The sequence below is a fragment of the Hibiscus syriacus genome, unplaced genomic scaffold (genome assembly GCF_006381635.1).
Source record: "Hibiscus syriacus cultivar Baekdansim isolate YM2019G1 unplaced genomic scaffold, ASM638163v2 tig00002880_pilon, whole genome shotgun sequence".
NCBI classification, from domain to species: Eukaryota; Viridiplantae; Streptophyta; class Magnoliopsida; order Malvales; family Malvaceae; genus Hibiscus; species Hibiscus syriacus.
Genome location: NW_024061952.1, coordinates 5,541 through 149,719, shown reverse-complemented (window position 1 = coordinate 149,719; position 144,179 = coordinate 5,541). Strand labels below are relative to the sequence as shown.

Below are 144,179 nucleotides of genomic sequence, written 5' to 3'. Positions count from 1 at the left end.
CGCGTTGCGAATTAGCGATCGCATTGCGATTTTGTTGGTCATTTTGGCAAATCCGGAAAAAGTTGGTTAAAATCGTATATTATATGGGATTTTTGGTCACTGAGGTTATTTTCTCTTATTTTTTTCTCTAATTAAGATAATATTAGGGTAAATTATGGATTTAGTACATAAACTATCAGTTTTAATCTGTTTTAGTATCTCAACTTTTAATTTTTTAAACCATACCTAAAATTTAATTTTTATTTCTTTTTGTATCACACTGTTAAAAACGTTAGTTTTTGCTTCATTTTAATACCTCCGTTCAAAATTTAATGTTAAATTTTGAAAAAATTGAAAGTTTAGATACTAAAATGGATTAAAACTGATAGTTTGGGTACTAAATGCATTAATTTTTTAACGACATGATACTAAAATGAAATAAAAACTAAGTGTTGGGTCTGATTTTGAAAACATTAAAAGTTTAGGTACTAAAACGAATCAAAACTTATAGTTTAGGTACTAAATACATAATTTACCCATATTCTTATTATCTACAAACATTTAATACTAAACTTAACCTGAGTCAAAACGAACGGTTTTTATATACATGGTACAATATATATTTATCATAGATTACATAAAATTATTAAATATTAAATAAAAAGCCAAAAGAGTAAGCGAGACCCTTATACTCTAAATCATTGTGGTTATTATTTTTTCTTTCGATGAGGCCCTCTAACTCAAAAAACATAATTCAATGTTACACTTTAACCAACGTTTTTATCATTGTCCAACTGCTCCGTTAATTCTAATGACATGGAGTCTTTCTCAAATCTGTTGTGAATGGAATACTATTGGTGGATATTGGTAGAGATGAAAATAATCAATTTTCGATTGCATGGGTAGTTATCATGGGCGAACCTTCATAGGGACAAGAGAAGTCTTGGCCCTTGCCAATTATTTTGTTAAGTATTAATCACTATCGAAAAAATATTTTTAAAAAAATAAAGAAAAATTTATCAACCCCTTAATTAAAAAATTATATTTATAGAAAATAAAAAATACTTTAACCCCACTATAATAAATTTTTAGTTCCACCCCTAACAGTTATTGAAGGGAAAGGAAATGAATCATGGAGATGGTTTTTGCAAAAATTTATGGTTGACTTAGAGCATCTTGATAGCGAAAGACTTACACTAACGTTAGTCAATGACGGAAAACGTCAATCAAAAGACCATATTAAGTTATTTTTTTGAGTTAGATGGCCACATTAAGAGAAAAATTTAGTACAAGGGTTACATTAATTTTTTTTAAGTACAGAGACTTTAGAAACCCTTTTGTCAAATAAAAGCAATATATTTTTTTATTAAAAATATAATATTAGGATAACTAAACTAATGTAAATTATTCTTACAAATATAAATAATCATTAATTTAGACTACAAAGTAGAATATATAAAAAAATAAAAATTGCATTTAAGACAGTAAAATCATTTAAAACTTCAACATCCCCATTAAACCAAAATCTCCCTACTAAAATACCATAATGTACCAGTCCAACTTGAATTCGGCTCGTAAGACACCTAAAAGTAATCAAAACAGAAAATAAAACTATTAAAAAAAACATTTGGACCAGAAATCCGTAAAATCCAGTAGCCGTCAGAGCGCGTGGACGGTTAATTGCTTGCGAATGTGTGGACAGATCTAGATGACGGGGCTCACATGTTTGCCCCAACTACGGTAACATCCACCGTCAGATCCGACGGTATGCATCCGAGCCACACGTTAATTTATAAGAACAAAGATAAAATAAAACTAAAATAATTCACTCGTGTTAGTGTTAATGGGATCAAAACAAAAGATCGATTTTACAGAAATATTATCCGTATATATAATAATTATCTTTAAGATATATTTTCTCTTAATATTATCGATTTAACATCTTTTCTGATAATTCGTATTTTAATGGGGTTTTGTCCGAGCTGATGTCACGCAAGGGAAGGGACAGATCGTCATCCACACCTTAGCTGAACCTCTGACATATACGGAAGGTACGGATCATGAAACACGCCTTCCATAGATCCACGTCATCATTAAATGTATTTTAAAAAATATACTTTAAAAAATTTAAAAATTAAACTATAGAGACTAACATCGTAATTTAATACATATTAGTTTCTCCTCAACTCATAGAATTATATATATTAAATTACGATATTAGTCCTTATAGTTTTATTTTTTATTTTTAAAATATTTTTAGAGATAATGTGAATCTATAAAAAGCGTGTTTCATGATTCGAGTCTTCTGTATATGTTAAAGGTTCAGTTAAGATACAAATAACGATTTCCGCCTTCCCTTACATGGCGTCAGCTCAAATAAAATCCCGCAAATCAATCGCGTCTTATCATAAAGGGTGCTAGATTGACAATATTACGAGAAATGATGTTAAATAATGATTAACTGTACCGGTGATATTTCGATAAAATTTCCAAAACAACAAAGTCAGCTTTTTGAATTTACGGTATCAAATAATATGAGTTGGAATAATAAAACAAATAGTAAATCTTAAATGAGCCTCCCAATATTCTTCTCGGGATTGGTGGTAAAAAGAAACAGTTTCCCCTCGTTTCTGCTATAAATACCCTTTCTCCTTTCCCTCCTTCACACCCAATAATCTCCACTTTCCTTCCTTTTCCCGGCTTTTTGCTTTGTGTCAGTCATTGTTGTTTTTATGGAGGGTTTTAGTTTCATCACAAAAATGGAGGTGATTCAACGAGAAAGGGAGAAGAAACATGACCCTCTTTGTATTCTTCCACAGCTTTCTTGAACTGCAACTTCGTCTTGGATCGTTCTTTCCATTGATATTGTTCTTTGTGCGTATATAGGCGGTATACAAGTACGTCGTTGCGGTTCAATAAAGCTGTGGGAAGATACAGACTGGGTCAAAGTGAAAATTTCAAGATGGATCTGTTCTGGGGTTTTGAAAATGCTACTCTGGGTTTGCTTTATTACACTTCCCCCCCTTTCAAATCCAGTTTTAAGTGTTCCTTTTTCACTGATTTGATTGTGCATGAAGATATAAATATGTATATATATTATAGGAATATATTTTCCATGCTTCTTTGCTTTAAAGGACAAAATTTTTTCCATAACCCTAAACGGGTAATGCTTTGTTTCATCTTCGTTCTATCTGTGAACTGACATTATCTTTTATCACGCCTTATTTTTTTAGCTACACAGTAAAGAGTTCAAAGCAAAATTATAACCATTAGTTCATACCAGTTTTCTGCATCTGTTCGTTCTTTCTTTCTCATGGTTGCAAGCTGCCATGGCTATAATTCTGCTGCCAAGTGCCAACTGCTTCTTTTTTTATAAAATTTACTCCTAATTTGCAGTAACACTGTAAGTGGGGGGGGGGAGAGAGAGAGAGAGAGAGAGAAAGGTGATGGAGACCGTTATTTTGGTACTTGGAATTTTCTATTGGTATAGATTCTTGTCTTTGCTGCATATTTTCTCAGATTTTTTTTTTGATCTCTTTATCTTAATTGTTTTGACTTTGTTTTATAGTAGTAAAGTGTACCCTCCAATTTGTAGGTTCCACACTTCAGGAATTGAGGTTCAGAAAGCTCTCAACTTGATAATTATAGATAAAATTCCAGTAGATATCAGTTGATGAATCTGCACTCATACTTCCATTGGTAAATGATAACTTCAGTCATTTTTATACACTTCCAAACCCTCCCTGGTAGTCCAATATTCCATTGCTGTCATTTTTTTCTTGTAGTACTTGAGCAACCATGATTCACTGCACTCTCATAAACTGGAATCAATTATTTTCTGTTAACAATAATAACTCTGCCACTGAGTTATGTAGCATTAAAGTTCCAGTTATATTCAGTGATGAACCACCGGAAATAGGCTTTAACCTACCCTCCCTTATATCTCCACCGAATTGTTCAACTTCACTTTTATCCATACTTAAATTTCATTCAATTGGATTTGAATGTGCAGTTGGTGAGTGAATGAAGCTTTTATCAAAAGACAAACTGTATATATATATGACATAAGATGCCTGGATGCATCAAGTTAAGAGTACTGCCCCACTTTTGATTTTATTAAGATTAGGGTTTCTCTTTCTCTTCACATACATACATACATACATACATATATATATATATATATGCAGATATACGCTAGGACTTTTTTCAGATATGCAGAAGAGCAACTTGGTTGCAAAGGTATTGAGACTGTTTCAATGTCAGATCTGAAAGTTTCCAGCCTAACAGACTAGTAGAAACATGGAGTGTGTGTTTTTAATATGCAAGTGGATCTAGCTAGACAAACTAGATAAGTATAGTGTGTGTGTGTGTGTGTGTGTGTTTTAATCCAGGGATAGATTTTTATACAAATATTTACGGTAATAAAACAAATCCTGCAAGAAAGTACAATATGCAGCCTGTCAAACAGTTGTCAGCTTCTTTACATATGTATATAACGTTTGTTGAGTGGATTAATGCTGCCAACTAATCTAGCTCACATGCATATTGATGTTGTTGGAGAATCCATCAGTGTTCGGTGATAGACCGAGGGAGGTGTTGATATAATTTCGTATCTCCTGAAATATTATAATTTCAAACTCTCTAAAACATAACATAAAGTTTTGTGTCTGTCCATTTTATCTCGTGGTTCGTGGATGTTTGCCATTGTAACCGTGGTTGAATGGATTGTGTTTTTGCAGCGGAGAATCAGGTTTGATGGCGTTGGTGTCATGATGAAGCATCACTTGGGGATGGGGATGTACAAATTAAAGTTGCTTTGATCTTTGTTCAGGGTGATCATTCAGGGTCAGCAAAGTTTCCATTTATCGTTGTTGTGGATCTTTTGGAGGGGATAAAAGGGGAGGCCCCTCCCCCTGGCTTGCAGTTTAATCGAGTGCCTTGCATATTGCTCAATAATTATTCGACTGGTTTCAACATTGAGTTATGCCTCAAAAGCGACGTGACTGAAAACCATTTCCCCCAACACATGGGGGCGTCGAATTATTGCATTTGCCCTTGCCATTTCCCTTTCGGTATATTTCTCCATGGCTTATTGGCTACCAAAGTTTCAAAATGTCTGCTTTAATTTACCATCTATTTTCCTTCCGGTAATTACAACACGCGGTCTTATATTAGATGAACTAATTTTTTAAAATTTAGGAAGTAACAACTTATAAAATTTTAAGGACGATTTTCTTCGCTCGCTCCTTGTTCCATCCCGGTTTACAGTCGAGGTTGAGTGAGAGACGCAAGTTATTCAGAAAATATGTGACCATTGCCTTTCCACCCCTAATTTTATAATTAGAGGGATCAAATGTTAATTCTTGATTATTTTTTAGTTAAGTAAATTTTAGGGATCAAATGTTAATTTGCTGAACATTAATAAAAACCTAAAAATAATTAAATCAAAAAAGTTTTGGACCACCGTATTCCTTCCACCCCTAACCTAACTCCATCATTGATGGAAAAATATGTTTTTTCTATGTATATTCATATAAACTAAATACTTAAAACTAATCATAATCTTTTAATTTTGGGATAAAAGTGATTAGGCTTAAATGCGCCTGTGCTTCAGACATTTTAATATTTTTAACAATAACAATAATAATTTGTCTTTTTTTAAATATTCTATGGTACATAAAGTAATATATGTTTAGAACTTTATTAACCTATTAACAACGTACACATTTTACGACAATTGATAATGAACACTCAAATATTTTACGTTGTTGGTGTTTGAGCAAGGATTAGAATTCGATTAATAGAAGGCGCCGGTCGATTTCAAGAACTATTCATTAACGTCTTTCCAATCATCGATTACTTGTTTGAAGAATTCAACGAATACCGCTTGTACTGATGTCTCATATTGATTCATGTAACACTCCACAACTGAGGAAACAAGTCTTCTCTCTTGCTCAAACTAGATAATCGAACTTTACACTTCCAAAACACTGCTGCTCGCCATCAAACAAAATTCGCTCCACACCAGGCTTCGAAGACGATTGGCGTACACATGCCATCGAAAGCGAGGCCATCGGCCACCAAAGCGATGTTAGATCATAAGACATGGATGATGCTCCCGATCGTCATCATCAATCGATCTTTATTTCCGTTTTTCAAGGCTTAATGATTCGTCGCTTTTAGTCCCCCGTTACTCCATGTCAAAAGGGTCTCCGACCACAAAGAAAAATGAGCACACGCCCATGGTCTTCCTTACTCAAACATGGTTAAACTTCAACCTTCCAAGACTACATTTCCACAAACAAAGGCCACAAAAACCAACGAAGGGGAATCGCAGCAGTGATCCAGAACACTATCACCATAGAGACAGAAGTCAGACACCATTGTAAACAAATTCAACCATAGCCAAGAAGACTAGATAAAACCTCCCAAAACTGTTTTAATAGCTATTCTAAACTCACTTGATACAATTTAGACTAAACTAATATAACCCGCTCTAAAATATTTTAAACCCACATTTACACTTGTCCACTTGCTACACCCCGATCACGACTGATACTCTAAAAATAAAAACATGATGGTGTTTGATAATTTATACCACAATCTTAGGCTAAAACTCTAAGAGTTATATCAAGGGTGTCAATTTAAATTTTTTAAATTAGATTGACGCCCTTGGTATAACTAATTTTTAAGAGTGAATTAAACTTAACTATAAACCAAAATACATCTTTTATTATAATAATAATTAAAATTTTATTTTTAAAGGACTGAAAGTTAATTTCTAAGGGTCAAAACTATTGTCTGCCCCCTCTACATTTGCCTCTAATTTATATTATCTACAAGACCCAATACGTCGACAAAATGATAGCTGACGGCAAATCCAACCCAAGCTACAACTCTTAGCACACATACGTATAGCAGGCAATTGGACTGATATTTTTCAGACGTGCGCCATTCTCTTGCCAAGATTTATGTCAAAAGACAATGAGAATGAACCAATCTCCTTACGACTAGGGTTTCAAGTTGGTTTCACATGTGAGGTATCATATTTAAAATTTGAGTTCAGGTCGAAACATATAGAACTTTTTTAAACTTAAATCAGATTGAATATAACATGAAGATATAAAATTTTCGAATCAAAATCGAGACAATGAAAACTCAATCCTATTCGGCTCCTACCCATCCTTACCAGCAGTACGATTAACAATTGACGGCTAATCTTGGTGGAAATAAAGCTTCCAAATTCAAAAGGAAGTTGAGCAATGCTAAAAAGGGCTTTTCTCAAAGAAGCAATGTTGAGTTGAGAATGATGGTCCCATGGATTGGAAGCCTATGTGCAAAGATTCAAAAATAGACATCACGTGATTGACAATTCTGTCAGTCTACGCACATAAAGAACAGATATCAACAAAGAAGAACCAATCATTTTTGTTTGATATAAGGTGAAAATTGTTAACGTCTTCGTAGAAATATCACGTGTATAGTTTTTGCAGGGTTTTGCCCTAGGCTTTCTACTTGGCTTTTAGAAAAAGCTAGGGTAGGGATGAATTTTTTTAGGGTTTATCGTTTTTGTTGTATCAGTCCAATTGGTGTTTCTATTTGTAGCGTGCTTGCATTGAAGGCGATCTGAAATTGACAAAGAAGGTCAAGTTCATCAAATGGTTGAAGTAATGATGGATCAAATGGAAGAATCCATTTGCTAGGTGCTTTTTTATATATAATTGCGTGTGTTTTCATTTATTTGTTTAACGTTTTAAATTGAGATTAAATTCTATCAATTTGAATAAAAAATTATAAAAATGATACAAATTTTCCATTGTGTATATAAGGTGTTGCATTCATGATATGTAAATGATCGAGGATTGAATTTTTCTTTTAAGCAACACATGGCTATTTAACTAGGGATAGTCGTGATTCGGATTAAGTCATATTTTTGACTTATTTGAATCTGATTCGAGTATAATAACTCTTAATTTTTCATTTGATTTGATATGAGTTTAGGGAAGTTTCACACAATCCAAAATTCTACGTGAAATTTGAGGTAAAAATCGTACCTACACTTGACTTTATCCAATCCAACATAAATATACATGTAATTAGTTAGCTTAACATTAATACCTATCTGTTTAATAAAAAATATTCAAACTGAAAATGATAGAATATGAATTTGTTTAGTTTCAAAATTAAAAAGATATACAGATCAATTTAACCCAAAATAATAGAAAAGGAAAGATTAATTTGAATAGTTTTAAAACTAAAAAGGACTTAACAAGTAATTTAATATAAAGGGAGCCACACAAATGGCAGCTTATTTATCAAAAGATTTAAAGAATTAACTTAAAGGGGCCTGCATAGTGCGAATGTAGTCGGCCGAATTGGGATCCATCGTGAGGTTCAGTGGGAGTCTCCGTTGTTGGGTTGGTTTAACCTTAACACCATACACTACGGTGAAATTGTTCTTGCGGTGTTTTTAGCGGCATTTTGAGAGTAAACGTCACTCACTTTAAACATATAGTGACATTTACATTTCAAACGTCACAAAATGGTAATGAGAAGAAACGCCGCAAACGCCGATAGTGGCGTTTTTTGACAAACGTCGCAATAGATCAATCTATAGTTGTTTTTTTTCAATAAACGACACAACAGATTAGTACTATAGCGACGTTTTTATACATACGCTGCAATAGGTCAATTTATAGTTGCGTTTTTCAATAAACGCCACAACAAATTAGTACTTTAGATGCACTTTTTACATACGCCGCAATAGGATTCATCTATAGTGGCGTTTTTATACAAACGCGCAATAGGTTTCATCTAATTATATATTAGAAAATGTTCTCCTAAAGTTTCTTTTCGAAATTTCGACAGCCAAACAAGCCTGAGCTCGCCACCGCTCTGTTCCAGCTTGTCTTTCTATTCCTCCTATTTTATCCACCTCCTCCTCCTGTCGCCGGTCCAACCCGCTCATGCCTTCAAGTTTCCAACAGACCAGGATATTAAGTAAGGTAAAATTTTGAAACCCTAAACTTAACTTGAACATTGATTCCTACTTGATTTAAATTACGTGCTCTATATTTTTCATTGTTTTAAATTACACTGCTATTTGCGGCAGCCATCCGCTGCTATTGATGCGAAATTTGTTAACACCGATATTGAGGTCTTTTCCTATGGCGAACGGTACGGCTTCTGCAAAATAGCGGCCTTGCCACTGCTACGCACTGCTATTTGAACCCTAACTTAAGTTGGACACTGATTTCTTTAATTAATTAGAGAGATTTGTTATCTGCTCTCCGCCCCTACAGAATGGAAATCAGGAAATTACATTCTTTTTAGCAATATGGATATGTGAATCATTAGTTATATTACAATTGATGATGATGTGTGACGTTTCGGGCTGTTAGGGGTCACAGGATAGAGCATGAAACCCTATCATTTGGAAGAGGGAAGCACTAACCTTTTGTGCAGCCTCTCTCGTCTTGTGCGCACACATGCACGCTATGGTATAAGTTGGTTTTTTCAATAATTGAAACGATCTATATGATCAAAATGATAGAGTCCAGTGTTTGTTTTGTCCTTAAATTACTGTCAGACAACCATCACATGATTTGGCTTTCCTCAATAGAAGGTTTCTCTATTACAAGTGTTATTTTTATCCAGTATACCTACATGTTTGAACTGTCTGTATATGTTTCTTTCATTGACAGTTGATCCTAAAATGGCTTCATTTGATCTACTTACGAAAGCCTTTCTTCTCACCATTTGCATGCTTCCCCCTTTTTCTTCATTTTTTATGCTAATATCATATCATATCATATCAACTCTCCACTTATGCAGAGAAAAAGGGTGTTGGGGATGTGCTTAATTAATGATGAAGCTGCTGTCAAATTGGTTTTTTTATTATTATAAAATCTCATACTAAATTAAATAATTCATATAAAATATAAAAAAATACTTAATATATAAGAGAATTTAAAATTTTTAAGAAGTGTGCCTCTCGGTCCATCCTTGGTGATCAGTGAAGTGCTACTAGTATTAGTAGTGGGAAGAATTATTTTCCCAGGGCAAAGGCAGGCAAGTGCGTGCATAGTGAAGAAGCAAAGGGAACTACACCGTGACTGAATTCAGCCAACGACAAATGAATATGGGGGAGCCCTACTATTTCCCCTGCAAGGTTTCTGTTTGAGCTTTGACATGTCCAATCTCTCTTCGAAAAACTTTAAAATACAATAATAATAAAAAAAAAGAAACCAAATTGACTGCTTCTTCATCATTAATTAAGCACATCCCCAACACCATTTTTCTCTAAATAAGTCGTTGAGTGGTGTGCCTGTCTTCTTTGCAATTGAGGAAGGCTTAGTGTTGTTGGTTGTTGATTTAGTGCTACTCTGCTTTGATTATGGTTTTCAAATTGAGCAAAGAGAAGATGTGATCTTATCAAATCAAGAGAAGTTGGTTAAGGCGTGATGGTAGTCATTCGGTCTTATTTTTTTTTGATTTCTCGTTTCAGTTGTAGTGATTGTTTGGTGTGTTGGTCATTTGGGTTTAATTGATTTAGGAAGATATTTATGAAAATTGGTATGACATAATAATGTAGTTAGATTTTATATCTTAATTGATTAATTTATAATGTTATCATTTATATATGTTGATGTCGTCGAATATGTATATTAATAGTATTGTTGTTGGTAGTTACTAATATTGTTGTTTGTTTATTGCAAATATTATGCCTAGGAGAAAATTAAGTGATCTGCATATTGTTCGAGCTCCTCAAGAGGAGGAAGAAACAAATAGTGAAGAGTCGATTGGTGTTGGATCTACAGAAGTTCCGAATACAATTGAAGAAACTGTAGAAATTGAAAGTAATGTTCGACTCTTTATTTAAATGGTGATTGATTTTCTTATTGACTTGATTTTGAAAACCTACACTAAATTATTTCTTATGTAGCTGAAAATGGTTAAAGGCGCAAGAGTAGAGGTCGTACAATAATGAAGGAATTGTACCAACTTCCTCTTGGGGACCACGTGAGAGTTTCAAGTAACAATGTAGGTCAACCTATTGGGATAGAAGCACGTGTTCTATCAGGTTACCTAGGCATTATTGCACGCAATGCAAGTCTTCTACCGATCAATTATGAATCATGGCGTAAGATGCAAAATAGTAGCAAAAACCAGGCTGTCGATTGCATTAAGGTAATAATTTCATTGTAATAAATAATTCATTGTAGTTCAATAATAATATATATTTACTTTCAACACTTGTGTAATTTATAAGAGAAATTTTCCTTAGAGGTCTCAGATGATTATTTGAAGCAAGCGTTAGGAAAGAATGAAGAGACCACAAGAGTTTTTTAAAAAAGAAATATTTTAAGAACAATCTCAGCCTTGAAGGAAAGCTGTAAAATGTCCCACCTGGAATGCTCAGATATCAATCGGAATATACAATTAGGTTTTGGAGTTCAAAGAAATGAGAGGTATGATGCACTTTAAAAATAATGTTATGTCACTATATTATTGACTTTATAAGTCATATAGAGTTAAAATTGTATAACCGAGAGCATGTTGGTCTTGCTAGCAGATAACATCAAAAGTTTACTCACACTGCTGGATCGAAGAGCTTTGCTCGTGTAGCTCATGAACATGTATTCTTTTTTTAATTATGATTATTCATATAGTCATTTTAAGTTGGTAGCATATAGTAATTAACATTTTTTTCTATTATTTATTATTTTTTGTAAGTATTAATTTATATTCTACATCGTAGGAAATCACGTCCGACAATAGAGTTGGAAGAATAAAACTCTTCGAAATGACACATACAAAAAAAGATGCCTCTCCTATTGTAACAACCCGAGAAAAAATTATTAAATCGATGTAATTTGGTGAAATTTAGTGGCTAAATTAAAATTTATGAAAACTTATAGGCCATTTTAGAAGTTGAAGGAAATTCAGGGACCAAGCCCTAAATTCCACCAAGGAGTGTCGGCAGGCTTGTATTATAAGCGTGTTTTCTGATTGAAATCAGAAAACACATGCTTTATTTACTTAAAATTCTTCCTCCCATACCTATACTTTCAAGCTCAATTCCGACGTCGTCCGACTTCCAATCGAAAAATTGAAACCACCATTGTGTTCATCGTCGAGCCGTGATCAAAACCCAGTAAACCAATTATAGCGAAGCGCTGCCAAACGACGTGAATTTCGAGTCAAAGTCTCGATATTTTTTTAGCACCACCGCCGGGAAAATCTTAAATTCATCTCCGAACGTTGATCGATTTTTGACACCTCCCACACCATCGTGTTCCTGTTGTCGTTTCGAGTCCGACAGTGTCGTCCTTGTCTCCGTAGGCGGCGGCGCGTGTGGGAGGTGGAGCGGTCAAAGTTCCGATCAAAGTGAAATTGAGCTCTCCACCGTTCAAAAATTTAAACCGAGGTTGGTAAGTTACTCAAAATCGCTTAAAATAATTTTTAGAATTTTTTTCAGGAATTTTTGGAGTCCGGAAGACCCTTCACGCGCCCCCATGCGCCGCCCCTGCTCGTGGGGGAGTTCCGAATTAATGAGTGGTGTTATGACCGGTTTGACCGGCCCAAACCGGTCTGAACCGGGTTGAACGGTCTGACCCGACCCGTTAACCGACCCAGTGACATTCTGGGAATTTTTGTGAAAAATGACAATTTGGGAATTTTTGAATGTGGACTATTGAACCCCTTTGACCACAACTTTGACCGGCTTTAAACGACCTTTGATTTTGTTCGAGTATACCTATTTTGACATTTTTTGACGTGTCGAATCCGTTTTCGAAGTCCTTTTTGCCAAATTCGAACCCGAAGGCATCCAAATCATCAGTCAAACATGTTGACTTTGATTTTGACGAAGAATTTGAATTTTTAAAAAGTCATACTTTATGTTTTTCAACGTCCTGATTCCGATTCCGCAATCCGTTTGGTCAAATTCAGACTCGAAATCCTCCAAATTGATAGTCAAACTCGGAAAATGCTTATATACTTAAGAATTTAGCTTTGAACAATTAAGTAAGACTTGAGGCTGATAAATTATTATTGTTTGAAGGTACAAGAGACTCTTCGGATCGTTCGACAGCTCGACCCAGCTCTTCTAGATCAGTTAAACCACGTGTGTCAGTATTCACCCGTAAGATCCGTAAATTTTATGATTTTAGAGATAAATTATGTTACCCATTAGTAATATAGTGTTATTATAAATTAGGTTCGAAAACTGTAACAGAACGTGGTGAGACCAGCAATCAGTAGATCTACTACTTGAACCTATTATCGAGGTGTGTTCCCTAAGTATTATTTAATTGTTTTATCTGTTTTGAAATATGGTACATTGAAAGCTATGATTTATTGTTTATTGATGATTTATGGACAATGACTGATATATGACTATTGGTTTTCATTAATATATGATAACGATGTTTACTGATTTATGGAAATTATGCTTACTGCATAAATAGTATTTTTGAAATACTGATTTTGGGTTGGATTGAATTACGGAGGTATAGCTCTGATCAAGCTGGTAAACCTTACGGACTTAATGGACTCTTGGGTAGGCTCACGAGCCCCAAGATGCTCTATTAGGTTGGCCCTCTTTGTTGTGTGCTTAGAGTAAGCCCTACGGACCTAAGGATACAGGCCCAAAAGCTTATCCTTAGGTAGGCTTCCTTTTTGCTGTGTGCTTAAGGTAGCCCTACGGACGCAGTTCTGGGGAACTGCAGTTGGTGTACAAGAGAAGGGATTTAAACTACGAGTTTCAAAAGTTAAACTTCATTTTGATTTTATGATGATTTACTGAACTATTACTCGGTTATTGTACTTACTATGATTTTATTGTACTATTGGGACACACTGAGCCTAGCTCACTTTTCGAAAATGTTTTTCCCCTTTCAGATATTGTTGGTTAGATACCCCAGATCGAGCACTTAGAGAATCAAGATATATGTTGAAGTACATCTATTTGTAATGCTTTTATATTTCAAGTTGACTTTATTTTGGTAACATGCGCCTTTATTTGAAGTATTTGTTTCATAAATGAATATTATTCAGCTATTGATAATTGGTTTATAGTGATCCAAATTCTACGACATGTTTTAAAAATTAAATTTTTAACTATTTAGTTTTATATTCATGAGTTAGATTTTATCGTAATTTATTATATCCTTTTATAAATGTATTTATAATGTGATTTTACATTGATCGAATAAGGGTTTCGGAAAATATCTTTAAAAATCATGAATGTGATCTGCTATACTTAGTCGAAACGCATATGTTGGGTCTAGGGGGTTACATTTAATTGGTATCAGAGCTTTTGGTTTTTAAACCTCGGACTGTGTATGAGTCTAAATTGAAATTACGGTTTTGAAATATTTTACAAAACCTGTTGCTAAGGCCATGTCTCAAAATTTTTACGATTTTAATTGTGTTCGAGACTCCAAGCGCTTATCTAACCCTATGTTTTATCTTTTGTAGTAAACTAGAGATCTACAAAAATGAGTGCTAGGCGTGGACGTCGAACTAGCCGAGGGCGAGGTCGAGTGGCTAGATTTACAGACCCGATCGACGAGATTCGGGTAGATCCCCCACCTCCGACATGTGATCCTGCTCCTGCGACCCCGACGAATTTGCCTCCTACCGCTGGTATTGGCATGACTACACCAATCATAGGAGCGACTGATATTAAGTATGATTTTACCAGAGTTGCACCTGATGAGAATTTTGATAGATAATTTCTACAGTTGATTCAGGGAGCGGTCAGAGCTGCTGGTGTTGGATCAGATGTGCCTATTTCTTAGACTCTGATTGCTAATGGAGTCAGAACTTTTGGAGGACAGATTGGTGGACCTCCTACTGAAGCTGAAGATTGGCTCCAGGATACTGAGAGACGCATGGATCAGTTGGGTTTGGACCCAACTAAAAGATATATGGGTGCAGTTGCGATGTTAGATGGCAATGCCCACACCTGGTGGGAGTCAGTGATCAGTAGTGTTTCGGCTGATCGTTTGACCTGGGGTTTCTTTAAGGAGCGCTTTCGGAGCCGTTTTCTGGGAGAGCGCTATTTAGCTTAGAGACGACAGCAGTTCCAGGACCTGGTTCAGGAAGACATGACCGTTTCTGAGTATGAGGTCGAGTTCTTGAAGTTGCTAAAATGTGGAGTTAGTATGGTACTTACCGAGAGAGATCGATGTCGTAAATTCGCCCTTGGACTCAGATACGAGCTGCGTAGACAGGTTGTGACCCATCAGGATGAGATTTTTGATGTGCTGGTAGGCAGAGCGAAGGATGCTGAGGAGGTAGAGACCTTGGCTCCAGCAAGAGATCGTGTTGATCGAGAGAGGCCTGGGAGATTTTCTGGCCCAAACGAGTTCTCTGCACGTCCTGGAAAGAAGACTCGTACTTCGGGTCCTTTGAAAAGCAATACCAGTTCTAGGCCTGCACCATATTCACCCTCAGTTGCCAGTCGAGGTGGTTCTTCATTGTGGCCTCATAGACCCCTTTGTGAGTATTGTGGTAAACGACACATAGGAGAGTGTTGTAAGAAAATAGGGGTATGCTATCAGTGTGGATCCAATGATCATTTTCGGAGGGATTGTCCACAGTTAGCTTCGTCAGAGTGGACCGCTACCCAGACTCCTGTGCGTTCTCAGACTTCAGTATAGACCCCAACTAGAGGTCGTAATCAGGGAAAGCCTTATGGATCAGCATCCAGAGCCGATAGTAGAGCTCGACCCCAGCAGAGTCGAGAGCCTGCAGTTTCAGAGGCTAGACAACCAGCTTTAATTTATGCCACCAGACGTCGGGATGATAGAGATGAGCCTGAGGTTATTGCAGGTACATTTACTATTTATTCTATTCCCTACTTTGCATTACTGGACAATGGCTCCACCCACTCATATGAATCGAGCTCAGTATCTCGAAACCTTCAACTTCCGATCGAGAACACTGATAATACTGTTACGGTTACGAGTCCAATAGGACAGGCAGTATTAGTGAATAAAGTATTTCGGCGTTGTCCTCTGGAGGTTCAGGGAGAAATTTTTCTCGCTGATCTTATGGAGCTTCCTTTAGAGGAGTTCGATCTAATTCTTGGGATGGATTGGTTGAATAAACACAAGGTAAATTTGGACTGCGAATACAAGCGTGCTACTCTGAAGACTTCAGATAGTCGGACTATTGTGTTAATTGGTGAACGGCGTGGCTATCTCCAATATTGTTTCAACTATGGAAATTGATCGTATGATCAGGAAGGGGTATGGGACTTTCATTGCCTGTATTATGAACACTAAAGGTTCCTTATCCACGATCGAGGAGATTCGTACAGTTAGCGAGTTTTCTGATGTTTTTCCGAAGGAGCTGCCTGGGTTACCTCCTAATAGAGAGGTAGAGTTCGAGATTGAGACTTATACGGGATCTTTACCTATTTCTATGGCACCTTATCACATGGCTCCAAAGGAACTTAAGGAGTTGAAGGTCCAATTGTAAGAATTATTCGATCGAGGATTTATTCGGCATAGTACCTCACCCTGGGGAGCTCCAGTTTTATTTGTGAAAAAGAAGGATGGGTCGCTAAGGCTATGTATTGATTATCGAAAGTTGAACAAGATGACGGTCAAGAATAAGTACCCATTACCCAGGATTGATGACTTATTTGATCAGTTGCGAGGAGCTACTATATTCTCTAAGATTGATCTTCGTTCTGGGTATTATCAATTGAAAATTAAGGGGTCAGATGTTTCAAAAACATTCATTCGCACTAGATATGGTCATTATGAATTCTTAGTAATGCCTTTTGGTTTGGCGAACGCTCCCGCAGCTTTCATGGATTTGATGAATCGTGTGTTCCGGCCATATTTGGATCAATTTGTGGTTGTCTTTATTGATGATATTCTAGTTTATTCTCGGACGGAAGCAGAACATCAACATCCATCAGGTTTGTTACAGCCTACCAAGATTCCTGAATGGAAATGGGAGCGTATTACTATGGATTTTGTTACTGGGTTACCAATGACTCCTTCGAAAAAGGATTCAGTTTAGGTGATTGTTGACAGACTTACAAAGTCAGCTCACTTCATTCCTGTGCGGGTAAATTATAATTTGGGCAAGCTGGCGAGATTGTATATTTCAGAGATTGTCAGATTGCATGGTGTTCCATTGTCTATTATTTCTGATCGAGATCCGAGATTTACTTCGAGATTTTGGAAGGCGCTACATACAGCTTTGGGAACAAGATTGGATTATAGTGCATCCTTTCACCCACAAACTGATGGTCAATCTGAGAGAGTGATTCAGATTCTGGAGGATATGTTACGGGGTTGCGTAATTGATTTTCATGATAGCTGGGAGAACTTTTTGCCGTTGGCTGAATTTGCTTACAATAACAGTTATCAGACCAGCATTTGTATGGCACCCTATAAAGCACTCTATGGGCGTAAATGTCGCACTCCGATATATTGGACTGAGTTGTGTGACCGAAAGACTTTGGGACCTGAGTTAATACTCGAGACGGAAGACACAATGAGATTGATTTGTGACCGTCTGAAAGAGGCATTTGATAGACAGAAGTCTTATGCAGATCAAAGGAGGAAAGATATTCAGTTTGAAGTTGGAGATCAGGTCTTTTTAAAAGTATCACCTTGGAAGAAAGTATTGAGATTCGGGCATAAGGGTAAATTGAGTCCAAGATTTATTGGACCATTTCGTATTTTGAAGATGTTAGGACCTGTTGCATATAAGTTTGAATTGCCTCATGAGCTCAATCGTATTCATGATGTCTTTAATGTATCAATGTTGAGGCGATACCGTCCAGATCCGGATCACATCATTCAGGTTGAAGAGGTAGAGCTAAGACCTGATTTGTCATATGAGGAGGAGCCCATTCAGATCTTGGAAAGTGATGAGCGAGTTCTTCGAAATAGACGTATCCCGATGATAAAAGTTCAATGGAGTAACCGAAACCCCTCTGAAGCTACTTGGGAGACATTAGAGTCAATGGAGGCTCAGTTTCCTCAACTATTCTCATAAGGTAAATTTCGAGGACGAAATTTCTTATAGAGGGGGAGAATTGTAACAACCCGAAAAAAAAAATTATTAAATCGGTGTAATTTAGTGAAATTTAGTGGCTAAATTAAAAGTTATGAAAACTTATAGGCCATTTTAAAAGTTGAAGGAAATTCAGGGACCAAGCCCTGAATTCTACCAAGGAGTGTTGGCAGGCTTGTATTATAAGCGTGTTTTCTGATTGAAATCAAAAAACACATGCTTTATTTACTTAAAATTCTTCATCCCGTACCTCTACTTTCAAGCCCAATCGAAAAATTGAAACCACCATCGTGTTCATCGTCGACCCGTGATCAAAACCCAGTAAACCAATTATAGCGAAACTCTGCCAAACGACTTGAATTTTGAGTCAAAGTCTCGATGTTTTTTTGGCACCACCGCTGGGAAAATCTTAAATTCATCTCCGATCGTTGATCGATTTTCGACACCTCCCGCACCATCGTGTTCCTGTTGTCATTCCGAGTCCGACGGTGTCGTCCTTGTCTCCGTAGGCGGCGGCGCGTGTGGGAGGTGGAGCGGTCAAAGTTTCGATCGAAGTGAAATCGAGCTCTCTACCGTTCAAAAATTTGAACCGAGGTTGGTAAGTGACTCAAAATCGCTTAAAATAATTTTTAGAATTTTTTTCAGGAATTTTTGGAGTTCAGAAGACCCTTCACGCACCGTCCCTACGCGTGGGGGAGTTCTGAATTGATGAGTGGTGTTATGACCGGTTTGACCGGTCCGAACCGGGTTGAACGGTCTGACCCGACCCTACCCGTTGACCGACCCGACCCAATGACATTCTGGGAATTTTTGTGAAAAAAGTGATATTCTGGGAATTTTTGTGAAAAAAAATAACAATTTGGGAATTTTCGAATGTGGACTATTGAACCCCTTTGACCACAACTTTGACCGACTTTAAACGGCCATTAAACGACCTTTGATTTTGTTCGAGTATACATATTCTGACATATTTCAACGTGCCGAATCCGTTTCCGAAATTCTTTTTTCCAAATTCAAACCCGAATGCATCCAAATCATCAGTCAAACCCGTTGACTTTGATTTTGACCAAGAATTTGAATTTTTAAAAAGTCATACTTTATGTTTTTCGACGTCCTAATTCCAATTCCGCAATCCGTTTGGTCAAATTCAGACTCGAAATCCTCCAAATTGATAGCCAAACCCGGAAAATGCTTATATACTTAAGAATTTAGCTTTGAACAATTAAGTAAGACTTGGGGCTGATGAATTATTATTGTTTGAAGGTACAAGAGACTCTCCAGATCGTTCGACAGCTCGACCCAGCTCTTCTAGATCAGTTAAACCACGTGTGCCAGTATTCACCCGTAAGATCCGTAAATTTTATGATTTTAGAGATTAATTATGTTACCCATTAGTAATATAGTGTTATTATAAATTAGGTTCGAAAACTGTAGCAGAACGTGGTGAGACCAGCAATCAGTAGATCTAGTACTTGAACCTATTATCGAGGTGTGTTCCCTAAGTACTATTTAATTATTTTATCTGTTTTGAAATATGGTACATTGAAAGCTATGATTTATTGTTTATTGATGGTTTATGGACAATGACTGATATATGACTATTGGTTTTCATTAATATATGATAACGATGTTTACTGGTTTATGGAAATTATGCTTACTGCATAAATAGTATTTTTGAAATACTGATTTTGGGTTGGATTGAATTACGGAGGTATAGCTCTGATCAAGCTAGTAAACCTTACGGACTTAATGGACTCTTGGGTAGGCTCACGAGCCCCAAGATACTCTATTAGGTTGTCCCTCTTTCCTGTGTGCTTAGACTAAGCCCTACGGACCTAAGGATACAGGCCCAAAAGCTTATCCTTAGATAGGCTTTCTTTTTGTTGTGTGCTTAAGGTAGCCCTACGGACGCAGTTCTGGGGAACTGCAGTTGGTGTACAGGAGAAGGGATTTAAACTACGAGTTTCAAAAGTTAAACTTCATTTTGATTTTATGATGATTTACTGAACTATTACTCAGTTATTGTACTTACTATGATTTTATTGTACTATTGGGACACACTGAGCCTAGCTCACTTTTCGAAAATGTTTTTCCCCTTTCAGATACTGTTGGTTAGATACCCCAGATCGAGCACTTGGAGAATCAACATATATCTTGAAGTACATCTATTTGTAATGCTTTTATATTTCAAGTTGACTTTATTTTTGTAACATGAGCCTTTATTTGAAGTATTTGTTTCATAAATGAATATTATTCAGCTATTGATAATTGGTTTATAGTGATCCAAATTCCACGACATGTTTTAAAAATTAAATTTTTAACTATTTAGTTTTATATTCATGAGTTAGGTTTTATCGTAATTTATTATATCCTTTTATAAATGTATTTATAATGTGATTTTATATTGATCGAATAAGGGTTTCGGAAAATGTCTTTAAAAATCATGGATGTGATCCGCTATACTTAGTCGAAACGCATAGGCTGGGTCTAGGGGGTTACACCTATGGCTACTGAAGCTGTAGAAATTATGGTATATTTACTATACATAAAATTTGCATTATGTTATATTTAAAATATAACATTTTTATTTTAAATAATGTTTGAATTTGTTCTAAATTCTTAACTGATTTTCAGGAAAAATTGAGCAATAAAAGGGTAGAGTATGAAGGTATGACTTCATCCCATGCTTCTATTAATGCGGACGAGATTGAAAATCAAGTTATTGATGAAGTTTTCGGTCCTGAATGATATGGTCGAGTTTGTTGTCAAGGTTCATTCATTACTCCAACCAAATATTTTGGATTCAACTCATCTCAGTACATGCCGTCACACAACCAGTCTTCTCAACAAGAAGTTAATCGATTAAAACAATAGCTTAGTCAAGTTGGTGAAAAAAATGCTCAAATGAAAGCTGAAGCGAGAGAAACAGAGAGAGCAACAAGAGAAGCAGCGAGAAAAGCAGAGAAAGTAGCGATAGATGCAAAGAGAGAAGCAACCATTCAGAAAAAATATGCAGAACTTCAAAATCAAATTGAAGCTATGAAACAGATGATGCAGCAGAATCAAATGAAAAATTCATCATCCTAGGTGTTTTCTTAAGTTAATGCTTTGTTTATGTTATTAAAAAATGTTGAACTAATTTATATTTAACTTGGATGTTTGTAAACTTTGATTTATTTATGTTTTTATGTATTATTACTTAATTCAAATCATAATTAAATTTAAGATGGTTATTGGATATTGTTACAGGTTAAATTTGGGTAATACAAAAAAGGAAAAAGATATGTTGAAAAGCAGTTTCGATTAGCGGCGTTTTAGGGGAAAAACACCACTAACGGAGTGCTTATTTGGCGGCATTTTTAGGGGAAATGCCGTTAAATGACAAAATTTTTGCGGCATTTGTGACTAAAAACGCCGCTAAATAGCGAACATGTTGCGGAAAAACGCCTATAAATATCAAACCTATTGCGGCGTTTGTGCCCAGAAACATCGCTATATGGCGAACCTATTGCGTCGTTTGTATATTAAAACGATGCTACATATCCTGACTTTTAGCGACATTTTTGCGGCATTTTTTTTGCGCCGACAACATTTTTAGGGGCACTTTTAAACGCCGCTATATTCCAGTTCTACTGTAGTGATATCCACAGTTTTACAACATGTATATCTTAAACTATAATTTTTTCGGTTAATTATTAATTTTATTAATTGTGTCCACTTTAAAATTTTATTTGTTTGTGCTAATTACATTAAAGTAATTTATGTTGTTAACAATTATATGTGTCCACCCTAAAATATATTTCTATATATGTCTCTATTTAACACGAATGAGGAAAGAAAACTAGTCACCTATCTTTTATATATATATATATATGTGGGTGGTGTGGGTGTCCACCCTAAAATATATTTTTAGATCCATCACTACTTAACACGAATGGGGGAAAACCATTCATCTATCTTATATATTCGTGTGTGTGTTTCCACCTTAAAATATATTTCTAGATATGTCACTACTTAACACAAATAGGGGGAGAAAACCAATCGATCCATCACTACTTAACACGAATGGGGGAAACCGGTCATCTATCTTATATATGTGTGTGTGTGTTTCCACCTTAAAATATATTTCTAGATCTGTCACTACTTAACATGAATAGGGGGAGAAAACCGATCACCTATCCTATATAATAATGTGTGTGTGTACACCTAAAATATATTTCTAGATATGTTATTACTTAACACGAATGGGAAAAAAAGGGTCACCTATCTTATATATATGTTTCCACCTTAAAATATATTTCTAGATTTGTCACTACTTAATATGAATGCGGGAGAAAACGGGTCACTTATCTTTATATATATATATATATAAAAACACACACATATATATACACATACATATATAAAGAAATACTAGTATAACCAAAGCTTTATAGCTCTTATGGCTCGTTTTATACATAAATTTTTATACAAATAAGTATAAATAAAATTTTAAGATTAATACAACTAATAAAATAAATAACTAATCGAAAATTTTAAATTTTAAGGTGACGATGTGTCCTCCTAGGCTAAAGTTGGGTTTATAGTTGGATTTTGTAACCAGACTCAAATCTGAAAAATAGTGGTGGTTTCTGATGTCATTGTAACAGTACTGAAGCCCAAATTAAAGCCGAAGCATTTACATTAACAGCGACCTCAGCATCCACTAATCTGCACTTGAATAACATTCACTGGTCTCTGCAACTACACTAATCCATGCAAATATATATAAACAGTGAGTCGAAAGAGAAGACGAAGATAGAGAGTAGAGAGAAGCACAGTGAAAAAGTGATATTAGCGCGGCTCAATCTGAGATCGTATTTTACGATTGAATCCAAATATGCGTAAATCCGTCTTCGGATTGAACCTCACCAATATCGCTTTCTTTCTCAGTTTAACCATATCATCAAAAACGAAAACAATGCTCTTGAACTTGAACGATATTCATCCCACGACAAGAAAACACACCGCCGATCGAATGCGGCCTGCAGCACTTTCCGACTAAAAGTCATCGGAATAAGAGGCCAAGCTGCCGGGCAATGGGGTCCTAAAACAAGTTGAGATGGTGATTACGGGGGAGGGAAATGAATGATATATAAACGGGGGAGGGTTTGGTTCTGGTGCCTCGGGGTTGGGGAGGAGGTGAGGGAAATGATGTGAAGAGGAAGCAAAGCTTTACTTTTTACGGTTCGCCATGCTTGATTTGTACTCAAATAAAATCCAACTCCCCTCCCCCTTTGCATGCGCATGCACCTGAAATATTCTTCCTCCAAGAAAACCCACTTCAAAAACACCACTCCTTTTTTACTGAACCTCCTTTTCTAGTATATATATATATATAGTATTATCATGAAAACCCCCACATTCCTGCATGATGCATGCATGCTTGACGAAGGTGAAGAGATAACTGTAAGATAGAATTGGGATTATACATATATAGATATATACAAGTACATGCAACAAAAAAATAAACCAGTTTAATATTCATGAAGTTCTTATTTAAAAAAAAATATCAATTAAAGTCTGATTTTTTAAAAACTAAGAAAATGAGAATGTTATAGTATTTCAATCAAATAAGTATTTTTTATTATATTGTTTCCATATTCATTAATTAAGCAATATTTTTCCTAGTATAATACACTTGGGTAGAGAAAGTGAGAAAAAGGCAAAGGAACATTGGGAACATGAGTGCAGAATGACAGCAAAGGGGATTGTCTAGAAACAAGTTATCAGCTAATTAAACAAAAAAAAAAGTACGTACCAAGTCTTCTTCGGAGAAGGGATTATTTTTTATAATATTTATTTTATACGTTTTGATAAATATATTTTTATGTAAAATGTTTTTTTTTCATTTTATATGGTAAATTATTGGTATATTAAAATATAAAATATATTAATGAGATGTAAACATATGGAATAAATGTAGGGTGAAGCACAGTAGCAATTAGCGTATTTGCGAACAGCCCAAAGCGTAGACACCGGCTCTTAAGGAACCCTGCCTTGACCCTGCACCGGGGAACACCTTCCTTGGATTTTGCTTCCCTCTTGTTTCCCTTCCTCTCCATGGGGAGGAGGGCAACTTTAATAAATCAAAAAAAAAAATATATATATATATATATATACCGGGTAAGATTCATTTACATTATGTAAAACTAAAAAGTTTTATATTTTTTTAAGATCGATGAGGAGAAATCAAAGGCTGAGATTAATAGTAAAAAATGAGAAGATATTCACTGAATAAAAACAAAGAATTAATCTCGACCTTTGATTTTATTTTATCTAACGAGTCTAAAAGAGTGTAAAACTAAAAAAAAAAATTGCACGATATAAGTGGATTATAACCCTATATATATTAAAATTAAATAACAAAATAGAAGTTAAAAAGCATGCAATGAGACGAAGAAAAATAAAGAATATTTTGACTAAAATATACGAAGATAAATATTTTTGTAGACATAAGTACTCACTTTTATATTTAATAAAAATAATTTGTAGACACTCGTGATTTTAGGGCGGGCAATTCGCGTGCCACTCAGAAAAACAGATTCCCCACGCCTGAGACCATTCCACTCCCTCGTCTTCAACTATCAACACCAGATCCTAGGACCAGTCTTTTACTATTTTCCTTCTTAGTTTCAGGACAATGAAGGGGTTGAGGTCAAAACCTATATACTATAGCACAAACTTTTTGAAAACGAATTTATAGAAAATATGTATACATACTTTATGAGCACAACTATAAAATGAGGAAATATAAATATTTTTAAAATATCTATTTCGTCCAATCTTTTAATTGGTAATATTAATATAACATACAAAGTAATGAAAGAGGTGGGACAATGGGACACCCATGTTTTTAGTCGTGCATAGATTTCCTAAAGTTGTATGGTCTATGTTGGCTTTTTATTCTTCCATTTTCCCAGGAAAAGCAAACATGCTTTTTTAGTTTAGCATCTCTCCGATGAAGAGAGTGGTTGAATGACTTCTGATTTTTGAAATTCCTCTGTTTTATCAATGGAGAGATTAGCAACCGACTTGAATTACCCCATTGGCAAGTAAGAAGAACACAAAAAATAACTTCTTTGGACTAGAAATTTTGATTGGACTCATCAAAATCATTGGTATTTGATTTTTTTTCCCTTACTAAATTATTATAGGAAAAGATGTAGAGATGTAATCTCTTATGTTATTCTCAAATGGATAATCTTTTAGTGTCTCGGATAGAATAAGGTGAGGATATCGGCGCAAGATTTAAGGGTCGGCAACGAGTGGGTTAGTGAAGGAAGGTATGTTTGGATCATGCAGGGCAACTAGGTCAAACTCGGTTGTCAGCTTGTGGGGACAAAGAAAGACACACACCTCCTTAATCAGGAACTCGAGTTTCTCTTGCTCATCTCTATCTCAGTTCAACTATTTACGGTTGTAGTACTCGATGAGATTCCTCTGTCGACACCACACATGGGAGACTGGGAGAGCCAGTCCCCAAATATATACATATATATATATATATATATTTATTTGCTCCGCAATAAGTGGATAGCAGAAGCCTTTTGCTTTTACTTTTTTTTTTTTTTTTGTAAAAGATTCAAAGCACAACAAAAATAGACACGATTTCACCTTTTACGGGTCCCTTAAGGAACACCTGAACTGCCCCCAAGTCAGTGGGCATACCATACTGCCCATACCAAAGCAGAGGGGAAAAAGTAATAACTGCATGGATTGTCGATACGTTATAATGTCTTCCAGTTTCAGGGCAATGGTTAGCAATATTCTTTGCTCTGAACAGAAGAAATAATGAGTTGTTGCAGTACCAGAAAGCTGGTCATTGTTGCAACACCTGAAAAGGGTTAATGAAAAACGAATTCTGCCTTGGCCTAATCCCTAATAAGTGATTTTGTACACGAATGAAAAGTAAAGGAAATAAATGTGGTGAAGTGAAATTATGGCGATTTAGAATTTTCATTTTCAATAGTTAAATATGCTAATCGATCTAATATCATCTAGAAGAAGAAATAAATGTTCATTAGAAAACCAGTCTACGGTGCTTTCGAGTTTTGAAACTGAGGAATCAAAGAGTCCCATTCCCATTGTTCGACTAAATGCTTGTGTCTGTGTGTTGGGGAACTTTGACTAGACTTTCATGTGTGCTCTAGAGTACTGATCTTTGAATCAAAACTTTGCGGAAGAAGAGGGTAGTAGTGGTTGGCAATTAGGTTATTTGCCTAAGGATGAGGCTCCATTTGTTCATTTTCCTTTGAGTTTAAAGTATGCATACAAACAAGACCCGAGAAAGCCAAGAGATTGCCCAACAACATTCATCTGAAAGCGAAAACAGCAACGCATGTGAGATAACTATGCTATTTTAATCGGGACTTTCATGTAAGAGCCTTGAAATTTTTTTGGTAATGATTAAGAACCCATACTCACCAAATCAAATGGAAGCCCCCCAAACAGTAGCCACCCCAGTCCAATAGTAAAAAGATCCTATCACAAACAATGTCACCAAAAATCAAGGATCAGGTGATAAGCTACATAAAAGACAGAGAAAGCAATAATCCGTTAGACCAGTAAGAGAATTTGAAGGATACGTAAAAACTAGAGCCACAAGCCAAGCGCCTTCAGCAACAACAAAGAAGAATAAGTGATCTAACCTTCAAATTGCCACATATTGTCTGTGTCAGAGCTGAATTGAGTGTAGTATTCAAGAATACGAAATAGTTTATCAGGAAAGCCATGATACAAGAGAGAAGAATCACAAACTGCAAAACATTCAAATGATTAAAGCATAAAAGAGTTTAAATTCTATAAAGTTTCGATATTCAGATGTCATGAAAGTTTCTTTGAATTAACAAAAGAAACAAGCCCAAGGAAAAGCAGTTTAACACAAAGCTTTATAGCGAGGGGAGATAAGATACACCAGGACAAAGAAGAAACAACAACAGAAAGAAAAAGAAACTGAAGTGACTGAGCTAGTGAAACCAAACAATATGATAAAGTAACATCCAAATGAGAAAGTAGAAAAGGGATGAGGTTAAGGTAAGAAAGATGATTACAAAAAAGAGGTATTTAATAAGTTAGAATAAACCATTCAAATTAACCACATTGTTATACGTGCCAAAAGCTGAGTATTAAGCCACTGATAGATGGACTGCGAAATAGCTAACAATGAATGCACTTCCTTTCTGAATATCATGAGGAGAAAGATACACAGTAGGAGATTATTTTGTGAAAAGGAAGCACCTGGAATCCTCTAGAATATAGATAAGGGAAGCTCATCATTGCTTCAAGGTCACCTCTGAATGACGTCCAAAGCAACAAGATTGGTGCACAAATTATTCCTTCAGGAGTCAAATTTTCATAAGGTGGTCAGATAAACCTAATTTGTTACTTTTAGATGGATCACTAGGATAATAACAATTCTTTTAATCCTTTCATCTTACCGTTGCACCACATAAGTCCAAAGCTATTGAGGCCACTGGATTTACCTAAAAATTTTGAGAATATGTCATCAATTAGTAGAAAGAAAGTAAACATTCATGGGAGATAAAGAAGAGAATAAAATAGAATCATACCAATATGAGCAATGGAAGCAAGATATATGGCTGTGCAGAGGTTAGCTACAAAAACAATGGTATAGCTGTAGGCATCAAATGACAAGTCGCTAGCTCCGGCAACAAATGCGCCAAATATAATTATCCCCACACTGATGAAATCCTTGGATTAGTCCATTATGAAAGTCATTAGTTGTATTTTGAACATTCAATTTAGACGTGGTTATATATAGAAGACATATTGGCATATGTTAAATTTTATTAACACGGAAATCGTAGCTATAAAACTTCCTCCAGAAAATGATAGCACCTCAAGCAAATTTAAATTTCAAAAATCCAGAATAACAAAAAATACTTGAAAGTAGAATAGCCAACAAAATTGTACCTTAGAAATGAAAAAAAACCATAAAATCAAGTATTTTTTGTACATGAAGGATAAAATCCAAGAAATTAAATTAAAAAATGCTGGACGGGAGGGCCAGAAGTTCCCAATAGATCAATCTAGTGCACTAACTGCAGTTTATTATTGATATCCATTTTCCTTTTATCACCACTTCCATTCCAAAAAATCATTTTTTCAGCTACTTTCTATAGTTATTCTTCCATGTCTAGTAAACGAAATTATTAATCCTTTTTTCTACATTTTGATCCACATAAGTTACCGCCTTGTGCAATCTCATGATAGAATTTGAAGATATATATGGCTCTGCTGAATTTAAGAATCACATATACTGTATGCAGATGCCAAAAAAAACATGCATCTGTCCACATTCCAAAGAGAATTTTATAAAAGGCCCGAAGATAAAACTTAATTGAAGACAACTATAAACTATTTTTTTAACTTTATTTCACCTTTTCTGAGAATATGGCCACAAGTTCGGACAATGACTATATATCAAATTATAAGCATACCACAATTCCCTGTTGTCAAAACTTGATTCCTCATGTCACTCGAAACATCCGAAAAGGAAACTTTGTATGTGTGCAAGTGCAAGACATGAGAGTTTACAATGGCTGGAACACCCCGAACTTTGTGAGTGTAATTATAAAAGCAACACTTTCTAATTTATGATGCAGAAATCTGAAATGTTGAAACAGTCTAAACTTAATTCTTACTGTCAACCACATTATTCAAAAGTGAAATTTCATATCTGCAAGTCATGAGAGAACAAAATGATGGAATAATCCAAAATTTGTACATAAAGAATCAAGGCATTCTTATTTATGATGAAGAATTCAAAAATCCACTTAGGGTGGTCGACTAAATAGCACAGTACAGATTTACATGGCTGAATCATTAGATGAAAATAGCATATAAACAGCTCCATACCTGCCAATGACATGATGAATGTTTCCTTCTAGTCAAAAGATACTCCACAGTCATGGTAAAAGCAACAGTAGTCCGCCTTAGGGTGGTGTACATAGGAACATTTATGCCACGAACAGACTCCATGGTGATCAACTTTAGCCATACAAGCACAAAAAAGGAACACATATAAGAAGGATTAACGTGTCCACACATAAAAGAAACAAGTACACACCATGTATAGCAGATATGAAACCGCCAAAGGGAGGGTATCCAGTTTTCTCAATGGTACTAAGGTTACTGGGTTCCTAGGAATGCTCTCTGGCTCCCCTCAGTGAAAGAGATTATCTTCCATCGTTGCATGGCATAGAGAAACACGCTAGAGCATAGCATCTAGATACACAAAGAGCTAAACTGATTTAATAACTATAAGAGAATGTCAAAAGTAATGCAGCGAAGTTCGTCAAATCCAAATGTCACAGTGTGTCGGGACTAAACTCAAAAAATCAGGAATTGAGCATAAATATATAGAAAATTGTCAATTTGTATTAAAAAAGGATGATGATTGGAAAAAGAGAACGAGACATGAAAGAACAATGCAAAACGTTATCATGCAGGGAAAATATGGAGAGAGGAAAAAAAGGATGGAGAGGAAGTAATACAGCAAATGAAAGTGACTTTGGACATTTTTATGCACTATTTCAATCGTGCAAAGATTATATAGGGGAAACATGCTACCGCATTAAATCCAGGATCCTTTACCTCGATACTAGAATTGAATTTCCAAAAAATATATAGGGGAAACATGCTACAGCAAATGATGGTTTGATCTAGTATGTTTTAAAAGAGGATAGTTGTCAATTAATTGGAAAAAGTTCAAGAAGCAAATATCACTTTTCTCTATAATCTTTCAATAGCATTTATGTTGTAACCCAAATTAGGAGTCATCTAATTTACATTAGACTAGGCTGTATTTCTTCAAAGTTCAGATTACGGTAAAAAGAATTTTCATTGTTTTCTCACAGAAGCTTCACCATCATCTTGTCAAGTGAAAAAAGAAAATAAATTTTATATCTAAATATATCTTCCAACCAAACACTAGAATAACTGAGAATACAACTGCTCCATAAGGTAGTCGGAAATATTTCACTTTTGCATACGTTACTCTGTTCAGGAACTCTTTTGAGGTTATATTCAGCTATCTAAGGAGGAAAGATGCTCAGCTAGCAACTGTTTATGCAAAAAAAAAAAACTGTCATTGAAAATTTTAAGTGAGATCTTCAACTCTTAGAATCTACTAATTAGGATTGAAATTTTCATAAACCAGCTCTTTGATCTTTAGCGTTTATTTATTTCACTTTTGCATACGTTACTCTGTTCATGGAACTCTTTTGAGGTATATTCAGCTATCTAAGGAGGAAAGATGCTCAGCTAGCAACTGTTTATGCAAAAAAAAAACTGTCATTGAAAATTGTAAAATATAAGAGATCCCATTAATTCGTTCAACTGAGAGAAGATATAACAATTCTACAAAGGTAGCATACTTAAGCTAGCTCATGGTTCTAACTTAGAAAGAGATGAACCTGAAAAAGTGTGATCACGTTTGAATAGGGGAAGCTGTAAGAAGAAAGGGGCCTGCCTTGTTGAACAGGACTAAGACTGCAGACAGAAAAAGAAAAGCAATTAGAAAGAGAGTAGTGTTCGAGAGAAAAAGTAAATGATTAACCAAAATATGTGAGCAAAGTTCCTGAAGTTATTTCAGTCACAATCAGAAGTTCAGAACCAATTTTTTTGTGTTTGTGTGTCATTCTTGCACCAAAAGGACACAAAATTAAATCTCAAACTGTGTACTGAAATCAATTTTTGTAGTTGATTATTAATGTAGTGACAATTATTCCCCTCTCCTAGCTCAAGGAATCCTCTTTATCTAAATACTTCTTCAAAACCTTATCTCTTCCATCATTGTGACAATGGATACTGGTACACTTTAACTCAAAACACACTTGTGATTATTATGAAAAAAGAAAAACATTACTCTACTATAGAACTCCTTCCATCAATCTTACAGATTTTCATAGGGAAACTCGCAGTTCTTCCGACACATAAAGCCATAAAGGTAGGCCGTACAACTTCATTTCATAACATCGATTCCGAAGTATTAACTCTGCTTTAACCATAGACTAATTCTTACATCAATGATTAGTTATTCCATAAATTTGTTATTCGTACGAAATTTTAAATTTCAACAGCTGTTCTGAATTTTGTCTCTTTGATTCAATGTTAAGTTCATAATCCAATGTTTTCTTTTTCTTATTTAGATTCAGTGAACAACTTAAGTAACACTTAAACAGCTAATGAGATTCGAAGTCTGTAGTACAATAATGATTTCTTCGTTTCATTCTAGAACTCTTTAGCCAAACAAGTGATGAGAATAAAAGAAAAAGAAATCCCTACAAACGATCAAATATATTTCCAAACAAAAATAAAATAGCTTTAACAAACCCTGACGTCATGCCACTGCTTTGCATTTTCATGGGAAAAAACTAAAAATGAAATAAGAATTAGTCATCCACATAATATAAGGTTTTATGCGAAAAATGCCGAAAACAAACAGATAAAAATAGCAAAGAAAATGGAAAACGAGAGCTTTACCTGCACTGAACATGTAACCAAAAGCAGCGTACGCTCCTTGTTGTACACGTCTGAGGCAACGGCAGTTTCACGTCGGCTTTCGGTTTTGGAAGGAGCGATTAGCGGCAGACCTTCCGTCTTTATTGAGCCATGGCCGGATTTTGGAATCGCTTTGTTTTAGAGAAATGGAGGAGTGAGACAAGAAGTAGAGTAAGAAGTGTCCTTTTATTGTGCATACCGGAGAAGAGGGGGAGTGAAAAAGGGGAATTTGAGTAGGCAGAGCCCAAGCGTGCGTAGGATTGTACACGTGGCATTGCCACTCCCAAGTCGAGGGTCAACTTTAAGTTAAGTCCACGGTCCCATGCAAGATATTACCCCTCAATGTCTAAAATTTAATAAGTAACTAATTGGTCTAGTGGATAAGACATTAGGTCTCTTAAGTAAGGTCAGAATTTAAATTATGAAATTAGCGAATGGAGTAAAATTGGATTAGGAATGTCACCATCGCCTTTGTAGTATCCGATTTATTAATCAGTTAATAGATCGGATATATATAATTAATTCAAAAAAAAAGTTACAGTTGTACGATCCAAATAGTAATAGTAATTAATTTAACAAAAAAACATTAATCCATGTTTAAATAATATAGTTAAGGTAATATTTTAAAAAATGAAATTACCCGTTAGGCCCCTCTATTATAAAGATTATATCATATTAGTATATCTATTATTAAATAGACTGATCTTTAACAAAATTCATATTTTAATATATCTAAAAGTTATCATTCAGGGAAGGAAAGGATTGTCATGATTGATATCACAATGTATATCATTAATTTTGGTGGGTAGATCTTAGTGGAGATTTTATACATACAATGATTTAACCCGAGACTTTACTTAAATGGTATTAAAACTGTTTATCACTTGAACCACATATATTAGAAGGATTTGTTTATTTGACTGCTTCAACTTACGTGCATTAGCATCTACTAATGATTAAATGCTACATATATACTTTATATCAATTATATTTTATAATCTTATAATAATGAGTGGTGGAGTGGGCAGGATCAAGCTTTAGTAGCTTTCGAAAAAATTATTGAGGCACCACTCTGTCTCTAATAAGCTTGAAGATTATAAAATTCAAATTAATTAAATCGAGTTATTGATTATTGTAATAATAATGATGTTTATGGATGTGAAATTAAATTTAAAAATATTTATAATTTAAAATTTATTAATTTTTTTATAAAGTTAAATAAAATTATTATCGTTTCAATAATTAATTATATCATATTCAGTCCTTCAAAAGAAAATATATCACGTTTAGATGTACGACCTTATTAAAATTCAATCATGGATGGGTTCACCGGTTTAAGAGAGAGAGCGAAAAGGAATGAATATACAAAAGGAACACGTAAGGATATACATGGTAATATACATGGGGATGAATACGTATTTAAAATCATAAAATGTAAGGATATACATGTTAATATAATATAATATAATATAATATAATATAATATAATATAATATAATATAATATAATATAATATAATATAATATAAATATAATAATATAATATAATATATATAATATAATATAATATAATATAATATAATATAATATAATATATAATATAAATAATATAATATAATATAATATAATATAATAAATAACAGTCACAATTTAGGAAAGATGACATGGGATGAATAGTAAGGAAATAAATCTTAATTGATATTGTCAAATTAATCCTACCTAAATTAGAACATTTACCAAAACATTGCCTAAATTAGAACATTACCAAAACACAACGTATTATGTGTGCTTGAAATAGCAGTTTGTTGCTTAAGTAAGGTTTTGGGTTTTTGTATATGCAGAAAATCTCTGTCGAGATATTCACCTATCAAAGTCATGTGCACAATGTGAATCGGTCCGAATTAATCGGGACAAACTTTACCCCTTTTTACTTTGACTATTAATATTTATTATTGTCAATCAAACTATTAATTATTTAAATGCTTCAATCGGGTCACTAACCGTTAACATTTAACGAATATGGTGACATGACAGTTAACAAAATTTTTATAACTTTTAGTAATTATTTTAAAAAAAAATAATTCATTCAAAAAATTATAATAAATAATAAAAAGATGATAAAATATTAATCTATTAATTTTATAATAAATAAATACTAAACTATTAATTAATTATTATTATTTTACTACACTCAAGAACAAGCCATAATTATTATTTAATGTTTAGACTTGAATTTATTTCATACACTTATAATTTATTCAACGAGCTTAACGAGTAATTTAAGCTTAACGATCATTAAGTCGAGGAATAATTTTTTTTAACGAGCACAAGCCGAGCAAAACTTCAACGAGCTTAATGAGAAACAAGTTAAGTCGAGTAATAAATTTTTTAATGAGTACGGATCGAACACTACTTAAATCACGATTGACACACTCATAAACTCCCTAGTTCCGTTGGTATAAGTGTCTTGAGCACACCACAAACCATTGGGGTAAACCTCACATTTGTACGAATTACTCAATTATGTTATTTGTCCAAATTGAAGTCTTACATTTAAATCCTACGAATTCCTCATTATTTCCTTTTTTTTTTCATGTCATCATCTAAAATAGGATAAATTACGCTTTAAATAAAAAATGCACGTCGTTTGAGAAATCTGGTTTCACACGGGTCCCACCACGACTCCTTGTGACCCTCACTCTCCCCTGCTAAGTATCCCATATCTTTTCTTCGACTCGAAGTTAAAACTAAAAAACAAGTAACTTGTAAAACAAAAACTCCGTTCTCTCTCTCCCTCTCTCTCAGGAAATTCACAATTATATCGGAAAATCCCAAAAGAGCAGAAGAAGAGCTTCACGATTTATCAGACGATGCCGATATGCGCGTCTCAACAACAAGTAAGCACAACAGTGCTTTCGCCGTTATTGTTTTTCCTTTTCTTTATGGTTTTAATCATTTTCATTTTCTGCGGGAGTCGTTCTAATGATCAATTGTTATATATACATCAGATTATTTGAGTTTAATTCCGTTTTTTGTTGTTTAGGGATCAGCGAGCATGATGCGGTGCGACAGTGGGAAAAGAAGCTCGTCAAATGAACCGGAGGGAGCCCAAATTGTTTATATGAAGGATAATGTTACAATTCATCCTACCAGTTTGCCTCTGAACGGATCATTGGAAGATTAAAGTTAATTAAGCAAGGCTCTTCTCTCTTCATGGTAATTAGTTTGCACTTTGTTTACTTATATGGATAATTTCGCTATTTTAATAACATAACATGCCATAGCTGGTTTTGATCATGCTATTTGCCTTACCTTGTTTGAGAGGATTATTTGTAATTGTAACTTTACGCCTATGTTGACATGTTTCATCTATTCAAATCACGATTATATATTACGTGGTTGACTCCCCCCCCCCCCAAATAAAAACCTAATTACGTGACATGTTTGAATGGAAAGATATATGCTAACATGGGGTACCCATTTAATACAATTCTTGTTGCCTTGCTTTGCTTGTGCCAATTACTTGTACAATCTTATGTGGCAAATAGTTACTGGAGAAGTTCATAGTGTGTCCTATCAGCTTATGGACAGAATACAGGCAAAGGGAGGCAAATAGGATGTGCAAAAGTATTGGGGCAAAAATAATTTTTATTTGTTTTATCATGTATAAACTAAATGTTTGTTTATTGTATTTAATTGTAGACATGGATTCCATACAAAGGACAAAGTACAAATGCTAGACTATCTGAGAAAGGTTTTCAGCTTTGAACTCATTGATTTGAATGTATTTTATCACTTACTAATTCACAAGGTGTATAGATTATATGATTTGCTGAAACTGTTGTATGCATGGTTTTATTATGCAGATAGGAGTCTTTATACCATTAGGGCAGTGCCATTTGCTGATGTGAAATCCATTCGGAGGCACACTCCAGCTTTTGGGTGGCAGTACATTATTGTTGTTCTGTCATTTGGTAAGGAACCACAAACTATTCTGCCTATATAATTTTTGGTTGATCTTCAAGTGATTTTTTTGATAAAATATTCAATTGAATTTTCATCTTTCTGTTGGGGGAGAAATTAAAAATGTATTGGTATGTGCCACAACGGACATGAGTGATTTCTTATTGCTATATGCTGTTCAATTTCTAACCTATGTTGTGCAAACATAAAGAACCCCTCTAACAGTAATAAAAGTGGTTTGATTTCAGTTGTGTATCAATATATGCTTAGAAAGCCCTTAAAGGAAGATGGTATGTTCTACCCCACTGCCGTAGAATTGATAATCTCTTACCTTGTCCTTTCTTTATTGAGTTTTTAAATGATAATGATCTAATACTATGGAGATTTGGCGCTAATCAATTTTTGTTTTCCTTCTCATCCTTGTTTGATATCCTCCTAAACTTGGATGCCTGAGATGAAAAAAATGGAAAGTTAAAAAGTTGAATCATTAGACAACTTTGAATTCAATTTAATCACCCTAAAGGAGATGATAATTGCTATAATCTGGAACCATTAATTATTTAAGGATACCAGTTTTTAAGCATTATATAATAGATGTTAACATCTTCAAGAGTTGAAGCTTTGAGAAAATCGTATCATCTAAATTTCTTTAAGATGATTCACTTGTGGAAATTGCTACTTAGCCTTTACTAGGTGTTGATGGCCATTTCTTTCTCTAGATTTTTCAAAATTTGCCTAGTAAATCTTTTCTTGAGCGTGCTGGTTGCATGACTACTTTCAAGGTTTCATCTGGCAGTTGAAAAGACTGCTAGGCATAGAAACTCAGCTTGACTGCTCCATCTTTTGGTACTTCCTGCTTCTTGTTTATTCATTTACAAGTTTATGGTTTGTCCTGTAGACCCACTTATTGACTAGCTGGAAAGGTTTTGATGACTGTTAAAAGATGATGTAAATGATTTAGTCTCATGGATCTATTTCAATTTTGTTTTAATTTGAAAATTTTATTTCTACTTTGTGACTGTGTTTGTATTTACATTGATGAAAAACTTTGTTTTCAGGACTTGCATTTCCTCCTCTTTACTTCTATAATGGAGGACTTCGAGAGTTCCTTGCTACAGTCAAGCAACACGTTTTACTTGTGAGGTTGGTTTTGCTCATTTTAAGATCCAGTTGTGTGATTAAATTTTAAATTCATCTTCAAGAGTTTGACAGTACTTGGAAGTAGTATGTTGACCAAGAATAAACCTTGAAATTAACCAGGTCTTGTCTATCACATGTTTATTAAAACAAATAGGACCAGAGAAAGACATGTAAATGAATAGAATTTGTAAGAAAAACAATTGTTTTTTTTTCTTGCATAATTAATGTATAACTGTTTTTGTAGATTGTTGAATTTTGTTTATTTATTCATTTAGATATTTTTTTGAGTTAGTCTTATGAGTTTTATTTTCCATGATGTTTACTCTGAAATCTCAGGAGATGAGATTTGGTAGAATGTTGGAATTCCCAATGTGTGATTTTTCCTTGATTTTGGAAAGAATGCCTAGTGTATTATTTGGTACAACGAGGTTTTTTTTCTTTTGTCAAATGTACCATAATTATGTACTATTTATGCTACTTTTGCATATAATTACATATGTTCTGGTACGTGTTTAGTTCTTCCACTTCTAAATCTTCTTACCATAAGTTTTCTCTGGAAACAATTAATATTTATGACAATTATGTTTATATATTCTATATTTCCTGTGTCGTATGTCTTTAGCTCACAATTTCTTGATTTCCTCATTTTGCATATTTTCAGGTCAGCTGAAGACTCTAATGTATTTCTTGTTAATGACTTCCAAAATCCTCTGCAGGTTATTGTAATGCTAATCGCCTTTTGTTTTTTTATTGAAAATTTAGTTTCTATACTTGCTATATGGTTAATTAGCACTGCAGCAGCAATGTTCCACGTAATTCATGTCCAGCATGAGAAATAAGGAACACTTTTTTTTTAGATATTTTTGAAATTTATTATAAAGAAGCTCAGTCATTTTCAAAATGTTTTTGAGTAGAGAGTTCATCATTCGAAATAAGGAACACTTAAATCACAGCATATCATAATTTTATATAGGATAATGTAAACTGTTTTGTTTTTAATTGTAAACTGGATTTTTTTGAGCCAATTATTCTATTAAGCTTTGCTGATCCTTTGTTATGAATATTCTAATTGCTTGTGGCAGAGAACATTGTCTTCATTGGAGCTACCAAGGGCAGTTTCCGCGGTTAGTGTGCCATCAACACCTTTCAGTTGGGGAGTCTACTTCACAACAAAATGAAGAGAGAACTGATTTAAGTGCTAGCATTCCTCAATATAACAGAAGGCAGAGGCAAAAAGGTCATGATCCTGCTCGAGACATTTCAATTCAAGTTTGGAGAAATTTTCTCTTGTAACAAAGTTTGCCCGAGAAACAACTTCGCAGCTATTTCTTGAGACTAATAACAACGGTTTAGGTCCTTTAGAGAGGAGAAACTCTAGCCAGACTACCCTTGATTACAGTCACAAACCATCTGACTATGATGAGGATGTTCCTATTCAACGCCCCGTTGAACCAGATCCTCTTGAGGTAGCTGCTTGTTCCCTTGGTCAATTTTCACATAACCTTTTTCACTATTTTTGCTGTCTGTTAGACTTCTAAAAAGGTTTGTGATTTTGCATCTGGATTTAAATTCAAAGTACTACTTATTTGAAGGTATAAAAATGGAAGTCAGTATGTAAATATATCATTAGACGTTCTTGTTTTTCATGCATCAATTGGGATTTGGGACCCATTATAGGTCAGAGAAAACCTACAGAACAGAATCTATCCATCCATCCTTTGATGATGAAAAAAAAGAATGGGTTCAATCTCGTGTTCTTGGAAAGTCATCTTTATGGTATGAATATTTCTATATCTTTCCACATCACTTGGAGAATTAAGTATTGTTGTTGATTTGAGTGTAGTCCAGAGTTCTTTTTTATGCTCCTTACTTGATTCATGTTTTGCTCGTATAATTTTGCTTGTATTTATGTTGACAAATTTGTTATTAATGTGGGGACTTTTAGGCCTAATCATTTTAAGGATGTATGGAAAAGGAGCCTTAGTTCATTTTAAGTTTCTAGGTGGTTTTGTTTTCTTTCGACATTTCTACCTTTCCAACTTCAGTCATAAGTTAAATATAGATAGTTGTGAACAAAATAACTGATACAACCTACATCAAGTTCCTATATCTTTGGCATACGAGTGCTGAATTATTTAATTGCACAAGTGTATGATGCATGGAGCTTGAAATCAACAGAGGGTCCTGAAGCAGTGCTATACACGCACTCATGGTATATTTTATAATGATGGCCGGACAGGACCCAATAACTGGTGTATTGCTATACACGCACTCATGGTATAATTTATAATGATGGCATGACAGGGACTAATAATTGGTGTGGTTGAATATTAAATTCCGTAACTTTTATGTATTGTTTCATTTTTTTTAAAACAGATTTTGTGTCATAAGATAATAATATCTGCTTGTTTCATTTACTGGCAGTTTGACAAACTCTCACTAGTGTGGGGAAAACCCCGACAACCACCACTGGGGTTGGAAGAGGTATGGAACCAGATGCAAACTATGATAATTTGTATTGTTTCCAGTTAGCTTACATATTTTACCCCTCTTTCTGATTACATTATAGCTTCTGTGGGTTGTGGCTCCATCACCAATCTCTTACTATTTTTTTTTGATAAGATTAGAAGGCCTCATTAAAAACCTCCTTCTTGATTAATGGAGCTTGAAAAGAAGCTCCTTAATCATTGGAAGGAGGAAAAGAGCGCCTTAGATTTTCATTAAAGAAAATAAGATTACAACCTTGATAGATCTCTTCGAAATAACCCTTACAACAGTCTATAAATCCCACCCGAACAGGAATCAAATGCTAAACTGAAACAGCAAACAACATAAAAATTAGCCTATTCCAGCCTTTGCTAAAGCATCGGCGTCCATATTAGCTGACCTTGCAACCCGATTTATAATATGAAATGAAATGAAATAGATTGAAATAGTTAGATTACAATTAAAGGAAGATACCCCAGTAGTGCCCCCTTTCACTGGAAAATTAAAAACAAATCGTGTGGTGAAGAAATGCAAGTCAAAGAAAAGAGTTTCGAATTAAGTGGCAAGAACACATTGATTAAAGGGAAGTGGTTTTGTTTCATTGAAGATAACTTTACGAGCTGAATTTTTTTGGTGATTTTGAATCATGTTGGTTTGTGGAGTTCCCTTCAGAGGCGGGATGTTTTCATTTTAGTGGTTGCAGGTGGTGTTTTCATGTATGTTATGTCATTAACTGTGGGGTTGTTTTTCTTTTGCTGGACATTTATCTTAGGTATAGGGTGATTGCCTCTAGACTTTTGTGGTCAAGGAGGCAAGAGATTTAGGTGATTATGGTTTTTTGTAATGGTGTATATCCCCGTTTGAGGGTATTTCGTGTTTTCATATGTAATGGGTGCTTTATTCAATGAAATATGAGGTACTCTTTTCTTCCTTCCAATGTTCGTTAACATACTTCTTAGTATGTCGATGAATACGAAGGTAGTTTTTAATGAGACCTCCAACTTTTATAAAAAAAAATGAAATAGATTAATAATAAAATTTCTTAAATTTCTATGTTATATCCTTCCTTGACCACTGAAGTTGATAGATACTTCAACCTTCCAAGGACTGTTGATTTTTTTTTGTGATTGGTTTTCTTTTTTCTTCTGAAATTTATTTATTTATTTCAGTGGACCTCAATCTTGGATTCAGAAGGTCGAGTGGTGGATCCAAAAGCTTTAAGAAAAAGAATATTTTATGGAGGACTTGAACACAAATTTCGAAAAGAGGTTTGTATTTGTACTATCAAAGAAATGAGTGGACTGAATCTTTTGATTAAAACTGACCTTATTCTTACAGTTCTTATTTGTGATTTTAGGTCTGGGTATTATTGTTGGGATACCATACATATGAATCGACTTATGCTGAGAGGGAGTATCAAAAGTCCATCAAAAAGATAGAATATGAAACTATAAAAAACCAGTGGCAGGTTTGCAGTATTCTCTATATACTTTATTATGCCATCCTCATTCTTTCCCTACATTGGTTCCAAGTTTTAAATGCAATCCCTCCAGACATTCTTGTTATATATCGCTCATAATTAGTTATAAGTTGTAGAAGAGTATGGGGATTTAAAATGCTGCATGGTTTCTTAACGAAACATATAAATAATGATGCTAGTATAAGAAATACTGCCGCAGGGTGCTAAAATTTGGAGCCAACTGTTTTTCTCGATTATTTTTATCTTAATAAGTAGCATCTTCTTTAAAATGGGGGCTATTAGATGTTCGTAAATCAGTAATATCATTTCTAGGTTTTTGGGTCCAGATGCAATATACTATTTAAAGGGGATAATTGCTTTAGCCCGCAATGCCCTATTGAAGAATCAATTCATTTGTGACATAAGCACAGCACCATTCAGAATTTCCGACTTATGGTGAGAATAGTTTGTAGTTTATTTGATATGAGTTAGCTGGGATTCAGGAATTAGGTGTTGCGTTAAAAAATGTTCTCTGCTAAAGAGAATTTTTCTAGTGCTCGAATAACTTAGTTTTTCTCTGATTCTGAGTAATTTTTTTATGGTGAATATTTGGGCAGAGTATTTCTCGTGAACAGGAAAAAAGATTTACAAAATTCAGAGAGAGGAGAGGCCTTATAGAGAAAGATGTGGTATGTATGAAACCATCACATGTTTGAGTTTAGAGTTTCATATATTTTTTATTCTTTGAAAAGTGGAAAAGCACAATTCTGAGTTCATTGCAACCACTATTTTTGTTGTATTTAAGGTGAGGACAGACAGGTCACTCTCTTTCTATGACGGGGATGACAATCCAAATGTGAATCTTTTACGTGATATTCTCTTGACTTACTCCTTTTACAACTTTGATCTTGGCTATTGTCAGGTAATATACTTACTAATATGCTTTGTTTTTTGTTCATCCGTTGGTTGCCTAGTGTGGAAAAAATTAGTCATGCCATACAACAATTTTAATGTTGGTGGTTTTATTCGTCTGAATGAAAATATCTTGTGTTTCTAAAATGAACCAATTTGGATTCTTGCAGGGTATGAGCGACCTGCTATCCCCAATATTGTATGTCATGGAAGATGAGTCAGAATCATTTTGGTGTTTTGTGGCACTGATGGAACGCCTTGGGCCCAATTTTAATCGTGATCAGAATGGCATGCACTCTCAGCTTTTTGCATTATCTAAGGTCTTCCCTTCGCTCCCTTTCTCTGTCTCTCACTAGATGCTGGAGTCGGTTATGGTATTAGTCAAAATGGCCTAGACTGCCCCTAAACTCTTGAATGTGACAACTTAATTGTAATCTCATGTTTATACAACTTCCATCCGCTTATTCCTGCCCTTTTTCCCCTTTGATATGGGGGTTAATCTGTCTTAAAAGGGCAATAGTGCTCTAGTTCAAAAATTGTCCATAAATTTCTTTATTATTAAAGAGCATTTTACTTTCTATTCGTCAGAGAATTCTGGTGATTGTTTTGATGATTTACTACTATTATTATATTGTCCATCTTGTGTGGCTTCCTGAGATTTCGGCCTTTGCTTTTGCATTGTTATAAAGTCAAAATGCAATAGTAGTACTGGCATGATACAGATTTAGTCTCAGTTTGTAAACTTACAACTCAATTGAAGTTTGTGGTGTGGCTTTTGGGACACTTCTACATGATGAGATAGCCGGCCGTAAAACCTATGTTTCTTACTATAACGATGGATTGCATGTCTGATGAGACTAAATCATTATTTTTCCCTTCCTTTTCTTGAGTTAACAACTACAGTACAGAAACTAGTATACCACTGGTGGTTTCTTGAGTCCCTTGAACAATAATCAAATTACGAAGCATCTTTTCATAATGCCATCAAACTTATGTTTCTTTGAGATTTTTGGATTTTAGTTGTGTTTTTGGAAGGAAACAACATGTAGTTTATTAACAGCTGAACCACTCTTCCCTTGCCCATACACAGCATAAAGAAGGTTTGGGTATCTTGACTTTATACATCTGACAAGTAATTTATAAACATCTAAACCAAGTAAATCAATAATTCATGAACGTAGATTTTGGTCTCTGACTTTGAACTGTACTACTTTTTGCAGCTGGTGGAGTTGTTAGACAGCCCTTTGCATAACTATTTCAAGCAGAACGATTGCTTGAATTATTTCTTCTGTTTCCGCTGGATTCTGATACAGTTTAAAAGGTCCGATTCTTGGATTTATTAGTTCATTCATTTTTTTTCCATGCCAACATTCATTTAGGCTAGATTTTCCTTTAATAATGCGTTGTACATAATTTCCTGCTGATGCATTATTGTTTTGAATCCAACATCTTGCAATGCTCATGTAAAGTAGAATAGTTTGTGGTGTAACTCTTATGGCATATGTTGTTCTCTGTGTTGTACCGCACCTTTTCCTCCACACTCAAAACCCAACTTGCAATTACGTGGCTCTAGTTCCCTTTAAATCCCCATGTCTAGCTTTTGCTTATGCATGCATTTATGTATTACTTTGTTTTTACGTGTTGTTTCTGTCGTGCCAACGCATTCTTATCCAGGGAACTTGAATACGAGGAAACAATGCGATTGTGGGAAGTATTGTGGACGCATCATTTGTCGGAGCACCTCCATCTGTATGTGTGTGTAGCTATCTTGAAGCGCTACCGAAGCAAAATAATCGGGGAGCAAATGGACTTTGACACCCTCTTGAAGTTCATCAATGAGTTGAGTGGGCAGATTGACCTTGATGCAACCCTCAGGGATGCGGAGGCTTTATGTATATGCGCTGGGGAGAACGGAGCCGCCTGCATCCCACCTGGAACTCCACCCTCATTGCCGGTTGATGATGGTTCATTCTATAACCAGCAAGATGATGATGTACTGTAATTGTCAACCATCCCTTTTCCTGCAAAAAGATAATTGTTGAAATTGGTTGGGTATTATCTCGTAGTGTGAAACCATTTCATTCTTCTTTTACCCCCTAAAACATTATTTCTGGTGGATTGGATGAATCGATGTATAATATGTTTTTCCCCTTAATACGGTAACGTAGCATGTTTTGCATAAAGCGATTTGTTTTTTTCCAACTTCTCCAATTATTTCTGATTATTTGGTGCTTATTTCTTCGCTTTTATCAAATTTGGCAATTTTCATTATGTTTGTATATTTTGTTGTTTAAGGTATTTTATTCCTTGAAAATATCTAAAACACTATTGAAAAGGAATCACTGAAACACCTTTTAATTTGCCCTATATTTCTTATGCTTCCCCACGTGTCAATGTGGTGTGCCTCAGTTGGGTAATAGGAATCAGTGAGAAACATCGAAAGAGACTTCCCATCACCACATATACGTTACTAAACGGGTATTTTTATAGTGCGACACTTTTAATATATAATTAAAAATTTATATTATTGATTTTATTATTATTTAAATAATAAAATTAGTAAAAAAAATATTTAAAATATTATTATTTTTATTTAAAATATTGATAATTTTTAATATTTTTAGTAAAATGTATAATAATAATAAAATCAGTAGAAATAATTATATTTTTGATAATTTTTTACTAAATTTATTATTTAAATAATAATAAATTTGATAATATCTTTTTTAAATTGTATATTAAAATTATCGCACGAGATCATTTTACTTAATCAGCTTATTGTAAGAAATTTCTCGAATGTTAGGCAAAACTAAGGCCGCAATGTGCGACTTCAACTGCAGCTATTACCATCAATTATATATATTTAACCTATAATTGTTATAACATTATAAAAAATTTATTATATTTATATTGAGTAAATTATAATACAAAAATTAGATCCGTCAAAATGTATGATTCTGAGACCGACTTTGTTACTAAACTAAATTATCATATATTTTTTCTCTATTTTTAATGATCAATAATCATAGTACAAGATTATAATAATTATACACATATCAAACGATTTTAATAATTAAAAAAATGATTATTATTCTTAAAAATTTTAGATTCAAACACATATGTGTAGTTAATAAGAAATTTGGCAGTTCATATTGTTCATGACTATTTAATAATAGGTTTAATTATAAAATAAGTATTTAAATTATGGTGTTTTCTATAAATATTTTTTTGAATAATCCTTGTGTCTAACGTTATAAACGTTACCACTTTAGGTATCCGAGCCGTAAACGACGTTAATTTTCTCCGTTAAGTGACACACGTCACCCTCATGTAATTTTAAAAATTTTATTTAAAAAAACTTAAAAATATATATATATTTTTTTAAAAAGCCCGAAGTTTTCGAGAAATTCTTAGAAACCTCCCTCAAACTTTGAAAATCCTATATCTAATCTCTACACTATGCTCGCCGCCGCCGTTACCGTTGATTGGACTTCCACTTGGTCACGCCTCCACCGAAGACCAATTACTCGACGAACAATTGCCATAACAACAACCGATGACCCCTAAAATTGTAACGAAATCTATCCCATCTGCCTCGACGAAACGGCGACCATCGCAACTCCATAGTCTTTTGATTACGGAGATGGCAAGGAAAGTGTTGGAGGCGGTGGCCATGGCCATAAATGGATGTGGAGTTAGAGTTAGGGTTATGATTTTGAGATTTTAGGAATTTTGGAAGTTTTTGTAATTTAAGAAAAAATAGTTTTTTATAAATATAATAAATTTTAAAAAATTAAATTATTTTAAAATTATTTTTTGATGGTTATTACATTCCAGACACCTAAAGTGATAATGTTTATAAGACAGTGTGATCATTCAAAAAAAGTAAACTATTTGTAAAAAATACTACAATATAGTATGGACACTTATTTTATAATTAACCCTTAATAATATAAACCATCATAAGACAGAGACAAAGCAGCTCATAGGGGACGTGTGTTTTGTGTAAACATCACAAAGTTATCTTTTGGGGAAGAACGTCTGGGCCAAATTTGGCGTGGGTTCCATTAATCTCAAGGGTTCTTCAATTACTCTCTCTTTCCATTCTCAAACTAAAATATTGACAGCAATAGACGTGGCCTGCCCTTCTCCACAGTCAAGATAAGAAATTCAGCAACAATCCCCAGTTCCGATGCGCCTTAGATCTCTGGCCTCACCATCGTTGTTAACTAAAACAATGGGGAAAAAATCAAAGGAAAGAACAAGTGGTCGACTAAAAGTGAAGCAAATCGCAGACCCACTTCACCAAATGTACATCAACATCTCACCTTACATATGAATATCCCAACTCTGACTCCAAGGAACCCAGATTTTCCCTTTCTTTTCTCTGCTTTGAAGAACCGAATTGCACTTGGCTTGTTCTGATGAATTCTATTCTGTTTTACTTGAAAGGCCATCTTTTTTTTTTTCCTTTTTGTGAATTGTTGATGTGCATATGGATCTTCAACGGTCGTATCGCGCAACTGTAATATGATTTCATAGAAGAAAAAAATCACGTAGTATGATTTGAACTGCCGTGTTTTGATTTTTGCGTGGTTTTCAGAACAGAAACGCATGCAAAAACACGTATTTCTGTTGCTGGTTTCTTGGGAATGGGTCATTTAGGTGGTTTGTTTTGTTTACAGGAACGATGCAGAGGGTTTAGTGAGGTGGCCACCGGTGAAAACCTGGAGGCATAAGCTACGCCGCCAAATCCCCAACGGCGGAACAGATAACAACCACGTCGCGGCGGAGAATGGCTGTGGCTGTAGCAGGGCTTCAAATTCCACGTACGTGAAGGTAAAGACGGAAGGAGTTGGAATCGCTAGGAAAATCGACATCGGCGTCCATCGTTCCTTTGAAACTCTTACAACCACCTTAATGACAATGTTCGATATACGTAAGAACACTCACGATTCTAAACTTCAACATTAAGTTTGATCCAAAAATCTAGAATTTTAACCCTTAGTAATTCCCCTTCTTCGTTCGACAACAGTTGATGAGAATCTGAAGTGCTTTAAACTGGCTTATCAAGACAAAGAAGGCGACCGGTTGCTTGCTGAAGATGTTCCCTGGAGGTACCTGTTCTTTCCCCCCTTCTACATGCTTCATTTGTCTCAGATATTTTGGACTGTTTGGTTAGATAGAAAGTGACGTGGGAAAAAACCTGGGTTTTTTTTTTCAGGACCTTCGTTGGCTCAATAAAATGCCTGAAATTAATTAGAAGCAGAGGATGGCAATTGGGGTTCCACATCAAGTTATCAAAAATCATAAAAGTCAAGAGATCAGTAGTTTAGTTTCTTGAGACAAATGATACATAACAAAGCACGAATCGAACGACTTCATTGATAAAGGAATTGTTGTTATTTCTTGAGATCTCGGGTTCAAACATAAAAAATATTAGTGGTGTGAACGTTGAATATCAAATTATCGAGAGTTATATTCGAACATATCACTAAAAGAAAATGCCTGAAATTAATTAGAAGCAGAGGATGGCAATTGGGGTTCCACATCAAGTTATCAAAAATCATAAAAGTCAGATCAGTAGTTTAGTTCTTGAGACAAATGATACATAACAAAGCACGAATCGAACGACTTCATTGATAAAGAATGTTGTTATTTCTTGAGATCTCGGATTCAAACATAAAAAATATTAGTGGTGTGAACGTTGAATATCAAATTATCGAGAGTTATATTCGAACATATCACTAAAGAAAATAGAATAAAAGAAAGACAAATCATGGCATGGGTGGTTTCCCCTCGCCATCCATACAGTGTGGTTAGAACTTAGAAGCCACAAGTACCATACGTGATGGAGAAAGCAGTTCATGGAAAGCATAAAGTTACAAAAGATGTACAATGGGCAGGCAACTTCCTATCTTATTCCACAAGTTTGTTCTCTTTTTCTTGGCTTTTCATGTCACTTTCCTTAGTGTGAAGAGAACAAGTTATATTAAATATCGAGAGTGACCAAATATTTAAATTTAAAATGGTATATTATAGGTACAGTAGTTATTATTATTTTATATTAACATCAGCTGTAAAATTATTATAAAAGCTTTTAAACAAGATCGAAAGACGGACCAGAAAGTACATTTCATTGGTTGACGAGTCTGTTCAACTTTATTTTCTTATATTTTTTTTGATCTTGAGTTCTAGACTGATTAGTAACACTTCCCTTATTTCAACCCTCTTACATCGATCGTTGTCTAACCACAAATTACGAACTTTCATCCAAATTTAAAAAAATGGTTGTCCCTCGTTCCCATATGTAATGGGGTAAGGGGGAGGTAAGATAGTAGACTGCCCCCAACACTAGGTTAAGAGCAGCTTCAGTAAGAGACCTCCAAATTATGAAATGCGTTCCCATATGTAATGGGGTAAGGGGGAGGTAAGATAGTAGACTGCCCCCAACACTAGGTTAAGAGCAGCTTCAGTAAGAGACCTCCAAATTATGAAATGCTCTCCATGTGACTCGATCCCACGACCTCAAGATTAAGAACATTGTGCTCTACCAATTGAGCTGAATGATCATTTCTCCAAATTTAAAAAAATGAATAATCCAAAGTCATTATAACCTCGCCGTTGACATTAACACATTTTATCTAAAAGTGAAAGAGGTAAAATATAATTTTATTTAAATTTAAATTGAAAAAAAAAACCTAAAATAGTATTAACCCAAAAAATGTTAGGAGTAAGAGCATCTCTTATAAATATATTTTTTTCTAATCATTATATATTATATATATTTTTAAAAAAATGGTATGTAATGTATTCACATGTTAATAAATCAAATGACCACATTTTAAATTTAGAAAAAAATCAATAGATTTGTTTATTTAGTATATTTTTCTCAATAAATAATTCATATTTATATTTTCTTTGTAAGATTGATCTCTACATGATCAATGTTTTAAAAAATATTCCTCCTCTACTATAACTTTTGCACATGTTGAGGTCACCATCCGAAAGGAATATATTATAAAAATAAGCCATTCAACTCTTGATAAGACCTTTAATAAACCCACCAAAAAAAATCTATATTGATCAAATCTACTAATTGCCGACAAAATTTATAAACTAGATTGGTCTACACGTAACAACCATGGTTTAAGGTACATTTATGGTTCAGAATCGGATCGATTAGCGAACCGGTTATACTATCAATTTATTGGTTCAATCGGTCGAATCGGTTCGACTGGTCAAAAAAACCGAACGTCATCATAATTATTTAAAAAATTAAATAAAAATACCAAAAATTTAATAAAAATAATTTTTTATATCACAAGTCATATTCAAAGCAAGTCATAACATATATAAGTTAAAAACCATAAAATCAAGTGAAACAAAATGATTCAAATTAACTACAATATAATATTTAAGGTAAAACATATTAAATAATAAATATAATTATATAACTATAATTAAAAAAATAAATTTGGGGCTAAAAAAATCATAATAAAATGATATTGTTTGGTTTAATTTTTTTAAAAAACAACCCCACATGGCTAAGAAACATAGAATAGCATCCCAAAAGTCTAAAGAGTAAAAATATGAAAACAAAACAATCTCACATGGCTAAGAAACATAGAAGAGCATCACAACTAACTTCTATAAATAATAGAGGTAATTTGACATTCAAAATCATTTAGCCTTTTGGTGAACATTGAGTGAACTATTCTTTCACTTCAATTAAGCTCAAATTTTAGGCTTCAATCGAGCTTCTAATTTTTTTTTTTTGAGTTCAAGCCTTTTTGAGTTCAAGTTTCAATATTATATTTCGAGTTTGAGTTGAACTTGATAATTTTTAGCTCGTGAGTTTGAGTCGAGTTGAGCTTACTTTTAAAGTTTTCAAGTTCGAGTCGAGCTCAACAATACTCGAGTTCGACTTGGCTCGTTTAACAAACAACGTCGTTTGGTTTAATTAAAAAAAACAAAATTTCTGATTTTTTCCAATTTTTTTCGGTTTTCAGCCGGTCCGGTTCGAACAGTTCAGCGATTCTGACCGGTTCACTAGTAGCGGTTCAACCGGTGTAGATTGAACCGGACTAGGCAACGGTTCCCGGTTGAACCGGTTAAACCGGCCGGTCCGGTCCTGTAACATCCTCCATACCGGGTTAGTGATTAAATTCTAAAGTTTCAGAATTTGGTGATTAAAGTAGAATGATGAAAAAGTTCAATGACTTATTTGAGCTATTTTGTGTAGGATTAAATTATAAAGAATGAGGATTATAAGGACAAAATGGTCTTTTTATAGTAAGATAATTATTTGGGGTTAGTATTATATTAAACCACGTGGAAGTATAGGAAATCAAAACAAGCTTCCAGAGTTCTATTCTTCTTCATACGTGAGACCCAAGCTAAAGGTAAAATCTCTTGTTAGTGAATTTCTTGATGAATTTATGGTTGATTTATGACCATTAGGCAATAGTTAAGCTTAAAGGAAGTTTAATTGTTTTAAAACCTCAAGATGAGAAGTATATGAAGAATTAAAGAAATGAAGTAGAAAAGTGAAATCTTGGATTAAAGTTCATAATAAGAATTAGAAGTGAGATTTGACTTGTCATCAAGTTAATTAAGGGATAGGAAGTGTTAGAATAAGAATTTGAGCATGTTGCAAAACTAGTATAATTTTTGCAATTTCATAGGAATGACTAGATTTGGAGTTTAAAGAAGTGATTATGGAGTAGAAATGAGTTTAAGTATGGGTATTAAAGTTAGGAATATTAAAGGGAGTAAAATAGGAAGGTTTGAGCTGCAATAAGGTGATTTTCGAGCTCAAAATGGGATTTATGGGCTAGGGGAATCGATACCCATTCAAGGGGAATCGATTCCCCCTCAAACGAATATGAATTCCAGAATGCTAGAGGGGAATCGATACCCCCACAGGGGAGAATCGATTCCCCCATAAAAAAACTATCAATTCCTTAAATTGTTTAGGCTATTAGAGGTTAATTTCAAGACTTAGGCATATGATAATCATCTTGAAAATTATGTTTATGTAGATATTGAGCCTAATCAAGTTCTAGAACAATCGACAAGTAGGATCGATCGAGGGAAAGACAAAGAAATCTAGGTGAGTGCATATGCATAGCATGAATATATTATTATCAGTTCTAGACTTATGATAAGTCTAGATTCAATATTTTGATACATGATTACATTCCATATTATGAAACGTGATATGAGTTTATACCATATGCATTATGTGACATGAATATACAGGAAATGATATGTCTATGTGATAAAGGTATGAAAATACTATGTCTACGTGATACAAATTATGTGAATTGTGAAAGCCCATGTTATGTAGATGAGAACTATAGGTATAGTTGGCATGCCAAGGGTAGAGGGTCTACGCGGTCATTCGGGATATATATATTCTTTGGAACATGTGTGAAGTCTTGTGAGATACTTGATCCCTAGTATATGTATATGATTCTTAAGGAATGATATGTGGTCCTTATGGACATTATTATATGGCACTACGGTGCAATTCTACGCGGCACTCCAGTGCAATTCTACGTGGCACTTCGGTGCAATTATACGAGTTGTGGTGACAGCATAGTGCACAACCTCACAATACTCACATACCTTAGGTTCTCAGTATGGTATCATGGGCTAATGAACTTAATAATGTGAACTTATGAATGTGAAATTTGATAAGTCTATGTGTAAGAATATGGTTATGGTTATTGCATTGATTACATTCATATTATCATTGCAACCCATCTCATTTTGGCAGTTTCTTTATATTTTATGGTTATTATTATATTGCCTCACTAAGTCGATGACTTAGCATGTGAGTGTTGCACACGTAGGATTCGATAAAGTAGACGATCGAGGTTAAGCAGCTGGACAACATTACTTCTGCAACTATCAGATCAGAAGCAACTTAATAGTATGTCATTTTGTTATGTAAATCAGTGTTGGCATGTAATAGAAGGTTAAGTTATGTATGATCTGAGTATGTTGTGAACCTTGTATAAATCTATATATATATGTAGATTATCGTATTTTCTTAATATAATTCAAATGTTTTATTATTTTGTTAAGAATAATGCTTTAAAAAGGTAATGTGATATCTCAAACTCGTATCCGGGTCGGATACGGGTTGGGGGTGTTACAGGTCCGGTTTTCAGCCGGTCCGGTTCGAACGGTTCAGCGGTTCTGGTCGGTTCACTAGTAGCAGTTCAACCGGTGTAGATTGAACCGGACTAGGCAACGGTTCCCGGTTGAACCGGTTAAACCGGCCGGTCCGGTCCTGTTTTTAAAACACTGGGTACAACAAAAGTATACAAAAGGGGTTATTATATATTGGGGTGTTCAATCTTCGGTTAAAACCGAATTAACCAACCGAACCAAAATTTCGGTCGGTTAATTTTAGGTTCGGTCAGTTAACAGTTAATGATTTTTTTTTTAAATTTTAGTTTCGGTTAATTCGGTTTGAAATATGTTAATTAACCGAATTAATTGAAATTATTAAATATTAAATATTATATATATTTAACTTTAAGGGTTTAGGATTTGAACTCGATTTTTATTGAATTAACTGATCAAGTTAACCGAATAAACCAAAAAAATATTAAATGTTAAATATATAATATATATTATTTATAAATTTCGGTTAATCGAATTTAGTTCGGTTCGATTAAATTTCTTTTAAAAGATTAGTTCGGTTAACGGTTAAAGAAAAAAAATTCGGTTAATTGAATTTGAGTAATTCAGTTCGGTCGATTAACCGAATTATCTGTTTAAACACCCCTAATTACATAACCGATATGATAGGAAAGAGAAGCGATTTCTTCCAACTCGTCGACTATTGTTTCTCTCATTAACTTTATTTTTTATTCTCTTCATTAAAAGATTATCGACCAACGATTGTTAAATCACCTATTACGATTTTCCAATCAAACTAAAAGAATTAAATCGTTTACAATTACCTTAATTTTTTAATCCTCATCATACAAATAAATAATTATTTAACATATAATAATACATTTTGATGTGATTACAATAATTTATGTACCAAATAATTTCTCCATTTACATGTATGAATACAACTCATAACATTTTAAAGAAATCCTACGGTAGAGCTGTTTCCCTTTTGGTAAAGTAGAAAAAAGTTTAGTTATATGTTATATTATTTATTAAATTAAAGTTCTCGAATAATTTTAAGATTTACTCGATTATATTACATTTGAATTATTTTATCATGAAATGTACGGAAAACCACACCGAATTTACGAAGAGGGGCCTCACATGTGATTCCAATTTCTTTTTTTTTCTTTAAAATAAAAAAGGGATTAAGTCACTTTCTTTTGAAAATATGTTGCGTCACAATGAACTGACGTGCGCTTGTTTTCTTTTCGTTAAACGGGATAAATTGATGTGATTTTGAGAAAAGGAAGAGAGAATTTCAAAATCTCTCATCTCGCGATATATATAGCATTGAAGTAAAACTTCAAAGAATCTTTATTAATTTAATTTATTTTTCGGTAAGTTATAATTGGTCACTTTTAGTTTTATACGTTTTTCTTATTAAATTTTAAAAATATATTATATTGAATTATTTTTATTTTTTAGTTAATTAAAATATAATCATATTAATTTTCATCTAATTAAGATGTGATCATTTATTTTATCGACTTCTAAATTTTTAGTCACTAAACTTTTAACTACAATCAATGAGAAAAAAAATAATAAAAAATAATTATATATTAATTAAGTAAAAAATGAATAATATTATATTTAAAAATTTAATAAAAATATATAAAATAAAAATACCAATAATATATAATTTATCTTTTATTTTCTCATTCAATTAATTTCCGACACATGTCCTCGGAAGTGCTCTCATTGTCTTTCACGCGCTCGAGTATGATAAGGTTTTCTGATACTCGCTCGTCATGTGAGCTGCGTGTCTTATTTGGATAACTTTTTCGGAGCTTAACGGCCAAAATAAAGTTGATACATGATTGATATTTAAAAGGCACATGAAAAAGAAAGTTGACACATGATTGATACTTTTCTTATTCATTTTCTTTGCCAAAAGTTTGACCACCCATGTGCATCATATTATTAGATAAATCAATTTCAAATTAAAAACTAAAGTAATTAACTTCCTAATTTAATTATTATTTTTAGTGATAATTATCATTGAGATTGGAAATATTAAATTTTCTTAATTTTTTTTTGAATTAATCACTGGTATCCAATCTATTGAACGACTAATCCAGATCGGGTATTACAAAGGCGAGGACGACCCTCCTAACTCAGTTTACTCTATTTGCAAACGTCATGATTCGAACCCTTGACCTTGCTTAAGAGACCTAGTGCATCATCCTACTAGACCAACTGGTTGTTGGTAAATTTTCTTAAATTTTATTTGGGTTCTGTTTTTGTAATTTAAGTTTTTAGTTATCTTAATAATCCTTTTATTTTCTACTCATTATATTTTTTTATATTTTTTTATTTTAAAATATGAGTATCAATTAATAGTTTGAAAAAAATCCTAAAATTATATGGAAATATTTGTAATGCATGAACTCTGATTTTATATACTTTTATACCTTGAATTGCAATTCATTTTTAATTTTTACAAATTTATAACATTATTATCAATGCATCATCATTTGACTTTTACATTAACAATGTAACATCCTAAATTACGGGTTAGTGACTGAAATGCAAATTTTGAAAGTTTGATGGTTAAAGTAGAAAATTTAGGAATAGTTTAAAGATCTAAGTGGTATTTTTCCCAAAAAGAATTTATTCCATAAATGAATTTATTTAGTGACCAAATTATAATATTTTTAAAGCTTGGTGACCAAAGTATAAACTTTGAAAAGTTTAAGGACCAAAATGTAATTTTGAAAAGTTATATTTGATTTTGAAAATTAGGAAATAAATATATTATTTTCACATTTTTAAATGCTGGAAATAAATTTAAGGATTTAATTCCATATTTAATTTGGATTGCTGGATTAATGTGACAGAATTGTAAGTTTTGGAAATTTCAAGGGAAAATGGTAAAGTGGAAAAATATTTTGTCTATCTTTGACTATTGGAAGATGATAAGGTTACTGTAGCTTGGTATAAATGTAAATATCAAGTTCATTGAGGGTAAATTGGTATAGATATTTTGATTTTAAGGGTAAAGTGGTTATTTGACATTTAATGAATTTTTAATTCATTATTAAATTAATAAAGATGAAGAAATATCATATGATTTCTTCATCTTCTCCAGCAGCAACGTGAGCTCCTCTCAATGTAAGAAAGAAATTTTGTTTTCAATTTTTAGCCAATTCCTTTGGAAATTGAGTTATGTCGTAAAATATGAAAGTGATCTACGTGAAAAACGCTATCATTTGGTACCAATATTTCTTTCTAATCTTGCTGAATTTCAAAGATCCCAAATCTAAGGGTTTATGTTCATGATATGATTCATTAAATTGATGATAAATCTTGATGATTTAGAGGTTGTAGAATCATATTCAAGCTTGATTCATGGTTATAACATGTTCAATCTTTCTATAAATTATTCTTTGAAAATTTGAACATGATGAATTTGAGTGAGAAAATTATGCAAAAATTATATAAGGTCTGGAAATGATGTAGGAAGTATTATACAAGCTTTAGAAAATCAGGGTACCATTCTATAATTTTTGAAAAGTTAAGGGACCAATTCATAATTTTTGGAAAAGTTGTGAATGATTGTATAATTGTTTAATAGTTGATGTACTATGCTGGAAATTGTTGTTTTGGGATTAAAATAAGCATTTAGATGTGAAATATGACCATTTTGGAAGTTTGAAAAGATTAGTGATTTAAGTGCAACATTCACATAGTTAGTGTACCGATACACTGAGGAAGTGTATCTATACACCCCTTGAAATGAAAACTAGAGTATGCTATTAGGAATAATGATATGTATAAATGTATGATGGTGTAGATATCGAGCACAAGCAAGTTCTGAAATGACTGCAAAGTTAGGACCAATCCAAAGAGATAAACCATAGAAGTGGATTTGGATATATGAAGTGTCAAGGTGAGTGCAATTTAAATTGTAATTTTATAAGGTTTGGAAATGATGTAGGAAGTATTCTACAAGCTTTAGAAAATTTGGGGACCATTATGTAAATTTTGAAAAGTTGTGGGACCAATTTGTAATTTTTGGAAAAGTTGTGAATGATTGTATAATTGTTTAATAGTTGATGTACTATGCTGGAAATTGTTGTTTTAGGATTAAAATAAGCATTTAGATGTGAAATATAACCATTTTGGAAGTTTGAAAAGATTAGTGATTTAAGTGCAACATTCACATAGTTAGTGTACCGATACACTGAGAAAGTGTATCGATACACCCCTTGAAATGAAAACTAGAGTATGCTATTGGGAATACTGATATGTATAAATGTATGATGGTGTAGATATCGAGCACAAGCAAGTTCTGAAATGACTGCAAAGTTAGGACTAATCCAAATAGATAAACCATAGAAGTGGATTTGGATATATGAAGTGTCAAGGTGAATGCAATTTAAATTGTTCTTATGTTATTGAACAAACATTGGCTTGCGATGAGCCAGTGACGGAGTTACTGTTGTAAGAAGTGACTTCTAAAATGTTATTCGATTTGTGATTGATATGATGCTTATGTGGCATGAGTGTATGTGATATATATTATTGCATATGTTACATGAATTGTGTGAATACATGTTAGTGTGATAAGCTATGTGAACTGGTATAAATAGTGTATGTGATTACATAAGTTATATGATACAAACATGTGATATAACATAAGCTAAAGAATTATAAGACATGAGATAAGACAGACATATGTGGTTATATGAGACATGATATGAAAAATATGAGAAAAGGAATATGAGATATGTGAAAGTGAATATATGTATACAAGATGTGACATATGTGCTTATATAAAAACATGAGAAATGATATAAGTTATATTATACGATCTATGTGATTATATGCACATGTGATATATGTTACATGATATGAACCTATGTGATACATGTTATATGATATGAGATATATGTTTACACATACATACCGCAGAAGAAAAGGTATATGTGATCACAAGAGAAATGACATGAGTACATGAACATATGAAACATAAGAATAATGCCCATGATATATGATACGAGAGCTATAGGTATAGTTGACATGCCAAGAGTCGAGGGTTTACATATGTGCTAAGAAACATATGGATAGTTTACCTAGGTTCTTCGGGACCTATGGACAGTTGCCGAGGTTCTTTATAACCTCTGGATAGGTCCTTCGGGACACAGATTTCACATGCCACTCAGTGGATCCTATACGAGCTGTGGTGACAACAATAATGTACAACCTCAATGTACTCACATACCTTAAGTTCTCACAGGTGTACATGGGCTAATAAAGAGATTAAACAAATATACTAAATGTGATATGTATATGTGATTTGTTATATGAAATAAATTACATGATTCATGTATTGGTGTATTGCTTGGTTAGTGCATGATATATTGATAATGATATATTGATAATGATATATGTATATGTGTGTATTGATTATATGAAATGATATATGCTCTTAATTATATGAACTGTATTACATGAATTATATTATGTGTATAAATGATAAGTATATGATTATACGATAAAAGGATAATGATAAGAAAGAAGATAATCATATATGTACATGTGTGAATTTGATATATGAATAGAAATATGCTGGTGTATGATATGATAGTAGTAATTGTTCATGCATGATTATAAGTTAGAGTTTATATTATATGTTTATATGCCTCACTAAGTCATAGACTTAGCGTGTGATTATTTCACACATAGGTTTCGAGAAGAATAAAGAACAATGTGGAGCAAGACAAGTCAGTTGCTTCTTACCGAATATCAGATCAGAAAAGAATTTTGAATCATATGTATTTTGAATATTGAAAGTAGTTGGCATGTAATTAATGTTTTAAATGGTATATGCTCTGACAAGTTTGTAATGTTTTAAACGTATTTTTGTAAATAGTAAATGTATAGTTATGAAATTTTAAGTTTTTATGAGTTTTATATAAGTGTTCCAAAGTTACTGTAGCAAGGGTATCGGTACACTATAGAAGGGTATCGGGTGCATTGTAGTAGGGTATCGATACCCCTTCAGCAATCTGGAAAAAAATTATCATTCGGTATTGTTCATTATTGTTCACTGTACTGTTAATTAATGTTCACGATATTGTTCATACCGTATAGTATTGTTCTTAAAAAACGTTTCTTTCTTTAAATTTGTTATAAAGAATAATTCAACAGTATATTATAGTATTTTCATAATATAAGTCCAATCGTTTTGTTATTTTGTAAGAATATTATTTTAAAATGTCAATGTGACATCTCGGACTTGTATCCGGGTCGGGTACGGGTTGGGGTGTTACAAACAACCGCAAATAGTTATATTTATTCAATATAAAAATAATTTATCATGATTCTATCGATTTTCACATATATTTCTTTTTTCTTTCTTTATAAAGTTAGGTTAGGAGTGGCTCCCCCAATCCATGGCTAGGGTATACTTAAGACCAAACTGGCATTTACATAGGAATTTACACATTGTCCACCAAGATTGACGGTGATAGGATTCGAACTTGATTTTATAAACTCGAATTCCTGAATACCAACCACTTGTACCAACACTCGTCGACGATTCTCACGTAGATTTCTGGATATACACATTAACATATTAGAGATTTAGTTATTGTTGTATGTTACAAGTTTATTGTAACATCCCAAACTACGGGTCAATGACTAAATTGTAAATTTTTAGAATTTGGTGATTAAAGTGGAAAAGTTGAAAGGTTCAATGATTTATTTGAAAGTATTTCCTGAAAGTTTTTAGTAATTATCAAAGAAAATAAAGGGCAAAAGGGTTATTGAACAAAGGAAATAATAAAATAATAATTAATGGTATTATAATACCCATGTGGAGCATACGTTTTGGGAAATTAAGTTTCCAGATTACTCTTCTCTCTTTCATCTTCATCTTCTTCTCTTCTCCACGTGAAAGTCAAGCAAAGGTAAGATTTAGTTGTTGTTGATTATTAGTTGAAATTTAAGTTGGGTTTTGATCATTAGATGATAACTAAGCTTAAGTTATCTTAAATCAAAAGATAAAGGAGTTAAGAGAGATTAAATATTTTGAGTTCTTGAGTGAAATCTTGAAATAGAGTTGATAAGTTGAATTTGAAGTTAAATTCGACTTGTCATCAGCTTAATTAAGAGATATGAAGTGATAGAATTGAAATTAGAACATGTTGAAAATTTGGTATGATTATTAATTTTAAAAATCATAATGAGATATAGAAGATAAAGATGGTTTAAATGGATATAAATTAGTTTAAGTATGTATATTTGAGTTAAGAATAGAAAAGTGAAAATAGTGAATTTTCATGCAATGAACAGTGGTTTCTGGGCTTTAACGAAAATTTCAGATTGTGTAGAGGGAACAGATACGCCCTGGGGGGTATCGATTCCCCCTAATGGAAAAAAATGGAATTTAGTTCATTAAACCGGCTTAAGTTATTAACATCAAGTTTAAGGTTTAGGCTTCTGATAATTGTTTTGAAATGTTATATTTATGTAGATTGAGCCTAAACAAGTACCGGAACAATCAAAGAATTAGGATTGAATCAAAGCAAGGCTAAGGTGAGTGCAATTTATTTTGTACTTAGGTTATTGAACGAACATTGGCTTGCGATGAGCCAATGATGGAGTTACTATGGTAAGAAGTAACTTTTAAAATGTTATGTGATTATTATGTGTGTATTAGTATATAGAAATGGATATATATTCTTATATGTTATATGATTTACATGTTTACGTGAAAATGCACTAGTGATATATGTGATGTATTGGAAACATATAAGAACAAGAGATGGCATGATTTGTATGATGTATGAATTCATGAGTAAAGGCATATGTGAATATAATTTGTATGCATTATATGTCATGTGAACCTAAGATGATAGAGCATGCTATATGATATGAGATTAAGTGATGAAACATAGATGATATATATGTTTATGTGAATCCATGCAAAGTGATACGAGCTATGTGACATATGAATATGAATTCATATGAAAAGTGACATGAATTACATGAAAGTAAACTATGTGATTATATCCACATGTGATATGTGACAGAAATAAGAAATGTGAGATTAGAAGAGAAATGATATGAATAAGTGACGTGAATATATGAACTGTTATAAATGATATTGCCCATGATATATGATATGAGAGCTAGAGGTATAGTTGGCATGCCAAGAGTCGAGGGTTTACCTATGTTCTTCGAGACATATGGACAATTTACCTATGTCTTTCGAGACATATAGACAGCTTACATATGTTCTTTGGGACATATGAATAATTTACCTATGTTCTAAGGAACATATGGACATTTACCTAGGTTCTTCAGGACCTATGGACAGTCACCGAGGTTATTTATGACCTCTGGATAGGTCCTTCGGGACATTTATACGAGCTGTGGTGATAACATAGTGGTGCACAACCTCAATGTACTCACATACCTTAAGTTCTTAATAGTGTACATGAGCCAATAAAGAAATTTAATAAGTATACTAAATATGATATGTATATGTGATTTATTATATGAAATAAATCACATGATTTATGTAATGGTGTATTGCTTGGTTAATGCATGATATGTTATGTATAAAGGTGTTAAATTATAAGAATTAATGATAATGAATATGAAATGTTAAACGTGTTGATAATGATATATGTGTTCCATGATCTGTATAGAAATGTTTTAGTATATGTTTATATGATAAAAAGAATTAGTGACATGTGTACATGAGTTTAAATGAGATGATAACAAATACACTATATATGATATGTATATTTGGTAATATGAAATATTTTATAGAAATTACATGATGATATGTTTATTCCTTGGTATATTGATATATGTGTTATATGATGAATATATGGTAAGTAAAAGTGATTAATGATAGTATTTGCAGATGTATGCCGTTTGTTTATATGAAATGGTATATGGTTATATTATATGTTTTATATGCCTCACTAAGTCATCGACTTAGCGTGTGATTGTTTCACACGTAGGTTTGGAAAGCGAAAAGAGAAGTAAAAAGGAACGAGACATATCAGTTCTCCTTACTGAAGATCATATCATAAATGTAGATCGAATTACATGTATTTTGTTAGAAATAATTTAGTTGACATGTAATAAAAAGGATTTGTATTAGATACGCTCTGATCGAGTTTTGAAATGTTTTAAACGTATATATGCAAATGGTAAATGTATAATGATGAAACCTTGGATTTTTATGAATTTATACATATTTTACGGAAGTACTATAGCATGGTATCGGTTCCCTGTAGCAGGGGAATCGGTTCCCCTATGACAATCTGGAAAATTTTAACATTCGGGTACTGTAGCAGTGTATTGCTCACAGTAATGTTCATTAATGTTCACGGTACTGTTCATACCATATTTTAATGTTCATAAATACGTTTTTGACTCAAAATTTTATAACAAACACAATTCAACAATATATGATCATATTTTCTTAAAATGAGTTCACATGTTTTAATATTTTGTAAGAATATCATTTTTAAAAGTCAATGTGACATCTCAGACTCGTATTCAGATCGAATATGAGTTGGGGTGTTACATATAATGTCTAATGAGGGTTCAAATAGAGTGTAATAGGTAAACCTAATAGTTTAGTTTAATTTTTTTTATATAATTATCCTCAAGCGTTTTGTTTCATTTTGTTATGTTTCTCTTGTTTAGTAATAAGTCTAAAGTTTATCCTAAAACTAGAAAGGTAGTTTAAAACATAGAATAAAATAGTAATTAAAATTTAAATACTATTGTTTAATTTGTATCCATATTAATTTAACCTACCAAACTCTATTCACTTCCCATGATTTCTCATATCATACAAATGCTTTCTTATTTATGCACCGGCAAAGTTAGGTAACATTTTTAATTATTTAACTATTTTTTATTGATTTATTCAAATAAAGAAAGTTGTCCTTTTTAGTAAGTTTTACATAAAGAGTAAAAAATCATTTAAGGTTAGTTTATAATGAGTATTTTAAATTATTTCAAAGCTAATTAATATTTATATCCATATTTAGTTGATATAATTGATAAAATATAATAATAAATTAAAATTTAAATATAGAAAAAATAATTATTTAATTTGAATGCAGGGACTGGTTCTAGTAATAACGTAAAAATGTTACTTAAAAAACTATTTGAGTACAAAATCTAAGTTTAGTAATCATGCACTGGGCACTAATCCAGCGTAATAAATAACACCGCTATAAGTACAATAACTTATCAGACAATGAACTTATCATTCATATCATTAGATCTAATTCTCATCTCATATCGTCTCCTTTACGGTATTTAGCTAATTTGTCGGGTGCTGGCATATTTAAATTTATTTATTTATTTGAATTTTTGCTTGTTTAATTTTTCCTTTTTCATCGTTCAAATCCGAACCCTTTCTCTATTCTGTATAAATACTTCACCAGAGACAGCAACGGAGAGAGAGAGAAACTACTCTTGGGAAGAAAAAAGAGAAAGCAGTGAAACAACCTGCCGTTCTCTTCGCTTTCTCCAAAAATTTCTCTCGATCTGTGCAATTATTCTGGTAATTTTTATTTTTCATTTTTATAACTTTTTATTTTGTTTGGATAATATTCTTGAGTTGTTGAATTTTACGAGCTGGGACTGTAATTTCTTTAGGGTTTTTTGGGTTTATATTTTGAAGTATAATTGATTGTGAGAAATTCAGATCTCTTTGTATTTATATTGTCTTGTTGGTTTCTTTTTACAGAATTACAATCATGTCCTCGCTTAGCAGAGAACTTGTGTTCCTCATACTTCAATTCCTTGATGAGGAGAAATTTAAAGACACTGTTCACAGGCATGCTTTAATCTTTCGGCTTTTGTTCTCCCTGACTTCAATTTAATTTTATTATTGTGTTGATGCATTTATATATATATATATATATATATAATTTTGTATTTGTTGATTAATATGTTAATAGATTGGAGCAAGAATCAGGGTTTTTCTTCAATTTGAAATATTTCGAGGAAATGGTGACAAATGGAGAATGGGATGAAGTAGAGAAATATCTTTCAGGGTTTACAAAAGTTGATGATAATAGATATTCCATGAAAATTTTCTTTGAGATTCGTAAACAGAAGTACCTTGAAGCTCTAGACAAGTAAGCCCTTGTCTTAAACTTCATTTTTGCCACGTCTCATGAGTTAGTTTTTCCTATTTGGGAGTTAATTTAGTTGCCATATAAAAGGAATGATTCTATGTCCATCTGTATTTCCATAAAATAAATGCAGGAAGGATCGTACTAAAGCGGTGGAGATTTTAGTTAAGGACCTTAAAGTGTTTTCTACATTTAACGAGGAACTTTTTAAGGAAATTACACATCTATTGACATTGGACAACTTCAGGTATGAATTAAATATTACTTCTCAGCTTATGCTAGTCTAATGTGGCATTAGTTTGGTTTCGTTAGTTATGTGTTCATGAGATTTTATGGCTAATGTTAATACACAGAGAAAATGAGCAACTATCAAAATATGGAGACACAAAATCTGCTAGGGGTATAATGCTTGCTGAATTAAAGAAGTTAATAGAGGCTAACCCTCTTTTCCGTGATAAGCTTCAGTTTCCCACCTTGAAGAATTCAAGATTGCGGACACTAATAAATCAGAGGTCTCGTATTCTTTTGTGTAGATTCTATAGTTGATTCCTTCCGTTCTTCCTTTTGTGAGCTTCCTAACAATTATTTATTTTCGTTATAATGCAGTTTGAACTGGCAGCATCAACTTTGTAAGAATCCAAGGTCTAATCCGGACATCAAAACCCTATTTGTGGACCACAGTTGTGGACAACCAAATGGTGCACGAGCTCCATCCCCTGTCACTAATCCTTTAATGAGTACTGTTCCAAAGGCAGGGAGTTTTCCTCCACTGGGTGCTCATGGTGTAAGTTAATAGAAGTGATAAGTAATTTAGCTGTTTCTGGAGTGATTATTTCCTTTGATTTGATATACATGTATTTGCAGCCCTTTCAGCCCACACCGCCTGCACTTCCAACCTCTCTTGCGGGATGGATGGCTAACCCAACTCCCGTGCCACACCCTGTGGCTTCTGCTGGACCATTAGGACTTGCTGCACCTAACAATGCAGGTGGTTATTTGTAGAATCTTTCCATCGAGATCAAAGAGATTTTGCTTTAGTAAGCATCTCATTTTTGTGGGGATAGATGTGAAGCTATATTTGTATTTAGAAATGCATGTATGTCCTCTGTCAGGACACGATACATGAAACCTATTAGGTAAAGGTATATTTTTTGCTAAGATATAATGCCAAAAAGCACTTAAAATTCACTGGAGCATGAAGATTTTAGGAGAGGCTGACTTGTTCTTTTAGTTAAATGCATATCTTGATGGGATATTGTCTCACTTTCTATATTTCTTTCTCATGGTAGCTGCAATCTTGAAACGTCCTAGAACTCCTCCAACCAATAACCCTGCTCTGGACTATCAGTCAGCGGATTCTGAACATGTTTTGAAGAGATCAAGGCCCTTCGGAATGCCAGAGGAGGTATCACTCACTAATAACACCCTTTGATCTTGTTTACAAATAGATTTATCTCACGACCTCTGTGTAACATGTGGATATATCTAGTTCCCATATCCATCAAATAGTATGGCTTTGAGATGCTGGTGATGCTCATTTATTGAGATTTAGAGGGTATTAATTAATTCATTGAGTCATTTAGACTTGTATTGACCATTTTATCACTAGGTTGAAAATATTTGTTAATAAGTAGCAAGGGCTTCTCTGCTTCCCCTTTGTGACCTAAATGATGGGTAATGAGGGAAATGTATTATAGCAGTGTCAGTCAGGCAGAGCAGAAAATTTTATTTGCTTTCCTTGGTCTTTGAGTGCCATTCTTAAGTCACTTTACTTGCCTGTCATGGAGTCCTTGTCTTTGGTTTCTCTTTATCACTTGAAAAGAGAAAAAGGGTAAATATGCAGTTTTGACACTTTTGTGAGTTTGAGTTATCTTGTATATCACCTTAAAGGTTTCCCTGCTGTTAGTCGTATGACTGGTAGTCTGGGAAGCATGAGATCTGCTCCATCTTGTAGCGTTGATCATCCTTCTTGCTTTCTTTGAAATGATATTTATAAATGAAGGGTATCTGATCAGCTACTCCTTCACCAGGTCAATAATCTGTCGGTAAATATTTTGCCTGTTCCATATGCCGGCCAGACCCATAGTCAGAGTTCTTACTCTCTTGATGACTTGACCAAGACTGTTGTTATGACTCTAAGTCAGGGGTCTTCTGTCAAGAGCATGGATTTCCATCCAGTGCAACAATTTCTACTTCTTGGTGAGCCAACACACCGGCATATAAAGTTTTCATGCCTGCTCAGACTTCATTTCCTCTGAATTGAGTAGGTTTTTACTTCTCTTTCATGTTGTGTTCTAATTGTGTTCTCTGTATTTTGTTTTATGATTTCAGTGGGAACAAACATTGGTGATATTATGGTGTGGGAAGTTGGTAGTGGTGAAAGGATAGCTCATAAAACATTTAAGGTCTGGGACCTTTCATCATGTTCAATGCCTCTGCAGGTATTGCTTTGTTTCACCGCTAACAAGATTTATTGAACATGAACTTGTTATACAGTCCTTAAAATTGGATTGATGTTAACCTCCTGATTCTCACAGGCATCTTTGGCAAAGGATTGTACAGTATCAGTCAACCGCGTGGTGTGGAGCCCTGATGGAGCTCTTTTTGGTAATTTTTGTAGCTATAACAATTGGACTTCTTATAGTCTACTAAATCGAAAACTAGATTTGACATTTTCTCCTGATTTCAGGTGTTGCATACTCCAAGCATCTTGTGCACATATTCTCCTATCATGGTGGTGATGATCTGCGTAACCGCTTAGAGGTTTGTGTGATTGGTCGATTTGATTAGATTCATCTAGTTTTAAGCTGATATTTTGCCTTGCTTTCGCCTAATTATATTCACTAAATTATCTTTCTTTTTTTTTAGATTGAGGCTCATGTTGGAAGTGTAAATGATCTTGCATTCTCCTACCCAAACAAACAATTGTGTGTTGTCACTTGTGGCGATGACAGGGTTATTAAGGTTGCTTGTTCTCTCTTTTATTTTATTTTATTTTTCTATTTGACATCACTTTCTAACAGTCTCCTATCTTGTAGGTTTGGGATACGGTCTCTGGGGCTAAACTGCATACTTTTGAGGGTCATGAAGCACCTGTCTATTCTATATGCCCTCATCACAAGGAAAATATTCAGGTAACAAACAACAGCATGGAGACTGATACTTGTTTGTTCCTTTGTTTAGATTTCTTTTCTATTTCATCAGCGAGGGAAAAAAGAAGAAGAACCGTTTCCCTTAGTTTATGAAAAGAACCAATAATTTATTTAGGAAACTAAGTTCAAAAGTTTTAACCGGTTTATTCACAGAATCTTAACAGATGGAATCCATGGCATTAGATAATTATGTATTTAATGTCAAAACAGAACCATTGGCAACAAATTTATGTTTAATCAAGTCTGTTTTTAGCTTTTCTTTGATTTCTTATTTCAGAGTGGATTGTCTTACAATGTTCTGGAGCTTTCTTTGTGGAAAATTTTCGTGCTTGGGTTCTATCATGAAAACTGCTGTTTATGTTTGTAAATTCAGTAGTTTTATCTTCGACGGTCACTTATTTCTGCTTAAGTCATATTTAAATAAATGGAAGTGTTAAAATATAATTTAAGAGAAATCTTCTCTGGAGATTAATACAGGACATGGCAAGATCATCTTAAAATTTGGGATATTGAGCTTGTATGGAACAATGTGTCTAGGACTTAGTGCAATCTTTCTTTCAACTATAGAACCATAAACTCCCTTCTGGGTTCTTTTTATTTCTTTAAGAATTTGTGTTCCTTTTCTTTTGGTGATGTTATTTATTTATTATTATTTTTAAATTATACTTTTTTAATCATTGGTATCCTGTAAGTTGCATGTTTATTTTACTGCTATATTAACACTTTGGTTTTGTTCTGTTTTTTCAGTTCATTTTCTCAACAGCAACCGATGGGAAAATAAAGGCATGGTTGTATGATAATATGGGTTCAAGAGTTGACTATAATGCACCTGGTCAGTCATCCACAACGATGTCATACAGTGCTGATGGAACAAGGTTCAAATCTTATTTGTACTCTACAATTCTGGTCTTTCTTCTTTTGAGGTTGTTCTTTTCCTATATTTTTATTCTTTAACAGTACTATTAATCTTTTAATCTATATTGACCACTTATAGGTTGTTCTCATGCGGGACAAACAAAGAAGGGGAATCATTCTTGGTGGAATGGAATGAAAGTGAAGGAGCTGTCAAGCGGGCATATTTTGGTCTTGGAAAGCGATCTGTGGGAATTGTTCAATTTGATACGACAAAGAATAGGTTCTTGGCTGCTGGTGATGAGTTCACTGTCAAATTCTGGGACATGGACAATCTTAATCTATTAACAAGTACACCAGCTGATGGTGGATTGCCGGTACATAAGCATATGCCTTATTTCATGTTAGGCTGTTTGATGCTTGCTATCCCTATTAACTGTCTCTTTTATAATAAAATGCAGCCTTCCCCTTGCATTAGATTTAACAAGGAAGGAACATTGTTAGCTGTTTCAACTGATGATAATAGAGTTAAAATTCTAGCAAATTCAGATGGGGTTAGGTTGCTACGGACAGTGGAGAACCGTTCGTTTGATGCTTCTAGAGTTGCTCCTCCAGCTGTAGTAAAGGTAAAATATACACTTACGTACAACTATCAGATCATTATATGTCTTCTATAAGAATATGTTTCCTAAGTGCTTGATTTATGTAACAGGCACCTAATATTGGTCCATTTGGTTCTAACAATGCAACCATCGGAACGACCGTTGGTGATCGGGCTGCACCAGTCGCTCCGATAGTCGGACCAGTGAGTTACCTCTTATAATGATACCTATTGCATTTGGTAGAAATCTAAATTATCTTTTGAATATAATCTGTCTAACATATTATTATTTATGCATGAAAAAAATGTATGATCTGACCTTTTTTGTTCTCTCTCTCTCCAGAATAATGATGCTCGAAGTTTGGCTGATGTAAAGCCCAGAATTACAGATGAATCGGTGGAAAAATCTAGGATCTGGAAACTTACAGAAATCAATGAACCATCACAGTGCCGCACCTTAAGGCTTCCTGATAGTTTGACAGCAATGAGGGTAAAAATTGTCCCTGAATGTCGATTTTTCTGTCCCTTCTAAGATAAGCTATTCATGGAAAATGTTATCATCTGCTGTGTGGTAAACAGCTAATGTATTTTTCAGGTTATGTTAACAATTGGGGACCTAAGATATCAATAGAAATATTTGTGGTTCGGATTATTCACGGCTGCGATTATACTCTATGAGTATGATAATCAACATAAGAGAAGCTCTATTTAATAAATCATCATAAGTGATACTCTATTTAATAATGTGGATGCTTAAAATACCCTGGGATTATTTTTGTCTTTAGCCAGTCAGTGATTTGAACTTTAAGGAATATTTGTTGATAATATGTACTTATTTATTTATTCATAGAAAAGGGATAATCATTTATTTTTTGTGTTTGACTTCAGGTTTCTAGACTAATATATACAAATTCTGGGGTTGCCATATTGGCATTAGCATCTAATGCTGTCCACAAGCTCTGGAAATGGCAGAGGAGTGATCGCAACATAACTGCGAAGGTGTGTTAATTTCTTTAACAACTCTTTGCTAGATCTCATGCTTTGTTTCCTAATGCTATTTTTAGTTTTTATTTTCTTAATCTTATTTTATGCTAGGTATTAACTAAGTCCTTATTTTATGCTAGGTATTAACTAACTCCTGTCTTTTGTAGGCCACAACTAGTGTAGCACCCCAATTATGGCAGCCTTCAAGTGGAATATTAATGACTAATGATATAAGTGATACAAATCCTGAAGATGCTGTTCCATGCTTTGCACTTTCAAAGAATGATTCTTATGTGATGTCTGCATCAGGGGGTAAAATATCGCTCTTCAATATGATGACATTCAAGGTTGGTACTTTCTCCACTTGTTTCATTCTTTTGACATGACTATCCTCTGAGGAAAGCTCTGGAATTTTATGTAAGTAGGCCATTTAAAGTATAAGCTTTCATACTATAGCCATGAAGTTTAAGGAATTTGGACTAAAATACTGAAGATTATTTGATTAGTTAGAATTTTAGGTTGAAACTGACTTGACAATAAGGTTATTATTTGTGAGGATCATTAGTTTGCATAATTTAATTTCATATTTTTCTTTGTGCTTTCTTAATATGCAGACAATGACAACGTTCATGCCCCCACCACCAGCAGCTACATTTCTTGCATTTCATCCCCAGGACAATAATATCATTGCCATAGGCATGGATGATTCATCGATCCAAATTTACAATGTTCGGGTGGATGAGGTCCTTTTAATTGACATTTTAACTTTGTTGGTTGTTGATAAATAAGTGGGAATTATTATTTTTTTGATAGGAATAGATGGCCTCATTAAAAAACCTCCCTCTTAGAGGTCCTTTACCATATGGTATGAACCAACTAGTGGAAGGAGGAAAAGAGTGCCAGACTTTATTGATTTTAAATGAATTACATAAGACTTAAAAACAGTCCTACAAGATACATAAAACTTAAACACACTGCTAAAAATCATAACTGCTGAACGCCCCAACTCGCTGAAACAACAATTCCCATCACCCAATCCCCTCCTTTGCTAGTTTATCAACCTTTCAATTACAGCACCTCGGAATCCACCTCACAATAATCTCGTGCACAGACATTGTAGAAGCTATAATAATCTCGTGCACAGACATTGTAGAAGCTATCTCCTTAACTAGATTAGAAAGAAAAGTAGGGACAGTTGCTTAATCTTTCAACCATTCCACTGCTAGTTTACAATTAGATTCCACAATTAACCTTCCCTTCGGTGCCCATTCTAAAGAAACAAATAAATCTATTCCTTTCTTGATTGCTTTCAACTCTGCTACGATGATAGGAGTAGGTCCAACATTTTCTGAAAAAGAAATCAGCTTTGTCCGATTCCAGTCTCTGAGAATACCCCCAATTCCAGCAATTCTCCCAACAATACAAACAGCTCCATCCACATTCATTTTATAAAAGTCAGTTGGAGGAGGACTCCAACTAACCACCGGCCTGTTCAAATCTTTTATAACTGAGCAAGTGTCTGCCAATGAAGGATCAACAATTAACGAATCCACCTGAATAGAGCTTTTGGGATACTTTGCTAAGAACCATTTCGCCAACCTTAGCCGAACCGTGAAAAACAAAGCGAATCTGTCCAGTTTACCTCCATTAAAGATGATATCATTTCTAAATTTCCATAAAGACCATAGGATTGCTGTTGGAATGAACTTCCACATGGCAGAATAAAGCTTCAAATATGTCCAAGAGCTGAGGAGGGAGGGAGGATCAGAGGGTAAAACACACGAAATACTCCAAAAGCTGATAATTTTATTCCACAGTTCCCACGAAACTTGACAAGAAATAAAAAGATGTTGAACAGATTCTTCACAAAGATTGCAAAGAGGACATAAAATATCATCACCTAGGGGAACCCCCCGTTTCTTCAACTCCACTCTCACCGATAATTTTTTATGGGATACTTGCCAAAGGAAAGCCTCAACTCTAGGAGGAACTAAACCCATCCAAACATATTTGTTCCATAAAAATGAATTTTCATTAGAATAGGAAAAAGACTTCCTACAAGCTTTAACCGAAAACAACTCCTCCCCCACTCCATCCCATAGCAAACAATCCTCCAAAGATTCGGTTAATGTAATGTTTTCGAGTCTATCCAATAGCTCCACCAACTGAACCACCTCCCAATCACAGAGATTCCTCCTCGTTCTAATATTCCACTCCCATCCATTCGAATCGAAGCTCCCAAAATCAGCAACCTTGCCCCCTTGGATTGGAGAAAGAGCAAAAATCCTAGGGAAAAGCATTTTCAAAGGAAAATCCCCTAACCAAGTATCATTCCAAAATGAGATCGATTTGCCATTCCCTACTTGTAACTTCGCATGGGCTCTAAGGCAACCTCCAACAACATCATCTTTGGTGAAGTTATTAACAATTCCCCTCCAAATCCAAGAGTCCTTATGGGAGAGGACCTTGATAATATCCATGGAATTACAACTAACATCATGTTTGGTGCATATGAAACGCTTCCACAATGAACTTTTCTCATTAGCAAACTTCCACACCCACTTTCCCAACAAGGCTCGGTTAGAATATTTCAAGTCGGCAACTCACAAACCTCCACAACTCGAAGTATTGCAAATCTTATCCCAACTTACCCAATGCATTTTCTTCTTCTCGGCCCCATCACCCCATAAAAAAGCCGCCATCAAAGAATTTAACTTCTTGCAAATAGTAGAAGGCATCTTGAAAAAAAGATAGAAAGAAGACAGGTAAAGATTACAAAACCGACTTAATAAGCACCAATCTACCTGCCAATGACAAGGAAGAGGCTTTCCACCCCGCTAGTTTCTTGTGGAAATTATCAAAAACCGGTCCCACAATTTCTTTTTGCCCCTAACGGAAGTCCCAAGTATACGGTCGGAAATGAACCTATAGAGCATCCAATAGACGAAGCCCAATCTTCCATGATATCATCCTCCACATTAATGCCAAAAAGTTTGCTTTTAGCTAAATTAAGATGAAGTCCCGTCATTAAGCTATAAATCCTCAGAACTCGTCTCACATTCTTTATCTGAGTAATGGAAGCTCCACAGAAAATAATAAGGTCATCTGCGAACTGAAGATGAGACAAAGTGAAACTATTTTGGTTTTTGCCAAACGCAAACCCTTGAAATAGGCCAATTTCCACAGCTTTGGATGACATCATGTGAAGTAGTTCACCAACCACGTTAAACAAAAGAGGAGAAAGGCTACATCCTTGTCTCAAGCCTTTAGCTATTGGGAACTCCTCTGTAGGCGACCCATTGACTAAAGCCGAGATTGAGGCAGTGGAAATACACTGTGAAATCCAAGAACACCACCTTTCACCGAAGCCCATGACTTTCAAAAGCCTTAGAAGAATCTGCCAGTCAACTGTGTCATATGCTCTGCTAAAATTGACTTTGAAAACAACAACTCTAAGCCCTTGTTTCCTCCAAAAATCAATGCCTTCATTTGCTATACAAGCACAATCCAACAATTGTCTCCCCAGAATAAAAGCAAACTGAGTTGGGCTTACAATATCATTAACACATAATGAAAGTCTCTTAGACAGAACTTTTGAAAGAATCTTATATAGACTGCCTACAAGGCTGATAGGTCTGTAGTCTTCAATACACTCCGGATTACCTTTTTTAGGAATCAAGGTAATAAATGCATGATTTACCCCATGAACCCATTCCTTTCCTTTGTAAAAATCAGAAAAAAACTCCATGATCTGGGCCTTCAGATTCAGCCAGAATTTCTTATAAAATCCCATGGTAAAACCATCTGGACCAGGAGCTTTAGAACTTTCAGAAGAAGCAATTGCTTGCCAAACTTCTTACTCCGAAAATTCTGCCTCGAGACATTCTCTCTGAACTGCTGTCAATTGTTTAAAATCAAAATTAAAGCCTGCGACTTCCAGAGTTGATTTGTCATTATATGCATTCTTGAAAAAAATTGAAAACAGTTGCTTTTATCTGTTCTGGATCTGAAATAAATCCCCCTTCATACTTCAATGAATGAATGGAATTGATTCTGTTTCTCCTCAATGCAGTAAGGTGAAAGAACCTTGTATTTCTATCTCCATCTTTAATCCATCTTGTTCTAGACTTCTGAAACCAGATCCTCTCCTCGATTCTCAACAGCCTCCGTAACTCTTTTTTAAAATCAATCAGCTGATTCCACTCCCCTGAAGACAAAATTCCACCTTGAGATTTTCTGTCCAAAGCACTGATTTTAAATTCCAGCTACGAGATGGATTCACCCAGTCCTCTGTGACAACTACCATGCCAGTTTTTGATTTTATTTTTTGCAGCCTGTAACAACCTGGAAATACCCCCTCTATTCTTCTTTTTCTCTACTGCCAGTGATTCTTCAACCAATTCATCAAAACCTTGTTCTTCTAAAAGAAAATTAAAGAACCTAAAGGGTTTAGGCCCCCAACTAATAGAAACATCCTCCAACAAAACTGGATTGTGATCTGAAATTGATTTCGGTAGAAGACTTTGTGTAACATTAGGAAAACTGTTAAGAAATCTGGCACAAATTAGGAACCGGTCCAGTCTCACCCAAGTTGAAGATTCTCTATTGTTGCACCACATGTATGTACCTCCTGACAAAGGCAAATCAATGAGATTCGCTTGCTGCACAAAGGATCTAAGGATATAGATTGAATTCCAATTTTGTGATTTCCCTTGCTTTTCATCCGTATCAATATACGCATTGAAATCTCCCCCAATACATACTGGTAAATTCTGAGACATAACAAATTGCAGCAGCTTCCCATAAAACTCTTCCTTTTCTGATTCGATAGAAGGCCCACACACATTTATAAAATCAAACTCCATTTGCCCATTCAACAATTTCCCCATAACTGCCAAAAACCTACTGTGAGCATGCTGGTGAAAGACTTGAACCACACTTTCATTCCACATGGTAATCAACCCCCGATGTTGAGTGGAGACACCAAGACTCCCTTTAGCAAATTACCCCCTATCCTCCTAATAATCGACACATGTACTAGATCCAACTTTGATTCTTGAATGAATAGAAAAACTGGTTTCAACTTCCTTACTTGCCTTGCAACTGCTACAGATTTTTCTCTTCTTCCAAGGCCCCTTATGTTCCACGTTAAAATACTTAGATTATTCATTAGAGATAATTAACACCCAAACAACAAAATACCAAAACTGCAGACAGCACATTCTGACCACCAGTCAAGACTCCCTTACTACCTCTGAATGTTGTTCCAGACTTAAAATTTTTTCAATGAAAACCTCCTTCTCTTCGTTAAAAGAAATGCCTAACATTTGACAAACTTGCCAAGTAGCTAACGCTTCCTCCAACAACTTCGAAAACGTGAATGAAGAAGCTGTATAGATATTAACCCTGTCCATGGCTTCAGAGATTAAGTATCTTTTCTTCCTTCTAAATTCTTTACTTGACCCTGAAGTGGAAGAAGAAGCTACTGCCGCACTTTCTGATAATTGACTACGGATTAAAGGAGCCGAAGATGAGTCCTGTAAATTGGCAGAACAGAAGATGTCCTTGTCCTGTTCACCTCCACTGAAAATTGGAGATAGTTTCTGATAAATAGTGAGCTCAGCGGCATTCTGTTTCTTAATCAGAATACCCTCTGCGCAAGTGACATCATCTTTCAAACCCGAGCACTGCCATATACGTCTATTCCTTGTTCTTCTGTATACCCTTGCATAACAAGATTTACCTCTCCTACCATCGAGAACACTTCTTAAAGACAAACATTTAGAAACAGGAAATCCCAGCTTCCACTTCTTAGTACACTTAACATTATTTTCACAAACCTATGTGCTTTATTTTAACAGGTGAAGACAAAGTTAAAAGGTCATCAGAAAAGAATAACAGGTCTTGCTTTCTCTCATACTCTGAACGTGCTTGTATCTTCTGGAGCTGACAGTCAGGTACAAAATTTCAGTCTCTTTTCCACATTTGCTTCTTGTATCCTAAGCAGTTTAACAACCCACTTTGAATTTCAAAGTCATTGGCTTATTTCGAGTTAATCTTGTTATGGACCGTATGAATAGGAAATGATTCTCTTGAATTCATGCTTGTGAAAGCATATTAATTCATTATGCTTATATGAGGTCGTTCCTACATGGTTTGATGGTCTGTTATCATATTAAACACTACACATAATTTCTTAGGACTTGACGTATGTTCATGTCCTATAAAATGATTTTTAGCACTTGTTAACTTTCCATTTACGTGTGCTAATCATTCCACATCTATTTTATTCTACAGCTCTGTGTATGGAGCACAGATGGATGGGAGAAGCAAACTAGTAAGTTCTTGCAAATACCTAATGGTCGGGCAGCATCTCCTCATGCTGAGACTCGTGTTCAGTTTCACCTGGATCAGATACATTTGCTGGCGGTTCATGAAACACAGATAGCAATATTTGAAGCACCAAAACTAGAATGCCTAAAGCAGGTGTCCAAGCTTACTTTCCATATAATTTATATTTTCTAGATTATTACCGCTTAAAATTTATGTTTAAATCAATAGCACTTCATGAAACACAGATAGCAATATTTGAAGCACCACGTGCATGTGGTAGGTCTAAGGAGTGTGCTGGCATTGCCATATTTGTCCTTTTAGAAATTCCTTTCCAACCGTATATTGCTATTTGTCAATAGAACATATGTTGTTTGGGATTTGTTCTAAGGTTGTTTTGGAATAATTTTCTCAAACAGTGGGTCCCTAGAGAAGCAAGCGGTCCCATCACGCATGCAACATACTCCTGTGACAGCCAAATGATATATGTGAGCTTCGAAGATGGAAGTGTTGGTGTTCTTACCGCTTCAACGCTCAGATTGAGATGTCGAATTAGTTCTGCTGCATATTTACCTCCCAATCCAAGGTACCCTTCTCTTCTCTCATTAAAAGTCATAAACACAAATTGATTGCATTGCTAAAATCGGTTCTCAACGCCATCCAATATTTGTGGCTAGTTTTTCTAACACTGCAACCTTGAACAGTTTGAGAGTTTATCCTCTCGTCATCGCGGCACATCCATCCGACCCAAATCAATTTGCATTGGGACTTACAGATGGTGGAGTCCAAATCGTCGAGCCTTCGGAGTCCGAAGGAAAATGGGGCACCGCTCCTCCAGCTGAAAATGGCGCTGGACCAAGTACCACTTCAGGCGCAACCGGTTCAGAACCGCCTCAGCGGTGACCGGTCCATGTGCAGGTATCCTTAGAAAGGATACATCTCTTGCATGCATTTGAATCTTTTTCCTTGGTGGTCCCATTTTAAAAGTAGAATTAAGGGGAAGCTGCACAAAATTACAATAGGTTGATACATAAATGGCATGCCATCCATCCTTTTTTTGCAGCATATAGTGTTTGATTGATTCCATTATTAAGGATTTTGGTGTAAATGTAGGAGTTGTTGCCTTAGAGAAGGTGGGTCTGACTATAGACATTTGAAAGGAAGGAAACCAGAGACAAAATTTCTGTTGGTTGATTATAACTAGGAACCTTTAAAGGAAACTATTAATTATTTAATCTCATTTTTTTTAGTTGACCACAAATCTTTTTTCTTTGTTTTTGGTTCTAAAATCACCTTTTTTTATGAATGTATTAAGAGATTATTCTCTCGGAAGTTCATATCCGATAAAACAAAATATTTTTAATAATATCTATTTAGAATTTTTTTAATTATTGATAATATATATATTATAAACATGATTATTTAAATTTATATTTTTAATAAAAATAACACTTCTTTTTATGTACATAATATAATATAATATAAATTTTATGTACATTTTTTTGAAAAATAAATATTGATTTTTTTTTTCATATATCGTGTTGTAATAAGGAGAACCCTTCATTCCCTGAGAATAAAGTTAAGTTGATATTGATATTCGACTGTAAATGATATGAGAGGGAAGTTGTTTCCATTGCTTACAACAAGTCAAATCAAATTACCTTTAGTCAGTCCGCACTCAAAACCATATTAATTTGAGTTCATTTGTCCACCAATATATATTATATTTTGTCATTATTTTTAGGTTTAATTGTAAAATAAGTTTTTAAACTATAGCCTTTATTTTGTAAATTAGTGTTCAAATTATTTTTTGAGTGATCTTAGTGCTTAACGTTATAAATTGTATCATATTAGGTGTGTAGACCGTCAACTTAAGTAACATGTTTTATAATATGATAATTTTAAAATTTATTTTTTAAAAATATTATTATATATGTGAAAATCTTAAATTCTCTTAAAATTCTATAATTTTAAATTTTAACTCATCCTTTTCGACTATGACCACTACCGTCGACATAATCCCTACTATTATTCTATTCATGTCGTCGATTGGGTGTTGGATAAAACATCAATTTGTATTAAATCAGTCACAAATTTATAGGGGTCGTGTGGGTGTAGGGGTTGAAATGAAAGATTTTAAAGTTTTGAGTTATTTCATTTTTTTGTGCTTTTAAATATAATTATTTTTTAATCTTAGATATTTTTTTAAAATTTAGTAGAATGTGACCGGTGTTATTTAATGAAAGAAATTAACATCGTTGATGACCCGGACACATAAAGTGATAACGTTTGTAACGTAATATTATGATCATTAAAAAATAATTTAGACATAAATTTATAAAAAAACACTATAGTTTGAGCATTTATTTTATAATTAAGCTTTATTTATATCACTAATTAAATAATAACATTAATGTAGCAGTTTAACATTCAGACGGATGTTAGGTTTAGTTCCTACCGCCCACATTTTGAACATGATTTTTATGGATTTGGTTCCGTTCAAAACTTTCATTTATTAGTAAATTAATCTTTATTCAATAATAAAATATTAACTATTCAAAAACAAAAAAAATATTTAAAAAGCAATATCTGATTCTTTAAATAACGATATAAATAGTATTTTATAATATTGTAAGAGTAGGCTAAATTATTTAACGACATATTTTTATTTTAGTTGATTTAATCTATTGATTCGTTAGCTCGATCAATTAATCCATTTATCAAATCTAAAATTTATGAATAAAATATTTAATTTAATTTAATATATTAAATGATATTTAAATCGAAATCGATTCGAATCAAATAAAATCTAATGAACCGACGACCACTGTTTGAATAAACTTTCCATATCTTCCATGTTGACCCTACCGGGCTCCCTTGTCGGGAGTCAAGTTTGTATTTGGGTTGATGGAGCTTATGCATAAAAATAAAAGAGAGTTTGTGCCAAAAATAGAGAAAAGGGTGGCCAACTTTGCACAGAAAATGTCCAAATAGTGGTAAGTGGACATAACTGCCACTATGTGGTGGGGATACCAAACTGTCAGGGACATGATAAAAGCCAATATGTTGGTTCGATCTCACATATTAATGCAGAATGTTTTACCCTTGTGCTTTTGATTCAGTGTTTTACTTCTCGTTGACCCAACAAGACATGTCCTTCACATCAGTTGAATGTAATGTTGTAATTATTTTTTCCCCTTGTGATTTGATGGAACATTGAGGGTTAAAGTTTAAGATCAAATGATAATTTTGGTTTCAAGTGATGTGATAAATCCAAAAGTGTCAATTTTGGGATGAGGTCCCTATTAACGAAATATTAAAGGGGAGGACAGGGATTACAACTTTAGTGGGTGGGCATGCAGGGAAAACGATGCGGCAATTGCTGAGAGAGAGGCTTGGGGGGTGGGGGCCCCCGGGGGGGTGGGAGGTGTAATGGCCATAGGTGGGGTGATGATGGGGCAAAGGCAATTGATAGGGACATGTTAATATCGACTTGCAACACTCCTCTTTTTTTTTTTTTTTATTCACTACCACAAAGGTCCAAATCCTTCTCTCTCTCTCTCTCATTTATTCAATATTAGACTATATAGTTATTCACAATATATATTTAATTCGTGGATCATAAATGATTCACTACTTTTAATTTGAGAAGAAAATGATTGTTGGTCATAGGAATAGAATCATAATTTTAGTTCAAGAAGTTCAAAATGTCAAATTATAATTAATCATAAAAATAAAAAAGATAAAATATAATGGTAAAAAGGGTCCTTGCTCTTGTAGTATACTTAATTTATCACTTTCATCTCTATAGTATTTCTACATCAATTTAACCTGCAAATTTACTCAATTGTATTATTTTGTGTCTTATCTCTAACTTAAAACCTTAAACCACGATCCCATAATCTCCAAGTCATAAACCCTAAATCATGAACTCTAACATATAATTTATATTTTAGAGTTTTAATTTAAGAATAAGATATAAAATAATATAATTAAATAATTTTAAGAATTAAATTAATGTAAAAAGTACTATATAAATAAATATAGTCTTAAACCAAATATGATTATTCATACAAAACGACCGACGGTGGTGTTGGGGCCGGGGGAGATTTTAATGGCGATTTCCCGCATTTTTATTTTTGATTCCCAGCCCCGAAGCTTTTGAATTTATTATAGCATAGAATGACCCCAAAAAGCTGGCAGTTAAGTGTGTAAACAATGGTAAACTCTGTTAAATTATTGGGGCCCAAGACAAAGGCACGAACCATTTCTTTCACTCTCCTTGTACTGCTCCCTTCCCAAAAGAAACCAAACCTTAACTCCTCCACCTCTGATCCCTCTCTTTCTCTTCCTCTCCATCGGTTGCAGACTGGGGAAGAAGAAAGTCCAAAACCCATCATCAAGGGATTGACTAATCTTTTCCATCAACCCCCGTGTAAAAACACTGCTCTCTTCCTTGCCATCTTTTAATACTTTCTTCTGTGTAAGCCTCCAAGTACCTACTCTTTCCTCCCCTTCTCTCGCTGTCTCTCTTGTTTTGCCCGACTAGATTTTTCTTTTGCCATTGAAGAAGAGAGATCAAAGATGCCAAGGCCAGGCCCTAGACCTTACGAGTGTGTAAGAAGAGCTTGGCATAGCGAAAGACACCAACCCATGAGAGGTTCCATCATTCAACAGATTTTGAGGTTCTGGGTCTTTAATTTCGTTACACTTTAAGCAGCATTATTTAGTGGTTTTTGGGGAGGGGGTTTAATTCCATGCATGCCATGTGTTTGATTTTAGGCTAGCTATGGAAACTCATTGCACGGCTACTAAGAAGAACAAGGAATGGCAAGATAAAATATTAACTGTCATCTTCAAAGCTGAGGAGATTATGTATTCCAAAGCCAATTCTGAGGTTCTTTTCTCCTTTCAGTTTTGTGGATCGTTTTGTTCTTTATTCACTTTTCAGCTTAATTTTGCTCTTCTCTTAACGTTATTTTTAGGCTGAATACACGAACCCGGAAACCCTATGGGACCGTGTTAATGATGCCGTCAACACGATTATCCGTCGAGATGAGAGCACTGAAACAGGGGAGCTTTTGCCACCTTGTGTTGAAGGTGCTAGCGAATTTTTTTTAGATTTTACATGTTCTACTCATTTTTGGATTTGAGTTTATTATTATTTATCGGGTTGTCTCGTTTTGATCATGCATTTAGCTGCAACTTTATGAACTTTTCAAATTGAAACCATTTTCAAGAACAATTTGGACTGAAAGATTGTAGTACATATGTTGTTTTAGCTGCCCTTAATCTGGGGTGCTATCCGGTGAGAGCTTCAAGGAGCCAACGACACTGTCATCCTAGGACTTATCTTACTCCAAGAGCACCCGAACCTGTCCCTGCAGTGCCTAGGATTTTGGATAAAGGCAGTGAGGAATGGTGTCCTCAGTTATCGCCAGTTCAGCCAGGCAGTCAATTTGCAAGAATAGCAACCAAAGTGAATTCAAATGTTTCGGTTTCGCAAACTAACCTTCATGGTTATCCATTTCTGTCTGAAAATGGTCCATCTGGCAGTGGCCAACTGATGAGGAAAGAAACCAACACCCCACCAAACTTGGGTCAAGCTTACCCCCTGTACTATGGAGTTCACTATCAAAATGTAGAACTCCATACAGGTTCCCCTGTTCAGGAAAATATAGTGCCTGATATGATAATTGTTGGGAGACCTATGGTACATCTGTTTTAGAGCCAGCTGAAAGGGGTTCCTTGCAGATTTTTTTTTCTTCTGATGCCGATGTTGGTGGTAAGAGAATTGGACAGCAAGATGTCGGGCACACCCACAATAAGTCATTTGCAAAAGAATGTGATTTGTCCTTGCGGCTGGGTCTATTTTCTGACCCTTGTATGCAAGTAGGAAAGAATTATATTTGTGAAGCCAAAGACGTCGGTCCAAGCTGCGCTCAAGGCGGGAGCAAACTTAATGATGCTTTTCAACAAACGAGTAAAGAGTTCCGTTTTTTCCCAGAGAGGACTGTTAATGACCATTTTGTTTCATCTTCAAGAAAGTGCTTCATGGAAAATGAAGATAACAATTTTGGGGCACAGTGAGAGAACGTAAGGCAACATTTGGAGGCAGCTCAGAAGATGAATAATTTTGCAGGCTACCAGGGTCGTCGACTAATAATAGAAGAAATGGACCAGGTTTGTAGATGATAGTTTTAATTGTAGTTTGTCCTTAAAAATTAGTGGCTTTTGAGAGCTTGTAAAATTTAAATGCTTACCATGAGTTGCATTTTTGGAGTGCAGCAGAGAGTGAACTGTAAATAATTTTTTTTAGCATGATTGATATCTAATAGTTGGATGATCTAATTCTCATGACACATCTAATTGCTCGAACATTTTAATAAATATTTTTTATCAGCTGAGAACAATATAAGTAACATTTACCTTCTCTACGTATGTGGAACGATTTATAGGTTTCTACATGCACAAAGGTCAGGAAACAAATGAAATAGGAAAAGAGTTATACGTATTTTAGACAAATTATTAGCTATTTGAAACTATGAAATGGAGAGAAATATATACCCAAGTTCTCATATAATGAAGTGTTGATCATGAATCATAAATCCAACTTTTCAGACTTTATGTTCCTTGTCACCTTAACGGGCACGGGTTGATTTTAGCATGTTTGTACAAGAACGTCTTGTTGAATTGAATGCTAGCTTCTCAAGGTAACCATGGGAGGGCACTTTTTACTTATTGGCATTAGGTTAGGTTGAGCCCTACTTTCTAGTGCAATTCGCTGCTTGCTAAGTCACTTGCTTTGGGGATCAGGATGGCAGAAAGCGCCCGAGTCCGAGTGTTCTAAGAACTGGAGATAGTTTGCGGGAAGAAAGGAGCACGGTTTGGAGCAAGGGTCACAAGCATGTCTTTGTGGTTTGATGATGAGACGAGTAATTAGACGCTCTTCTCGTTTAACATTCAACTTAATAGGTTTTTCAGATGCACGCTAGAAGGAATCTTTGGTTGCAGAGTTTATTAGTTATTTTGTAGAAATAACTTTCATGCATTAGCCTCTGTGATCAACAGATCTAGCTTATTATTACCTATGCAGAAAGACGAGTGGTTTGCTTTGAGGATTACACCATTATGCGTTCTGATTTTTTTGAACAAGGCAAATGCTAGTGTTGAGCTCTCCCTTTTCACCCATTTGAACCAGGAATCACATTTGGTGGTTCACTTTGATCATGTCTAAGATAAGACATGTTGGCCTTTTCTCACTATTTCCCCATTTTGGAGCTTTGTAGGGTTTTAAAATTGAGGGAGATTCCACTTAAAAGAGAGAATGTAGAGTACAAAGGCTGAACACATTCCCATGCGGTGTGTGGTGGGGTGACAGACTCCACCAAGCTTTAAAGATGTGGTTGATAAGACATCTCTTTCTCTCCCCAATCTTCTGAAAAAGACTGCCTCCCTGTTATGTGGATAATATCTGTTCTTTTTTTTTTCACCTTCACCTTGTGTTATTACCACAGTAATATCAGTTGAATGTTAGGGAGAATAAAGTGGAGCTTCTTCACATTTCCAACCACAGGTTCTGCCACTTTTTTTATTTTTATTTCATGGGTTAAATACATCAAATGTCCCTAAATTATGAGTTAAATTGTAAATTGGTCCAAAGCGGTTCTTCAATCGAACTATTTTAAAGTTTTAAGGAGTAATTTAGAATTTGTCCATAGGCAGGCATTCCCCAGCCACAAGCCGCCAATTGTATGGGAAGGAATGCCGAAGGGTCAAGCCACGCAATGGATAAAATCTGTTTGCCGGGTTGGTCTTGGTCCCATTGCACTTCTCTTTATCGGATTAGGATACATCAGCTCTCAATCACACTCGAAACTACGTTTTCATTGGTTAATTTTTTTGTTATAATTATTACATTTAAAATAATTAAATCTACAAGTGGTGGATACAATAATAAAATATATTTAAGAGAAAATTCATGTTAGAATATTGAAGATTGTTATCCAAAAAATAACCATAAATCTTTTTTCTTTTTTTGAATACACAAAGTAGAAAGGACAATGTTATGTTTTTCTTTTTACTTTAAATATTTGAATTTTTTTATTAAGATAAATTTCTAACGTTTTATTTTGTAATTGTTTTAAGATATCTTCATAACCAATGTTCAAAAAAGTAATTACCTAATTCAAATTATGTAATTAAGTGGCATCCTCACTTTGTTAATGGATGAAGGTGCTAGAGACAAATACAAGAATAAAAGATGAACTGATTTTGTAATTGTCACAATCGGCCCTTCGAAGGAAAAACCGATTAACGACAGGACCGGTTATGATAACTTGACGACTCCGTTGGAGAGCATTTATTTTCTAAAATAAAAAGAGAGTCAAACCACGAGTTGATTACAACCGGTCCTCATCATAACTAGTCAACTTTTCATCTGAAGACCGGTTGCCACTGTAACCATCAATGCTAAACTAGTCTGAATATCATCAAAAGTCTGCACCTTTTCAAATAAACAAACCTAAAGTCAGTAATGGGAGGTAGTGGGAATGGGACCTTTAGCAGGTAAAAATGAGCTTGGGGCATCTCTAGTACATGCGTAGCAATAACTGTGCTTTTTGAATTCAAGAAAGATTAGACCAGGGACGATTTTCTATGAATGCTTTTATGAATGGAGTGTTAATTGATAATAAAAAAAACACACAAATGATCCCCGACTATAGGATACTACTTTATTGAATTCCTTGACTGTTAAAAGTTACAAAATGACCCCTCGACTGTAGGGAGCTGCTTTGTTGAGTCCATCGATTATTAAAAGTTACAAAATGATCACTTGACTATTCATTATATTCCAAACTCGTCATTTTTCGTTAAGAAATTAACAATAAGTTGACATTAACATGCTAACAGGGGATATGATAGTCGTTTGAGATAATGTGATCATATTTTATCATATCTTAGTCACCGGATTAACGTACAACTCAGGTTATCGTCAAATTTTTAAAGGAAAATGACAAGTTTGAAACATAATTAACAGTCAGTGATCATTTTGTAACATTTAATAGTCAAGGGAGTCAATAAAGCAACTCCCAATAGTCGAATGACTATTTTGTAACTTTTTATAACCAGAGACTTAATAAAGCAATATCTTATGGTCATGATACCATTTATGTACTTTGCCCTAAAAAGATTAAGGAAAATTTGTTTATAAATTTTATATAAAAATATTAAAAATAAAATCAATATCACTTCGAAAATAATTAGCATTCTGTCTAATCTCATCAACTTAAAAAATTAATATATTTTTAAATGCTGATATCATATTTAATTTTTTTTTACTTCTTCTATTTTTTCTAACAATATTATCTTTAAAATATTTTTCTCTTCCGATTTCAAGGTTTTATCCTGATTAACTTAAGACGACCTGGATTGTACACCTAATTTTGATGGATGAGTTTTTAGTAAGATTTTTTTATATATACAATAACTCGAACTTGAAATTATAGTTAAACGATATCAAATTACTTACTCATTAAACTAACATGTTGATTAATAAATAAATAATTTTTAGTCGTATTATGTTTACCATAATTTTGAATTATTATTGATAATGAATACTAATGACGAAAATAATCGAATTGATTGAATCAAAGTTTTTATTCCATGATCACACTTGTAAGTCGTAACTGAAGGAATATGAAAAGGGATCAACACAATTAGCACAACAAAGCAAAGGCGATGAACACAGAGACAAGGGACATGGTGGCAACAAGGGACGAAGCTGCGCCGGGAGGACTAAGAACTCCGGCCGGTGTATCGCCGCCACCATCTCGGACGTCGACCTTGAGCTTTTGGCCGGCGGAGCAATGACCAAGGTAAGCGCAGATAAAGTAATGCTCACCGGTACTTGGGAGCGTAATTCTTGCCGGTCCTTTGTTCACGGTTAAGATGGTGTCCGACGTGGTGCATGCGTCGTAACCAGGTTCCGTCAACTCCCAAACATCATGTTGCCCTGTAGTGAAATTGAACACTGCAAACAAAACAGCCGGAAATTAAACTGAACCCGTGTTTCGAAACCTTGTGGTTTTGTTTTTTCGAGGAAATTAAGAAACTCACCAAGAACGTCGCCGACGACAAAGGTTTTGTTATTGGCCCAATCACCGTATAAATTGGGATTAGCGGTTGGGATTTGCCATCCAAATGAATCTCCTACAGTATAAGTTGTTGTGGCGTACGTGTTCTGTAACTGGATTAGGGTTGAAGCCAAAACTAAAATAACTGTTGCCCTCCTCATTTCCGTAGCCATTTTCTTTCTGGTTTTGTGCATGTGCTGCGTTCTCTGTTTCCACAATCTCTGTCTTGTCTTCTGCTGTGTATATAATGTGTCAATCAGTAGAGGCCTTGACAACCGACTATAGAACCATAGCAATTTTTATTATATATAATTATTATTTTTGTACATTGTCCACTTTTTTAGTTGATTTCGAAAACATAATTTAAGGTGGTTTTCATTTTTATTGAATTAAGATGTAGTCGTCACGGGTTAACTGTCGTTAACATTTAACAGTTAAATATTTTGATATAATCACACATTTGATCTATGTTATTTACATATTATCTCAATTTAGTCATTCATCTAATATTTTTATACCAAAATAACAGAGATTAAATGTATGATTATACCAAAATATTTAACTATCACGTCACCTAATATGTTAACCGTTAAGGACATTTAACCCGTGATGAGCACATCTTAATTAAATAAAAATGATAGTGACCATATCTTAATTAAATAAAATTGAAAGTGATCATATATTATATTTTTTAAAATCAATGAGAAAAAATGGATAAAACACAAACATAAGTAATCAATAGTTAACCCTTTTTAATCTCAAGCCTTCAACCTAAAAAATAATAGGATAAAATTTAAATTATTAATTTTGTTTTGTTTTAATATTCAAACTTTATTTTTTCAAAATCATAATTAACGTTTATTTTAAGTTCATTTTGGTATCCTTTGTTTAAAAAATTAATGGTGATATGATGTGTCACATCATCATTGAAAAATAAAAATATCACATCGGTCGTTCTATTAATTTTTTAACAGTGGATATCAAATTAAAATTTAAACTAGAAGTTAAATATGATTTTAGAAAAAATAAAATTAAAATACTAAAACGAAATACAACTAATGATTTAGGTAATAAACATATACTTTACCCAAAATAATAGTAAAGTAGAGGCTTAGAACAGACTACAGAACCATATCAATTTGTTAGAAAATCCAAAATGAAACTGAAAATGTCAAAGCATTAGTTGAATGCTAATTAGCATAGTATGGGAAAATATTAACCATTCTAGGATGGTTGCTTTTCAATTATTTTATTATTTTTAAAATAATATTTTATATTTTTTTAAGAGCTTTTAACTAATGAATGTTAATAATTTTATCTTATTTTTAGTGATTTTCTTTAGATGTGATTCGACTGAAAATATTAAAGCAATTAACGTTAATTTTAATCGTGTTACTAAAGATCCAAAAATCAGGTGTATTGGTATGTTTTCTGAAGTAAAAAAGGAAGATAAGTAAACCAACAGCAAATCTATAAGTATAGAATTAATGGGTGCTGGCTTTGGCATCCCACCCAATTTTAATCACTATCTTGACAACACAAGCAGGAATGCAGTAGCCATTATGGAACAGCATCCGCACCAACCGCGACCTCGATTATCCTGCAAAAGTTCATGCGGATGTACAATGAAACAGGATGAAGAAAAACCATACATCGTTTACTTTTGCTGTGATATTGAACGAGCAAGTTGTTGCAGACAAATGAATCACTAAACTACATACAAGCAACATCCTTTTATTACTTCATTGACAAAGAACACAGAATTACAGATAAGTCATCAAAAGACTGCCTTTTTTGTCTAATAATCTAATAGTATCATGGATGGGGAACATATATCTTCATGGTTTCAGTAGTTTTCATATTATATTCACTTTCCTTTTGACTTGGACTGTTAGACTTGCTGCTCCGGGACGAGGTCTAAATCAAAATGAGACCGATAGTCTGATTTGCACTTCATCTTTCCAATAGTACAGGAAAAAGAAGCTATCCATTGGTCCCAATCATCTTGGTGTACAACTAAACTCAACTATGGTTTGCCCCTTTAGCTGTTTCCAATTATTTTATTGACTCGCCATTGGGGATTACGTTCATTTTGTCAAGAAATCAGAGTGAGCATGGTAACAAGTACGAATACAGTGCTAGTAAGTTAAAGATAGCGCAAATTATATCGAAACAGATGCTTCTACAGAAGTAAATGCTTTCCCATGTAGCAATGGTGCAATGGTATGGTTTTTCGGTTGTGCTTAATAAAAGTTCTACTGCATTGTAAAGACTAAAGAGGGACTGTTCGTACACATTTGAACTGATGATTAATAAGTAGTGCATTGATGGTTAGTGGATTAAAGTTTTGCAAAGCAAACAGAAGCAAATTAGCAACTCAGAGAGCAGGCAAATTCCCGAAACAGTTTGGCTGTAATGGTTTGGAAAAGGATACTACAATTCCTGCCACCGAATTCACCCCTCTATCGGGTGCTTGGAATCCTTCCAGTTCCAGCATCATATGAACATTAATATGTTTTGGTCCGGTAGCAGGTAGACTGAACGAAAAAAAAAATAGCAAATTGGAGAACCGATGCATTACATAAAAGGAGATTAATCTTAACTAGGATGACTGCATCCAATCTCTCCACTGCATTACTGTCACTCTATGATTTGCTTACTCATTGGTTTATATAAACTAGAGAACCTTGCTTTCACACAGGTAGGAGAGGGGAAGTAATACAGGAGGATCACTACCTAAGAACTTTGGGCAAATAACATAGGATTATTTTATGACTTGCACCATTGCCTTTATAAAAGCATGTTATTATGATTTGTTGAATTTGATTACAGCAATTTAAAATCAGAAGCTCTCCATATGGTCATGATTGTTCATTACCCCCCCCCTTCTCCCTCTGATCTATGCAATGAGGAAGGTAATACCTCTAAGCTGATAGCTAATGAGAAGATAAATCAAGCTCATAAGTGGAAACTGATGTAAGAGAGAACAAAATAACTGGCACACCAAGAACAAGACAGATTTATATTGTTCCAAGAATATGCATCTTCTGTCAGAGAACATTCAAATCTAATCCGCAAAAGGTTAACATAGCTAAGATGACATATGCCAAGGGTGGGAGAGAATCTCATACCTTCAAAGGCAAAAGTAATGAATCTGCAGATGAAGATTTAAGACCATGAAATCCAATATCGCATGAAATGCTCCCATCGGGTTTAAACAGTCCAAAATTCCTCTCAGAAGTTGGTCCAGGCATCAAATTTTTGTTGAAGATTGCAAACACATATGCCTTAACCAAGTTTTTTGGCCTCATCGGAGTTCCTTTCATCTTTGCAAGTCTTTTTCGCAAATTGTAATTATATGTCCTTGCATTTTCTTTGGTTGCTGCAGATTCATTTTCATCTCCATGTGAAGCCCACCCAGTGTCAGTGACTATCACTTCCATCTTTTCAAATCCGGCATCTTCTAATACAGCATAGGCTGCATCGATCTGTGCATCAAGCAGGTTATCATAATGCAACTTAGGTTTTGGGTCAAGATGCTATTTTATGTTAGTTTAATCAAATTTAGAGTTTGAATTCTGATTTATTGAACAATATTTAAATAAATAACATATAATTTAGTTAAATAGATTTTTTATGAGAGGTTTTGATTATCGAAATTTAAAAGTTTGACAGAGAATTACATCTGTCTTAATTGCTAACTATAAAAGCACAGCCGATGTAGGTAGAACAATTACTGAATGGTGAATACTATTTCCATGAAGGAGACCGTAATTATAAAACCAAATAAGATAGCTTTTAAGAGGGTAGAAAATTCACCTTAAACCGTAGTTTTAACAAGGGTTAAAATATGTTCGAAGTCTATACACTTTTTGTACATTTGATATTTCATCCTAATTTTAATTTCAATTTTTTATTAAATTTATTGATTTAATCGTAGAACTTTAACAGTTAGATTTAAAATTTTAAAATTAAAAAAGTAGAAAGGTTAAAATACTAAAATTTAAAGTAATTAAATGTTTAATTGTTTGATTTAGGGTATGTTTGTTTGGCTGTAATTGGTTTTCTGGAAAATGAATTACATTTTCTGGAAAACGTTTTACGATGTTTGGAAGATGTTGTTTAAACATTTTTTCTACTAGTTGATGAGTTTTTTAAAAAATTATTTATTACAAATATTAAATACAATAATAATATTATTTATCATAAAACTTAATATAATTATTTTTAAAAAATTAAAATAATTTATTTATTATTAAATATTAATTTTATAATTTTATTAATAAAAATATTAATATTGGTATATTTTATTGAAACAAAAATATTATAAATTATATTAATTTTTTTATTAAAGTAATAGTGTTATATTATATTTTAAAAATATTAATTAGTATATTTTATTGAAACAAAAATATCATAAATTATATTAATTATTTATTAAAGTAATAGTGTTATATTATATTTTAAAAATATTAATTAGTATATTTTAAATATCTTTATTAAAATATTATTATATTAATATTAAATATATAAATAATATTATTCATTATTAATAATTTAATAATATTGTTTCTATGAAATTAATAAATAATATAAATTTTATTAATAATTTATTATATATTATTAAAATAAAAATATAATATCTTATATTATTATAATATAATTGATTATTTTATTATAATATTAAAAATATAATTTTATATTATTAGAAATATTAATAAATATATTTTAATATTTTCATAATTAATATTTTGATTAAAATGATATTAAAATATTTTATTAATATTAAATTCATAAAATAAAATTATTTTGAGTATTTATTATTTGAAGTGAAAAGTTCGGAAACTGGCTTACGGAAAATCAGACTGTAAGTCATTTTCCAGAAAAACAAAAGAAATTATGTTGATCAGAAAAATGTTTTACGTTGATCAACCAGTTTTCCTCCAACCAAACACTGAAAAACATTATTGGAAAACGAATTACGTGAAACAAACATAAGATTTCGGGAAAACCCAATTCTGTAATTGGTTTTCCCCAAATAAACAGACCCTTAGTTTTGATTCGATCGTGACTAAATTTTGATCATTCAATATGATATTTGTTTTGTTGGTTTCTGATTAAATTGAGTTGAAAGTGTTGCACATATTAGTACCTAGGGGCGGATGTACATGGCTCCCTAGGAGAGCATTGTACACATATTATTTTGAGAAAAATATTAAATTTAGTTTAATTTGTTAATAGGAATATAAAAAAAATAAGAAAATTTGCATACCCAAATTTTTTTAGAATAGGGTATTAAAATTTTGGATTCCATTTTTTAATTTCTCGATCCGCCACTGTTAGTACCATAACTAAAATTAATCGAATTTACGACTAAACTAAAGTCTGCAATATGTTGCGTGTTAGTACATGTCGCCTTTAAATTTTGTTATTTGGTAACTGATATGTGATTAATGCAATCAAATTCTTTTTGTATAATTTTTAAATGTCTGACGATTCAATCGATTTTATTGATCTTGAATCGTTTAATGAATTTTCAAATAATAAATATGAACGATAATTGGGTCAAGAGTTCACCATCACTTCTGTAATATCCGTGTAGATTAATTGATTAATAAATTAGATAATAATAATTACAAAAAAAATAAAAAAAAATTATATGAACAACAACTATCTGATCAAGAAAAAACATAAAATTTTATATCGGACAATAAATCTACTAATGAATACGTTTGAGGATTTTGTAGACTTCGTCGATATGGTGTCGAGAAATACATGGTAATGAGCATTACGTAATTAGTTTTAATTTCCATTTGTAGATGGATTGGGTGTCGTGACGAAGATTAAAAGCAACCCCTCCGAGGAACTATCCAAATCAAAGGACGTAATCGCATGAGATTTGACATTATATAACACAACATGTCACATGAGGATTAAACTCCACATCTTCGCCCACGCATATCATTTCATACAAGTTTTTTTTTATCGCGCTTCTAGTTTTTAAGGTTTCGTCTGGACTAATTTAGATTGATCTGGATCATACATTTGACTATAGTGGGTGAGGCTCCCAGCGGAGATTTTCTGTATACACAATTACTCGAACTCGAGATATACTTAAGCGATATCAAATTATTTACCACTTGAACCAACCCGTAGATATTTTATAAAGTTTCTAACCACATTGCAATTTCATAGTAAATCATTTAAGTCTAAAGAACATGGAGAACAATCCCAGGGAAACTGAAAGATGAAGACGTTCAATTCTTATTGGTAACGTGGCACCATCACACCATTCGGTTAAATACAGTACACAAATATAATTAAATAGTAGAAACAATTATAATATCATATTATATTATATAATTTATCAATGTATTAATAATTTTCGAGTATAATGATATAATATATTATATTTTTAATGATAAAATTTATATTCGAACATTAGGGAAAATATTATTAAAATTGACAACCATAAGAAAACCTTGTCATTCTCTCACTTTTGTCCTCTTGGGTTATCTTTCTCATGATGAATAGATTTTTATTTTTAGTTTTTACTAGGTAATATGGTTTTATTGAAGATTAAATCGTAGAATCTTAGACTTAGATTGTGAGTCTCGTTAAAAATATTTATTTATTTGATATAACCATCAATATTTGATATATTATTTGACTAATCCGGATCGGGTACTACAAATATAAGCGTCACCCTCTCAATCCAATTTACTCCATTCTCAATCTCCAGAATTCAAACCCTTAACTTTGTTTAAAAGATCCGATGCTTCATCCCACTAGACCAATTGTTTGATTAAATTTTTAATTTTTGTCAATCTTGTTTTAGGTGTTTAACCATTATATTCAACTTATATAATTAATTTACTTCTACTTATATACTTCTCTTTTACAATATGTTTTCATATTCAAAAAGCTAACTACTACTGATACATCGATTAGACTTGTGCGTTGAAAAACGTTATGTAGAGGCCTATGAAAATGGGAAAAGGGAAAGTCGTCCCCACGGCTAACGAAGCAGACAGACAGTTGCAGAGTCGTAGCCCTAATTTAAATGGCATGCAGCACTTAAATTTGTAATAAAAAAGGGTCGATGACTTTAATTTCAAACAGTACGTACACAACATGCAGCAGTCATGAGGCAGCAAGCTTCGTTAATGTCAAAAGAGAAATAACAGCACACTTTTCTAGATACCTTTTATGTGTTGTTGCAGTGAACAAGGCCAAAACGTTCCCTGTTTCTTAATGTTTTCAAACTATTGCAATTCGGTCACATTCTAGACACCATTTTCATGTATTATCATATTAGTAATACATAAAATAAATCAAAGCTTATAGCTACCGACTTATATGCGCGGCCTATTGAGAGTTTTTTATTATTATTAATATCGAGTAAGTATAAGGTAGTATATGTTTAAAGATAACTCTCAACCATTAGCGTTTGAACGCTCACACCTCTAATATTTCTAGTGTTCAAACCCGATATCACAAGGAATAACAACAATTTGTTTACCACCAAAGTCATTTCGTTCGAAATTGTTATGTGAGTTATGGATTTAGTCTTTCTATTCTAATTTGACCACCTTTAATCTTTAAAATTTATTAAACGTCTAATTAACAAATCTATGGGATGAAGAAATAATCAAGAATGTTATATTTTTAAATATTTTATAATTTAATTTACATCGTTTTTAAAGTTTAAATTTAAATTCTGAAAATCAAGTTTCCAACCACTATCTTAATAGATCTACTAAATCAATTGCATGCATTTTATACTTTTTATTTATTATGAATATTTTAATAATATTTTAATTAAATTAATGCTTGATTATTTTCTAATATTAATCCAATCAAAGGTTTAAATATACTATAATATAGTATAGATACTACATTTAAAGCATTAGGTAGTGAGACTTATAAAAAGTCATAACTTTTTCATATTTATACTTAATTAATGCCTCTACAGGAAAATAAATACACATTAAAATAATAGATATAACAAAAGAAATAAATATATAACACTAATGAAGACAAAAATAATATCTGAAATTTATGGTACGATTTAATTTCTTACACTTATATAAATTCAATTTCATCATTACTCAATCAATATTAAAAGAGAACATTAATAACGCAATATATATATATATTTGATATTTTTATGCAATAATAATGCAGTTAATTCTAACATGGAAACCACGAGATAATAAAAATAGTATCGCAATTAATCTCACCTGAATGATGACTCGGGGGCTACATGAATGACATCTGGAAACTATAATTAATATATATATATATATATATTATTAAAGAAACCCGTTTAAAGATAATTATGACAAATAAGTTATTTTAAATATTTTATTAGAATATAGTTCACCTAAACAAATATTTTTAAAAATAATATACAATTGAACTAAAAGATAAGTTTAATATATTAAATTGTAATTTTAGTAGAATATAACTTAATTAAAATCATATTTTAATATATTATAAGATGCTCACGATTCATTCTTGTATACGTTTCTCTAAAGATGGATTGAGGAGAGATGGCGAGAGTGATAGTCTCTTGAAAATTTAAAATTTTCGTGTAGTTTAAGTATTTTCTAAAGATAATTTATTTTCGTTCCTTGAAATTTTAAAATTCCTCTCCCTAACATATTTAATAAGCTCGAATTGCTTGACATAAAATCATATATATATTTATGTACATTTGAAAATATAACATATTTTATATAAAATAAACAGATTTGTCCTTTCTCTCAAATTATATCTCGAACTCGATCCGAAATATTCAAATGAAACAAAAATGTATTAAAGAGCAAACAGGACCACAAACTAAGAGATTAGATAACTGGTGTTATTGTCCTCTTAAAACCAAATGAAGACAGGCAAACTTAGAAGGTTGAGAGGTTGCTATTTTTCCAAGCAAATTAATTACCTTCAATACCAAGCCTTCACATGTAGGTGAGTCGCATAATCTTTGTGTATTATACAAGGATTGAAAGTATAATTGTATGTTAATTGGTAGGTTTATCAAAAACCAATTCTAATTAAGGAAGTTAAGTATAAAGTCAAATTTAAATAATATTTTTAATATAAAATATGTAATTATAAAAATACTAGAGAACTTTTTTAATAAAACTGTTTTAAATAACGACAAATATGACGTATTATAACATTTATTTAGAAACAACGTACTTGTAACATAAAATTAGTATTGCCATTAAGAAATTGATGATTATTTATTGCAGCAGACATAGAAAGCGACTCGACCCTACCAGGCATTGCTCACCTTATATTATCAATCAAGTTGCCTAAGTTGACAAAGAAATATATCCTAATAATTGCACGAACCAACCTATGGTTAAAGGAACCATTGTTGTTCCTAAAGGTCACGGGTTCGAGCATCAGCGGCTGTGTAGAGTAATTGAACGTTCATTATCAAATGGTTGAGAGTATTTAGAACAATATTAAGATATATCAAACTGTAATTAGTTAGTCTATAGTTAGTTGTTTTAATATGTTGTAATTCAGTTAGTTAATTAATCTTATAACTACTATAGCTGTATATAAACAAGCTATGTAATATTCTTTGTATGCAAGTAAGAAGGCATTCTTCATTCCTAGTTTTCTTGATTGTTATATGGTATCAGTAGTTTGTTTCTTTCGTTTCACGCTTCATCATGGTTGAATCATTGAATGACAGTTTCGATAATGGGACAAATCCCTATTATTTGCATCAATCTGACAATCCTGGTATGATATTAGTGAGCCAGCTGCTTTCCAATGATAATTTTCATAGATGGAAAAGATCAATGATGCTTGTCGTATCCGCCAAGAACAAACTTGGTTTCATTGATGGTTTCATTCAAGCTCCTGACTCATCCATGGTAATCCAGTTCAATGCTTGGACAAGAGCCAACAATTTGGTCAATTCTTGGCTTCTCAATTCAGTCTCCAAAGACATTGTTGTAAGTTTACTGTATCATACGACTGCTGCTGAAATGTGGAAATACTTGGTTGATCATTTCTAGCAGTCGAATGGACCACGATTGTTTCACTTAAAGAAGCGATTGTGTGAGCTCATGCAAGATAAGATGTCAGTAAGTAATTACTATACTCAGTTGAAAATTGTTTGGGATGAACTGTTTTCAATTCGACAATTATGTAGTTGTCTGATTGTCTCCAACGTAATTGTGGAGGAGTACAACGCATTCTTGCTAAACAATAGCAAGAACAAGTCATTCAGTTTTTAATGGGGTTGAATTAGTATTATGCTCATATCAGGGGGAAGATTCTTTTAATGGATCCCCTTCCTCCCATTTCAAAAGTTTTTTCTTTGGTTGTTCAAGAAGAGAATCAAATAAATATGCAATCTCTTCATCCCATTTATGAGCCTACCTTTATTGTCAAGGCTCATTATGGCACTAACACTCGTAAGAACATACCTTTGTGTAGTCGTTGTAACATTCTTGGTCATACAAAGGACAAGTGTTATAAATTGATTGATTATCCACCTGGTTACAATTCCAAGAATTGGTCTTCTTCGAATTCTTCTCGTGGTAAAGGTTTTTAAGTAGTTCACACCAATTTTGTGGTTTCCCAGCAAGGTTCTTCTACTGTTACTGAAGCCTTTACTCCTAAGTAATGTCAGCAATTAATTGCCATGCTTACTTCTCATTTACAAACTCCATCGTCTTTGGATATTCCTACCACTTCAATTAATATTGCCTTGCAAGGTAAGATCATGTCACACATAAATGGTTCAGGTGTTGGAATGTCTTATTACTAGATTTTAGATTTTGGGGTTTCAAGACATATATGTTATTCAAGGACTCTCTTTGAATCACTATTTCCCATAACAAATTGTTCAGTCACCTTACCTAATGGATTCATCATTCCAGTTAGCTTTGCAGGCACAATTTGGTTTTCATCTGATCTTGTTTTACATGATGTGATGCTTGTTCCAGATTTTCGATTAAATCTGCTTTCAGTTAGTGCACTATTGAAATCTTCTGATCTTAGTGTGTTGTTTTGCAAAATGGATTGCTTAATTCAGGACCTTCATCAAGTAATTGAGAAGGGTGAGCTGGTTCAAGGACTTTACTTACTGCATATGTCTTCCTTCAAAACCAATATTTCATGTAATAGTGTTTCTAGTGCTTTGTCTAGTGATTGGCATAATAGATTGAGTCATCCCAGTCTTTATGTTATGCATCTTCTTAAGGATGTTTTGTCTTTAAAAAATGTAAAAATGAAAGATTCTTGTCAAATTTGCTCATCGACCAAGCAACAAAGATTGTCATTTACAGTTTCTTGTTCTCATACCACACTATTGTTTGAATTAATCCACTGTGATATATGGGGACCTTATAAGCACAAAACATATTCTGGTCAGGCTTCATTTGTTGCAACATAAATATGATGTCAGCATAATTATACATGCGTTTATATCCATGATAAAGAAACAATTTGAGCTTGATATAAAGTCTTTCAGGTCTGATAATGCTCCTGAATTAAATTTTACTGAGTTGTTTGCTAACTTGGGTATAATTCATCAGTTCTCATGTGTGGAAACACCTCAACAAAACTCTGCAGTTGAAAGGAAACATCAACACTTATTGGTTATTGCTCGTGCTTTGTATTTCCAATCAAAGGTGTCAATCAAGTTTTGGGTGATTGTTTACTCACTGCAACATACCTAATTAATAGACTTCTATCACCTGTATTGAACAATAAATCTCCTTATGAAGTCTTATATAGTCACTTACCAGATTATAGTAGGCTATGAGCTTTTGGTTGTCTTTGTTTTGTTTCCACATTAAAGTCTCAACAAGATAAGTTCTCAGCTCGAGCTTTGCCTATTGTTTTTCTTGGATATCCTCCAGGTGTGAAGGGGTATCGAGTATATGTGTTACAAAATTAGAAGATTATTGTTTCTTGAAATGTGGTATTTCATGAAGGATTGTTTTCCTTTCAAAATATAAGTTTGGCTAACCATTCTGTTGACATTTTCCAGGACTTTTTCTTACCAAGAGTTATACATAACAAGGTTGATGCTTCATATGTACATGAGATTAGACATGTTTCTCTTGGATTTACTGACTCGAATTATGGTGCTTCCCTTGGACCTATTGACTCGAATGATGGTGCTTCTCCTGGACCTACTGACTCGCATGATGATGTTTTTCTTGGACCTACTGCCTCGAATGATGATGTTTCCCTACACATTGATCATGTTTAAGTACCAATTCAACGTTCTTCTCGCACTATTCAGAAGCCATCCTATCTTCAGCAATATTATTGCAATAATGCCTCCTTTAAATGCTTATATCCTATCGAAAATTTTATCTCTTCTTCGAAACTTTCAATTGAGTATGGAGCTTTTGTTTCCAATATCTCAACTATTGTTGATCCATCTTTTTATCATCAAGCTGTCAAGTCTCTAACTTGGATAAATGCTATGGATGATGAACTTCGAGCTATGGAGAATCTTGAAATATGGACCATTGTTCATTTATCCGATGGAAAGAATGTTGTTGATTACAAATGGGTTTATCGGGTGAAGTATAATGTTGATGGTTCGGCTGATCGTTGTAAAGCCAGGTTGGTTACTAAGGGTTTTACACAAGTTGAGGGAATCGACTACATGGACACATTCTCACCAGTTACAAAGATGACTTCATTTCGAGTCTTTTTTTCTCTTGCAACAACACGTAAGTGGCATTTGTTACAACTAGATATAAATAATGCCTTTCTAAATGGCATATTAGATGATGAGGTCTACATGAAATTACCTACTGGATACAAGTCTGAGCTTAAAGGATCTAATATGGTATGCAGGCTTCACAAATCCATTTATGGTCTGAAGCAAGCATCCAGGCAATGGTTTACAACATTTTCTAATGTTGTTCTTCAACTTGGTTTTCAGCAGTCTCCATTTGAACACTCTTTGTTCACAAGAGGATATAGAAATGGATTTATTTCTCTTCTAGTATATGTAGATAACATTGTTTTGGCTGGGGAAGACCTACGAGTTCTTCATGCAATTCAAAGTCTTTTACAAAAGCACTTCAAACTAAAGGAGTTGGGGCATTTGCGTTATTTTTTTGGCTTTAAAATAGCTAGGAATAGCTTTGGTATTGTTCTATCCCAGAGGAAATACGTGTTGCAGTTCCTGGAGGATACATGTTGTTTGGGTGCTAAACCAGTCGAATAATCTATGTTCATTTCCTCGAAGTTAAATGCAAATGAAGGAGAGTTACTTTCTGATTCTCAGGAGTATCGACGGTTGATAGGTCGCTTGTTGTACTTGACTAATACTAGACCAAACATTGTTCATACTGTGCATTTATTAAGGCAGTTTGTTTCCTCTATGCGTCTACCTCACATAACTGCCTTGAAGCATCTTTTGGTCTACATAAAAAGCTCTCCTGGTCTAGGCTTATTTTTTCCAGTTTAGTCCACTGATCACTTGAGTATATTTGTTGATTCAGATTATAGTTCTTGTCCTGATACACGACGTTCCACGACAGGCTTTTGTGTTTTCTTTAGAAATAGCTTGGTGTCTTGGAAATCGAAGAAATGGGATGTTGTTAGTCGATCTTCTTGCGAGGCTGAATATCGAGCTATGGCTATGACTACCTGTGAATTGGTTTGGCTTGTTTCTTTGCTCTCTTCATTTCATGTGGTTGCAATTAATCTTGCAACTAATCAAGTATTTCATGAGAGAACAAAACACATTGAGGTTGATTGTCATTTTGTAAGGGACAAGGTGAAGGCTGGTTTTTTGAAGTTGCTTCATGTTTATTCCTCAGATCAGTTGGCTGACATCTTCACAAAGACTCTTCGGCCTCCCACACATTGTGGTTTTATTGCCAAGTTGGGTTTTCTTAACATACATGCACTTTCAGCTTGAGGGGAGGGTATTAGGATATATCAAACTGTAATTAGTTAGTCTATAGTTAGATGTTTTAATCTGTTGTAATTTGGTTAGTTAGTTAATCTTATAACTACTATAGTTGTATATAAACAAGCTATGTAATCTTCTTTGTATGCAAGTAAGAAGGAATTCTTCATTCCTAGTTTTCTTGACTGTTATAAACAGATACTACTTTGTATTTATCTTAGCTTAATAAAAAAATCCTAATAATTACATTTACAAAAACTCTAGTTTTCTCTTTCTTGAAAAACCTAACTTTTTCATTAGTGTGTCGTTCATCTCTTTTTCTTTTTCTTTTTGGTTGACCTGTAGTGACACTAACTCTAATGTTGATTGTTGATTGTCGATCGCCAAAATTTTTTAATCGTCTTTTTTGTTTCTTATATCGTATCTTTATTTTCTTTTATTTTTTTATTTTCAATAAGTATGTTTGTATCAATAGAGATGGATCGAGGGGGCGGGTGGGTACACTTCTTTTTAGGTTCAAATCCTAAAATTATCATTGTAGTGTTTTATTTAAATATAACTCTTTACTCGAATATAATTATTTCTAAATCGTATAATCGATTTTTTTTAAAAAAAAAAAAGATTATGTTTCGCACACGTATAGGCCTTTAAATTATTGTATTAATTTTAGAGACAACGTATAATTTTAAAAATTACAAACCATGACAAATTTACTTCTAAAACAGTAACTATTTAACAATACAATCAAATTTTATCCCATTTCCATTTCTTTATTTTTTGGTCAGTACTAAAAAATTATTTTATAATAATACTATTATATGTCCAACCCTTTATGCTTGACCGACATGAAATCAAGCTAGGCCCTAATTCATCAAAAGAGACGAAATTACCTTATATTTATGAAAAATAATAATTATCGAGAATCTTACAGCATTATATAGTATCATTAAACTAACCAATATAATTTTTTTCAAAAAATTTCATTATCCAAACTATAATATATCCCTGCAAGATCTCATCTCATCTTAGTTTCTTTCTTTCTTTTTTCTAAAAAGATGTTACAAAGATGAATGCATAATAAACTTTCTCTTTCTATGTACAACTAAGACAGTTGCGGTTTGGAAATCCAAGTGTGAATAGGGTCCATGACTCCCCCTTGTGATAGAGAATCCAAGACCCTCCACATGGTACAATTATATGTTTCCCGTTTTGGCTTCATCGTTTATGATTCACTCTTTCTATATCAAACTGTATGTTCCCTTACAATTTTACTTCATCGTGCCAGCCCCATCACAAATGATGTGTAGGCTCTCTATTACTTTTTAAAATGGGTTCCTAATAAGGATTAATTTGTTAAATTTGAAATTATGAGGGATTTACGACATTTTTCTTACCAAAATTTATCATGAAAAACAATTCCTTAGAATCTAATCTAACATTCCCATGGAACTAGAACCGGATATCAGATAGAAATGAAAAGGCAATTATAGTTGTAATGTGATACAAATCAAGCAAGGGCACACATGTTGATTTTTTTTAATAATCTAGGATGATTAAAAGATAATATTTGTCCATAATTTTTAACCATTAATAATGTATACACCCTACTACAGATATAGTTGCTTGAACCTTAGATCTTTAGCGAGAACAACACTTCCTTTTGCCAATGAGATCACTTGATGAGTTTTGAAATTTGATTATCTTTAAATAATTTGAGAGTGATTATAAGGTGATATTTGTTAAGAATTTTTTAAATTTATTAATAATGCATATACACCTAAACTTGAATCATTTAGGGAGAACAACATTTCATTTTACCGTGGCCGGATATACAGGGTGTAAAAAGTTAAATATCAAAGTTACTAATACTGAAATTCGTACAGGAACTGCGACTTAATGCCGGCTTTGAAGGGTTAAATCCCATGGATATAGTTGAAGAGAAAAGGAATGGGATAAGGGAAAAGTTTCGCCCCCATCGTCCGCTGAGGATGTAGCAGGTCAGGGTCACATTTTCATTATAATAGCAACAAACCCTAATCTGGACAGTATTTGATAATACTTCAAACTTTTCTTTTTTCTTTTTCCTTCAAACCCTAATCTCTTTAACTCATCAATACTAAGTAATTCAATCTGTAACTAAACCCGGTTTCCCATGAGCAAAAATATCACACTTTATCATCCCTTCCACGTTCCAGCATTTGCTGCCAGTGCCGCCCACTTGTGTACAAATTACCCACTCTTTTTTCCTTTCTATTTTCACCATATCAGCTTGGAGTTTTCTCTACCCTCTTTGGATCTTATCTCTCTCTCTTTGTTTTCTCTTTTACTGGTTCACTCTCCGAATAATTTTTTTCTATATAAAGAGATATTTAGCTTACTGTTGTTATACATAGCCCGGGTTTAAAGCAAGTGTTGGTTTCCTCTTGTGATTTTTGCTACTTACAGAGATAACTATTTGGGTTTCTTTGTTGCTTTCTTCTAGGATTGAGGTTGAAGAGAGTTTGCTTCTTCTAAGCTTTGGTTTTGATTTCTTCTTCTTCTCCTCCTCCTCCTCCTCCTCCACCTCCTTCTTCTTCTTGTTTTTTCACTTGAAGATATGTCGAGCTGCATCGATGTTGTGCCTGAGCAACTCTGCTATATCCCTTGCAACTTTTGCAACATAGTTCTTGCGGTATCTGATCTCACAAGTTTCTTCTTTTTAATGGATGAGATCTGCTTTTTTTTCTTTTCTCTTTGTGTTGTAGTTTATGTTTTTGTTTACTTTTTGATTGGAATTTTCTCCATGTATATCTTACAAGGAAAAGAACATTATAGATACTGATAAAAGCTGGCCTTGACTTCTGTGATCACTGATCAGATTTTTTTTTTTTTACTGAAATCTATTTGATTTTCTCTTTTTGGGTTTTCTTGATTTTCTTACCCGTCAAGTCTCCATCGTTAGACTTTTCTTTTTCTTCTTCTTTTGCAGTCAAAATAAAGTCATAAATCAATGGGCTGGGAGAAGGGAAGGCTTAGAGATTTCCTTTCTTTTTTTCCTTTTGTTAATTTTTTTTGGGTAAATAAAAGGGTATTTCTTTCACAAACCCTATGCTTCTTCCTGAACAATATTCGACTGACCTAGTTTCTTTCTCGTTTTTCTTCATGTAGGAAGAAACCTGAATCTAGCATATCAGTAACAAAAAGAAAACCCAGATTTTTATAATCTTAGCTGATCTTGTGGTTTTCTTTCATTTTTGGTTACGATCACAACTGAATTTTAATTTGAAAAAAAAAACGTTTTAATAAGTGGGTAATTATTGGATTGATGCGCAGGTGAGCGTTCCATGTAGCAGCCTGTTCGATATTGTGACAGTTCGATGCGGGCACTGCACCAATCTATGGTCTGTTAACATGGCAGCCGCCGCATCTCAGTCACTGTCATGGCAAGATATTCAGGTGATAAGATCCTGGTCGAAATAGAATAAAATTTATAAAAACTAGGGCTAATCTGGGTCGCAGTAAAAAAAAAAATTATGAAATAGCTACAGTTTTCTGGAAACCCTAGCAGCCGCCAAGTTTTGCAGAACTGGAGTTTCACAGCCGCTTTTCATTTGTTTTTCTAATGTCTGGTTTAGGGTAGACTGATTTGATTGACATGTAAGTTAGGGTACTTAGGTTTTTAATGACATGTTTCCAAGAACTTTGTCTTCAACAATGGAAACAATCTGAAGAGGGCAAAACCGTGAGGGTTGTAAGAGACATTCATTGGTTTCTTAGGGGCCCTTGTTTCAAGGGTTTCGAGCTTATGTCCGGTTCTGATATCTAACATTCAATGATGCCACAATTCTAACTGATTCAGTCACTTCAATGCCTGGTTCCGCTGCTTTTCTCTCTCTCAAACCATCACTTCAATGTCTAAGGATGGATCTAGGGGAACAATCGTACTCTCAAATTCCTACATAGTTTCGATATTTTTCTTATATTTCTATCAATGATCTAATTTTTTAATATGATTTATTAAGTTTATATTCTGATATAAAATCATACATCCGATTAACTTAAAATTCTTTTTTCAGGCACCCAATTCTGCAATACAGGATTACAGGACAGATCTGGGTTCGTCGTCGAAATGCGGCAACAAGTTCTCGATGCGTGCCGCTAACAGTGCAACCGAGGAAAGGGTGGTGAACCGACGTACGTTGATCGAAACGCTGCTCTGTTTTGAGCTTTTTCCTTGTATAATGTACGTATGGATTTTTCATAATTGTTGTTGTGGCGCCATTGTTGTTTTGTTTTTCAGCTCCCGAGAAGAGGCAGCGAGTACCTTCTGCATACAACCAGTTCATCAAGTATGGTTTCTTTTAACGTTTGTCATGTACATCAATCAATCTTGAACCGATACTAAAATGAATCAAAAATTAAAGTTTTTAATGTTTGAGTATTAAAATGAAATGAAAACTAAACGTTAGGTATGATTTTGAAAAAATTAAAAGTTTAGGTATTAAAGCGGACCAAAACTGATAGTTTAGATACTAAATGTGTAATTTACTCTGATATATTTAATATGGACGTAATTAATTGTGGATTAATGTAGAGAGGAGATTCAAAGGATCAAGGCCAACAATCCAGATATCAGTCACAGGGAAGCCTTTAGCACTGCTGCTAAGAATGTAAGTATGATTTTGCAATTACTTTAGATTAGAATTGTCACACTTTTATGATTTTTCATCCATATTTATGTATTCAATTTTAAGTATCAACTCATTTGAAAATAAAAATAAAAAAATTATTTATTTTATATAATAATTAATGAGTATTATTATAATAATAGTGTTCTCTTCTCATGCTTCATATATATTTTTAAATAATACAACCAACCTCTTTTTCACCATTGTTCTTTACAAGTGTCTTCAGAATTAAAATCACTTTTGGAGTCATAAATAATATTAAACAAATGATTTTTAAAGAAAAATACATTTGAAAATTATCCAATATTAGTTTATTATATTTAAAAAGTGCTTTTAAAGCTAAAACTACAGTTTTAACTTTCATTTATTATCCAATATTAGTTTATTATATAATTTATAGTTTTTTATCTAGAAAATATTGAATTTTATCATGTCAATTTTCAGATAGAAAATATTTTTAATTTTGGTATATATTTTCATGGAACACATACAATCACTAAAAAATTTATAATATTAAAGAATTCATATATCATTTAAAAGTATAATTTTAAGTTCTTAACATATAATATAATGTCTAAAATGATATTTTCCGATATAAAATATTTTATTTTCCATAATTAATCATCAATTTTTTGTTATGTTGACTAATATTCTTTTGTTAATTGTGGTGTATGGTAGTGGGCACATTTCCCTTATATCCACTTTGGGCTGATGCTGGAAACGAACAACCAAACTAAGGTGAATAATGTGAGTAACTAGTTATTTCGATTTTATGCGATTAAATATTTTTTAAATAAAATTATATTTAATTTTTAAAAATAGTGTAAGTTATGCAATAAAAGCATATGTCAATTTAACATTCATTAGTACTTACTCACGAATTTATTAAAATAATAAAATCTTAGGTAATTTGGATTTTAAGCAGGTTTAAGAAGCGTCCGACGGCAAGGAGTGCGGTGCTAAACAAGCGGTTGCGTTGCGTTTGAGATTCAAGCAAAAGGTTGCGATTTGAGGGTTTGAAGTGAAGAAAAAGTGTTGATCCAATGTGTTTGTGTGTGTTTAAAGGATATGGATATTTATTTATATCCTTACTTTTTATTTGTGTTTAGAATATGTAATATTTACTTCAACTCAGCTACTTTTCGACCGACCATATTTACATGTTTAATCACTCAAAATAAATCCCACTCATTTGTCTATTTTAAGATATTATAATATTATTCAATCCAGTTACGGATCTTGAAATATTTTTTAGGGTAGACACATACGTTAATAATATTAAATTTTTAAATGAAATGAGTACAAATAAAATTTCAAGGTGGACACCATCAGTAAAATAACAAGTAATCCAATAAAATTTGGATTTCAAGTGAGCACGTGCCCACCCTGACCAAGTTGTCACTCCGCCACCGATTCCATCGATTCAAAACCATGTGAGATATCATGTTCGTCAGCTATTAAAATCCTCCTGTAATGAGCGATGATGGGTAATTAATCGTTAAATATAAAAAATAAATATATAAATTAATGTATATTTTTTTATTAATTGATAATGCATATATATCTTACAACAACAACAACAACAACAAGACCCTATTCCCATATGCAATGGGGTAAGGGGGAGGTAGGGTAGTAGGTTGTCCCCAACGCCAGGTTGAGAGCAGCTTCCGTGGAAGACCTCCGACAGTCAGAAAATTAAAAATAAAGATAAAATACAATGCATGTATAAATAAATAAATAAATACATAGTTGAAAAGTAATCATATGCAGTCTTCATATTCGCGTCCGTAAGGGTAAGTAATCCCTGCAAATAAATCTCTGCGTAAAAATCTCTGCATATAGACAGAAACGTAAGTCCCGACTAAATTTAGAAAAAGAAAACATGAAGAGAATGATGCACATAAGTCAGCGATAACAAGGTACGAGAATGAATAAAGTCAAATGAGTTAAAACGTAAACTAAGGCAACATTACTCCGCTATCCTAGTTCTAAGACTTCATAATTTCCAATGACAGAAACGTATAAAAAGTAGAAGTCATTGAAAATTACTACAAAGGCATTAAAAAGAAGACAACGATGCTACACCCTATGGTTGTGACCCTCACTACTCGGCTACCCTGGTCTTAAGTCTCCATAATTTCCTATTAGAGGTCATGTCCTCGGTAAGAGCTAAATCCTTCAAATCAGATCTCAAGCAGCCAACCGACTTCCTCCTTGGTCGTCCTCTCCTTCTGGCACCGTCGATTGTAATCGACTATACCCTCCTGACCGCATCCGACGGTTGTCGCCTAAGGACATGCCCAAACCACCGTAGTCTTCTCTCCCTCAATTTTTCGGATACAGGCACCACCCCCAAGGACATCCTAATTGCAGAGTTTGGTGTCATGTCCCACAAAGTCCTACTGCATGCCCATCGAAGCATTCTCATTTCTGCGGCCTCCATCCTCATTACGTGACCCTTCTTGATTGCCCAACATTCTGATCCATACAACAATGCTAGTCTTATTGTCATTCTATAAAATTTTCCCTTAAGTTTTAGAGGCACCTTCTTGTCACACAAAACTCCAGTAGCAGCCCTCCACTTTAGCCATCTCGCCTTTATACGGTGTGTAACGTCATCATCTACACCCCCATCTTTATGTATCATAGACCCTAGGTACTTGAAATAATATTTTGAGGGGAGAACGTGTCCTTCGATGCATACTTCTAAATCTTCATCGTTTTGGTTCCCACTGAAGTTTGAACATAAATACTCTGTCTTTTCAATATTAATCCTTAGACTTTTTTTCTTCCAAAGCAGTCTTCCAGGTAGCCAGTCTACTATTCAGCTCAGCTTTTGTTTCAGCAACTAGGACAATATCGTCGGCGAAAAGCATACACCATGGAACACCGTCTGGTGTCGCACAATAGATGTCGTCCATAATCAAGGCGAAGATGTAAGGGCTAAGAGCCGACCCCTGGTGGAGTCCGATTTCCACCGGGAAAGCCTCGATGTCGCCAATTGTAGTCCTGATGTATGTAGTAGATCTACAATACATATCACGAATCACCCGGATATAAGCAGTTGGGATCCGTCTAGTTTCAAAGTTCTTCCAGATCATATCGCGGGGAACGCTATCATACGCCTTCTCAAGGTCAATGAACGCCATGTGAAGATCTCTATTTTTTTCCCTATATTTCTCCATAAGCCGTCGAAGTAGATGAATCGCCTCCGTAGTAGACCTGTCTGGCATAAAGCCAAATTGGTTTTCTGAAACCCTAGTAACCTATCTCAACCTAGCCTCTATCACCCTTTCCCATAGTTTCATGGTATGACTGAGTAGTTTAATACCTCTGTATTTACTACAACGTTGGGGATCTCCTTTATTCTTATAGATTGGTATCACCGTAGACTCTCTCCACTCCTCTGACATCTTGGCAGTCTCTAATATAATATTAAAGATGTGGGGTCAACCACTTAACTCTCTCTTCTTCTAGGGCCAACCACACAATGATAGGAATTTGGTTTGGACCGACAGCTTTGTCCCTCCCCATCTTTCTAAGAGCCATTTTGACTTCCTCAATCCCAATCCTACTTGTAGGGCAGTCATTGGTCGTAGTATGATGGTCTGATGACCCATCAATGATACTATCTCTATAGGGAGAGGCACCGTCATTAAATAAGCCAAAGAAGTAACTACCCCAAACTCTCTTAATATCATGATCTTCACTAAAAGAACACTATTGTTGTCCTTAATAAACCTAATGCTACCTAGATCCTTTTTCCTATTCTCCCTGGATTTTGCAAGCCTGAAGATGTTGTTTTGTCCTTCATAGGTGTCTAATCTCTTGTACATTTCCTCGTATGCCTTATCATTTGCTTTAGCCACTGTTTTCTTGGCTTCCCGCTTTCCCTCCTTGTATCTTTGTTTAGCTCTCGATCTTTCTTCGTCGTCATTGCATTGTAGAAACTCCTTGAAGCAAGTTTGCTTTGTCTTCACCTTAGTTTGTACTTCGTCGTTCCACCACCACGATTCTTTATGTTCCTTGACCTTCCCTGTCGACAACCCAAGTGTGTTTTTGCCCACCTCACTGATGGAATTTACCATATTTTTCCATAACATGTCTGCATTATTTGAGTTTGTAGTTCCAAAACCTGTATGAGACAAAACCTTACTCCTAAAGTCATCAGTTGTAGCTCCATGTAAGTTATTCTAAAGGATCCTAGGTTTACCTAATTTAGCCCTCCAATGAATGCTCCGCCCGTAGCGTACACGGAACACTAAAATCAATAATATGTGTTGTGATGCACATGTCTCTTCAGGGAACACCTTACAGTTAATGCAAGCCCATCGATCCCGATTTTGAATAAGAATGTAGTCGATTTCGAACCAAACGTAATTATTCAATTCAAAAATCTTTAAAAATAATAATATTCTTTTTAATCATTGATACTAGCTAATCGACTTTATATAACTGGTTTTTTAGAATCATCAAATTTCCTTTTTCTTTCTCGTGGAATGGGAATACGGAGAAGTGATGTAATGGAAGCGGCAATAATGATGAGAATGTTATTGGGATCGGCGATTTGAAATGTAGTAAAAGAGAGGAGGCTGGCAAAATAAAAGAAATAATGAATCATTAAGTAAATGGTTGGTGAAAGAGGAGGGGGAGAATTATGAAGAAGAAGCAAAGGAAAGAGGGTCTGACATAAGAATCTGAGATGTCAAAATCATTCATTTGTCATTTCAGCACTAGAAAAAGCCTGTGACCACCTCCTTTCTTCCGTTCATTTATTATTGTAGTACGTTTTAGGTCTTGCTCTTATAAGACATTTTTCTCAATATTATTTTCACGTTATTTCACAAAATGATGTTTATTTAATTGTTTTATTGATCTATTATTAATATAGTCCCTTGAGCTTGATAGTGATAGGTGTTCCTAATCGCAAAAGATATATTACGATTAAGTCGTACTAATCTTAGTTTGTCATTATCTAAAATAGGTTACTATTGTGATATGATAATGTTAGTTTGTCAATGAGTTCTTGTTATTATATGTATTTTTATATTAGTATTAATTTTATTTACTTTTTACCATCACCAATTATACATGTTTATATGTATAATTCGTTTCTTTAGATTTTTAACCACTCCTTCATATGATTAACTTTGATAGTTGTAAAAGAAATACAATGACTTGACAACACAGCTTGAAAAGAAACCACTTAAATTTTTCAAAACTTTACGGGAGCCAGTGACCCTGTGCAGGGGTGAAAACTAGCCGAGTCGAGCTCGAGTATTACTGAACTCGACTCGAAAACTCGCGAGCTTAAAATTTTTAAGATCGACTCGAACTCGAAATCCTGAACCGTGAGCAGCTCGAAAAGGCTCGAAATGAAAAAAATTCTTAAACTCGAACCTGAACCTTAAATACAAGAAAACCTTATCGTATTTTAAAAAAATCAACAAAAATGTTAATATTATTCATAATTTAAAAAAAATAAAATCTTAATATATTATATTTTCGAGCTGCTCACGAGCTTTTTGAATCGAGTATCAAGTAGTTTGTTTCGACTCGTTAAGAATTCGAGTCGAGTCCATTCGATCCGAGTATTTATCGAGCCTTGATTGAGTCAATCTCGAGTAACTTGCGATCTGTCTCGTCTCATTTACAGCCCTAACTCTGTGGCTCAATGTACAATTTATGGATTAATTTATTCTTATTTAAAATTTCAAAATTTTACAAAAACTCACCTATTAAATTAGATGTACGGCATGGATCAATCCGAATTAATTATAAAATTCCGAAACCGTGAGGAAAGAAAAAGTTATTTGTTCCGAACATGCGATTCCGGTGGCATCAAAATGTGTGAACATCAAGTGTGCCACGTCCATCCTCATCTTCTTCATTATTTATCTTATCTTGGAAAGTAGAACCCCAAAAATGGGAATAACACAATCCTCTAGAAAATGCGAGAAAAATCGCATTATTCACCGGTGAAGAGCCAAGTACAATATTTGTTGCAATGCTTTCCCTGGCTTTACTGGAGGATGCTTCTGTAATTTAGCTCTTTAAGATAATTCCAGTTAGTTTTAAGACAACCTTAACATCATGAACTAACCAACAAATCATAATACAGTTTGAAGTTAGCACTAACTGAATCCAACCAAGTTTCAGCTTTAGACAACTCTTTGCCTTCGCTGATTCTAACCGATGAAATCTGGAGTCCAACTTGCTACAGTCCCAAAGAAACCAAAAAAGGAAAAAATAAGAATATGGAAATCTGTTTCAATGGCATGTGGTGTTTTATCCGATAGAACTGAAAGATATTCTTGATGACCTATCGGATCCGAAGTTGAAGGTAATACCCGATGCATCGATGTGGTTTGGGGCGCTGCTTGTCGAAGGGAAAGAGAAAACAAGGGCAGGGGAAGATCTGTTCAAGCCAAAAGTATATGTAGGTCCTGTAAGCTCCTCTTTGGGTTGATGCTGACTGCTACCCAATATCGACGGTATGATGGTTGGTGTTGGCGGCTCAGAAGACACGGCAGAAGATGCAGAAACCTGGAAAGTGAAACCGGTGCTATTATCCGAAGTAAACATCCACCTTTGCTCAGGCTTGGTGACAGAAACAGAAGCCAAAACAGGTTTATTTCCTGAAGAATTTGATGAAGGCTTTTGTAGACCCTCGGATGCAACAGCCTCAGACACTGGAACATCGGTTAACTTTGGAAGATCCTGTCCAATAAATTGACGAGTATGCCATTCTTTGATGTAACAAAAGTTTAAGCAACTAATAGACCAAAGGAAATTGACAAATGAGACCGTGTGTGTGACACTGATTAATACTCCTGTATCATATAATGATTACCCAGATTCATGACCCCATCAAAATTTCAGGATTTTAAAGGGAAAAAAACATTTCAGGGTTGGTTTAAGAGAGGGAGATAAAATGATGGTATATATTATCACCTTATATACCTAATAGAAAAAGTTATGTATCTTTTACTTTCAAACAAAATGGAAGAAATTGGATGCCAATATACGTAGAAGGCAGTTATTAGTAAAAAAATATATATTATTTCCTATATAGTATCCTTCAATAAATATTATGGGGAAATGGTTAAATTTCCTCTCAGCAAAATATAGTTTATGCTTACTAGGGAAGTACTTAGCAGAATGATTAGCATCATGGCATGAGAATAATACATTAGTGGGGAATGCATAAGACCTAATAACTAGTAAGATCATTCACGGTCACAGTTATAATAATAGGATGAATGAAATACCTTGTGTGCAGTCTTCATTTGTGAATCCCGAGTTTTTCCACCATCTATTGATGACCCTGCATTACTGCCTAACATTGTAACAGTCCTATTAGCTTTTAAATCTGAAGTAGAAGTTGTTTTCTTCACATTACTCTCTGGAGAAGCCACAGAAATTGACTTTTCATTCCAGAGACTTCTACTGTTGATTTTATCCTTGCTTTTAGAATAATCAAGTCCTAAATTTGGCACATTGTTGTGCCCCGTTAAAACAGCATCATTAGCATCCAAAGACTGAGATATTTTCCATGAAGTAGCTATCTTTAACTCCTCCGACTTCTCCTTCGGAGTCACTAGAGTTCGGTCAAGGTGGTCCAATATTGTCCTAGCCGTCTGACTAGAATGTGGATGAACAGGTGGCATACCCATTTCAGAGCTTCTATTTTTATCTACCGGCTGGAAAATTGAAGACCTACTAGTGCCTCCTTGTTCCATATTCCTCTTGATAGTAGGAGATAGACCTTTGGGAATATTAGAATTTACTACTGGAAAAGAACCATTCAATGATGAATGAGAATAAATAGATCCTCTGGATGGAGTGTCTGCAGTGCCCTTATGCCGAATTCTGCGAATGGGTCCCACAGATCCCTGGCCATTATCCATTATATTGCTCCTCAACTTCAATCAAGTGTTCAAACAACAAACAAACGACTCAAGTCAAATAGATGTACATATACGAATTCAAATCATCACATGCAAGTTGCAATTAGCATTAGCTGCTACACCATGATAAATATTACTTTATTCAGCTTTCAGATCTGTCCAGCTTTGAATTAAACACAAACACAGAGATAAGGCTATGTCCAAATCAAGAGCACATTTTTCCCCTAAGGCTTTGCTTGGCAGGAAAGATATAATGGTATGAAGATAGGAAATTTTAATCTAATAATTAGGTTTCATACACACTTTTTTTTTATAGGAATAGGAGGTCTCATTAAAAACCTCCCTCATAATTGCCTCTTGAGAAGAGGCAACTAGCGGAAGGAGGAAAAGTGTACCTCAATAGATTAATAAACCATAATTACATAAGATTACAGCTTACAAAATAAACACCCAAAATTAAAAAACCGACAAGCACCCCACTAAAGCTGAAGACATTCAACCTATTCCCTCCTTAGCTAACTTGTCAGCCTCCCAATTACAAGTCCTAGGAATCAATTTAATCATAATATCCCTAGCACAAAGTAATGCCCCAATATCCCCAAACAAAGAACTGAAAAACAAAGGGGCAGTAACATGCCTCAAAATCCAGTCCACATCTATTTTACAATCACTCTCTACAATAAGCCTACCCTTCAACACCCATTCAGAGTAAAGAAATAAGTCTATGCCTTCTTTAATGGCTTTCAACTCAGCAAACTTAGGTGGTCCTGGTCTCACAGCAGTAGAAAAAGTGATTAAGGTAGAAGCATTTGAATCTCTCAATAGTCCTCCAATTCCACCCTTCATACCATCACCTCTAACTGCCCCATCCACATTGAATTTAAAAAATTCAGGTGGAGGTAGAGTCCAACAAAGATCCCTTTTCTTATTTGATGTTTTAACAGAAATACTGTCTGCAAGCACTGGATCCCCTACTAATAAGTCAGCCTGAATATTGTCATTAGGAAATTTAGCTAAATACCATTTGGCCAGCCTAAAACTGCAAATGAAGAACAGTGGAGAACAGTCACAAATCCCGTTTTCAAACACCACTGAATTCCTAGCCTTCCATAAAGACCACAAAACAACTCCAGGGATAGATATCCAGATTGAAGAAGAAACCTTTATAAAAGACCAAGAGCAAAGTAGGGACAAGGGATCTCTGGACAAAACTGAAGATAAATCCCATAACCTTAAGAATCTATTCCACAGTTCCCTTGCAACAGGACATAAAATAAAAAGATGTTCAATTGTTTCTTCATCCTTAAGACATAAAGGACATAAAACATCATCCAATGGAACCCCTCTTTTCTTCAACTCCACTCTTAACAACTAATTTATGATGTGATAGCTGCCAAAGAAATGTTTCAACTCTAGGAGGAGCCAATCCAAACCAAACCCACTTATTCCACTGAAAATTCCCTCTATAACTGCCAGAAAGTGTCATTCTACAAGACTTTACCGAGAACAAACCAACACCTTTGCCTTACCATGCCAGAAAGTCATCAACTGAATCAACCAAAACAATATTATCCAGCAGTGACATTAAAGAAATCCACTGATCCAATTCCCAATCGCATAAATTCCTCCTTAATTGAATATTCCAAGCCCAACAATTGTTTTCGTAACAACCAAAATCAGCAACTTTCCCCCATTTATTAATCGATAAAGCAAAAACCCTAGGGAATTGATTTTTTAAAGATGAATTATTAACCCAAACATCATTCCAGAATGCAATTGACCTACCATTCCCCACTTGAATCCTCGAATTAGACCTCAAACAATCCCCTATATAATCCTTTTTCTCATAGTTATTCAAAATTCCTGTCCAAATCCATGAATCATGAGGAGTGACAACCTTATTTATTGATAAAGATAAATTGTTGATATTGTGTTTGCAACAAATCATCTTTTTCCAATGAGAGTTCTTTTCATTTGCAAACTTCCAAACCCATTTCCCAAGTAACACTCTATTGGTCAAGTTCAAATCCAAGACTCCTAAGCCCCCTTCCTCATAAGGTTGACAAACCGTTTTCCAATTAACCCAATGAATCTGTTTCTTTACTTGATCTTCCCCCCAAAGGAAATTAGCTATCAAAGAATTCAACTTTTGGTTTACCTTAAACAGAATCTTGAAGATAGAGAGGAAAAAAATCGGTAAGGATGACAATACCGCCTTCACCAACACCAATCTTCCAGCCATCGATAATGAAGCAGCTTTCCAACCAGCTAATCTGATATTAAATTTCTGGATTACTGGTTCCCACAAAAGCTCTGAATTTCTGTTTGCCCCAATCGGTAAGCCTAGGTATGTCATAGGAAAAGAACCCACACCACAGCCTACATCTACTGCCCATTCATTCAAAGTATCAGTTTCCAAATTAACACCAAACAACTTACTCTTAGACAGATTAAGATGGAGCCTTGACATCAAACTAAAAACCCTCAACACTCTCCTAATATTCAGAATCTGAGTCGGAGAATCTCTGCAGAAAATGATTAAATCATCTGCGAACTGCAAATGAGTCAAGTGGAAATTATTAGCAACTCCACCAATACTGAACCCTTCAAACAATCCACATTCAGCAGCCTTTAGCAACATTAAATTCAGTAATTCCCCGACTATATTAAACAGCAGTGGAGACAAACTACAACCATGTCTCAACCCTTTGCCCATCTAAAATTCCTTTGTTAGTGATCCATTCACTAGAACCAAGATAGAGGCAGATGATATACAAAATTCAATCCATGAAATCCACTTATCACCAAAGCCCATAACTTTCAATAATCTCAATAAAATTAGCCATTCTACCGAATCATATGCTCTTCGAAAATCAACCTTGAAAACAACACCTTTCCTCCCCTTTTTCCTCCAAAAGTCAATGGCTTCATTGGCTACGAAAGCACAGTCAAGCAGCTGCCTTCCTGGAATAAAGGCAAACTGTGAAGGGCTAACTATGTCTTTAATTACTGAAACAAGCTTCTGGACAAACTTTAGAAATTATTTTGTACAGGCTGCCAACTAAGCTTTTTTTTTTATAGGAATTGAGGCCTCATTAAAATCCCCCTTCATGATTTAAGGAACTCATATTGAATTCCCTAATCAGAGGAAGGAGGAAAAGAGTGCCAACTAAGCTAATCGGTCTGTAATCTTCAATCCCCTCATAAACACTTTCAAACATGTAGCTCAACTGTTGGATTAAACACTTCTCCGTCATTGCCCATTTATATCCTTCCTAGAAAGCATACAAAAGTGGAAAGAAAATAAATTCTAAGTGCGCTAGGTAGGAAAGAGAAGTGAAAGGAAAGAAAATAGGAAATATGACTATCTTCCATCCTCACGAATAAAATCAAATAATTCCAAATTGGTAAAATAAGATGCGAGGAAATGAGGAAGAGGAGAATGAAGTGCAGATATTTACAATATTATCCATCAGTTCAAATGTATCCTTTTTTTTCTCAATTTACAAAAGGTATATCAGAAAAATAATGCTATCTTTTAACGTGTAGGTATACAAATTTAGCACTATACTATAAGGATATCCAGTAGTACCCTCAAATCAAAACCACTAATAATGAAAAATTACCTGCCCATATGCAGAAGTTTGTGATCGCTGCAAGGGAGAAACTGAACCATTAAGGAAACTATCACTCTCATCTCGTACATGAGCCAGCTGATTAAATGCAAAGAACAAGAAAAAGAAAACCTCTAACAATCATCAAATGTAAACTGTGATGGAACACAAAATAAAATTTAAAATTCCACACCTTGGATTTAGATTTTGAATAGATTGTTCTGGAGTAAGGGGTTCTTGGAATATTATGAAGCCCGAATCTGCTTCTTTGACTTTGAGGAGTTAAGTAACCACGTTGATCCAGCACCGTAGAACCTGGCCAACCTGCTGATGGCTTTGGGGAAGCGGATGGAACAAATGGTTCTGACGCAAAATCATCAGCCAGCATTGTTCGTCTTTCTTCTTTTGATATAATACTTTTTGAACCTAGGTTAACTTCTGATGTTCGGTTTGCCATGTATGCTTTTGCAATTTCAATTGGTGAAGGTCCAGTTTCATTTAGGAGCTGCAATATTTCATAGAATTTCAGATAGAAAAAGAAAAAATATCAGTGATACAAGCACATTAAATTTCATTGCACTTAACAGTACAGGTACATTGATATAAGATGGGCATGAAAAATATCACATTTGTGAAAGCACTCACATGCGTATCAGAGGGAGAAATAAGAAGAGATTTTTTTAAAATATATATAAGCTTCTATACATGGGAGGAAAATTAACACCATCTGATGCAGGCAACTCCAACAAGGCTCATTGTAACATCCTTCCTCTTCCCAACCAACGGCTAGAGTAACCATTTAATTTCATCCAACAGCTAGAGTAAACATTTAATTTCCTTTCAAGAGCTTAACCCAATGTAGCCAAGGGGCAAGGCACACCCTAGGCACTATAACTTATAATTTTGAGGCGCAAAGTGCAAAATACCACACACTAGAGTGAAGTCAGGTACAACATGTACAGCTTGTTTTGTAAGCACTTATGTATATATATGAAAACTCCTTCAAGATCATGGTGCATGAGATAGAGCCTTCATTCAAGCCAAACTCTTGGGCTCCTGAAGAAGACGAATCTCATTAGATCTCGTCTTTCTATTCGTGGTTTGATTTAGTTTATATGGTTGCAGGTGTTGCTTTTCTTTTGTAGTATGTTATGTTGCGTCGTTTTAATCCTATTGTTGGAGGTGTAATTAGAAATTAGGTGATTAGACTGTGACTTAGGATGAGGTTATATGAGGTTAAGGTGTTTGTTGTAATGGTGTATATCACCATAGGAGGCTATTACGTGTAATCTTTTGTATTGGGTATTATTATCAATAAACTTTGAGGTACTCTTTTCTTCCTTCCAATGTTCGTTAACATACTTCTTAGTATGTGAACGAATATGAAGGGAGTTTTTAATGAGACCTCCAACTTCTATCAAAAAATATATATATATATATATGAAAAAAGATAGGTCTTTTCTTTTCAAAACCAACCACTCTCCCATGCACTCAAGCCTAAAATTACAAGTTCTCGCCTATCCTACATATAAATCAACTTAATTTGATGTAACTCGTTTTTCCTACATCATTTTCAGTCAAGATTAATTATGTTAAAGTGAAAAATAATATAATAGTTATGAGTTCAAATAATTTTTTTTTTAAATATGTGTTTATACAAACTATGTTACTCAGACTTAGGGTGTGTATCCAAGTGTGTCATGTGGGCATGTTAAATTTTCCCTAAACATTTTTCCACATATTTAAAAGGTAGGACCACCATACTATATCCATCTGATATTTGTTGCAGATGAACGCTTCCAGAAAATAAAGATTTGGGACAACATAGTCTAATTAAGTCTAACTACAAGAGGAATACTTTTTTCATATTCTTGCACAAGTATCACAACATCTCCATAAACTAACACATGACACAGCATTCAACCTCAGTATTTCATGTGCATACCATCGATCCAATACAAGTTCCGAATAGTGATTTTCACTCACAGTTGGCTTAGGAAGTGGGGTTGCCAAGTCTCTGACAGCTTTATTTAGATCATCCTGTTTTTCTTCGGTTTGCCTTCTCAGGTTTGTAGCAACTATAGGTCCCTCAGGTCCTCCAGTAGACAGGATTAAATCCTTACTTTCCTGATTAACTTTAGGAACTTCAGCAGCCTTTGAATTTATAATCTCAATCAGACGATTTATTTCATCCCTGGATATAGATATAAATGTTAAAACACATTAGATGGTCAACTCTTTCCACTAACTAAATGATCACCCAGAAAGATAGAGACAAACATGGATGTGTGAATATGCACAAAAGGAGATGAATGAATCATTAATATCAAAACCAAGGTTGTTCGTAATGGTTGGGAGTTGGGATATGGCTATAATTGATGTTCTGACAATTTTATACCAGTAATTCTTGGCAGAAATAAGGGAGTTTACAATTTATGAACACATAGCATGTATAAGTGGCAACAACAAAAACAAGTCACCTCGAAAAAAATTTCCCCTTCACTAGTTTCTCAATTTCTGAAATCCCATCATCATTAGTGTCACCTTGGTGGCCTTTTCTATTATCAGCGGAGTCAAAACCAGCCTTTGGTACATCAGTTGCCCCACTAGTACCAGCTGTTTTGGATTCAACAAACTAGAAATGGCATGCAAAAATACTTACTCAAGCCAGGCCATCAAGAAAAGCTCAAAATTAACAAATTTTCACTTAAATAGAGAAAGTAAATTGTGATTTACCAAAATTTTGCATACTATGAAACACTTACAGTTGCACAATTTTGGTCTTCTTCATTATCATATTCTTCTATATCTCCACTGAACTGAACTGTTTCCAACAGAAATATCAAACTTCAACAACAAATGACAGCAAATCAACATTTAATAACTTAACGGATAGATAGAAAATCATTAAAAAAAATCCCCCGATTCCATTCACCAAAATAATAAGTACCTCTAAAACCCTAAGGAACCCAAATTAATCCCTACGAAGAGAGAAGTTTCAACAGAGATGTGGTCTCTCGAAATATATATAACTAACCATGAGCTTGAGGTTCTGGCGGCGGGAGAGAATCGGTGCTGAAGGATTTGAAGAGAGAGGGTAAGATCCTAGTGGCCCCGCCGGCTATGAGACGGCAAGCGGGATCAACAAGTTTGGAGAGTAAGCGGCCGCGTAGGGATTGGTTCTGCTGAGGACGGGCGTAGGGCGTTGCCGGTGGTCGACGCGGCGGTTGCCTCCTTTGTTTCCCACCGGCGCCGCGCTCGGTTGCTGTCTGTTCTTGCATTGAGTAGGACGGCGTCGTTCCGGTGGTTTTTTCCATTCGAGTTGTTGTCTTCTCTCTCTCTCTCTCTCTCCCACGTGCAATCACACACCAACTCACTGAGTCACTGTTTATACTTACTACGAAGCGCAAAGCGCGCTTCGCTTCTTTTATTTTCTTTTGGTTCCTCTTGAAAAAAAAAACTTTTTGTTCCCATTTTAGCTACACATCTGCTCCTTCGATTTTTTCCCTTAAATTGTGAGGCACTGTCTACAACCAATTGGGACACGCCACGTAACAAAAATAATGAAAATTTGGCTTTTTAGCTACATTGAATGAATCCAGAATTATTTAAATTTAGAATTTAACTAAAACTCTACAAAATTTTAATTAATTAATTTGGTTTATTTTTTAATTCGATTGAAAGATTAATTAAAGCTTGTGAGGTTAATCTATTATTAATTGTTATATCAATGACTAAATTAAAGTACATAAAGATATATTTCTCACATCCAAATTTATTATAATATTCTTTGAATTCAAATATATACATATTATTTATAATACGATTTCGGCTAAAAATTTAATGAATTAAACTGATTTTATATTGAATCAATTCAAATAAAATTAATTTCGATTATTATAATCTATATGTATATACAAATTAATATCAATAATAATAATAATAATGTATAAGCATATAAATTAAAAATCAAAATATATACAAATTTCAGAATATGTATGCTTCTCGGACCTTAAATTAGAATAGAACAATGAAATTCGGCAACCTTGTTGGTTTTCGAAGTTAAGGATATGGAGAACATGTATATGAAGCAAACGTTGTCGGCACTACACATTTTGAAAGAGATCCCAAGTGGCAGTAAAACCAAAACAGCATATTAAGAAGTTAATGATAGATCAACAGCAAGAAAATTGAATGAAGCCTACTCCACTATTACCAACATATCTACATCTTTAGATAAGGATATGGCAAGAAAAAACACAATTAAAATTAAGCCCCTATAAAGCTTGAATGGCAGTAAAACAAAAAAAGCATATTAAGTTAAGCTCCAAATCATATCTTATGACATGCAACTCTCTAGCAATAGCGCCAAAAAATGTCCTCAAAAAGGATGTTTATCCCTACAAATTGATTGACATCAAGTCCCCAGTGAATTCTTAGAAAGGCTACAACACTCATTAAGAACCAGTCCAAAACCACATGCCCTCCAGCAACTGCACAAATTTCATTCATGGTTCTGGCCCATCTCTGATATTGCGGACTGTAAATAACTCCATTAAGATGGCACTACCAAAAAGAACAAAATTTCAATCCATCAGAAATTTTGGTTAGCACGCAAATATAAGGAAACCAAATTGACAAGCATTTATTAGTGCCGACATATCGATTAAAAAATTTAAGACTGGTGGTACAAAAGTGAACAGCAAAACAAACACCTATCACAAAGTGATTAAACCCTTTCTAATATAACGATGCCAATTATTGACGAGAATATAGATATTATAGTAGTTATACCAAAAGTAGACGAAAGGAGTAAAAAGAATCATACTGTAAGTGGATGTATCAATCTGCTCAGGAAGCTCCTTTATATCCACCTCGAACCTCTCCTGGACCTGCAATGAAACCAGCAAAATCAATTAGAGGTTGACATCACGGGGCAAAATAATTCTAGAAAGTTTTCAATCCAAACCTGATTGAGCACATCAGAATCTGAAGCAGATGAAACAAATGTAATCGCAAGACCCTTAGTACCAAACCTACCAGCCCTACCAACCTGCCAATTAACCAAGAAGCAACCGTAGTCAGTTTATGTGCAGAAAGGAGAAGCAAGACGAGAAAAGGTTATTCACTTTAAACATTAAACAGAACCTACCCTGTGCAGGTATGTATCAGCAGAATCAGGCATGTCATAGTTGATGACAATGTTAACACGTTCAATGTCAATTCCCCTTCCAACCAAATCTGTGGCCACTAGAATTCTTTTATGTCCCTCCTTGAAACTCTTGTACCGAGTCAACCTACAATTCATCGTTTATTATTAATACCATGGACAAGATCAGATACTTCTATTACAAATATCAGCTATAGGAATTTAGAGAAGCTAAAACCACATAATATTAAGCACTGAACCTTATCCTACTGGAACAGAAAAAGAAACCCGAGCTTCTAAAAATGATGGAAAGTAAACCTTTTTTCGTAGGTAGATATAATACCAAAAAAGCCAAAACCTTAAAATAAGAGAACAAAATATGAGATTGTGGGGAAAATATTAACAAGTAAAGAAAAACATTATTTTCCCTTCACATATGTTCTCTTTCAAGAGGGAAAAATAGAATAAGAAAATACAATAACCATAACGCTTAATCCAAGTCAACTAAATTATGTCATAATAATATTCCATTGTTCCAAGTGCCAAAAACCACCACAACATTGAATGTAACAGAATACACAAAATAATCAACTGAACCATCATACTTGCTGCACTAAGAAAACATGGTAAAGCATGCCTCGAAAGCCTTTGTAAGAAGATATTTTCAAAATATAAAGACCTTTAAATCATTTACATTTAAAAATATAGAGTATCCTAAGCTTTTCTAAATTTTAAAATAAAAAGACTGATGTAAGAAATGTATGATGCAATATAAGTACAAACCTTTCTTCCTGGGACATGCCGGAGTGGATGCATATAGAAGGAAAATTGCACTCTACAAGTAACTTGTTCAACTCAGCAGCTCGGTTCACACTTTTGACAAAGATAACAACTTGGTTGAAGTCCAATGCATCAAGTAGGTCATTCAACTTGCGGTTTTTCTCCAGCTCACTCAGTTTGATGTAGTGCTGTCATTGGAACCAATTTGGTGATAGAGTCTTAAATATATTTAAAATTAAAATGTTAATGAGGATGAACGAGCTTCACAAAACATACCTGCACAAGACCATGAAGGGTCAACTTGGCCTCGTCGTCCACATAAATTTCCATTGGCTGAAAGGAACAAATGTCATATTAAATCATATTAGGGAGCTTCCTCAAGCAAATGAAATCCAGTACGAATGAATTATGGATGCACATTGCTTGAATTGGATCCTGGTCCATCTGACTTCCCTCCGTGCAGATTCATTTCTTAGTCAAAGCAAGAAGTGATGTACTCCCTCAGAAACAAAGATCCTATTACAAGACCACACACCCCAAACAAAAACAAAATGCCCAACAGTTCTTATTACCCCAAGCCTACCTAGACCCCTAGCCTTAATTGAAAACATAAGAATTTTAGCCAAAGTAAAAACCAAATCACTACATCAAAACCTAAACACTGAAAACCTATCACTTCACCACTAACTTTCCCCATCAAACTGCATAACCTATAAATGACTAGTTGAAGTCACCCCATCCAAGCGACACCAGTAGCAAGCATATAGTGATGGACCCACCAGATTAGCATTTTACACAACTTCTTGAAAGCTGGGAATGAATTAAAAAGATACTTTCTAAATTCTAGTACTGGCCATGGAATATTACATCTTGCATAAATTTTTTGCAAACCGGGCGAATTTCTTTGCTGAGTGTGGCAGAAAACATCATGACTTGCTTATCATGAGGGGTCATCTTGAATATCTCCTGCACATCTCTCCTCATGTCTGCAGGAGATAAATAGAATAAATACCACAGGGAATAGTATACGTAAAAGAATAATTTAAAAACTTAACACATTTATCTATCTTTGGGTGAAGAAAACCAAACCAAGTGATTCAAGCATCTTGTCACATTCGTCAAGAATGAAATGCCTCACATTCTTCAAAGAAAGGTCCTTGTCTCTTGTCAGAGCTAATATCCTTCCAGGTGTCCCGACAACAATGTGGGGGCATTCATTTTTCAGCAGATCTTTGTGTACTTTAATGTTGACCCCACCGTAGAAGACGGCAACCTTAATATCAGGTAGGTAAGTGCTGAACCTCTCATACTCATGACAAATCTACAAGGGGATAAATGACATATATCATATTTCAAGAATGAAAAGGGAAATTTTATAACCAGAAAGCTTCCAAGAAAATATGCAGAACATGTACAAACCTGATAAGCTAACTCCCTTGTATGGCATAAAACAAGGGCAATAACTTGTCCTGGACTTGGTTCAATCTGCTGTAATGATGACAGAACAAAAACTGCAGTCTTCCCCATCCCTGATTTAGCTTGACAAATGACATCCATACCCAATATAGCTTGGGGAATGCATTCGTGTTGCACTAATGAAGAACCAAAGAAAAGTGCATCGAAGGAATCCAGGGTAAGTAAAATATAGCCTCCGTGATCCTGTTAATTTAACTTTATGATAGTTGTATATTACCTGCAAAAGAAGTCCATCAAAAAATGTTTTAGATCAAACAAGAAACCACGTTAAACACATGCAAAAGAGACTATACATCTAAATTGAACATTTTGAACAGAATTCCCTAGCATAAGAAAAATAACAAAACAGCCAAAGAGCACGCCATCAATGAAATTTTGGAACTATAAGTATGTCTAAACAAATATATAAAAGGGAACAAAGGTAAAGAGTCGGAAATTTGCCTTCCGAAGGGTGCTCAAATCCAGAGTCAACAATGGCCCGAAGAAGCTCTGGTTTCAAAAGGAAGTCCCTGAATCCTGAACTGTGAATCCCAACATAGCCCCTACAAAAGAGAGGAGAATATATTTATTACTATCATATACAAAAGAAAAATAAAAATCATTTGACACAAAAAGTACAAATTTGACGCAATTTATACCTATTCTAACCAAAGCTTATACGTTATCAGAGTAAAATAAAGAAATTCAAACTCACTTCTTTCCGGCCTCGCCGTTGACTTTAGCAGCAACGGAGTCAGGGGCTTTCTCTTCTTCTTCCTCGTAGTCGAGAAGCTCTTCCTCGTAAGCATCGTTGTCTCTGGTTTCTCCCATTTTTTCCCTACGAAATCACAATACAATAACAAATAATTAGGGTTTTAGCGAAGTAGGAGATCGAAGAGCTAATTAAAAACAAGTTTTTCATACAAACACAAACATCAAAGAGAGATCGTAGATTTGGGAGATTTACCTGAGAAATTAACTAGAAGAGGAAGAAATTCGGGGATTTAGGGTTTTCTCTTAGATAGGGTTTTTTTTTCTGGGGTTCAACGAGTGATCGTAATTGACAGCGGAAATTTTAGTTTATTCCCCGATATGCCTCTGCTTCTTCTCATTATTTACCATTTTAACCGCTGTTATCCCCAGTTGGACATGGGCTGCATGGTCATAACCCAAGCCCCACTTTGGGCAGTTTAATAATTTAAGTATATTTTTAATTATTTAATAAAATACCCACTTAAAAAAGATGCTTAATAACAAAATAAGTGTTCAAACTATATCAAAAATCTCGAATAGGTATCTGAACTATTTTTTGACTCATCCAAGTGTCTAACGTTACAAACTTTATTATTTTAGGTGCCTAACGTTACAAACATTATCACTTAAAGTACCTCGACCATAACGATCGTTATAAAATCTCGTTAAGTAACACATGTCATGATATTACAATTTTTATTTTTCTTAACGTTAGGCATTTAGATGGGTTAAAAAATAGTTTAAACACTTATTCGAAAATTTTGAAATTTCGAGTTACTCAAAAAAATAAAAAAATTTGACTATATATTTTGACAATTTTACGATTTAATATATGATTTCATTATTCCTTCAATTTTACCTTTATTTTAAGTCTATTTTTTACCAAATTGAACCACATGCTCCTAGATCATCTTCGAATACATATGTACTTTCAATTCCTCTTTTTGATAAAAATTTTTTTATTTTTCAATTTAGTCCCTTAATTTTTTATTATGTCCCAATTTCATCAATTCATCATTTATTTTAAGTCTCCCTAAAAAAATATTTATTTTTAAGTCTACTTTTTACTAAATTTGAACTACATGCTCATACACCACAATAGAATACCTATGTAACTTCAGTTCTTACTTTTTTACTAAAAACATACTCTCTTTTTTATTTGTCCCTTAACTTTGCATTTTACTCAATTTAGTCCTTTGACTATAATTGTTTGTAAATTCTTTATTCTCATCAATTCCTTGACTCCTTTATACTCTCATCAATATTTTACACTAAAAATAATTTCTTTAAAATATAATATTATGAATATATTTTATAATTTTAGATTGTATTTGATGCATAATGTGAAAAGAATAATATATATATATATATATATATATCTTATATGGTTAAAGAAATAAAAAAAACTGGAACAAATCCTTACCATAATACTAATTATAATAAAATTAGTATAGAAACTCGAATAACTCAACTCGAATTTTTTAAACTTTACTCGAAAAAATTTAAAGTTAAGTTCAAGTTGTATAATACAACTCTTCTACTCGAATAACTCGAAATTTTTTAACTCGACTCAACTCAATCGAATGCTCACTTTTGATCTTAGTGGTAAAAGAATTATTGTTATTCCTTGAGGTCTCGGGTTCTAGCACCACGAATGCCAGGGATGTGCGCGTTCAATATCAAGTAGTGAAAAGTTATATATGAATAGATATGTCTTATACTTACCCTAGATTAATAAAAAAAAAAGAACATCTTTTGAGAATTATAAAAAATAAATTTATTCTTCATAAAATATTATCTTATAATCACTCATATCATTTAAAAAATAATTTTATGAAAAATATACCATGCAGGCTGGAAAGCCTCCTCAATCCAATTGATAAAATACATAAAAAGAGATCCAAAAATAAAATGAGAAAATATGTATAAATTTTATTTAAAAATAAAACTTATGTAATATATGAAAGATGTGTGTTAGTATAAATTGGACAAGATTCAGCTAATGAAACATTGGAAGGAAGGCTGTGGCTAGTCCATGAAAGGCAGGTCAATGTGATTAACCCCACCAACTTGTCTGAATTGCTCAAATGCTTGGAGCACATTCTTTGCAAGACTGAAGTAAAAGTCACAGCAGGATAATTGTTGCTTCTTTGTTTTCCTACACAGCTCAAGCAGCCAAAACAAAGCACAGTTGGTAATACATAACGAGAAACATTTTTTTGATGGTGTGAATTTCATTTAAATGCCAATGACATCAAGGATTACAAATTGTTTGATATATTACAGTTCATCCATATAAAATCAAAGTGGATTGATTCTTGACAAAGCCAAATTGACAAGGGCATGAGCTGTTCGGTTTGTCTCTCGATTGACGTAATGCACTTTAAGGGTGAGTTTGATTCACGGAATGTAAGATTACAAGTGAGAATAAAAGATTACCAGAGAATAGGATTACTGGGAATGTTGTATTTTGTGTTTGGTTGGTTTAGCAGGAATGTAAGATTACCGTGTTGGTTAAAGGAATAAAAGATTATTGAAATGTATATTTGACCAAATTGTCCTTATTATATATTTGTTTTTTTAACAAGTTATAAAATATTTATATATTTTCTTTAAAAAAATTAAATTCATAAAATTTATATAATTTTTTTACAAAATTGAAAATATAAAAAGGTTTAATGAAAGGGTAAAATTTTATTTTAACCCATGAACTTCATATAAAAGTTTAATTATAGATTTTTTTTTGTAAATCTAAAATAGTTTAAGGATAAATATGTAATTTAACCTTCGTAGAATTTTTATTATTTAAGACAAAATAAGGATATTTTTAAAAGAATTTTTTTTAATGGCATTTTAGTCCAAAACGCCGGTAATCCAACAATACCTAAGGAAAGAGAGGTAATGACATTCCTAATAATATATTCAAAAAATTCACTATTGGTAATGTAAGATTACCGGGAATGACATTCCCGGCCAACCAAACGGGAGAATGTGGATTCCATTCCCATAAGAATCTCACATTTCCCCAACCAAACACACCCTAAAGGAAGATGACCTTTTCAAGACCTCTCTAGCTCTGTATAACATTATTATGATGATGGGATTACTGCATTGGTTAGTATTAATGAAATTATCAAGCTTTTTCTTTTCCATTTTAATTTAAGCAGACTCGAAAAACGATCGCATTACCGTTCAATATTTATCAAGTTCTGCATTCAGGTTAGTAGCTCAATTTCCTGCACCATTAGCTTAGTTAAATGATATTGTTTCTGCAATCTGTGAATTGGCTTATGTTTTTTCACCTGACATTGATGTTTCAAAAATACACTTCATGAAATGAAACTGCTACTGCCTGGGAAATAAAGTGTAGTAACTTCTATCAAGCACCCAAGGTTTCTTTTGCTATTGCTATTGCTATTGCCTATTAGTTTGGCTGTTACTTGATAGTGTTGATGGGAAATCAATCAATCAAAATGCATCCTTGCAGAGCCTTATTTTTTTAGATCTTTTCCAGTTGCTAATAATGTGGATATGATTTCTAGCTTACCCTTTGCAATGGCTGGTGAAATAGCTTATGCCCTCCCCAGCAGGAAGGCATTATTAAATGAAAAACCCTCATCAATTTTTTTTAAAAACAATCCTCGTGTCATATTAGTTAGAAAAATAACTCTTAAACTATCTACGTACGATATCTCACGGTCTGCAAAAAGCGAGGTCAAACATTACGTTTTACGAAAAACGAGTTTCATGCATTTATTATTATCTTTATCAAATATTAAATGACTTTCTTTGAAAAAATTGATGGGTCTCGCGCCCTATAAAATACGAGGTTCATTAAACATGTTTTATAGGACGCGAAATAGATACACGTGAACTGTTTGAGGGTTATTTTTCTAATTAATCTTACGCGGGTTGTTTTCCAAAAGAAAATAATGAGGGTTTTTCATTTAATAATTCCCAGCAGGAGAGTAAAATTTAGACTATTTCTTAGGGGTTTTGGACTATTTTAAACCTTGTAAACAAAGAAAGAGTCATGGATTTCAAGTTCGAAGCTCACTTTATGTAAACTATGTGCGAGTTATCTGCAAATTATATTTTGGTTTAATTCTTATCGAAATAGGGATCATACTTGTAATGATTGATTCTAATAGTAGCTCTTGGGATATACATTGATTTAACTGCACTTATAAATATACTTTTAAAAAGTGAAAAGTAGGGAACTGAAATTTGTAAGATCAGTAAACCCTTCATCCAATCACAGTTCAACAACACAAATTTATATCGGTAACCATCACTTGGAGATATGGGTTTCACAACATATTTTGATCCGTGGTTGATAATTATTACACTGAAATAATTAAGAGTGATATGCTACCTATGAAAGTTACTTTTTTTCCTTTTGTTTTTTGACTCTCCGTTTTGAGTAGAGACCAAAGTGCTAAATAAGTCTTTTTGGTTTGAAGTTTTGAAGAATGAAACCTCTGTCCTTTTTCACTCCACTTCGATTATATGCAAGAAAGGGTTTGACATGCTTTTGCTTTTGAAGTTTTTACAAACTTTCTTTCACGTCTTTTAACTTTGATCCTTCACTTTCTTATGTTGTACTGTAGTAGTATATTTGTCAATAGAATGGCACAATCAGAGTCCCACCTACCCACTGTAGGTTGCAGGCTTGAAAATCTAATAAAAGTGCTTGGTAAGGAAACTTGATTCCTCCTTTCCCCATGTTTCTCGGTTGATGACTCCCACTTTCATGCATACATGCGTACACATAGACACACACGTTTGAATCTGCTTAATAAGTAACCATGTCCCTTAAACAAAGCATTGAGTATCGAGTTTTGTAGATGAAAAAAACAGCTTTGAGAGAGCTTGACTCAAGAAACAGAATCCAACACAACACAAACCCGGAATTATTTGGAGCCCTTTAGGATACTCTCAGAACAAAAAAGATGTTTCAAATTCTATAAGGTTTTGTATTCATCTATATTGTCTTAGTACTAGTTTTCTTTGGTATTCATCTATATTGTCTTAGTACTAGTTTTCTTTCTGAAACATAGAAATCCTACTTTCATTGGCATGCAAGGCAGTGAATTGTGGATTTGGCAACAAAAAAAAAAGGGGTTAATCTTATTTTACATGTTTTTGTTGTTGAACAATACCCTACACCATAAAGGTAAGAAATGATGAAACCCAGCTTAAAAAGTTGAAAAGTTGATTAGTCCACAGAGAAGATTACTCACCTAATACTAAATTGTCTTTCCCCTTTATTAGATGAAATGATGTGATCTGGGTAAATTGGACCGGTCAACAAGGATCACCTTTAATTCAAGCATTACTCAAACTGGATTCAGCCCTAGGTTGAACTTTTAATTACTATAGTATACCATGGAAATAGTGTTGCGACATTTTGATGTAAGTTTTTAATTGTCTATTGATTTGTTGGCTGAAAACTCATGTTTTTGTTCGGCCAAATTGGTTTAAGCAGAGCCAGAGAAAGCTGTCAATGAAGGGCTCAGTTAAGGATAGGAGTTCCCTGCCTATGCCTGGACCGTTGGGTGCTTGAGATGGGTACACAATTAATAACCATTGTCTTTCTGGCAAATGCATTGGCAAACAAGGCTAAAACACTGGGTTTTTAGACTAGGGACAAGTTCCATTACCATGCTCCAAGATAACATGGCATGCTATGCTACAACTCTACAACCATGGTCATGGATGATTCCCCAAGTCAACTTGTACAATTTAATATCGAGCTAATTAAACAGGATCAAAACATTAAGAAAAACTTCAAAAATATAACCCCATTGAATAAATTATTTGGTACAAAAAACCCTCGTTTTTTAAGCTACAAACATACAATTAAACGGCTACCAGTTTAAGGAGAGAGAAAAAGGATTCAGCCTATTTCTTAAGTCCTCTCTAACCTTCACAAAAGCCAAATCTTGTTACCATCACATTGCTTGTGTAGTAAGTAAAAGAATCCTGTTGTTGGTTATATTCATATAAATTAGGAATTATTTTAACACCTGAATAAAATCTTACCGTATCTTTTGCTTCTCTTGTGAGCATCCAAAGCTTAATAGTACAGATTACATGTCTGTTTTTTTAGTTATTAGATGATATAAATATGATATAATGCTGAATTCGAAGAAGAAAATATTAATAGGATACATGGAACACACTCGTAATCTTTGGCATTAGTAATAACAAGAAGGACCAAACTCTAGAGATGTCCATAATATTCAGATGGTGTTATGTATCTGTAAAGAGGGATCAAACCCGAGATTAGATGCATAAAGCTTCACTTAAAAAGCAATAGCTTTGATGGTTGAGTGGTAGCCTCAATTCTTACCAGATGTAATGTTAATGGAAGAAATGAAGTTTATAAAAGCCAATGTTTTTCAAGAAAAAAAAAATGTATGATAAAAAGTCCCAAGAAGTAACCGGGAATAGCAGGTACCAACATGTTACTAAATGAGAATACTGTTAATAAAAGGTCAATCTTTTCTTTTCTCTCTCTTCCACGCTTTTGCTTCTTTTCTTCACTTCAGTCTCTGAATTATAGATAATTCTAATGTAGAGTATACATCCAATTCTCATTGATCGAACCCCTTTTTTGTTGTTTCTCTTTGAGTTTCTGATCGAATTTTCTGGGTCACTATCCCTCATTTTCTCGGGAAAAAGGAAAGAGGAAGAAAGTATGGAATTGGCAGCAAATGTGTCAGCTTTTTTCGTAGACGAGTGACTGAAACAACACATTCAGAAATAAAATACTACAAATTCTTTTGAGATAATTGAAATGAGAAGCTCTTTCTCTCTCGTTTTTCACAATGCAGAATGGAATCTCTGTTTTATCGAGGTTCAATTTGAATTCTTTGTGTTTTTTTCTTACCTTTAAAGTCTGAACCTTTAGCTCCTGCTTCTTAAAATTGATCTCATTTTTGGTTTTTGTGTTGACTTTAGGGCTTTCTAGCTGGTTTTTGAAGACTTTGAAGGTAAACGAAATGTGGGTTTGGCGTGGTAATGAGAGATAGCTCTGTGGGTTTTTGAGGATTTGAGTTTAGCTTAGAGTGGGTGATGGAATTGTAAATTGGGGGAAGTTTTATAGGGGTGAAAATGGCGAAAAGCTGAGATCTGTTTTGGAAGCTGTTAAGAGAATCGTTGATGATTGTGTGTACTGTAAGTTCAAAATATCTATGCAATTGTGTTAAAAGTGGTTTAAGCTTTGGGTTAACGAGGAATGTGATAATTTACTGATTTCATTAGTGAGTTTTGATAATTTTGAGGGTTGTTTAGGCAATGCTGAGAATTGGACTGAACTAAAGAGCTGAAAAAGTGGGAGCTTCTGTTTGCTTTGAGGTTTATAAAAAGCTTATATCTCTAAAATTAGTGTTTTTCATAGATTTCTTAGACCATGTCTGGTGCTCCGAGATTGAGGTCCATGAATACGGCTGATTCCGAGCCAAGGCCCGTACTGGGACCTGCTGGGAACAAGGCAGGCACATTGAGTTCAAGAAAACCAACTTCAAAGCCATTAAGAAAGATTGAAAAGTGTCCAGCTGAGGCCACTTTAGCAGAGGAGAAAAATGGCCTTCCTTCGCCTAAAGTTAATTCTCTTTCCCCAAAATCCCATTCTGTTAGTGTCCCTTCAGTGCTAGGCCGCCACGAACAGTTATTACATTCTAATTTTTCACTAAATGCCTCGTGTTCCTCCGATGCTTCCACGGATTCATTTCACAGTCGAGCATCTACCTATGGTAGGTTAATTCGGTCAAATAGTGACAGAACTAGGAGGAAGCCGTACTTGTCAAGTCCAAGGAGTGTTGTTTCTGATGGTGGCTTGGATTCGCCGCCCGATGGTTCACATCAGAGGAAGAGATGTGCTTGGGTGACACCAAATACAGGTTTGTTGTTGTGGCCTCTAAGGCTCTAATTCCTCACTGTGTCACGATTGATTTCTATGTTGTGTTTAACATTTTCTTCCGGTTTCCCCAAGTATTAGGGTAGAGAAAATTCCCTGCACGAAGAACATCTTCTGTATTGTTTATACCTTTTCTAGCCCTTCTATCCCAAAATTGTAGCATTAGGTTAGCTTCGATTAATACGGTCACATCTACGACGAAGGATCAGCATCTAGCCAAATGAACCAACCAGGGTGGTAACTTCCATTATGATCGCCAAACTTTATTGTTTTTGTCGGACTTTATGATTTAATCGAGCAATAGGTTAAATTGCCTTGGAATTTATCTTTCCGACTTCATCTACAATCTGTTTACTCGATATCATTACGTTTGAGACAGTTGTTACCGAGTACATGATATGGCATTAATATCATAAATGCAAATTGGTTATGCATTCATATGTTCAAGCATCATATTCAAAAATGAAAGAATGTCAGATCCAATGCTTTAATTTGCTCTTATTTCATGTTTTTATTGACATAGTTTTGTTTGTTGGGATCAGATCCGATCTATGTTGCTTTCCATGATGAAGAGTGGGGAGTTCCGGTACATGATGACAAGTATGTGATCTCGATATTATTGCCTGCATCTGGTTGTCGTTGATTAAATGATTACGTCTGATGAAAAAGAAGCATTTCATTGAACGCTAGTTTGCTTGAAATTATTGCTCATATGCAGGAAATTGTTTGAGCTGCTTGTACTTGCGGGTGCATTGTCTGAACTTACATGGCCGGCTATCCTAAGCAAAAGACGCATCTTTAGGTAATTTTTTCCACACAGAAATTCGATCTTACTTCAGTTGAATAACCAAACTCGTTCTGAAAGTGTATCTCTTATGCAGGGAAAGTTTTGCGGATTTTGATCCCATTGCCGTATCGAAACTGAATGAAAAGAAGTTAATAGCACCTGGTAGTATGGCAAGTTCCTTGTTATCGGAACTAAAGCTGCGTGGTATCGTCGAGAACGCACGCCAAATGTCCAAGGTAGATAAATTATCGTTCTTATTTGCTCCATTTTTTAACCTTGGTAACAACTCAGCATGAAAATAGTGCTCCAAAATCACTTGTTAGCAGCACTTGCACATAACAGTATAATTCACAATTTGATCATGTATATTTATGTTATGGATTTATTTATGTACAATTCCAGGACAGCTTTTTCGTTTAATTATTCCTATCTATTAGATGCCAGCTTGATTAGCTGGCAAAATCGCAAGTCATCACTCTCCATCATGAACCGGTAGCCCTCCTTTGCTCAAGTAAAAGTACCATAATTGCACTGTCCATAGTGGCTATGATTATCAACACAACTAACTTTTTGCGGGTTTTGATAATGTCAGGTTATAGATGAGTTCGGGTCATTCGACAAGTATATCTGGAGCTTTGTTAACCACAAGCCTATCGTTAACAGATTCAGATATCCTCGTCAGGTCCCGGTTAAAACTCCGAAAGCAGATGTCATAAGCAAAGATTTGGTAAGAAGGGGTTTTCGAAGTGTGGGGCCAACAGTCATCTACTCTTTCATGCAAGTCGCCGGAATAACAAACGACCATCTCACGAGTTGTTTCAGATTCCAGGACTGTATAAACACAGTGGATGGAAAAGAAGCAACTAGGACCAAAGATATGCCCGAAGAGGAAAAATCAGATAACATGATTGAATCAGAATTATCCATAGCTATCGATGAATTTTCTCTTAAGAATGATATTGGCACGCTCCAGGTTCGATCATCAGTTCTACCACATTGACTGATTCACTGCTCTTTTGTGTAGTAACTATGGTGGTTTTGTGTATAAAGTTTCATGAACAACTATGCATACTGAATTTTCTAGATTGTAGATCTAAAGTAAACTAAATTTAACTGATGAATGTGCTGCTTGATGGGGCCTCTGTCGTGGAAGTCTTAAAATATTTACAATTTTCTTGTCCCTTGTATAGTTAGAAAGCTTGGTAATTAGAGATGAACCCCAACAGCAGAAAACCAGATTCGCCACCGGATCTGTCCCTATCAGATTCTTGACTATATGCTAATAAGTGGGGATTGATCGAGTGTGGATCGATTTTATTTGTTAACCCTGTAAGTTGTTGGGACAGCTAAACCTACACATACAACTCCCGTTTGCTTTAATGGATGCAATAATGGTTAGTGGCAAAATGATAGTACGTCCTAGAAGGACCTTGTGGAAGGACCCCATCCAAAAGGGCATGCGTCTATTGTACCCAATATCACTAATGATGTAGGGTCCCTCTGTTTCCTACTGTTATTGACATTATAATGTCTTGATGGATGTTTTGTCTGAAAATGGCTAGAATACTTCCAAACTCTACCTATTTACTCCTATTATGCTTTGCACTAGATCTGATTGGTAACCACTAATTTTTTTCTTGCAAACATAAAGCCTTGTAAAGGGATTTGCATTGGCTAATGCCTAATATCAATTCTCATCTCATCAAGCCATACATATCTAAACTTTGGGTCAAAGCCACAAAAAGGCAGACAGATTTTTTTCAGTGTATTGTTTTTAATTATATCATATATGCATAGCTAAGCTCTTAAATGCTGTAGTTGTAACCCTTTAACCCAACAATATGCATGCCTAAGCTAAGCTCTTAAATTCCAACTCATGTAACATAAAAGAAAAGGAGAAATTGAAACATGGTTCCAACTAAGGAGACAAGAAAGGGATAAAATCTATATTGTTTCCACAACTATAATAACCTTGTTCCTAGCTCCTACTAGATTGAGAGGGGATACAACAGAAAGCATACAGCAATGCTTAAGGAAAACTAGAAATAAGAAAATCAAACCTGACCATTCAGTATTTATACAGACATGCCAGATATTAACAACACAAAAGCTCCTTTGAGTTCAGCATGGCTTTATTTCAAATCCAAAACTCAGAAGTGTTCGAGCTGATTCGATTGCCTTCTCACCTCCTAGATCTAGGGCCTCACCAGTTAATTCACCTTCTGTACCTACTGACCACTGGGTTGATGTAACTTGGCTTTGCCCTTCATCAGTTTTTTTGAGTTGTAAGTTGTTCATAGAAGCAGGTGCAGCAGCGGCAACAAGAGGAGCATTTGGTTGGCCATGTCGCTTCTTGGGTACAGGCATGTCATGATCATGAACACCTTTGTATGTTATAATGACAGCATTTTTATTATCTACAGCTGTCTCAATATGCTTACGTACAGGACACCCGGCAGAAGTGCATCTATAGTAGTTCCTAGAAAACATTCATCACTTAAAAAATAAGAATATATCCAATAGAATGCATACAGACTCAAGTAAATTGGCACATAACAATCGAGTTAAAGAATGAACTTGGAAGGATCAAATTGGTCAAACAGAGAATTAACAAAATAAAAAGAGCAGAATAAATGCAGGCTCTTGAACAATAGCCTAAGAGAATATTTCTCATTGGTTTGGAACAGTTACAGATGCGGCACTGTCAAAAATTGGTAAAGGGATAGTCGTTCTCCCTAGAGATCCTGGGTTTGAGTAGCTACATTTGCAAGGTGTGTGCATGTTATTAATTGGTTAAGAAAATTACCACCTTGTAATCACCCAGACTATTCAACAAAAATTGTTAAACAAATGAACCAGACATCTTTGCAAATCACTGTAAAAAGTCGTTGAGAGCAAAAGCAAGGACAAAGGCCACTGGAGCTTTTTAGTATAAATTCCAAAAAACCTCTATGATACAAATGAATGATTTTTCTAATATTTCAATAAAACAAAGACATGTAAACATTGAGGGTCGGGTCACATACCACAAAGAAGCAAGCTACCATAACATAAAAATTACAATGGAGACAAGGCTAAGTAGTCATAAGGATGGGGTAATGGTTTAAATGGATAATAAGAAAAAAAATGAGAAGTGAACAGGCACCTGGGATTAGAATTTCCTTTCACCATTTTCTGGCCATATTTTCGCCATCTGTATCCATCACCTGAAATCCCTACATCACTAACTGCATGGACAACAAACTTAGGTTTCTTCCAAGTTTTTAGGACAGAATCAGAACAAACGGTATTGCTTTTCTTCATCCTGATTATCAAAGAGAATAAGAAACTATTAAAACGAGACTCGCGGACTGGATGCATGTACACATACGTATCTATATCATGAAGCAAAAGAAAACAAAGGCAAAGAGAAGCTTACAGGAATGCTTCCCGTTTTTTTAGCTCAGGTTCACTATTAAGCTCTTCCTTCACTTGCACATTGTCATTTCCATCAGAGCCACTTGAACATGGTCTTTTTCTTTCAGGATTCACAGTTGTTTCTGGTACAGATTCTTTAGAGGATGTGAATGGATCAGAATCGTTAAGTACTTTGATGGGCTGGGCTGTAACAATATTGTGTGAAGCATGTACACTGGAGGATACTTTCTTACTTTCCCTATGCGGGTTATTTTTCCGTGGCAGTTCATGACTATGCATGCCTTTATTAACAATCTCTATTACATGGCCAGTGTCATCCGAGCATTCTATCTTTTTGGCCTGACAATCAGAGAATGTGCATTTGTAATAACTTCGATAACCTTTAGGACTTTTCACTTGCTTCTGACCATATTTCCTCCAATTGTAACCATCAGATGCAGGTCTCTTCACAATGGGAACAACAGATACCATTTTAAGATTATAAGATTTTTGCTGGTTTGCTTCTGGCGCAGATGCACCATTAACTTTCTGATCTGAAAGGCTTTGTTCTTGTAGAGGTGGAGTGAGAGCAGATGATATACCTTGTGTAACAGAAGTTGGTGATAGTTGTGCCAAAGAAGTTGGAGAAACAAATGATTGAAGCTGATTTTGTGTAGAACCTTCAGCACTCTGGATGGCCAAAGTAGTGGAACCTTCCCGGTGGGCTGTGACAACTTTCTCCTAAGAAATTAAACCAAGATGAACTCCATTAAAAGAACAATTCAATCACAGACAAATTTAAGTGTACATGCCCTTTTCTCATTTCAGGCATTTTCATAATTTGTTCTATCTGAGAGGAACTCAAATGGTAAGACAAGCAGATTCGAGAAAAATTTAAGTCCATATAGATCTTCGGACATCACTGCACTTGTTTTGAAGAACTGATTCAATGATCTAACTAGAAGAAGAAGACGAAGAACATAAATAATGACTAAAAGAGTAAAAATCAACAGAATTTGAAGTTATAACTTATAAGTGCCAGAGCTCTGGCAAGGATTATCAAATGTTCGCAGGAAATGATTCTGCGTCCTCTTCCCATTTGCCACTGGCTTTATACTTTTGGCCTCCGTTTTTACATTTAAAGTTAAATTCAATCCTTGTGTTCACAATCAATAACCTACAAGTTTCCAATAAATTTCCATTAGTAAATTCTATTGGATTCAAGATGACAACTTTTAACAACGAAAGAACAGACTTCATATGAGGTCCTACTGCATCCTATAATTCAACTATACAGAACCTATAGGGGTGTATTAGCTGGCTACTTGTGCAAGCTAAGATAATCAACAAACATTAAGAAAAAATTTAATCCTTAACTAAAAGTCATTATTAAAAGCTAACCTTAAATTCAGCTCCTTCCTTTGGTTCCGAGTTAGATTTCACCGGTAACCCTGAGAGATCACCATATACTCCCTCATTACAATGCAAACATTTTTATTAGAACTAAAAAGGAGCTTGCTTTATTGAGAATTAGGAAAAATAATATTTTTCCCATAAAACACACTTAAAAAGGATCTCACCCTCAGAACGATCATCATTCGCCAGAGTTTTCAATTGAAAATCTCTCAATCCAGTATCACTCGAAAGCGCTGTTCCAGCACCGTCTGACTCAGTGACTCGACTCACTCCTTTTTCCTCTTCGTCCTCCAACTCTTCCTCTTCTTCTCCATCGCCCTCTCCTTGAAAATCGTCGTTTTGGTGTTCCTCGTGTCGTTTCGTGTGAGGTGCTCGGCTCTCAGTCTCGGCCATGCCCGATTTTTCCTCGGCGAAAAAGAGTAAAGTAAGCAAACAGTTCGTAATCTTTTTGTTCTATTTTTGTTTAAAGATTATTAAATTACGTGTCAACTTATTAATTTATTGTAATTGTTCTATAGAAATGTATAGATTTTTTTAATTATTAAAATAATTTATTAAAGCAATATTTACCAATGGAAAACCTAGCGCCGCAGGAGGATCGCCTACCAAAGAAGGCACGCAGACTTGACGAAGAGCCACCGGATGCAGGCGGCACTTCTCCCAACCATATGGATATCGAGGCGATCAGCAAAACTGCCCTAGAAACTTCGCCTGGCCCAACATCCTATCGTGATACTCTGCTCAAAGATAATCACACGGATCCTTCGATTGAAGAAGAAATAATGGATGAGGAAGATGTCGAAGTCTTTGAAGACGATGTCGTTCGTGGTGTCGTTGAAGGTTTAATATCCATTGATTTCTCCGACCGAGTCCAAGCCATGGCCAATAAGAGTTTCGATCAGACTGTGGTGGTGAAGCTACTTGGGAGGCGTATTTGCTACAGAACCCTTCGGAATAAATTGTATGATCTATGGAAACCATCTCAACCCTTTCGCCTCATGGACATAGAGAACGATTACTTCCTTGTTTCGTTGCGAACGCGATCAGATTTCTTAACAGCCCTCTCCGATGGTACATGGACAATCTTCAGACATTATTTGATTGTTGAACCGTGGTCGTCTGACTTTTCCTCTTCACAGCTATTTCCTCGTCGAATTGTGGCATGGATCCGACTCTCGAGATTACCGGTAACTCTTTATAAACGTAGTCTCATCACTGAAATTGGCGAATGCACTGGGAAGGTTGTTAAAATCGACTACCAAACAGAAACGGAGCGTCGAGGACGCTTTGCGCGAATGGTGCTGAGCGTGGATCTGGGAAAACGCTAACCTCGAAGCTCTTAATCAATGGTCGTGTACAAATCGTTGAACATGAATCACTGCCTACCATCTGCTTCTCTTGTGGCCGATACGAACATGTTAAAGACATCTGCCCTGAAAACACAATTGAAGACCAACAAGAATATGATGCTCTAAAAGAACAAGTTACTGAGGCACAATTGTCGAATGCCAACCAAAAATCCAAACCCTTCGGACCGTGGATGGTCGTTGAAAGAAGGCAAAGGAAAAACTTTAAAAAACTTTCTATGGATAGCGAGCGAAATATGGAGACTAATGGCTCGAGATTCAATCCTCTATATGAATCCACCGATGATGCAAATGCTACTGCCTTTGAACAGCCAAACCAATCTTCAAAATCCAACCAGGCTACTCATCCTCCTTCTTCGACACCTCAAGCACAGTCGAGTAAAGCACGCTCCAGCGATCATCATGCTGCAAAGAGCAAGACTACAACTCATGTCCGTAAACCTTTAACGATCCCCAAGGTAACTGCTAGATCCTCCAAAGGTTACTATGGGCAGTCAAGTCATCAACCCCGCCAAAACACTGTGGAACCACGTGTCTCAATACTAGACAGATCGAAACATTTGACTATCGTACTATCGGAAAACACTAATCCGAACACTACAGATGATATCATCTCGCACGCCACACAAGGGAACTCCCAGCACAAGTTAATTCTACGTAAGCCATCGGATACAAACCACACTCAAGTAAGTTATGAACCTCATCTTTCTACAGATGGTTAACTCACTGATCTTGTACAATGTACGAATGTCATGCAGAACAATTGCATTGAAAGCTAGTCGGTTCCCATGCTGGAATGATATGGTTTTTTATACTTACCTCTCATTATGGTTGTTAAACTAATAAGTTGGAATGTTCAGGGGTGTGGCCATCCTCGTTTTCTCACAGTCTTTCGACAATATTTGCGTGACTTTAAACCAAATTTAGTAGCTATTTTCGAACCTCAGATAAGTGGTGGCAGAGCGGATGTTTTTATCGCTGTCACCGGGTTATCTCGCTCTCATCGTATTGAAGCAACAGGTTTTTCAGGTGGCATATGGTTTTGCTGGCATGATAAAATTCAAGTGGATATACTTCTTAATCATCTCCAATTCATCCACTGCCGTATCTCTACCACCCAAGGAAATTTCTCGACTCTAGCGTCATTTATATATGCTAATCCAAACTAAACAAAGAGAAAGTTGCTTTGGCCTCATCTTCGGTCCCTAGCTGGGTATATTACCACCCCTTGGGTCATTTTGGGAGATTTTAATGCCACACTTACTACTTCCGATAGGAAGAATTGTGCGACTACTACTCGACCTTGAAGATATTTTCAGGATTTTGTTTATGATTTTGGTATCCGTGACATGGGATTCCAAGGTCCTGAATTTACATGGAACAGGGGATTATCTTATGCTCATCTTGATAGAGCTTTATGTAATAGCAAATGGGATGAATCTTATCCTGAAACAACCGTACACCACCTACATCGAATGCGGTCTGATCATAGACCACTTCTCCTTTGTGTCGACAGCCCTATAGCCAATATTCGCCCATATCAATTCAGGTACTTCTATGGCTGGTTACAACACGATGACTTTAGTCGAATGGTGGAGGATAATTGGGTAAACTCTGAGACTTTTTCAGCCACTATTTCCCATTTAACTGAAGCATCAGATACATGGAACAAAACAGTGTTTGGTTATATCAGCACAAAAAATAAGATTATTATGGCGAGACTTCGATGAGTACATAGAAGCCTTAATAGATTCCACTCGAATTTCCTTATCAATCTTGAAGCCGAGCTCCTCATCGAGTTAGAAAAACTCTTAGATCAAGAGGAAACACTTTGGAAACAACGATCGAGAGTCAATTGGACTGCACAAGGTAACCACAATACAAAATACTTTCATAGACGTGTCGTACAATGAAAGCGAAAGAATCGAATCATGTCACTAAAACTCCCTTCAAATGACTGGTGATATGACACACATATACTCAATGAAGAAGCAATTAATTATTTCATGAATATTTATGCTTGTGATGAGGAAGTGGTAGGAAAATTCCCTATTTCAAGATATTTTCCGGTAATTCCAGCACATCTGCAGGGCTCCATGGCTATCACTCCAAATGATACGGAAATTTTTGAAGCTCTGAAAGATATGACCCCTCTAAAAGCTCATGGCCATGATGGCCTACATGCAAACTTTTTCCAGAAGCAGTGGCACGTGGTGTCTAATTTTGTTTGCAGCATGGTTAAAAAGGTCTTTGTAGGAGGTAATATTGAAGCCGATATAAATAAAATCGTGATTGTTTTAATCCCAAAAATAGAAGCTCCAGTAACTTTTGCTGATTTCTGCCCTATCAGCCTATGCATTGTCATGTATAAGCTCATCACCAAAATCATCGTTCGCCACATTAAACACTTGATGCCTATCTTAATCATGTCAAATCAAACGAGTTTTGTCGTTGGGCGCTCTATTACAGAAAATGTTATTATAAATCAGGAGGCAATCCACTCTATGCGGCGACTCAAGATAAAACAAGGTTGGATAGAAATTAAAGTGGATCTCGAAAAAGCTTTCGACCGTCTCCGATGGGATTTCATCCAATATTCGCTCACTGACGTTGGCTTCCCAGTCAGCACCATCTGAGTCATAATGCATTGTATCACTTCGGCCTCTATGCAAATCCAATGGAATGGTGAATACACTCCAGATTTCAAACCACAGCGGGGTATCCGACAAGGTGACCCACTTTCTCCATATCTATTTGTTTTAGCAATGGAAAGACTCGGTCATAGCATTCGTAAATGCGTCGAAGAAGGAGATTGGAAAGGCTTCTCTTTTGCCCGATAAGGACTTCCCATTAGTCATTTATTTTTTGCTGATGACCTTATGTTATACGCAAAAGCTTATCTTCCTCATGCTAGGCAAATTGAGAAAATACTCAACCAATTTGGACACTTTTTAGGACACAAAGTCAGTAAACAAAAGACTCATATATACTTCTCGCCTAACACTGTCACGGAAACGAAAACTGTCATCCTTTCATGTCTTGGGTTCCAAGAAGTTGACCATATGGGCAAATATCTTGGCGTGCCGGTCCTTCATAGTCGTATGAAAGCTGCGGATTTTGACTTTATCTTCAATAAATTCATGGGTAAATTAAAAAGTTGGGCAGCTCAAACTCTTTCATTGGCAGGGCGTGTTACTCTGGCTAAATCGGTCCTTTCAGCCATACCGACTTATTTTATGCAAGTCATGTATTTCCCAAAAAAAGGTTTGTGATAAGATAGAATCTGCGACTAGGCACTTTATTTGGGGCTCTGAACCCTCCGGAAGGAAAATATCCTTAGTTAATTGGCCTACGGTCTGTACTCCTATTGATAGAGGAGGGTTGGGTTTAATACGTCCTCTTGAGCAGAACAATGCTTTCCTGATGAAGCTTGGTTATTCTATTATGGTAAAGATAACTTCTTACTAGGTCCAATTACTCAGACAAAAATATAAAATCCAGGATGCTCATCCTTTATCCATTGAAAGACACATATGCACCCCATTATGGCGAGGGATAGCAAAAACATGGAGCCAATTATCCTCATGTTTGGTCTGGTCGGTGGGAAATGGAGACACCATAAACTTTTGGAATGATGCTTGGGTGCCACATTTTGGACCATTATACAGTTATGCACGAGCTAACGCACATGTGCACCCAACTTAGAAACTACACAATTTCATTGATGAACAAAATCATTGGGACGTAGAGGCGCAATCCCAAGTTCTTGTTCCAGTTGTCATCCCTCACGTACTTAACGTTCGGCCTCCTGAAGCTACCGATATATTCGATGCCTTGGTCTGGAAATGGGATCTTGAACATCACTTTACGATCAAATCGGCTTACACTTTTCTCATGGAGGATAGTTGGTTCGGGAAGAATAATGTTTGGAAGAATATTTGGTCGATCACCACTCCTCAATGAATCCGCATGTTCATATGGCTTGCTTATAAAGAAAAGATCATGACAAACTATGAACGCGAAAGACGAATGCTGGTAAATGACTGCTCATGTGCGACTTGTGGCGCATCTATGGAATTAGTAATTCATGTATTGTGTGATTGCTCACCCAGCCGAAACCTGTGGTTGCGTGTTGTTCCACATTCCGCATTTTCTAGTTTCTTCGGTGTTGATCTTCAATCATGGATCACACAAAATATTCAGAAGCAACAACCCGTAAGTGATGGTGATCCTCCTTGGTCCTCCTTTTTTACTGCTCTTATTTGACACATCTGGAAGCAAATGAATGACTATGTTTTTAAGGGTGCCACTTACAAAACATATTCTACAATTCACAGTAGTTATAAATGGGCAAAATGCTATGCAAATAGCTCCAAAGTCCCTGTTATGTATCTGGTACAGCATGTGACAAATCCAACACGGTCTCCACTACCCCGAGGATGGATGTGCTTGAACACGGATGGTGCAGTGGCGACACTCGATTAGCGAGGCTCAATTGGTGGTGTTATCCGTAACTCTAACGGAGAATGGATTACAGGTTTTACAAAGAATATAGGAACAACATCGATACTTCACGCCGAACTTTGGAGCATTTATGAAGGTCTTCTCATTGCAAGAAACTTGGGCATTCACAGGCTTTGGATCCAATCTGACTGCAGTAAAGTAGTCAAATTGGTAGGAGAAAGTGGTTCAATCGACAACCATATTCCATTGCTTCGCGCAATTCTGAAACTTCGACAGTCAGGATGTTGGGTGACAAAAATCCAATGGATTAGTAGGAATGGAAACAAGATTGCCGATAGGATGGCAAAGCTAGCTTCGCGGCAACATTACAACTTGGTTCACTTTGACTCCCCCCGGATGAGCTAGCAAACCTTCTAGCTTTAGACGCTGTTGTTGCGCAGCAAACTGATGAGAGTATACGCGCATAGCCTACTGTTTTAGGCTTCTTTCAATTCAAAAAAATTATTATTAGGGATAACATCTTATTCCACAATACAAAGATTTTTATTTTATTTTATACATATTTAAAACAGTTATATTAACGAAATAAATTATTAAATTAATAATAAGAAAATATTTATTTAAAAAATAAGAAATTAATAATAAGAAAATATTTATTTAAAAATAAGAAATTAATAAGAGAAATGTTTTATATGTATAATTATTTTTTATAGAAATTATATATATAATCATTAAAATTGATTATATAATTTCAATGTTAAATTAAAAAAATATCATTTTTACTTAAAGTTATGAGTTCAAAAAAGTTATATAAATATTAATATAATATATAAATTATTAGTCAAATAGGAGCCGTAATTTTTATAATATTTAAATTAAATTAATTGATTTAAAAATTTGATAATATTATTTATTAAAACATATTATAATAAATAATAAGAAAATAATGCAGAAAATAATATAACATACTTAAATGAAGGTAACATCCAACTTAGATAATTAAGAGAATTATAGGTAAATTTAAATGATTAATAAAAAAAAATCAATAAAAGGCATGTACCATTTGTACAACAAAATCGAGGTCCAAGTAAGGGTGTTCATTTTTTCGAATTAACCGACTAAATCGAATTAGTTCAGTTAATTCGGTCGGCCACCGAATTAGTTCTGTCGATTAACGATTAAGAAAATTTTTAGAATTCGGTTAACGGTTAATTCGGTTCGAAATCGGTTAATTAACTGAATTAACCGAAATTAAATTTTAAATATTATATATAACATATAGACTCAGGCCAATCATTTAACACTCAATTAATAATTTAAGATCTAATAACTTTTAAACCTAAATCAATATTAATTAATTTAAAATTCTATATAAAAATTTATTTTATAATTATATTATTTAAAATAATTGTAAACTGTTTTTGAATTAAAAATATTTAATTTTTATATAAATTATAAAATAATTAATTGTGTATCTATGATGTAAAGAGAGATGAATTTATAACATGACTTAAAAACAGTGAAATACATTAAAATGTAAAACTTAAAGGAATTAAAGTATAAAAGTATCGAGGCTGGAAGATTATGCAAGATCAAAGACTATTAGCTTTTAATTTTGCATTTGACCCTATCTGTGATAATCATT

General features: G+C 34.2%; 10 protein-coding genes and 2 pseudogenes across 16 annotated transcripts; 6 read left to right on the top strand and 6 right to left on the bottom strand.

The window, feature by feature from the left end:
* Positions 1-26,046: 26,046 nt before the first annotated feature.
* LOC120161063 lies at positions 26,047-31,871 on the bottom strand (annotated as a pseudogene).
* A 2,612-nt stretch (positions 31,872-34,483) lies between these two features.
* On the top strand, positions 34,484-43,706 carry LOC120161532 (annotated as a pseudogene).
* A 1,493-nt stretch (positions 43,707-45,199) lies between these two features.
* Positions 45,200-46,892, top strand: LOC120161052 (auxin-responsive protein IAA11-like). The gene is made up of 4 exons (XM_039171356.1): positions 45,200-45,256; positions 46,222-46,495; positions 46,592-46,673; positions 46,781-46,892. Exons 1-4 carry the CDS (start codon positions 45,200-45,202, stop codon positions 46,890-46,892), a joined length of 525 nt encoding a protein of 174 aa, XP_039027287.1.
* A 15,284-nt stretch (positions 46,893-62,176) lies between these two features.
* Positions 62,177-76,052, top strand: LOC120161517 (topless-related protein 4-like). Of its 2 annotated transcripts, none has more exons than XM_039171744.1 (26): positions 62,177-62,302; positions 62,489-62,578; positions 62,703-62,882; positions 63,013-63,126; positions 63,233-63,391; positions 63,486-63,663; positions 63,744-63,867; positions 64,169-64,284; positions 64,910-65,078; positions 65,211-65,320; positions 65,417-65,486; positions 65,569-65,642; positions 65,748-65,843; positions 65,918-66,013; positions 66,779-66,906; positions 67,026-67,260; positions 67,345-67,509; positions 67,596-67,688; positions 67,828-67,974; positions 68,373-68,483; positions 68,636-68,815; positions 69,083-69,211; positions 74,330-74,425; positions 74,766-74,954; positions 75,218-75,384; positions 75,503-76,052. In XM_039171744.1, exons 2-26 carry the CDS (start codon positions 62,499-62,501, stop codon positions 75,699-75,701), a joined length of 3,405 nt encoding a protein of 1,134 aa, XP_039027675.1. In that variant the 5' UTR covers positions 62,177-62,302; positions 62,489-62,498; the 3' UTR covers positions 75,702-76,052. The 2 variants fall into 2 exon arrangements, with proteins under 2 accessions (XP_039027675.1, XP_039027672.1); XM_039171741.1 differs by having other exon boundaries at positions 67,593-67,688.
* A 3,068-nt stretch (positions 76,053-79,120) lies between these two features.
* LOC120161041 lies at positions 79,121-80,888 on the top strand. The gene is made up of 5 exons (XM_039171348.1): positions 79,121-79,483; positions 79,581-79,695; positions 79,784-79,898; positions 80,081-80,511; positions 80,553-80,888. The coding sequence occupies exons 1-5, from the start codon at positions 79,383-79,385 to the stop codon at positions 80,886-80,888; spliced, it is 1,098 nt and encodes a 365-aa protein (XP_039027279.1). The 5' UTR covers positions 79,121-79,382.
* A 3,599-nt stretch (positions 80,889-84,487) lies between these two features.
* On the bottom strand, positions 84,488-85,136 carry LOC120161323 (stellacyanin-like). Its single transcript, XM_039171601.1, has 2 exons — positions 84,918-85,136; positions 84,488-84,831 (listed from the first exon to the last, which is right to left on the bottom strand). The coding sequence occupies exons 1-2, from the start codon at positions 85,126-85,128 to the stop codon at positions 84,518-84,520; spliced, it is 525 nt and encodes a 174-aa protein (XP_039027532.1). The 5' UTR covers positions 85,129-85,136; the 3' UTR covers positions 84,488-84,517.
* A 1,304-nt stretch (positions 85,137-86,440) lies between these two features.
* On the bottom strand, positions 86,441-94,228 carry LOC120161031 (glucan endo-1,3-beta-glucosidase 11-like). Its single transcript, XM_039171339.1, has 3 exons — positions 94,142-94,228; positions 88,066-88,422; positions 86,441-86,534 (listed from the first exon to the last, which is right to left on the bottom strand). The coding sequence occupies exons 1-3, from the start codon at positions 94,226-94,228 to the stop codon at positions 86,460-86,462; spliced, it is 519 nt and encodes a 172-aa protein (XP_039027270.1). The 3' UTR covers positions 86,441-86,459.
* Positions 94,229-101,196: 6,968 nt separating this feature from the next.
* LOC120161487 (axial regulator YABBY 5-like) lies at positions 101,197-104,672 on the top strand. Of its 4 annotated transcripts, none has more exons than XM_039171734.1 (8): positions 101,197-101,376; positions 101,423-101,523; positions 102,165-102,287; positions 102,908-103,025; positions 103,132-103,180; positions 103,426-103,501; positions 104,198-104,257; positions 104,445-104,672. In XM_039171734.1, exons 2-8 carry the CDS (start codon positions 101,449-101,451, stop codon positions 104,448-104,450), a joined length of 507 nt encoding a protein of 168 aa, XP_039027665.1. In that variant the 5' UTR covers positions 101,197-101,376; positions 101,423-101,448; the 3' UTR covers positions 104,451-104,672. The 4 variants fall into 4 exon arrangements, with proteins under 4 accessions (XP_039027665.1, XP_039027659.1, XP_039027652.1 ...); XM_039171728.1 differs by having other exon boundaries at positions 104,442-104,672; XM_039171721.1 differs by having other exon boundaries at positions 101,198-101,376; positions 104,198-104,266; positions 104,442-104,672.
* A 4,124-nt stretch (positions 104,673-108,796) lies between these two features.
* On the bottom strand, positions 108,797-123,492 carry LOC120161465 (DEAD-box ATP-dependent RNA helicase 15). Of its 3 annotated transcripts, XM_039171711.1 has the most exons (14): positions 123,395-123,492; positions 123,143-123,265; positions 122,890-122,990; positions 122,392-122,564; positions 122,062-122,293; positions 121,840-121,958; positions 121,249-121,305; positions 120,976-121,160; positions 120,196-120,340; positions 120,013-120,096; positions 119,872-119,935; positions 119,595-119,609; positions 114,028-114,033; positions 108,797-108,807 (listed from the first exon to the last, which is right to left on the bottom strand). In XM_039171711.1, the coding sequence occupies exons 2-12, from the start codon at positions 123,256-123,258 to the stop codon at positions 119,599-119,601; spliced, it is 1,287 nt and encodes a 428-aa protein (XP_039027642.1). In that variant the 5' UTR covers positions 123,259-123,265; positions 123,395-123,492; the 3' UTR covers positions 108,797-108,807; positions 114,028-114,033; positions 119,595-119,598. The 3 variants fall into 3 exon arrangements, with proteins under 3 accessions (XP_039027642.1, XP_039027644.1, XP_039027638.1); XM_039171713.1 differs by lacking the exons at positions 108,797-108,807; positions 114,028-114,033 and adding an exon at positions 119,234-119,244; XM_039171707.1 differs by lacking the exons at positions 108,797-108,807; positions 114,028-114,033 and having other exon boundaries at positions 119,341-119,609.
* LOC120161456 (nuclear pore complex protein NUP1-like) lies at positions 109,757-118,455 on the bottom strand. Its single transcript, XM_039171700.1, has 8 exons — positions 118,081-118,455; positions 117,809-117,867; positions 117,524-117,678; positions 117,030-117,237; positions 115,237-115,548; positions 115,056-115,142; positions 110,791-111,444; positions 109,757-110,239 (listed from the first exon to the last, which is right to left on the bottom strand). The coding sequence occupies exons 1-8, from the start codon at positions 118,358-118,360 to the stop codon at positions 109,808-109,810; spliced, it is 2,187 nt and encodes a 728-aa protein (XP_039027631.1). The 5' UTR covers positions 118,361-118,455; the 3' UTR covers positions 109,757-109,807.
* A 7,090-nt stretch (positions 123,493-130,582) lies between the features above and the next one.
* LOC120161445 (probable GMP synthase [glutamine-hydrolyzing]) lies at positions 130,583-133,046 on the top strand. Its single transcript, XM_039171694.1, has 5 exons — positions 130,583-131,087; positions 131,647-131,704; positions 131,823-131,906; positions 131,986-132,127; positions 132,484-133,046. Exons 1-5 carry the CDS (start codon positions 130,598-130,600, stop codon positions 132,889-132,891), a joined length of 1,182 nt encoding a protein of 393 aa, XP_039027625.1. The 5' UTR covers positions 130,583-130,597; the 3' UTR covers positions 132,892-133,046.
* Positions 133,047-133,909: 863 nt separating this feature from the next.
* LOC120161434 (probable WRKY transcription factor 32) lies at positions 133,910-137,137 on the bottom strand. Its single transcript, XM_039171687.1, has 5 exons — positions 136,868-137,137; positions 136,689-136,738; positions 135,310-136,028; positions 135,037-135,195; positions 133,910-134,370 (listed from the first exon to the last, which is right to left on the bottom strand). The coding sequence occupies exons 1-5, from the start codon at positions 137,094-137,096 to the stop codon at positions 134,013-134,015; spliced, it is 1,515 nt and encodes a 504-aa protein (XP_039027618.1). The 5' UTR covers positions 137,097-137,137; the 3' UTR covers positions 133,910-134,012.
* Positions 137,138-144,179: the final 7,042 nt, after the last annotated feature.

What these genes read in the sequence shown, in the direction of transcription:
- LOC120161445 (XM_039171694.1), top strand. Translation starts at nt 130,598, where the DNA reads ATGTCTGGTGCTCCGAGATTGAGGTCCATGAATACGGCTGATTCCGAG. An exon ending in TTGGGTGACACCAAATACAG is followed by an intron (nt 131,088 to 131,646) that starts GTTTGTTGTTGT and finishes TGTTGGGATCAG; the next exon opens with ATCCGATCTATGTTGCTTTC. An exon ending in GTTCCGGTACATGATGACAA is followed by an intron (nt 131,705 to 131,822) that starts GTATGTGATCTC and finishes GCTCATATGCAG; the next exon opens with GAAATTGTTTGAGCTGCTTG.
- LOC120161031 (XM_039171339.1), bottom strand. Translation starts at nt 94,228, where the DNA reads ATGCCTGGTAGGGTCGAGTCGCTTTCTATGTCTGCTGCAATAAATAAT. An exon ending in ATACTAATTTTATGTTACAA is followed by an intron (nt 88,423 to 94,141) that starts GTACGTTGTTTC and finishes CTTGATGCACAG; the next exon opens with ATCGATGCAGCCTATGCTGT. An exon ending in CATTACTTTTGCCTTTGAAG is followed by an intron (nt 86,535 to 88,065) that starts GTATGAGATTCT and finishes GAACTTTTGCAG; the next exon opens with GATAATCGAGGTCGCGGTTG.
- LOC120161323 (XM_039171601.1), bottom strand. Translation starts at nt 85,128, where the DNA reads ATGCACAAAACCAGAAAGAAAATGGCTACGGAAATGAGGAGGGCAACA. An exon ending in TGTCGTCGGCGACGTTCTTG is followed by an intron (nt 84,832 to 84,917) that starts GTGAGTTTCTTA and finishes TTTTGTTTGCAG; the next exon opens with TGTTCAATTTCACTACAGGG.
- LOC120161041 (XM_039171348.1), top strand. Translation starts at nt 79,383, where the DNA reads ATGCCAAGGCCAGGCCCTAGACCTTACGAGTGTGTAAGAAGAGCTTGG. An exon ending in ATTCCAAAGCCAATTCTGAG is followed by an intron (nt 79,696 to 79,783) that starts GTTCTTTTCTCC and finishes CGTTATTTTTAG; the next exon opens with GCTGAATACACGAACCCGGA. An exon ending in TTTGCCACCTTGTGTTGAAG is followed by an intron (nt 79,899 to 80,080) that starts GTGCTAGCGAAT and finishes ATGTTGTTTTAG; the next exon opens with CTGCCCTTAATCTGGGGTGC.
- LOC120161052 (XM_039171356.1), top strand. Translation starts at nt 45,200, where the DNA reads ATGGCAAGGAAAGTGTTGGAGGCGGTGGCCATGGCCATAAATGGATGT. An exon ending in TAAATGGATGTGGAGTTAGA is followed by an intron (nt 45,257 to 46,221) that starts GTTAGGGTTATG and finishes TGGGTCATTTAG; the next exon opens with GTGGTTTGTTTTGTTTACAG. An exon ending in GCTGAAGATGTTCCCTGGAG is followed by an intron (nt 46,674 to 46,780) that starts GTACCTGTTCTT and finishes TTTTTTTTTCAG; the next exon opens with GACCTTCGTTGGCTCAATAA.
- LOC120161517 (XM_039171741.1), top strand. Translation starts at nt 62,499, where the DNA reads ATGTCCTCGCTTAGCAGAGAACTTGTGTTCCTCATACTTCAATTCCTT. An exon ending in AACTAGAATGCCTAAAGCAG is followed by an intron (nt 74,955 to 75,217) that starts GTGTCCAAGCTT and finishes TTTCTCAAACAG; the next exon opens with TGGGTCCCTAGAGAAGCAAG. An exon ending in TATTTACCTCCCAATCCAAG is followed by an intron (nt 75,385 to 75,502) that starts GTACCCTTCTCT and finishes AACCTTGAACAG; the next exon opens with TTTGAGAGTTTATCCTCTCG.
- LOC120161465 (XM_039171711.1), bottom strand. Translation starts at nt 123,258, where the DNA reads ATGGGAGAAACCAGAGACAACGATGCTTACGAGGAAGAGCTTCTCGAC. An exon ending in ATTTGAGCACCCTTCGGAAG is followed by an intron (nt 122,565 to 122,889) that starts GCAAATTTCCGA and finishes GTTCTTCATTAG; the next exon opens with TGCAACACGAATGCATTCCC. An exon ending in CTGATACATACCTGCACAGG is followed by an intron (nt 120,097 to 120,195) that starts GTAGGTTCTGTT and finishes GTTAATTGGCAG; the next exon opens with GTTGGTAGGGCTGGTAGGTT.
- LOC120161456 (XM_039171700.1), bottom strand. Translation starts at nt 118,360, where the DNA reads ATGGAAAAAACCACCGGAACGACGCCGTCCTACTCAATGCAAGAACAG. An exon ending in GCCAGAACCTCAAGCTCATG is followed by an intron (nt 117,868 to 118,080) that starts GTTAGTTATATA and finishes TGTTGGAAACAG; the next exon opens with TTCAGTTCAGTGGAGATATA. An exon ending in AAATGAAGACTGCACACAAG is followed by an intron (nt 110,240 to 110,790) that starts GTATTTCATTCA and finishes TTTATTGGACAG; the next exon opens with GATCTTCCAAAGTTAACCGA.
- LOC120161487 (XM_039171721.1), top strand. Translation starts at nt 101,449, where the DNA reads ATGTCGAGCTGCATCGATGTTGTGCCTGAGCAACTCTGCTATATCCCT. An exon ending in TGTCATGGCAAGATATTCAG is followed by an intron (nt 102,288 to 102,907) that starts GTGATAAGATCC and finishes TTCTTTTTTCAG; the next exon opens with GCACCCAATTCTGCAATACA. An exon ending in GCATACAACCAGTTCATCAA is followed by an intron (nt 103,181 to 103,425) that starts GTATGGTTTCTT and finishes GGATTAATGTAG; the next exon opens with AGAGGAGATTCAAAGGATCA.
- LOC120161434 (XM_039171687.1), bottom strand. Translation starts at nt 137,096, where the DNA reads ATGGCCGAGACTGAGAGCCGAGCACCTCACACGAAACGACACGAGGAA. An exon ending in GAATGATGATCGTTCTGAGG is followed by an intron (nt 136,739 to 136,867) that starts GTGAGATCCTTT and finishes GTGATCTCTCAG; the next exon opens with GGTTACCGGTGAAATCTAAC. An exon ending in AAAAAACGGGAAGCATTCCT is followed by an intron (nt 135,196 to 135,309) that starts GTAAGCTTCTCT and finishes TTTGATAATCAG; the next exon opens with GATGAAGAAAAGCAATACCG.